The sequence below is a fragment of the Hyperolius riggenbachi genome, chromosome 1, assembly GCF_040937935.1.
Source record: "Hyperolius riggenbachi isolate aHypRig1 chromosome 1, aHypRig1.pri, whole genome shotgun sequence".
Lineage (NCBI taxonomy): Eukaryota > Metazoa > Chordata > Amphibia > Anura > Hyperoliidae > Hyperolius > Hyperolius riggenbachi.
In genome coordinates, this window is record NC_090646.1 from 236,119,956 (window position 1) to 236,231,760 (window position 111,805).

The following is a 111,805-nucleotide window of genomic DNA, read 5'->3' on the forward strand; positions in this document are numbered from 1 at the left end:
TAGTTGTCATCACTCCGAAGTGAAAGTCCTGCGCATGTGCGGTTCAGTCTTAGAGAACTGCGCATGTTCAGGACTCTCACAGTTGCCAGCGTGATGATGCGTAGCGTACGCAGCGGGGGCGCGCATGGGTTACTTCAAGCCAAAGTCCCGATTAACGGAGCTGCAAGCAGGATCGAGAGAGGAGCCAGGAAGATGCCGGGTGACCTCAGGGGCTACGAGGGCTTGAGAAAGCCCCAGGTAAGTCCTAATGGTGATTTTAGGCAGAGCTCAGGGTCCCTTTAACTGTCCCTCAGAGGGACTCACAATCTAATCCCTAATAAAAGCCATGGCGTTCATTACTTCACGCTTGTGTTATGTCTTTATGTTAGTGGCTCCCATATGACTTCTCATGCACAAGCACAAGCTGTCTACGCGCAGTGTAGCCACGCCCGTACATGGATGGGAACGTTTCCTGAGAGGATCGGTGGGTTACAGGAGGATCGTAGGATAAGTATCTAACTATTGTCTTTTTTTGTACTCACAAGTTTACTTTTGGGGGTTTTATATGTTAGTACTGAGGTGGTAAAAGACTACCACCGGTGCACATCTTTTGGATGCACATTACGTCTTATTATTACTAGATGTTTAGTGTACAGATCTTTCAGCAGGAACTATATGCTTGCTATGCCACATTTCATGAAACATTCGTCAGAAGGTGGCAGCTTAGCTAAAGTGTTGGAGCTAGGTGGAAGTACTGTATAACAGAAACTGATGTTTGGATATTGTTTAAAAACGAAACTTGAGAAATCCACACTGCATTCCTTAGCAGGCTGTTCTCTTGAAGCACTGCTGGCAATTTGTTGGAGTGCTGGGTGTGTCACAATGATTCTGAGCACGTCACATGCATAGAGCCAAAGGGGAATACAGGGGGAAGCACAGGCACTGTGAAATCTGTGTTGTTTTCACTTTTGAACACCGGAATCCAGGATGACTGCCTTTGGATTAGTTAACAGAAAATTGTACTCCAGCTAACAGGAAGCACACTACATGGATGAGGAGCTGGAGTGCTCTGGTGGGGAGCACACTGTGCTGAACAGCTGGCATAACCAAGGGTAAGTTATACAGTGTCATGTGGCCAGTCCCTCATGCTTGTGTACTCTGTTGTTAGTTACTTAAATCCTATTCATTCAACAGGTAAACTAACTGCTGCTTCACTTTTGCCCCTGTTTTTTTGCATTGATAGTGATACATTTGCTGCATTATAACCATAAAGCAGTTTTCAAAGACAATGAAAATCTGTAACGACCATAAGCATACAACAGGCAATGTATCTTAAAAGGACAATTGATTTTAAATGTTACTTTGGATAGCTAACGCAGTGCGATTACATTATATTGTAATGGTACATTCACATCGGCACATTAGCAATGTGGTGCAGTGGAATATGTTGGCACAACACGATGCATGCAGTGCGATACTAGACAATGTGGACGCTGACAGTTGCAGTAAAGCATATTTTGTATGTACTCACTGTATGTGTCACACTATACACATAACAAGCAATGACACTTCCCCCTACGTTGCAATCCTGTTTTTACAGGGAATGTATTGCAATGCCCCAGTGTGAACCTAGCCTTATGCTAGGTACACACCATACAATTTTCTGGCAGATGTACCTGCCAGATCGTTTTTTTCCAACATGTCCGATCTGAATTCTGATGGATTTTCTGATCAATTTCCGTTCACTTCTATGGAAATCGATGGGACATGTTGGGAGGAATCGATCTGGCAGGTAAATCTGCCAGAAAATTGTATGGTGTGTACCTAGCATTAAAGTTTGCTTGTCTTTTACAAGGGGAACTGGATTAAAGGAATTAGGGAGCTGTTGAAATAAAAAAGTTAAAGTGTTAAGCAGGCCATACATGCATTGATTTTCTGCGTGAATTCCCAGCAGATTTAATCACTGGGATCTAATTGGCAAGAAATCTATAGCACATCAGGCCTCATTGATCATAATCAAGGATGTGATAAATAATAATAATAATAATAATAATAATAATAATAATAATAATAATGTGATACTTCAATCAGGTCTATTATTGCCAGTGACAAACAATACAGGAAACAGGCAAGGTAGAGACTCCCCAGACAGTGGCAAGTCAGATAATCCAGAGGTCAGGGTAGACAAACATAATCCAGGAGCAGGCTAAGGCCACAGAACGAGGTCATTACACACATGTTCAAGACACATTACAAAATCAGGATTACTTATCTACATGATAAGATCAGTGTGTGTGTGTGTGTGTGTGTGTGTGTGTGTGTGTGTGTGTGTGTGTGTGTGTGTGTGTGTGTGTGTGTGTGTGTGTGTGTGTGTGTGTGTGTGTGTGTGTGTGTGTGTTGACATGTATGGTGGTACCAATGCATACAATCTATATCAGTCAAATATGAATCATTTACCTGATCTGAAGCACATGCAATAGTGTATGGTGTAGGCCCGGTTTTACCTCACAGGAGCCTATAGGCACATATATCCTGGCACCTTAGACTTCGCTCTCCGTGAACCCACACACCACAAAACTGCATCACCCTTACCATCCCTTACTTCTCTTGCCCATCATAGGTAGCTATAAGTGCCCCTTAGTATTAGGTAGCCAGAAGTACCCTCACTATTCAGTAACTAGATGTGCCCCCAAGTATTAGGTAGATAGAGGAACCTCAGTATAACGTAGCTAGAGGTGTCTCTGACTGAAGGGAGATCTTATCAGTGGAATGCCGAGAGCAGGCTGAGTAACCTCTCATTTACACTCATCAGGGAAGTAGGGAGAGAGGCACTGTTAGAGGGGTGTGAGCCGCCTTTTCATCATCGGGCGCCTGTAAGCACGTGCCTACAGTGCCTTATGGTAAATCCGGCCCTGGTATGGTGGGTTTCATTTGTGAGAGTACCTAATAAATGGCAGTGTCTGTGTCTAAACATAATCAACTCATGGCTCATGCTTAAGAAACAAAAATATGGCCAGCTCTACATATGCATGTTTGTTATTTAAATGATGAAAATGTGCCTAGTAATCAGTGTGGTCAGTTACATGTCACGCTTTTCTTGCTTTCGCCAGTCTTGGGTTTTTCAGAGAAATGCGTAGGCTCACTTCAGACTAGCTTTTCTATAAATAGGACATTCTAGAAACTAAAAAAGTAACTACGCTTGTAGAATTCTTTCCCAATCTGTGAAGTCTGGTTTAATAATAACAAACAATGCAGAAGTGACCCATCTGTAATATGCACAGATCAGAAAACACAATGTAGCGGTGGCCGGTATAAGCATGTAGTAAAGGGGACTAGTTTTAAGTTCTTGCTTTATAGAGATGCACTAGGAAGACAAAAACATAAAACTGCATTAAGTGCATTTTAATTTTAAACTCAATCAAAATCGCTCAGAAAGCTGGCTATAACATAACCTTTGATTAAGGTTCACAGTAGCTTACAAATGACACCCCAGCATAGTGCATTGAGAAAGTCTGCAGTGGGCAAGGGTAATGCATATGGGGTATGGCCTAACTAACAAGCAATGAGGAGTGTGATCCAGGGGACTGTTCCCACCTATCGGTTTTGGCTGCACAGAGGCAACTCCCTTATAGCCATACAGCCCCACTGAATATAATCACGGCTGGCAGAGGGGGCATATGGAAATGGCATAGGCAAACTTTGAATAATGATCTAAATTTAAATTGAAGAGTGAACGCCAACTTACTAAGAAATGAACAGTTTTAATTGTTTTGCTAATTTCATTTTAATGAAAAGAGGCAACAATCCTTAAACAGCACATTAAATAAAAGTTATGCATTGTTTTGCATGTCATTGAGTGCAACACGTTTTTAATCCCCTACAACCCAGATAGAATTCTTGCTCTTACAGATTTGTTATGTGCCTATGTGACACACTAGATTACTTTAAATCAATTACAGGCATTCCTGATCTCAACTCATTATGTTCATAAAGCACACCTGTCCATAGAATCAGTTGCTTTCATTACAACCTCCCCATCACCATAAGAAAGAACAAAGAGCCGTCGAAGGACATAGGGGACATAGGGGCAAGATTGTAGACCTTCCCAATGATGGAATGGGGTTCAAAACCATTAGCAATAAGCTTGGTTGGAAGGTGAAAATTGTTGGTGCAACTACTCAGAAATGGAAGAAATATAAAATAATAGTCATTTGCCTTCTTTCTGGAGCTCCATGCAAGATCTTGGCTCATGAGATGTGGACGATCATGATAATGGTGAGGGAGAAAGTGCTGTGGTCAGATGATGCTAAATAACGCAAACAGTCATGTTTGGTGGAAGGGAAATTCTGACCATAACTGAAAGAACAGTCTAGCATGGAAGTGAAACCATTTTGCTTTGCAGCTGTTTTTCTTCTAAAGGAACAGGACAACTGCCGCACAGTGGACACTACATTGAGGGGCCAATGAACTTTGTTTTGAATGACAACCTCCATCCCTCAGGCAGAACACTGAAGATGGGTCGTGGATGGGTATTCCAGCATGACAAATGACCCACAATGCATGGCAACAAAGGAAGGAGTGTCACAAAAAGAAATACAAGGTCTTGGCGGGGTCTACCCAGTTTCCAGACCTTAATCCAAAAGGAAATCTGTTGAGGGAGCTGAAGATTTGAGTTGTTAAATATCAGCTTCAAAACCTTAGTGAATTGGAGAGGATCTGCAAAGATGAGTGGACCAAAATGCGTCCTAAGATGTGTGCAAACTTGGTGGCCAACTATAAGAAACGTCTTCCCTCTGTGATTGCCAACAAGGGTTTTGCCACCTAGTACTAAATCATCTTTTGATAGGGGACCAAATACTCATTTCACTCATTACAATACACATCAAGCTTTGGGGCACTGAGTTTTTGAGGGTTCTTTTGATGTTATTCCGTCTCTCACAGGTACAATAAACCTACCATTATATACAGTAATTTCTTGGTCAGAAAGCAAAATCAGCAGGGGATCAAATACATCTTTATCTAACTATAAGTATCAAAGCAATAGTGAAACAGACTTTGAAGGGTATACCTTATTCTTTCCCGTAGCTAATGTTAGTGTTTAAATCAGTTTTAATTTTAACTTAATTCCAGCCAAAACATTTGTTAGTTTTGGATAGTGTGGATAAAGCCCATAGCCTATTTTTCATGTTGTCTTCCTCTGTTAATATTGGAGAATATTCATCTCACTTTCGTCAAAGAACCAACAAGGCTTTAATACAGGTAACAGCAATCAAATGACAGCAGTAAGGATATCACTTTCCCATGCAATAAAAAAGTATTTTTTTTTTTTTTTTTTCCTCTTTCTCTGTTGGAGAGATTTACCTAATTTTCCCTTAGGACATAAATTAAGAGAAATTCCACCAAATTCCCACACAGACATTAAAAAAAACTTCAAAAAAGGTGTAACCCCTTAGCACATACAGCTGGTCAATGACGTAGTGATAATTTTTTGATGATGGAATGTCTATGTCAATTTTATTTATGTAGCTTTGAACAAATGAAGTGAAGTAGCTGATGATTTTGATTGGTCCAGTTTTAAACTTTATACATTTGCATACAATTGATGTACATTTTTAGCTCTCATTGACCAGCTCAATCTCCACACTATCCAAACCAAAAAAAAACATTTGTCTAAAGTTGGGCTTTAAAGGGATCCTGAGCTTTTATTAAAAAATGAAATCGGGACTTACCCGGGGCTTCCTCCAGCCCTTCGTAGCCCGCGAGGTTCCTTAGTGTCTTCTGGGTCCCGGGACACTGGTGAATCCGGTAGGTGCGCCACTTTGGCAAAAGTCATGCATGCGCAGTACAGGCACCCAGCCGTCCATCACCTGTGGCATCATCATGCGCATCACCCTAAAGGTCCTGCGGCGTACAGACTTTCTAGTACCGGACATGCGCAGGACCCTTATGGCAGCATGCGTGATGATGCCACAGATGATGGATTGCTGAGTCTCTGTAATGCGCATGCACGACTTTTGCCAAAGTCGCACACCTATCGGAGCCGTTGGCGGGACCACAGAGGGGACCCAGAGGACAACGAGGGACGACAACGAGGGACCTCACGGGCTACGGTGGGCTGGAGAAAGTCCCAGGTATTTCCCAATTTCATTTTTAATCACTGTTCAGGGTCCCTTTAAAGCAATAGCACTCGACATCCGCTCTGTATTCTCTCCAGTAATTTAAACTGTGCAGGATGTACTACACTATTAAGGGGCTCTGCATCCAGGCTATTATAGCCAATGTAGGAGCTTACCTGTGTACATCCGGCTCAGTATAGCAAGTTTAAATGCGACCTGTATGTGGAATAGCTACACCACAATTGTTTGTGGGGGATCAGCAAAGAGCTCCACATTATAGATATAGGTCTCTACCTACATATGATCTGATCAAACTTGCTGAGGACTAACTTTATGTATGCGCTTCCTCGTGTTTTGAGCAATTAGCTCTTTTATATACAAGCAAATCACTTGTGTTCTTTAGTACCTATAGGGCCTGTCCTTTTGGACTAAGTGTTTGTTTTACATTCCTGGTACAATTCTTTCTCGGTTTGTGTTTGTCCCTTTAAAGCAACAAAGAAAAGGCACATCCAAAGTTAACATTTATTGGTTCCATGTAAAATGGCCAACGTTACGGACCCACTTCCTTTGCAGGAACTTTTGCATATCAGCAGACAGATCTTTGCCTCCGAGTTTGACCCACCCCTATACTACATCATTGGGCTAAATTTTGACCCTCTACATCACAGTCAGCAGACACATGGCAGCCAATCAGGCTGCACTCCCTCCTGGAGCCCCCCTCCCCCTTGTAAAAGGCAGCAGCATCAGCAATGTTCTCACTCTGTGTGCTGCTGTATTAGTGAGAAAAAGGAGAGATAGGGAAAGCGATAGTTAGGAGGTCTGTTAGCTTGCTCCTTGCTTATATTTGTTGATGAAAAGCACCCCAAAACTGCTCTTTTGAGAGCTAATGTTCTTCTGATGTGTTTTTTTTTTTTTGTGTGTATGCCACTGACACTGCATATACAGCCCTGTCTGTCGCAGCTGGCCCTTGCTAATTGCTGTACTGTGCCAGGCCCAGCACATTCAGTGCCTAGTTTGACTGCTGCATGCTGTTTTAGATACCAGTCCGTGCATACCTTTCACTGCCTCTGTGTGACTGCACTTTGTATTATACCACCAGCAGTCAGGTCAAAAAAGTGTTCAGTACCTCACCTTAATCAAAATGAATGAGGCATGGATCCCGGAGGGCTACTGCCTGCCCGAAGACTAAGTCAGTCCCCACACACAGCATCTCTGCCTGCATGCCGTGTGGCTGCCTGCCCGAAGACTAAGTCAGTCCCCACACACAGCATCTCTGCCTGCATGCCGTGTGGCTGCCTGCCCGAAGACTAAGTCAGTCCCCACACACAGCATCTCTGCCTGCATGCCGTGTGGCTGCCTGCCCGAAGACTAAGTCAGTCCCCACACACAGCATCTCTGCCTGCACGCCGTGTGGCTGCCTGCCCCAAGACTAAGTCAGTCCCCACACAGCATCTCTGCCTGCAGGCCACTTGGCTGCCTTCTCCGCCACCACCAACAGGGTCCAGCTTGCATTTTCATTTTAATCAGTTAGCTAATCAAATAGTATCAATCTTGTTTTCAGTTCTTTATTATTACTATGTTTGACTTAAAAAAAAAAAGAAAGAGAAAAACACTTAATGTTATAAAACTCAAGTATCTTGTGTTTCCAGAACTGTTGGAAATTTGAGGTTATGATTCACAGGGAGTAATTTCTCATGACAGGAAGTCATTACTCACTTTTATTGAGAAGTCAAAACCAGAGCCGGACAACTACTCAACAACTGCAATATTCTGCAATGGTTGCTATGAATAATTTGTAGCAAATATCTTTCTTTACATAATTTCCCTCTTCAGACTGCTGTGCTGATACTCTTATAATCATGTTTGAAAACGCCTCTTCTCAGGGCCAGTTCTCTCATAAAGCATCAGGCGCAGAGATAACAGGGGCAGCATGTTTGTACTGTGTTTACACTAGCAGCATGCAGTCAGTGTAGGAGAAGAAGCGAGAGGAGAGTGAACGAAGTGAAGAGTTCATCATTGGGGTAAAAGCAGCTTGTTGTGCTGTGTGAGGAGTCTGACAATGAGTGAGGAGGGGGAAGGCAGGAGAGCAGCAGTGTTTCATTTGACTTGCACAGAAGATGGGAGGGGGTGGCACTGCTGTCCTGACTGAGGAAGAATGGAGTGGCTGAGGGTGAGCAGTTTGTTTGTTACAGACTTGCAGCCAGCCGGCATGTTATTGTGTTGAGCTGCAGCATGTCATGTCTCTGGTTGTTGCATGTGCTCCCTTGCTGACTGAGAACATTAAATGAAGTTGGGTGCAGCATAAATTGTTGGGGGGCAGGCTGGTTAGGGGGCGCATCCTCACAAGTTTGCCTCAGGCAGCAAAAAGTCTAGAACTGGCCCTGCCTCTTCTGGAGTATATTAGACTAGTCACAGTTGTTCCTGTTTATGTGTATTGATTTGCTAATATAAAACAATAATATGTTCATATTACATGGCTCTGGAACCCTTCACTTGATACAGTAGGGTTGCAAGGTGGGTACCCAAGCACACACTCCTGAAGATTAGTCAGAGAGATAATAAAGGAACAGGTAGCTTGACTGACATATCCAAAGATAAAAGCTAATGCTGGGAATACACCATGAGTTTTCTGGCAGGTAGATAGTTCGATAGATAATTTCCAACAGGTCCGCTCTGATTTTGATCGTTTTTCTAATAGAAGTGAAGGGAAATCGATCAGAAAAACCATCAGAAAAGTGATCGGAAAATAAATCTGCCAAAAAAATGAATTGTGTATTCCCAGCATTACTCAAGGAACAATAGAGACTGCCTTGGAGAGCTTGCTTATGATATGCACAGCAGGAGGCATTTTGGATGGCCAAGGTCACACTAATTAGCAGATTAGCAGAATCACATGAGATTTCCACTATGTTCTATGAGGAAAACTCTGCTAATGCTTGGGAAGGCTTTTTGGTCCCTTTTATCCCCTATACATTCCTAGTAGTTTGGGTCACCCTGAGCTGCTTTGTTACTCTGTAATAGTGTTGGGCGAACAGTGTTCGCCACTGTTCGGGTTCTGCAGAACATCACCCTGTTCGGGTGATGTTCAAGTTCGGCCGAACACCTAATGGTGTTCGGCCAAACTGTTCGGGTTCGCCCGAACTTCTCAATGGCCGGCCGAACAGGGCCCCTGTTTGGCCGAACAGGGCCCTGTTCGGCCGAATACGGCCCCCCTATGGGGTCGCAGGCATAAGGGGGGAGCATGCCCCGATCGCGGGGGGGGGTCAGAAATTCCCCCCACCCCCTCCGCTAGCGCTCCCCCCCACTTCCCCATAAAAAAAGTTTAATGCAAGTTAAATAGTACCGGTGGCTGGCAGTGAAGTGAGGAGGAGGAGTCCGAGTAGTAGAGAGTGACGCGTTGAGGCCGGGCAGCGGGCGGTTCAGCGGTAGTACCCTTGTGGTACTTCCGCCCTTTCTCTGACCTCACGTCCTCTACGTGATGACGCATACGAGGGTACGCGTGACGCGTACCCTCGTATGCAGAGGACGTGAGGTCAGAGAAAGGGCGGAAGTACCACAAGGGTACTACCGCTGAACCGCCCGCTGCCCGGCCTCAACGCGTCACTCTCCTACTCGGACTCCTCCTCCTCACTCCACTGCCAGCCACCGGTACTATTTAACTTGCATTAAACTTTTTTTATGGGGAAGCGGGCAGAGGGGGGAGCGCTAGCGGAGGGGGTGGGGGGAATTTCCGACCCCCCCGCGATCGGGGCATGCTCCCCCCGTATGCCTGCGACCCCATAGGGCCCCCAAAATGGGCATGTTCGGGGGTCCCATTGACTTCCATTGAGTTCGGGGTTCGGGCCGAACATGCCGAACATCTGGCCCATGTTCGGCCTGTTCGGCCCAAACCCGAACATCCAGGTGTTCGCCCAACACTACTCTGTAATGCTTGGGAATACACGGTTCGATTTTGAGCCATTAAGATGGCTCGATAGATAATTTACGATATGTCCGATCACCGTTCGATCATTATGCCGCTCGATTTCTCATTGAAGTGAATTTTAAAAAGATAAGAAAAACGAGCGGAAGATATGAATCAAGCGGGCAAAACGATCGGGTGCAGAATCGAGTGCCAGAATCGACCCCTGTATTCCCAGCATAAGTGTGACCCTGGCCTAAGGGAAAAACATCAACTTTTCAGTGGCAGAAGAAGCAGATTTAAAGCCTGTCTAATTGCCCCCTCATCTGTGACTAATCACAACTTGATTAGATTTGATCTCTGCCCTGTGCCACCTGATTGCCACAGCAAATAAGGCGGATAAGCTCATTTGAAAGCACAGGATGTTTACAAAATGTTTGCTTCCATGAAAGCAGGAAGTAGAAACAGTGCGGTTTTATTGCAGGATTTGTATCAGCTATAACAAATATTTTTTTTCTTTAAAAGGTTATTAAGCTGTTGGGTATCTTTTAGAGCAAAGAAGTTCTGAGTTTAGGTCCACTTTGTTGGTCGTATCCACAAAACATCCACAAAAGTCACACAGACTGGTCTGTCATCCAGCAATACAGAGGCCTATTTGGACAAGTGCAGGCTCCCACATTCTTCTAATCTTTTAACAGAACTTCACCAAGATTAGTGTGTTGGAATGGACATCACATTTAATTGGTTAATTGCTCTTTTAACACACATTACTCTAATAAATCATGTACATTTTAGGGAAGCAAGTCAGATTTTCAGAATAGTCTACAATTAGATAAGGCAGTAAATCTTACAGCGCAGTGATCAGTGCTTTTAAGTGTAATATGTAAGTAAATATTAATATTTTCAGAACATATTTCTTTAGACAATCAATAAACACTGTATAGTGCTTGATACTGTGCCCTGCCTTGTCTTGTGCTGCTGTAAACGTTCTCACCAGGATTGTCTTATGCCTTCTGGCTGTCTGTAATCTGCCTCTTCTGACCTGTATGGAACACACAGATGACATGAAACACATTACCATATTTTTCGGCATATTAGACGCTCCGGGCCATAAGATGCACCTAGGTTTAGAGGGCAAAAAACAGGGGGGAAAATATACTAAACCTGGTGTGTCCCCCTTGTACCTCATGTGTCCTCCTGTGTCCCGCATGTGTCCTCCTGTGTCCTCCATGTGTCTTCTTCTGTCCTCATGTGTGCTTTTCTGTCCCCATGTGTTCCCTTCTGTCCCCATGTAACCTTTTGTGACCTATGTGTCCCCTTCTGTCCCCCATGTTCTCCTTTGCTCTGCCTAAATAAATGAAGGCAGCGGCAGCACGGCTCACCTAATCCATCATAGCCCACTGTGATCAGAGACCTCTTCTCTCCCTCACTGCTCCCCTAGTGCTGGCTTCTGCTGATCGTGTCATCATGCTGATCACCGCAGGCTTTGATGGATTAGGTGAGCCGTGCTGCAGCTGCTTTCATTCATTCAGGGGAGCGAAGGTGAACACAGTGGAGCAGAGGAGACATGGGGACAATACAGGGAGTCACCGACATCGCGGCGGGATGGGGGTTCGTATCAGCGGGTGTTCGTAACCTGTATTTGGCATACAAGACGCAGTGACTTTTTCTCACCATTTTTGGGGGACAAAAGTGCGTCTTACATGCCAAAAAATATGGTATAAATTATGCATTGGGTGTAAATGCTGTTTAGAGCAGACAAAAGATTCATCATTAAAAGACATTTTCTTTATTGATATGTTAAAAAAGATTTACTCTTTCAAAAATGGTCAGTGAGATGATGATAATCCTGGCTTGCATGTAAATCTAATGATGCAAATTATCTGCAGCTTGGAACTGAGCTAATCAAGTGCATTTCCTTTCTTTTTTGATTGGCCAACTTTCAATCTGCATACAGTATGTTTTATTCTGCATACAGTTTCATGCAAGCCTGAACTGTTAAAATCTTAGTGATCATCTGTTGTGTCCATTTTCCAGTAATGGGCAATTCCAGGTAATGGCCAGCAAGAAGGTGGTTTCATCACTTGGCGCCTCAGCAACTCTATAGTGTGTACCCTGTGCAAGAGTAATTTGGGGTTTTGGCAGTCACCGAACCCCAAAATACTTCTCACTCCGTTTTGCTAGGACTTGGAGGGAGAACAATATTTAATGCCGCCAAGAATTTGAGCGGTAGCAGGGTGAGCCATCATTTGGCTCACCCTGCGCCCAACACAATGGCAGTATCTTCCTTCTCCTAAAAATGACTTTTTAAGATATCCCACAGTTTTATTTTATGTTTAAATCTAGTTTTTAAGTTTTAACTGTTTTATTGTTTTTGCTTACAGACACATTCATTGAAGTATGCCAGAGCTAAATATCCATGAACTATTGACCCTTTTTATCTCTTTCCTGCTCTTAGAAGCCATTTTCTGCTAGGAAAGTGTTTTATAGTTGGAATTTCTTATCAGTGAGGGTCACACTGTAGTCACTTCCTGTCTGAGTCAGGACTGAGTCAGCTACTTACATACCTGATATTTAACTCTTTCAGGCAGAGAAATAAATAAAGGAACACAGCATAGTTATTTGTGTGCTTGGCATTGTACCCATGTCTATCTAACTTTTTGCGTCTTAAATATAGGCCTCATGTCTAAAAACAAATCATTTTTGTTAGCCTTATAGTGTGACTTGTCCGTGTTTTTATACAGAATTTTCCTGTATTTTCATGGAACTTATGACAAAAGTGTATTGGAGTCCTTATTTTTCTACAATAATTTTGCAAACCACACAAAAAAAAACAGTTTTTGTCTTTTTTTGCAGTGTTTAGTCACCTGAAAAATACTATGGTTCTATACAATATCATTTTATTTTACATTGGCCCGGTTGTACAAGGCAACAAAGTACAAGGCAAAGATTTTTTGGCAAAAAATAAAAACCAGAATCACAAACAATTGGGATTTTCAGTTTCCTTTAAAATCTGCTTTTCCACTAGCAATTGCTAGCGTTCACGCTGAACGCTAGCGATTGCTGAATCGCAATTACCGGCGATTCCCCGACGTTCGCGGCCGCGATTTTGCTTTGCTATGCACTGCATAGCAAAATCGCGGCAAATATCACTCCGCCGCACGTTCGTGTTCCCGGCAAAAACGAATCGCGGTAGTGGAAATGACCTACCGCGATTCCTATGTTAAAAAGCAAACCGTAGCGATTGTAAAATCGCTAGTGGTTTGCGTTTTTGCGATTCAGCCAGCGCAAACGCGCTGGTGGAAAAGGGCCCTTAGAGCTGCCCACACAGTAAGATCCACTTCGAAGTTATCTTCTGCTATGCCTGTGGCACGTGCTATAGTGGTGAGAGTGGCGATTTGGTGAGAAATTCCCTTTTTCTGTTTCTTGTTGAGCCTTGAATACAGCTCACATTTTCTCGCTGCTTCTGAACATGTGCCAGCTCAGTGGGCCTTGTGGGAATGCCCCATTTAGAATTTACAAACTATTTTTTTACGTGAAAGACATATCCTTCCTGAACTGAAAGTACACGTGCCGTGAATGCACACTACACTGCTGGACATTGTTTGGAGATGATCTTCAATAATTAAAGGGTGAATGACAGAGACTCTTTTTGCAGGAAGGAAGTCAAGTCTTCACAGTGACCTCTGTTTATCAAATGCTTTCTAATATATCCTCTGTTCTATTGTGAATTATTTAAATGACATCATGGTTTGCCTGAGATAACTATGAATATTTATCTCACAGTGTGACTCTTCTTACAGTGCGTATACTGTTTTGTCTCTATTTTTATTTTCCTTCTCACAATTATATTCTTATTTAATTTGTCAATCTTTGCTAAAAAAAAACTGGCAGTGTCACCCACATCTATGGAGGCATACTGTATATTGTTTTATCCCTTACTGTTTGTAAAACATTATTATTCACAAAATAAAACGATCAGTACGTAACGGAAATTGCAATATATTTTTTGCAGCCACAATTAGTAAAACATTATTATCCACATAATAAAGGGGGGTCTTAGGTTTAGGCACCACCAGGGGGGTCTTAGGTTTAGGCACCATCAGGGGGGTCTTAGGTTTAGGCACCATCAGGGGGTCTTAGGTTTAGGCACCACCAGGGGGGGTCTTAGGTTTAGGCACCACCAGGGGGTCTTAGGTTTAGGCACCACCAGGGGGGTCTTAGGTTTAGGCACCATCAGGGGGTCTTAGGTTTAGGCACCACCAGGGGGGGTCTTAGGTTTAGGCACCACCAGGGGGTCTTAGGTTTAGGCACCATCAGGGGGGTCTTAGGTTTAGGCACCACCAAGGGGGTCTTAGGTTTAGGCACCACCAGGGGGGTCTTAGGTTTAGGCACCATCAGGGGGGTCTTAGGTTTAGGCACCAACAGGGGGGTCTTAGGTTTAGGCACCAACAGGGGGGGTCTTAGTTTTAGGCACCACCAGGGGGGTCTTAGGGTTAGGCACCACCAGGGGGGTCTTAGGTTTAGGCACCACCAGGGGGGTCTTAGGCTTAGGCACCATCAGGGGGGTCTTAGGTTTAGGCACCACCAGGGGGGTCTTAGGTTTAGGCACCACCAGGGGGGTCTTAGGTTTAGGCACCATCAGGGGGGTCTTAGGTTTAGGCACCACCAGGGGGGTCTTAGGTTTAGGCACCACCAGGGGGGTCTTAGGTTTAGGCACCACCAGGGGGGTCTTAGGGTTAGGCACCACCAGGGGGGTCTTAGGGTTAGGCACCACCAGGGGGGTCTTAGGTTTAGGCACCACCAGGGGGGTCTAGGGGTTAGGGATAGGTACAGGGAGGGTTCTGTGTAAGAGTAGGCTTAGGTATAGTTTTAGTAAAATTTTAGTAATACTTACTAATGTTTTACAACACTTATTACGAACGTAGTTATATTTATATCATCGTTATAAAGAATATTTTCAGATTTTATTATAAGAACAAACCATAAATGAAGGTTATTCACAATAATATACAATTATAACAATTAAACATATATTATTGTTTTTTTAATAAACGTAATTATAAGTTTAACTTTTGAAACAGGGAAGATTAACGTTTTCACAATTGCCGATTTCATAAACATTATTTAATGATTTATAATTTTGTAAAACATTATTTGTAAACGAAATATAGCACACTATTTTTATAAACGCTATTAATGATTAATTATTAATTAGTGTTTACACCCCGCGCCCTTTTTGTCCGGGCGCCCTTTTTGTACGTACGCTAGTTTGTGAGCTTTGTGGTCTTTGGCATCAATAATTGGCATTGAAATGAAATAAATCTAATTGGCTGTGGCTCCACTCCTTTGAAAATCAATAGGTGAATTTTGATTAGCTTTTGTAGGCTCCACCCACTTTTCTGAATATTAATCCCAGTCACCCAGTGACCAACTGTGCAAAGTTTAAGAACCCTGCCATTGACAGTGTAAGAAAAACAAAAGTTTGCTTTCTTAAAACAGAAATAATTTGCGATTATTCAGGTTGGAGTTAGCTTAAAATGTCGCCCAGTGCATCACTGTTGAATATATGCAAATTAACCATTGTTACCCTTAAAAGCTAAACACACCTCCAGAACTGCTGGAATGCAATGATGTATCATTTTGTTAATTTGTACAGAGCCATAATAATCCAACATGCATACAAACTGTTTTGGATTGTTTGATCCTCATCAGTGCATGGCATGGATTAATTTGGCTCTATGCAGTAGGGCTTGTAACACCAAGAGGTACAGACTAACCAGCAAATTCATGGTGACCCAGAACTCATTGGAGTGTGTAAGGGACTACAATGGTCCTAAAAGCACCCTTACTAAGATGTTAAGAAAAACAAAAGTTTGCTTTCTTAAAACAGAAAGAATTTGCGATAATTCAGGTTGGAGTAAGCTTGAGATGTCTCCCAGGGCAACACTGCTGAATATATGCAAATTAACCATTGTGCCCTTAGACGCTAAACACACCTCCAGTGTAACAGTGTAAGAATGGCTGCAGTTTACATTTTCCAGTGAAATTTGTATTTGACTCCGCCCCCTTTTTGGTTATGGGAATAAAAAGTATCCTATAATTTATTCCAGGTAATGTACTATGTGTGTGCCAAATTTCAGTTTACATTCTAGCAGTGAAATTTGTATTTTTCTCCACCCACTGATGTCCTAATGTTTCCCGGGTATGTATTTGGCTGCTGTTGGCTGTGGCCACTTTTTCTAACCCTAACACACAATTGTCAATAGTCAATGACCAAGTTTGTGAGATTTGTGGTCTTTGGCATGAATAATTTTCATTGAAATGAAACACATCTGATTCGCTGTTTGTGGCCCCACCCCTTTTCTAAATATTTAACCCCAGTCACCCCATGATCAACTGTACCAGGTTTGAGGCTTGTGCCATTAACAGTGCAAAAATGGCAGCAATTAAATATTTGCCTTGAAAATCAATAGGTGAATTGTGATTGGTTTTTGTAGGCTCCACCCACTTTTCTGAATATTAATCCCAGCCACCCAGTGACCAACTGTGCAAAGTTTTAGAACCCTACAATTAATAGTGTAAGAATGGCTGCAGTTTACATTTTCCCAGTGAAATTTGTGTTTGTCTCCGCCCACTGATGACTTGGCATTGCCCAGGTATGTATTTGGCTGGTGTTGGCCCCGCCCACTTTTTCGAACCCTAACACAAAATTACTTAATGACCAAGTTTGTGAGCTTTGCGGTCTTTGGCATCAATAATTTGCATTGAAATAAAATAAATCTGATTGGCTGTGGCTCCACCCCTTTTCTGAATTTAAACCCCAATCACCCCATGGCCAACTGTACCAAGTACAGGTGATTAACAGTGCAAGATTGGCATCAATTAAATTTTCCCCTTAAAGATTAATAGGTGGATTTTGATTGGCTTTTGTAGGCTCCACCCACTTTTCTGAATATTAATCTCAGTCACCCAGTGACCAACTGTGCAAAGTTTGAGAACCCTACCATTAATAGTGTAAGAATTGCTGCAGTTTACATTTTCTCAGTGAAATTTGTATTTGTCTCCGCCTACTGATGACCCCGCATTGCCCGATTATGTATTTGGCTGGTGTTGGCTGCGCCCACTTTTCCTAACCCTAACCCTAACCCACAATTACTCAATTACTCAATGACCAAGTTTGTGAGCTTTGCGGTCTGGGGCATCAATAACCTGCATTAAAATGAAACAAATCAGATTGGCTGTTTGGGGCTCCACCCCCTTATATAAATTTAAACCCCAGTCATGCAATGATCAACTGTACCAGGTTTGAGTCTTGTGCCATTAACAGTGCAAGAATGGCAGCAATGAAATATTCCCCTGAAAAATCAATAGGTAATTTTTGATTGATTTTTGTAGGCTCCACCCACTTTTATGAATATTAATCCCAGTCACCCAGTAACCAACTGTGCAAAGTTTGAGAACCCTACCATTAACAGTGTAAGAATGGCTGCTGTTTACATTTTCCCAGTAAAATTTGTATTTGTCTCTGCCCACTTATGACCCTGCGTTGCCCGCTTATGTATTTGGCTGGTGTTGGCTGTGCCCACTTTCCTAACTCTAACACACAATTAATCAATTACTCAATTACCAAGTTTGTGAGCTTTGCGGTGTTTGGCAACAATAATTTGCATTGGAATGAAACAAATGTGATTGTCTATTTGTGGCTCCACCCCCTTTCTGAAATTGAACCCCAGTCACCCAATGATCAACTATACCAGGTTTGAGGCTTGTGCCATTAACAGTGCAAGAATGGCAGGTTTGAGGCTTGTGCTATTAACAGTGCAAGAATGGCAGAAATATTCCCCTTGAAAATCGACTAGCTGTGCAAAGTTTGAAAACCCTAACATTAACAGTGTAAGAAAAACAAAAGTTTGCTTTCTTAACACAGAAGGAATTTGCGATAATTCAGGTTGGAGTGAGCTTGAGATGTCTCCCAGTGCATCACTGCTGAATATATGCAAATTAACCATTGTTACCCTTTGAAGCTAAACACACCTCCAGAACCGCTGGAATGCAATGATGTGTCAGCTTGTTAATTTGTACAGAGGCATAATAATCCAACATGCATACAGAATGTTTTGGATTGTTTGATCCTCATCAGTGCATGGCATGGATTAATTTGGCTTTATGCAGTAGGGCTTGTAACACCGAGAGGTACAGACTAACCAGCCAGCTCATGGTGACCCAGAACTCATTAGAGTGTATAAGGGACTACAATGGTCCTAAAAGCCCCCTTACTAAGATGTTAAGAAAAACAAAAGTTTGCTTTCTTAAAACAGAAAGAATTTGCGATAATTGAGGTTGGAGTGAGCTTGAGATGTCTCCCAGGCACCACTGCTGAATATATGCAAATTAACCATTCTACCCTTAGACGCTAAACACACCTCCAGTGTAACAGTGTAAGAATGTCTGCAGTTTACATTTTCCAGTGAAATTTGTATTCGTCTCTTTTTGGTTATGGGAATAAAAAGTATCCTATACTTTATTCCAGGTAATGTACTATGTGTGTGCCAAATTTCATTCAAATCCGTTCAGCCGTTTTTGCGTGATCGAGTAACAAACATCCAAACATCCAAACATCCAATCATCCGAACTTTCCCATTTATTATATTAGTAGGATGTTGAAATCACTGCATAAAACATTTATCCTTTGGACATCTTTATCTGTTCATCTGACATTGATTTTGTAGTACAGCAGGTCAGCAAGTGTTTTATGCACAGTACATTCATATGAAGCAGAAAATGTACTTTAGTGCATATTGGTTTAACCTGGATATGCATGCAACAAAACAAGGGCCCATATGCAATTCACTTTTCCTCCTTAGTTTTCTCCAAGTTGACATTTTTAAAATTGTCAATAAAATACATTTTAAGCCACCAGAAAGCGAGAAAATGCTCAAAATAATTTTGATAGTAGTTTTTCAACTTCTTTTGGGTACTTTTTTAGTTGAAAAGTGCTGGAAAGTTTTTTTAAATTGAAAATGAAAAATTATCTCCTAGGAGAAAACTCAGGTGAAAAAGTGAATTGCATATGGCTCAAGGTCTTTAAATATGTGCTCAGTTGGGTGCTGTTATCAGCTATGGCTGATAGCCAAACATGCAACATTTGCCTATGTGCTATAGCCAATAACAGGTGTTTGTCTATGCCAGTGGTCCTCAAACTAAGGCCCGAGGGCCGAATGTGGCCCCCTGAGGCTTCTTTACCAGCCCCCCACACTCAGAATGTGTAACTTATAGATTTTGTCAGCTACATCTTTAAATGTTGGTGTTCCGCATATAGAATAGCAGTGCTGGCACCACCTATCCACATGGAAGCCAGTAATTTGCTGGTTTCCAATCAAATTCCACAGCAGGTGACACTGCTGTCCAATTGGACTGTAGGTTGTCACCTGGGTATTCTTCTATGTCTGGCCCACAAAGACTTCTACATCATTTTATTTATACTCCGGCCCGCCAAGAGTCTGAAGTATGTTGACCCAGCCCTCGACCCAAAACGTTTGGGGTCCCTGGTCTATGCAATAACTAATGTCAGCACTCAGACATTACAGATGCTATTAAAGAGGATGATAGGTGTAAGATGATAGGTTAGGACTTGGAGCTGTTTTAGTAGGGTTAGTGTCAGAGAATAAGGTGGGGGAGAAATATAATTAAACAGTTAGGGTTAAGGAGTTAGGTGTTAAGGAAGTTAAGAGGGAAGTTCGGATTATGCAGGGAGGGGTTTATACTATGGGGGAAGGTGAAGGTTAGGCATCAGGAATGAATTAACATGTGGGAGCCGGGATTAGTATTTTACATGAGGAAGAGGTTTACTTTAGGGGGAAATTATGCAGGGCCGAGCCTGGGCGGGTGCTGCGGGTGCTGCGGGTGCATTGCACCCAGGCCCCTGTCTCCGACAGGCGCCGCCCGGCCGCCGCTCACCCCATCTGGCCGCCGCTCTCTCCCTCCCTTCCTCCCTCCCTTCCTCCCTCCCTGTATCCGCCGCCGCGTCAGACCTCGATTGGGCGGCAACCAATAATGCGGGCGCTAGGACATCACTTCCGCATATAGAGCGGGTGCGTCCGGCGCTCGCACTTACTGGTCGGGTCGCCGCTGATCTTGAGGTCTGCTGAGTGCTGACTGACTGCGAGGTAAGGGGGGAGCGGCGGCTAGAGGGGGGCTCCCTGTCACTCACTAACTAAAGGGGCTCCCTGTCATTCACTAACTAAAGGGGCTCCCTGTCACTCACTCACTAACTAATGGGTCTCCCTGTCACTCACTAACTGGGCTCCCTGTCACTCACTCACTACCTAAAGGGGCTCCCTGTCACTCACTAACTAATGGGGCTCCCTGTCACTCACTAACTAAAGGGGCTCCCTGTCACTCGCTAACTAAAGGGGCTCCCTGTCACTCGCTAACTAAAAGGGCTCCGTGTCACTCGCTAACTAAAGGGGCTCCCTGTCACTCGTTAACTAAAGGGGCTCCCTGTCACTCGCTAACTAAAGGGGATCCCTGTCACTCGCTAACTAAAGGGTCTCCCTGTCACTCCCTAACTAAAGGGTCTCCCTGTCACTCACTAACTAATGGGTCTCCCTGTCACTCACTCACTACCTAAAGGGGCTCCCTTTCACTCACTCACTACCTAAAGGGGCTCCCTGTCACTCACTCACTAACTAAAGGGGCTCCCTGTCACTCACTAACTAATGGGGCTCCCTGTCACTCACTAACTAATGGGGCTCCCTGTCACTCGCTAACTAAAGGGGCTCCCTGTGACTCGCTAACTAAAGGGGCTCCCTGTCACTCACTAACTAAAGGGGCTCCCTGTCACTCACTAACTAAAGCGGCTCCTTGTCACTCACTAACTAATGAGTCTTCCTGTCACTCACTACCTAAAAGGGCTCCCTGTCACTCACTCACTACCTAAAGGGGCTCCCTGTCACTCACTCACTACCTAAAGGGGCTCCCTGTCACTCACTCACTACCTAAAGGGGCTCCTTGTCACTCACTCACTAACTAATGGGGCTCCCTGTCACTCACTAACTAATGGGTCTCCCTGTCACTCACTACCTAAAGGGCCTCCCTGTCACTCACTCACTAACTAAAGGGGCTCCCTGTCACTCACTAACTAAAGGGGCTCCCTGTCGCTCACTAACTAAAGGGGCTCCCTGTCGCTCACTAACTAAAGGGGCTCCCTGTCGCTCACTAACTAAAGGGGCTCCCTGTCGCTCACTAACTAAAGGGGCTCCCTGTCGCTCACTAACTAAAGGGGCTCCCTGTCGCTCACTAACGGGGCTCCCTGTCACTCACTAACTAATGGGGCTCCCTGTCACTCACTCACTACCTAAAGGGCTTACTGTCGCTCACTACCTAAAGGGGGTCCAGGCTGGCTACATATACTGGGGACACTGGCTGTTTGTCATTATGTGCATTTACTGGTGAAAAGCTGTCTCTTATGTGCATTTGCTGGTGAAAAGCTGTCTCTTATGTGCATTTGCTGGGGAAAAGCTGTCTTTTTATGTGCATTTACTGGTGAAAAGCGGTCTCTTATTATGTGCATTTACTGGTGAAAAGCTGTTTCTTATTATGTGCATTTACTGGTGAAAAGCGGTTTCTTATTATGTGCATTTACTGGTAAAAAGCGGTCTCTTATTATGTGCATTTACTGGTGAAAAGCCGTCTCTTATTATGTGCATTTACTGGTGAAAAGTGGTCTCTTATTATGTGCATTTACTAGGGAAAAGTGGTCTCTTATTATGTGCATTTACTGGGGAAAAGCTGTCTCTCATTATGTGCATTTACTGATGAAAGGCTGTCTGTCATTACGTGCATTTACTGGTGAAACGCTGTCTCTTATGTGCATTTAGTGTGGAAATTTTGTCAGTAAAAATAATCTTTTGTCAGTAAATTTTTAGGTATTTGTCAGTAAAAAAATAACGTGAAAGGTTGGCAGCACTGGCTGGCGGCGCAACGGGAAAGATACAGGCAGCCCACCTCACGCCTGGGCTTGGTGGGGGGAGGAGCCAACAGCGAGCGAAAGTAGGGTGGCCACAGGCAGCCATAAGTACGCAGTGTGTGACTGTGTCGCACTCGCAGAGCCTCTCAGCCTGAGTCAGTCCAGAGACAAGCAGACTCGCAGGCAGCCAAAGCCAGCCAGGAGCAAGCCCATGGAAGAGGGGTAAGAATGGGGTATCACATGCATGAATATTGGTAAGATGTGAAATATTAAAATTGTGCTAACTTTGGCTTATGCCAATCTAAACGGCATGATCTGCAACTTTAACCATACGTACCTGCATGGGATGCTGGGATCATAATCCCGCCCATTTTGCTGAAATGCATCTCAGCTATTTAGAGTCAGTCTCTTGAGAAACCAGTACCATGGTGAAAATTTGTGGGCAAACAAAAGCAACAAAAATATTCCAATCTTCAGTATTCTCTACAGGTAAAATGTTGGTCTGATGGTTGCCTCATATATGGCGAAGTCATCACACATCACTAAACTTTGCAGGCCTAATTTATCCTCTTAGATTTTTAAAGCAGGTATCATGCGGAGATGTTAGAATCTCTTTTGGGTGTATACTTGTCTGGGTTTTCATTGTGGAGATTCCTCTCTCGAAAGATTTAAAAGAAATTGCCGAAATGGAAAAGGTGATGAAGAAACACCTTTGACAATTGTCACCAAAACGCATGCACTATAGGTATTTTTATCCTAAATGCCTGTTCTGAGGACAACCAACCATTACATTTTGGAATTATCCTCACCTTTCCCAATAAACAGCTGTCAATATAACAAAAAATGAGGGGAAGTCTTCTTAATTAGACCAAATGCGTCAATAAAAAGCTGAAGGAAGGTTCTAGCCTCCATAAAAAAAAAGTTAGACTAGTGCTGTTTTTTTTAGGTTACATTTTTTGATAAAGGACTCAATTCACTAAGATCATGCTGGAGATAATAAGGCAAGAGAAAACTTACCACCACACATCGATCTTGCCTTATTAAAGCTGTATAAAACCCTGACATAATATTCAATAAAAACATGTTTTCCTACTTTTTATATGCCATACGGTTATCATATTTGCTTTTGTGCATAAGTATTATTATTCATTTAGAAAATATAAGTTCCCAAAGTTTTTTCTCTGAGAGCTGACATTGCATTTTATTTATAACTGCTTTATTCATGTTCTAACATAAGCAGAAATACTTTCTGAATGTCTGACTTTGTTCAGCAGAGCCTGCAGTGTCAGAGAAGTGTTTATTTACATTCCTCACTTGATACAATTAAATACAAGATAACATTATCTGCACTTCGGATGCGTCCAGCTTTGCTGACAGAGAACTTCTAAGTCCTATATGTAACTCCTTGAATGCTGTTCTAGTAAAAAAGAAATGCTGGTTGTACATAATATGCTGTACATAATCTATTAGAGCAAAGAAGAAATGCTGGGTTTCATTCTGCTTTAAGGTGTAGAAATACGATTTCACAGTGAGAGAGTTATCTTATCTGTTCAGTCCTTAAAGAGAACCCGAGGTGGGAATCTTAGAATGAAATCTATACACAGAGGCTGGGTCTGGCTATAGTGCCCAGCCTCTGTTGCTATTTGAATCCCCCCTAAGTCCCCCCTGCGCTCCGCTCTCCCCCATAAATTACAGCCGCTCTGTAGACACGCAGCGCGTCGCAGCGGACTGTGTTACCTCACTAGTGTCACTCAAGCCACTCCCCCGCCTCCTGCAGAGCACCGGTCCCTGCCCCGTCCCTTTCCTCCCCGCTGATTCGAGGGAAGGGACACGGGCGGGGGGGAGCAGCGTGAGTGACATTAGCTAGGTAAACACAGCCCGACACAGCACGGGTTCTCTTTAAGTTACTCCCTCTGTAGATATTTTCACATGCAGTTAATTAACAGCCTGTCTTTAACTTTAGAATTCCGGAGTGATTTTAAGGATTGAAGAGTTAACTTTAGAGATCTCACCTTAACTTAAATACAGAACAGTTATCTTTAGGTTTGCCTGAGGTAAAATGTTTCCTGAATACTACATGCCTTATCACCATGGTGATAACTCTAGAAATGTTATGAAAGACAGGACATGAGATAAGCTTAGTGAATTGAGGCCAAAGTCACACACAAAGTGACTAAAATAACTATCCAAATTGGTTTATGAATACTTTTTGTTTCTTAGGAAGTCATCATCATTTTTGCAGAAGAATCGTGTGCAGCTCGTAGATGAGCTAGGAGACTGCATATCCTTTATTCTTGATCAGGCAAGACAAGAACATTTGCTAACAAGAGATGACTATGAGGAAGTTGCATATGCTGGAGGTCCGAGAATGCAAGTCAGAAAATTATTAGATATTATTGACTGCCTTGGAGAAGAAAATGCATCACTATTTTGTGATCTCTTCACTCGCATTAGAAACTATAAGAAATGTGGGGTCATAGATAATGGTAAGTTCATGTTTGTTTGTAAATATAATGTACACATTCTGTAGTTGACTGGCTTACTAAGTCATTGGGTGAGTGACAAAGCAGTACCTGAGTAATATGTGCACATCCATAAGCACAGACACTATAAAATGCAATTTGGAGGCTTGGAAAAATAGCATGCACAAGGACCACCCTGTACCTACTATTTGTAGACAACGATTGTATAGCAGGTGGCCTTGGTGCGCATTATTATATCGGGAGACTCCAGATCCCAAATTACCAGTAATAGCCAATAAATAAGGCTATGAACATTGAGTTAGGTATTGGTGGGGGAGGCCCTTAGGGTTAGGCATCGGTATTGGAGACTTTGGGGATAAGCATTGGCTAGGGAGTCCGTAGGGTTAGACATAACTGGGAGATCCTTAGGATTAAGCATTGGCAGAGGGATCCTTAGGGTTATGCATCGGTGGCCACTGTTTTACCATCTCATGCACAGCTTCCCTTCACCTATTATCTTATCCGTTAACCTTTCAGACTGTATGGGTCACACCTGTTGGTAAGGCTATCCAGTTTGACAGCTTTGTAACTGGGGTGCCCAGGACTTTGACTGAATATCTACAGGCACTTTTATTGACCCGAGGAAGCGGGCAGAGACCTGTGAAATGCTTTGTCTTTTAAAAAAAGCCTGCTTGAATGAAAACGTTTCCCAATTTAAAACCCTCCTTTTTGTCTGGGTTTTACATCTCGAAGAGGTAAGATACCTCATATTTTTATCATTTTTTTTTTAATTTTTCATATAAAGGATACCTCATGTAAACATTCTCGGGCTCCTCCACCTACTTGTTTAGCTTAGGGGGGTATGTGTATTGATCGGTGTGGTTAAGGAATTGATGCTTCTGAAATGTAAATAAGGTCCTGGACCAGGGCTGGTTCTAGAAAGGCACATATGCGGGGGCAGTCAGAAATGTAAAGGAGGCATCATGTGTACACAGAGGCGGCGGTATTGAGAAATGCACCCTGTACGTATTTAGAGAGTTTAGCCTGTCTAATTCTCCCTCATCTGTGTCTAATCACAAGTTGAAATTTGTATAGGTTATAGTTTAGCTAGGTAGGTACCCGCAGTATAGGTTAAATAAGTAGGTGCCCCTAGTATAGGGTAGATAGGTAGGTGCCTCCAGTATAGGTTAGATAGGTAAGTGCCCACAGCATTGGTTAGGTAGGTAGTTGCCTCCAGTATAGTTTAGATAGGTAGGTGCTTGCAGTATAGGTTAGGTAATTAGGTGCCTCCAGCATAGGTAGCTAAACATAGGACCAGCGGTGAGGGGAGCGGGCATAGAGCAGTTATAACTCACCTTCCGTGATCCCCGCACGCAGGAAGCCTTTATCTCCTTTCACTCCCAGGCGTCCATCGCATTAATAACAGTGCCCCCTGTGATGATGACATGCAGTTACTTCATCACAGGGGGTGCTGTTACCAAAGCGACAGATGCCTGGGAGAGGAAGAGGCTGCGGGGATCGGCGGGAAGTTTGTCCGCCGTTAAGCTGTCCCCTGCTGCTGTGCCCTCCCTTCCGCTCTGCCCAGAAACCATTGAGGGGGCAAGCCATTTATTTGAGTGGGCACTGCCCCCTCTAGAGCCAGCCCTGTCCTGGACCTACACAATTTATGGTTTATAACCCTTGTTTCTTTGTTTGGTGGCTCTCCAGTCCCTACTTAGATAGAGATTTGGTATTAGTCTTCTGTGGAACTCAGGACTGAAAAATAAGCCTTTTTAGGGTATAAATAAAATTCAGTAAATATGCTGTGGAGGAACTATCTTCTTGGCAGCTAACACGGCCAAGATGTGATCCATAAGTAAGAGATCCTCTGCTCTTGTCTGAATACTCTGTGATCCTGACTGACATGAAAGGCAGATCCTGCAAAGCAAAATACTAAATTAACATTTTCATATTTGTTATGAATTATATGAAAGGCTTTAGTTTTGTACTCTTCTCATAACTATGTAGACAATGACTATTCTGTTTTTGTATTTTCAGAATATTTAAACAGTGTAGAGAAGCATAAAGCTGTTCTTGTGCACAGGACCGATACCATTCCACTTTACAATTGTAGACATGGAGAGAAATCCTACTTCTGCGACTACTTTGTGAATCTTTTGCTTGTTGGTGGACACTACAGCCTGGAAATCAAGAAAAATGAATTACTGACTTTTGGCCAGCAACGCATACATCTACAGAGCAGGAAGGAAGATAAGCTAAACCTGAGCCAGATCTTTGAAAGGCTAAATGACAGGCGATTGCCTAGGAAAATCTTGGTTAGTGGAGTGGCTGGGATTGGAAAAACTGTCTTTGTTCAAAAACTCCTCTTTGATTTTTCTAATAGAGGAGCTTATCAAAATTTTGACTTTGTGCTAAATTTCACTTTTAGGGACTTAAACTTAATTAACAGGCCAGTAACCTTGCGGAACCTCATACTGAAAAAACATGGACATCTGTCAAAGGTATTAGACGAGATTTTCAAAAACTGCGATAAACTGGTTGTAATCTTGGATGGATTTGATGAGTTTAAATACTATAACCAGATAGAGTTAGATCAGTATGTATTTGGTCCAGATGAAGAGGCGGAGCTACCCCAAATTATCGGCAGCTTGATCAAGGGGGAACTTTTACCGAATGCCTACATTGTGCTAACTAGCAGGCCAACTGTCATTAACCATATCCCTGTTGATTGCATTGAGCGTTTTGTGATAATTACTGGATTCTCTATTACCGAAATTGAAGATTACTTTCAAAAATTTTTTGAAAGCAAGGAGGTCGGAAGTGAACAATTCATGGTGGTTAAGGAGAATCACTTTTTGTTTACATTATGTTATATTCCAGCTTTTTGCTGGATTGTCTGCAGTGTTCTAAAAGGGAGTTCAGCTCTTCATATAGAAAGGCCCAAAACAATGACAGATATCTACTGTCACTATCTTATAGTTTTATTGAAATACCATGCTCGCCAAATGTCTGGCAGTAAAGACGGGGCAGCATTAAAAGGCATTCTTGGTCTTGGCCAGATTGCATATCAGTCCCTTTTGAACCATGAAACTTTATTTTATGAGGCGGACTTTGAAATGTTCAGTATTCTCCCCAAAAACATTGTGGACAATTTTCTAGATAAGACCTGTGTGCAGGAAGTAGGCTATGTAGAGAATATCTTGTCTTTTACTCATTTCACTATCCAAGAGTTTTTTGCAGCTTTCTATTATGCTCACATGGAGGAACCCTCTGATGACATCATGGATGTAAATGTGCAAAAAAAGTATGGCTTCAGCTCTGGATACTTGGACTTATTTCTAAGGTTCCTTTCTGGATTGCTATCAGTAAGAAACCAAACCTTACTGCAGAAGCAGCTGAACTTTAATTCTAGTAGGAAATATGAAACTTACACATCATGGCTGATTAAGTCGATCACTGAGCACTGTGAGGGTGGAGGCTACGTCCTGAACTTGCTTCATTGTTTGTTTGAGCAGCAGAACAGAGATCTGGAAAGCAGCATAACGCCATCTGTATTACGTCTTAATGTTAGCGATAATGTAATCTCACCCATTGACTCTGATGCATTAACATACTTCTTAGACCTTGTTCATATGGATATTGAAGAACTTGATCTGACTGCCACTCATGTAAATGCTCACTATTTGGAGAAACTGCAACCATACCTTTATCGTTGTAAGAATCTATGGTTAGTAAGAGAGATTAATAGCTCAAAGATTTTCTTTTACAACATTATATTATGCTTAATTAAAACACTGTTCTATTGGTTCCATATGAACTGCAACACAAAGGCCCCATTTACATTCGAGCGCTTTTGTGCTTTGCTGATTGCTGGCCTCCTCCTTGCTGCTAATCATGGCTTTTACTATTGCCAGCTATGGCAATGCCATTTTTATCAGCACTCCTCCTGTGCCATTTTTATCTGTTCCTGTTCCCGGTCTGTTCCTATTCCCATTGCAGAATCACTATCGTCACCCCCTAAAACAAGCCAACTCTCATAAACTTTAATTTGGGTGAGAATTTGCAAAAGGGAGTGGAAAAGATTCTCTCCCCTTTACAAGTTAAATTTGTACAAAATAATATAAAAAGGTCTTGTGTGTAGCTTGTCCCAAAAGAGATTCACATCAGTAGGATCAACAATACCTAGCAAGTCTGCACTACAGGTTTGGGGATATATATTAAACACAAATTAATTTAAAATATCAAGTTCGTTTTTTTTTTTAACTAAGGTCAGCCATTGACACGCTGCTCCAAAGCACATGTATGTACAGTGCTCTTAAATAGACACTGAAGCGGGAAAAAAATGATGATATAATGATTTGTATTTGGCACTGTATTGTTTTCTTTTCTACAGAGATCAGTTTAAAAGTTCACTAGCCTGCTCTGTAAAATCATTTAGAATGGTGAGTATATATAAGAATATTTTTTTTGCTACTAATGTTCTAGTAATTATCCGTACTACACAACCAATTTATTATATCATAATTTATTTCCGCTTCAGTGTCTCTATAAAGAAAACCTGTAACTAAAAAAAGTTCCCCTGGGGGGTACTCACCTCGGGTGGGGGAAGCCTCCGGATCCTATCGAGGCTTCCCCCGTCCTCATGTGGCCCACGGCGGTCTTACTGTGCCACTCTGAACAGTGGGGATGTAAATATTTACCTTCCCGGCTCCAGCACAGGCGCAGTATTGGCTCTCCGCTCGGAGATAGGCGGAAATAGCCAATCGCTGTTGGTCCGCTCTACTGCGCAGGCACAAGTCTCCTGCGTTTGCATAGTAGAGCGGACCTGACAGAAATCGTCTATTTCCACCTATCTCCGTGCTGAGAGCCGTAACAGCGCCCCCGCTGGAGCCAGGGAAGGTAAATATATCAAGCTTTCTCTGGCTTGTCGAGCCAGGATTGTGGGACGCTTTGGGGGAGCCAGAGCTGGATTGCCTGAAGCTACAGAGATGGGGGAAGCCTCATTGGGACCCTGAGGATTCCCCCTCCCAAGGCGAGTACCCCCCAGGGGAATTTTTTTTGTTACAGAGTCTCTTTAAACCTGTCACTTGTCTGAGCTCTGTACATTGATTTGATGATAAATGTGTGCTTCAGTGGTCACCCCTACTGAACTGCCAGTGGCGTAGCTAAGTGTCCCGTTGCAAGTTTTACATTGGGCCCCCCCAAACACTCTATAGATAACAAATTATATGGTGTGCCAAAACCTGCCAAGGACAGCCACAGTGTCAGAGGTGCAAGAAGAGGATGGGTAACAGTTTGTTAATGATTACTACTATGTAAAGCTTCTATACAAGTGATTATTATAAGCACAGGACTAATAAGGAGCTAATACTGTGGTTGAGGGAGGGCCCTACGGGGCCCCTCTGGCCCAAGGGCCCAGATGCGGTCGCAACGTCTGCAGCCCCTGTTGCTATGCCACTGTGAGCTGCTCTAAGAAGCACCTCCCACCCACACAGGACAAGTATGACAAGATCTCTCACCAGGAAAGTGCAATCCATGGCATTTTTTAAGGATGGGGGGGGGGGGGGGGGGGGTGGATAAGTGGATAAGGATGGGTGGCTAAAAAACAGAACCTGTATTTTATGGCACAGGAGATCAGTTTTTACACATTTATTTATCCTACTCGTTTACAAAGTCTTCTGTCAATGTTGAAAAGGTGGGTTTTGTTTTCACATTTCAGTGTTTGAAAGCATTCATTAAAAAGGAAACCAGAGATCGAGTTTCATACAAACCTGTGCCTTCATCCAGCCTCATGCGCACGGATCACTCCCACGCTGCCGTCCTCTGCTGCCTGAAGATCCGGTATTGGGTCCCGTATGGGGCTGGAGGAAGCCCCAGGTATGTATAAAACTTTTTTGTTTTTTGATCTCTGGTACATTTTAACCACTTAAGTACCAGTGGTCTCCGCCACCTTAAGGACCAGAGACCGCTGGTACAAGAAATGGCTGAATATCGACGAATACTGACAAATCGCCGCACATCCATGCCGCACGCAGGGAACCTAAGCCACCCACTCTGCTGTCTCTATGACGGCTGAGTTCCTGTGAGCCGGGTGAGCCAGTCAGGAGCCGCTTTCATTGGCTCCTGACCCTGCCTATCAATGTAAGCCAATGGGAGCTGGTTACGTCAATAGACAGGGTGAGGAGCCAATGAAATCGGCTCCTGACCCACTGACAGGGCTCTGCCGCTATAGAGACAGCAGAGTGAGTGAGCTACAGCTGTGGTGGGGAGACAGCCAGATAGCTACCAAAACAGGGCTTTCAAAACAGTCATCAAAACAGAAGATTTCAATTAGTGCGGTCTTTATCTAGTTACAAATGGCTTGTATAGCAATGTATGGCTTGCATAGTAATGAGAAGTTCAATCTTGTACTAAAGTGGAACAAGCCTTGAAAGGGAAGTTTTATCACTAGAGTCTTGTGGCAGCTCAGTAATAGGGCTGCACTTTCTAGTATTTTAAAAAAAGATGCATGGAACACTTCTTCACCAAAGTGGGCATGTGGCGAGTGGGCTGCCAGTTCTGCTTTAAAAATCTTTTGACATTGGAACACATGACTGACTTTCAATTTCTGAAGGAAATGGCTCAGCTCAGCTTTCAGCACTCACATCACATGAAGCAGGACTCAGTTCCTTTGCTGTCATGGGGAAATTACTGTACCAGCCTGCAGAGGCAGAAGCATTTTTTTTAAAATCTTTTCATAACTTATGTGAAGAAAATATGACATTTACAAAAAACAGTTTTCACTGTGGGCATTACTGTGGAGGACTGCCCATATAGAGATAGGGACCATTCCTCGCATATCCAGCATACTGAGCCAATCCTTAAATAGGAACTCCAGTGAACATTTTACTGTTGGCAGGTGATGTAGCTGCTGCATTGTTTTTGGCAGTTGGAAACAGCTGTAAACAGCTATTTCATACAAAAGTTTGAACTTTTCTTGTGGGAGGGGTTACTTGTGGGAGGGGTTTCACCACAATATCAGTCATACAGTGCCCCCTGATGGTCTGTTTGTGAAAAGGAATAGATTTCTCATGTAAAAGGGGGTATCAGCTACTGATTGGGATAAAGTTCAATTTTTGGTCAGAGTTTCTCTTTAAGGTTCGTACACACACTCTATTTGCAGGAACGACGGGTCTGTCAGACCCTCCTGCTGGGCGGGCTTTCCAGCAACAGTAGAGCGTGTGTACAGTCTGTCAGGCAGACTGATAAGGCTGTTTCTGAACGATCCACTAAGCTGAGAAACAGCCTCATCAGCTGTGTGTATGAACCTTTACCGGCTTTAATCCTGTGACTGAAATGTCTTCACAATGGCAGTAAGCAGAGATAAAGGATAAACATTTAGCTGCAGCTGAGCAATGTGTAAATAACTCATCAGCTGCAGCTCTGTGTGCCTCGTTCCTGTGTCTGCTTTTACCTTTCTAAAGTAATCTCAGTCAGAAGATTACAGCCAGGAAGAGCTCATTCTGAATGGTGGATGGAAACATACAAGAAGAAGATTAAAGTGAGGATCCTTCTCTTGGCTGTTCTCATATGTTATATGAAAAAGCAGTATATGTTGGTAGGGCAGAAATAAACTGTAAATAATTCATTTGTAAATATTGATAGGAAAGTGGCAACTATATACATGGTACAGTCATGCAATCTGATGCAGACATTGAAAAGCAGGGCTCTGATACATGAGGCATTTCCTTCACACAGTCTATGAATAAAGGCAAATGAAAAGCCCTGTGTTGTTACTGGCTAACAGCACAATAGGTATGTGGGGCTTACAGAATAACAGTTTCTTTGATAGTAGTGCTTTAAGTCAAAATGAAAAGAGGAAACAGGAGGAGCAAACAAGCATGGGAGCATATGCTCTGCTGTCAACATTCTGCATGGCATGAGGGGACACATTTTAGATGGGTGAGACTTGGGGACATCTGTGTACAGTATGTGGCAGTAATAGATCCTTCTCTGGTCAGAATTCACGGGACCAAAGTTACGGGAGCCGGTACCGGTGATACAGAAGGCTGAGGATGGCAGCGTGAGAGCGATCCGTGCGGATCGGGCTGGAGGAAGCCCCAGGTATGTATAAAACTTTTATTTTATATCGACTCTGATTTCCTTTAATGTTTTCACTGCTATTACCGATACATATTTGCAATATTCTTAAAGAGACTCTGTAACAAAATTTTGAGCCTTATTTTTTCTATTCTATAAGTTCCTATACCTGTTCTGATGTGGTCTGTTTTATTGCAACCTTTTCCAGTTGCATTGTCTCTGTAATAAATCTTATCTTCTTTCCTCTGTCGTGTCTGTCGGCAAGAGGCTGGAATGTGTGGAATGTGCAGCACTGCTTGTCATTGGCAGAAGCTTTACACACCCCCTCCAAGCTCTGCATGAGTCACACAGTAAGCTGTTCTCAGCCTATGATACTCTGGTTAGAAGCCAGTCTTTTGTTTGTAAACACTGCCTAAAACTGTTAATTACAAGCCAGGATTGCAGCAGGGAGTGACAGAAACAGCACAGAGGGGCCCAGGGGGGAGCTGGGAAAAAAGGGCGCATGCCGCTAGTGGACAAAAAGGGCGCCGCCATTCACTCCCATAATAAATAGCGTTTAATGGGCGCCGAGTAGGAAAAAAGGGCGCCGGAGCTAAATAAAGTTTATAAACGGCGCCAGGAGCTAAATAAAGTTTACAAACGGCGCCCGGCGATGTTTAATGATTTATAACTGAACTTGTGGTGATTTACGTTTATAAAATGCACCCGTGCCGAATAACGTTTATGAAAATAATAAACATATTTATCTTATTTAAATAATTAAAACATTATTTAAAGTTTTATCTCTTACTGTTTGTAAAACATTATTATTCACAAAATAAAGCGATCAGTACGTAACGTAAATTGCAAAATTTTTTTTGAATCCACAATTAGTAAAACATTATTATCCACATAATAAAGGGGGGTCTTAGGTTTAGGCACCAACAGGGGGGTCTTAGGTTTAGGCACCAATAGGGGGGTCTAGGGGTTAGGGGTAGGTACAGGGAGGGGTACTTAGGCAACAACAGGGGGGGGTCTTGGGTTTAGGCACTAACAGGGGGGTCTTAGGTTTAGGCACCAACAGGGGGGTTTTAGGTTTAGGCATTAACAGGGGGGTCTTAGGTTTAGGCACCAACAGGGGGGTCCTAGGTTTAGGCACCAAGAGGGGGGTCTAGGGGTTAGGGGTAGGTACAGGGAGGGTTACTTAGGCACCAACAGGGGGGGTCTTAGGTTTAGGCACCAACAGGGGGGTCTTAGGTTTAGGCACCAACAGGGGGGTCTTAGGTTTAGGCACCAACAGGGGGGTCTTAGGTTTAGGCACCAACAGGGGGGTCTTAGGTTTAGGCACCAACAGGGGGGTCTTAGGTTTAGGCACCAACAGGGGGGTCTTAGGTTTAGGCACCAACAGGGGGGTCTTAGGTTTAGGCACCAACAGGGGGGTCTTAGGTTTAGGCACCAACAGGGGAGTCTAGGGGTTAGGGATAGGTACAGGTAGGGTTCTGTGTAAGAGTAGGCTTAGGTATAGTTTTAGTAAAATTTTAGTAATAATTACTAATGTATTACAACATTTATTACGAACGTAGTTATATTTATATCATCTTTATAAACAATATTTTCAAATTTTATTATAACAACAAACCATAAATGACGGTTATTCACAATAATATACAATTATAACAATTAAACATATATTATTGGTTTTTTTATCAACGTAATTATAAGTTTAACTTTTGAAACAGGGAAGATTAACGTTTTCACAATTTCCGATTTCATAAACATTATTTAATGATTTATAATTTTGTTAAACATTATTTGTAAACGAAATATAGCACACTATATTTATAAACCCTATTAATGATTAATTATTATTTAGAGTTTACACCCCGCGCCCTTTTTGTCCAGGCGCCCTTTTTGTACGTACGCCCCAGGGGAACATAAGGAATAGAATGGTATGCTTTTTATTGTAAGAATATTAGAGTACAGATTATCTTTAAAGTGTTGTTTCTTCTTTCTTTAAAGGCTTGGCGAAAATTACCTTGACTTAAATGCAGTCAAGATTATTTGCAATGTACTAATGTCATCAGAATGCAAGATAAAATGCTTGGGGTAAGGCTATTGTTTTAAATGATTTTCATGTATTGAAATCTGCGGGCACATTTTTAGATGCAAACTAATACAGTCAATATTAAACCTAAGTGAAATTTTACATTTATGTCCCATTTATAGAAAAAATTTAGGGTGCACCTCAAACAACACGTACCTCTTAGGCTAGTTTTACACTGGGTCATTGTATTGCAAATCCTTTACAACTGATGGAAATTACCTAAGGAGAGGGAAGGAGAGGTTGTGGGTCCTATAGAGCCTTCCTGCTCCTCTTACGGTGCCCTTGTTGCAGCACTGGCTCCCCTGTTAGAATCCCCTGTTGGAATAGGCTTTGGAAGTCTTCGGGAGCCAGAACTGCTGGTGTATAGCAAGCCTATAACTTATTCATTTTACAGAGCCCCATCAACCCAACATGCAGACAGCCTGTGAATTATATGGTTGTATGGGATAGAGCTTGGACCACTTCAACAGAATACCCAAGTAGCTCATGGTGACCCCGAGCCATTAGAAAAGTATAGAAGACTAAAGGCGGCCATACATGGTACAAATTTAGATAATTTAGTTCGATTATTCCTTTAGATCCAATATAAAGATTTTTCCAGCATGTCCGATCAGATTTTTCTCGAAAAAACGGGATAATCGTTTGAATTTCTTGATCGAGAAAAAAAAATATTTTCAACTTTCATTCGATTCGATCATTTAGATCGAATAAATGGGAAAATCAAACGTTTTTATTATTTTCGTGTATGGGCACCATAAAAGCCCTCCTTCTAAAAAGCAATGCTCAGTGTAGTTTGCCTTCTTAAAAAAGAAGATATTTGCCATAATTCAGCTGTAATAAGTAATTCTGGATCATTTTTAGAGGGAGGGAACCCGAGGTGAGAAGGATATGGAGGCTGCCATATTTATTTCCTTTTAAATATTACCAGTTGCCTGGCAGCCCTCCAGATCCTCTGTCTCTAATACTTTTAGCAATAGACCCTGAACAAGCATGCAACAGATCAGGTAATCTGACTCAGATTACTCAGTTTTTACTGGATTACCCATATGCTTGTTCCAGGGTTTTGACTCAGGCACCACTTATGCCAGAAGATCAACAGGGCTGCCAGGCAACTAGCATTGTTTACAAGGAAATAAATATGGCATCTTCCATATTCCTCTCACCTCGGGTCCCCTTTAAAGCATTCTAGACTAGCAAAATATAATTTTCAGTTTTAAATTGCACTTGTAATTTGTTTGATCATTACAATTCCTTAGTATTGTAATCCGTGCAATCAGTTGTGTTGCCATCTTGAAGAAAACAGGCTCAAAAAACAGACTCAAAACTTTTTTGCTGAAAGTAATGATTGTATTACCAGGTCCTGGTTACTAAGGATACAGAAGACATGTAATACAGGACTTTCATTGTCTTGGCACTTTTATAATGTAATGTCGGTTCATAGCAGACAACACGTTTCAGTACAATGTCAGTTTCTTGAACATGTAGGAGACACTTAAAGCGGAATATAACCCTGCATTTCAACTTTGCTCTAAAACATTATTTACAGTATATTATATGCAACCAGCATTTTTTTTTTTTTACTAGACCAGCATTGGAAGGGTTACACACAGCTTTAAAGTTCCTTTAGATTTCTGCAGACGCATCCGAAGCTGACAAAGATTCATTTTGTTTACATAAGTGTATCTAAGTGTTGAATGTGACTCATCTCTCTGACTGAGAAGGAGCTGGAAAACAGCCAAAGAGTGTGTAACATTTATAACTTGTTACATTCTATTTAGTTAAAATGTATCTATCTGAACTTCTGCATATCTCTCCACGGAACTTTAAACCTCTGTGTTTAACCCTTCCAATGCTGGTCTAGTAAAAAAAAAAATGCTGGTTGCATATAATATGCTGTAAATAATGTTTTAGAGCAAAGTTGAAATGCTGGGTTATATTCCGCTTTAAGCAATTTATGACAGTGTGACCTTCATTTGGAACATTTACTTGTGTGTTCCTTATAATGCTGACTGACAGACATCTGTAGATAAATTACCTTCAGGCAGAATTATGAAATGTCCTCCCTTGAATAGGCGGAACACTGAGTCAATAATTAGGTGCTTTTAACAATGCAATCCTGCATTCCCTGGGGAGGGAATGAGTTTTGTGTGTGTGCATGTGTGTCTGTCAGAAGTCAGTACCAGCTGAGTGATGAGTCACCACTGCCCCTATGTTCTCTATGCAGGGGCCTAGTTTGGCATGGGAACAGTATTTATTCCAGACTGCTGGGAGGAGCCAGCCATATTGTCTGCTAGAAGGAAGCCAATTTAAGATGAGGACCCATAGGTAGGTGAGTGTGGGGAGTTTTTTGTGAATTAGGACCCATCTTTCTGTTAAATCAATGGGAATAAAGAGTAGAAAAGCTTTAAAAGCCCTGGGAAAAAGAAAGTATACCCTCATTCAGTTTTCAGGTTTTGTGTATTAGGACAGAGTAGAGTGGTCCTAAGTAAGTATTCAATTTAGGTAAATACAACCTCAGATGAACAGCACATAACATACTACACCGTGTCATTATTTATATAACAAGGAATAAACAATGTGAAGTCCATCATACTACAGTAAGAAAGATTATTCACAAATGAAAAACATTCAAGATAGTTAATCTTCCCAGGAGCAGATGCCCCAGCAAATTCACCCTAAGAGCACACTGCAATGCTCAGAGAAATGGCAGAAAACTCAAGAGCTACATCTCTGACGTTCCGTACCACTAACGGTCCAATTTCTAGTGAAAAATCGTTCGAGCGATCAGAAATTCTGATCGGACGAAAAATCGTTCACTACACCATCAAGTAACCAATCATTGCTTCCTATCTATCACGACCAGCAAGAAAATCCAAATTTTGATTCAACGAAAATTCAATCGGACGATTGTTTTTATAATCGTTCATTATCGATTGTGCCCATCAACTGAGATTATTTACAACCAATCTGATCAGAATTTCTGATCGATCTAACGATTTTTTTTTCGCTAGAAATTGGACCGTTAGTGGCCAGCTTAAGTTTAAAATAATTTTAGCACTGTCTGAGAAGCAGGTGTTTTAAAAAAAATGTAAAACATTAACTGTTAAGGTGGCCACTAACGGTCCAATTTCTAGCGAAAAATCGTTTGAGCGATCAGAAATTCTGATCGGATGAAAAATCGTTCACTACACCATCAACTAACCAATTATTGCTTCCTATCTATCACGATCAACAAGAAAATTCAAATTTTGGTTCGATGAAAATTCAATCGGACGATTGTCTTTATAATCATTCATTATCGATTGTGCCCATCAACTGAGATTATTTACAACCAATCCGATCAGAATTTCTGATTGCTTGAACAATTTTTCGCTAGAAATTGGACCGTTAGTGGCCAGCTTTAGAATGGAAAGAGGGTATATTTTCTTCTTCTTTTGGCTGTATTTATGAAAATTACCTTTAAAGGACTTCCGAGGTAAAAATGGTAAAAAAAAAAGTTAAATACCGGACTGGATGCTTTATCCTCAGGGGACGCCATCCACGCCCTCTGGTTCATTCCGCCATGTTTTTTTTTTAAATTTACAGCCTCCGGTCGGGTCCCAACCTCATCTCTCGGGTTGTTTGCATTTGCCCCAATTAAGATGGCCACCAGTCTTGCTGCGGCCGCGCAGTTTGTATAGCCGCAAGTGCGGTTGCGCAGCTCTAAGTCTTTCTCCAGCCCCGTCCTCGCTCCCGGTAGTCTTGTGACATAGAGCGCCCACCAGTCTTGCCCGCACCTGCGCAGTATGAATAGCCGCGAGTGCGGCTGCACAGCTCTAAGTCCTCCTCCAGCCCTGTCCCTGCTCATGGCAGTCTTGTGGATGTGGAGTGCGCAGGCGCAGCTAGACTGGCGGCCATCTTAATTGGGGAAAATGCAAATGACCCGAGGGATGGGGTCAGGACCTAACCGGAAGCAATGTATTTAACTTTTTTTACCATTCTCGCCTCAGAAGTTTTTTAAATCAAAATACTAGCCATAAACACGGATCTTCCCAATCTTGGCAGTCAAATTGTAGTCACATAATTTGATTTTAATTGGTACTGTTAATTTTTATCCAGTTTTCTTTAATTTTTTTTGTTTGTTTTGTTACTACATAGCTACTTGTGAGGTATAAGGTTGTCCCGTGACTAGTTTCCCTCTTGTAGTTGTGGTTCATTGTTCTGCTTTTGCATAGCAGTTTTTGATTGTTTCGAAGCACATTTCCTGTCTAAGTCATAATAACAAAAGAACTAAACCACATGAGGAAAAAGCTCTGTAAATATTACAACGTCTTCTGCTGGCACAACAAGGAAATGAAAGCCTTTGAATGCAAGTTTACATTCCAAGGAAGCTCAGTATGTTGTGCGTGTCATAGCATTAAAAATCCCCTATTGCTATAAAATTAACATGAATTACTTTCTAGTGTGCTATCAGAGAAACCAGATCATCAGCTGCTCCTGGTCATGCCATGCAGGGCCCCACCTTTATATCTGCTGAAGTTAGCTTTTGTAAACCAGCTTAGTTTTTTTTGTTTTTTTTTTTGTATTTTTTTACCTGTTTTAGCTACTAGATGGCTTTTATGGTCTGTGAAATACATTAAAGGAAACATGAGGTGAAAATATACTGATAAGATAAACAATTGTATCTACCTTCTTTACAAAAAAGGCTTTTTTTTTATATTCCACATTTTTATTTTATATTTAAATCTACTTTTTTTTTTTTTTTTAGGTTTTTAGTGTTTCATTGTCTCTGCTCAATAATGCAATCATTGAAGTATGCCAGAGCAAAAATCTATGAACTATTGGCCCTTTGTATCTTTTTCCTGCACTCCAAAGCCATTCTCTGCCTATAAAGTGTTTTATGGCTGTAGTTCCTTATTAGTGAAGGTTAGGCTATAGTCTGACTTAGACAGAAACTGTGACTTGTATACCTGAATTTTAACTTTTTTGGGCAGAGAAAGAAAAATGGTACATGGTCTAGTTATTTGTATGCTTGGCACTGTACATACACATGTCTAACTCATCACATCACATGCATCCTTTAAATTGCAGTTACTTAAAAAAAAGTATTGTATTTAGCCGATACATCAATGTAACAAACTGGTACACATTGCTGACCTTTCAGTTTTGTATTTCAGAAAGCATTTCACTTTCAAAAATGTGTAAAATTAGTAGGAAGATTTTCAGAAGTGTGAAAAAAGAAAATGTGTAGCCAGGTTCTAATTGTATATCTTGTTTAAGATGCTTTAAATGGCAACTGAAATGAGAAGTACTGTATATGGTGGCTGCCATATTTAAAGTGAACCCGAGATGAGAGTTATATGAAGGCTGCCATATTTATTTCCCTTTAAGCAATACCAGTTGCCTGGCTGTCCTGCTGATTCTCTGCCTCGTCAGATCTGACAAGATTGGCTGCATGCTTGTTTCTGGTGTACTTCAGACACTACTGCAGCCAAATACTTTTCCACTTTAAGCAATACCAGTTGCCTGGCTGTCCTGCTGATCCTCTGCCTCTAATACTTTTAGCCATAGACACTCAAAAAGCATTTTCAGATCAGGTGTTTCTGACTGTATTGTCAGCTCTGACAAGATTAGCTTCATACTTTTTTTCTAGTTTTATTCAGACACTACTGCAGCCATACAGTCATAGCTCCCAACTGACCCTTTTTTGGGAGCCAAATACCTCTGTCCCTCTTTCTTCCTCATTTGTCCCTTTTTCAGGACTGATGTACAGCTTTAGGTAAATATATGTACAGTATATTTCTACTGAAAAATGTTTTTAATTGACTCTAAATGCTAAATATTCCATCCTTTAACTACCTCAAGACCACGTCACGCCAATGGGATCTGTTGGTGGGGAGAAAAGGGGAAGGGGATTACTTGTGTGTTGTGTTGTGCGGCCCTGCAGCTTGGCCTTAAAGCTGCAGTGGCCCATTTCAGTAAAAATAGACTGGTCTTTAGGGGGGCTTAGCACTGTGGTCATCAAGTAGTTAAATTTACATATTTCTCAATTTCAAATGTTAATATGAAGTAAAGTGAACCAGGATATAAAGGATCAGTGAGGTTTGAATTATAAAACAACATATTTTTCTTATGAAATCTTTATGGTGTGCATGACTAGGGGTGTGCTGGGGACATGATTGGGGTGTGGCAGGGGGTTAAGGTGGCCACACACTATGCAATTAAAAGATCCAATTTTTTTACCAATTCGATGACACAAGGTGATTATGTGGAGAAATAATAATGTACCTAAGGTAAAATAAATTAAATGTTTCCTTTAATTAAAAATGCAGGTTTTTTCCGGACAACCCTTGTATATAAACTTTTTTGTAACCAAAGCAAGTTGTTTATTAATTGACCCAGGTTATATGATACATGTACAAATACATATGCAGCAAAGCCAACAATTACACGTGTGCAGTTCTTACAGTACAGTGACTGGTGTACAAAAAGGGTGATGGGGAAATTTGGGAGCCAGAAATAGTCCCTAGTAGAGTATCGGTAAAATTACCAATCTTCTACAATTAGGAAGTGGTAATTCATAAAATATTGGTCAATTTTTGTCACTTTTAGCATCTGAAAACAGAAGGCAGTGCAAACATTTATCTTCATAAGCATGCAACTCTTATGCTAGGAGAGCAAGCAAATAGAATTTTGCAACTCATCTTTTATTACATAACAGCATATTACAGTGACGCTTATAAAATTAAGTATTGTACAAAATATCCTCCTAAGAGATGCAATGCATGTGTTTTCCACTGGGTGGCATACAGTACCTGTACATGCCACACTATTTTATTACATTAGAATCTCCGTTATTTAGCACCTACAGGGATTGGTAAATGCTGGATAAATGTTATGTCCGGTAGCTTGAAAGTTGCTATTAATAATAGGCCTATAACTACTACCTCTTACTATAGCAACACCATAAGCTCTGTATTAATGTTGTACAGTAATGTTATACAAGTACAGTAAGTAAAAAGAAATTGAGACAAACAAAAGCATACCGTAACTGCTTTTGGATGGTGGTGATTGAAATCTACGCCCTGTTTTGAGGCTCCCGTTTGCAGCTCACTTGCCTGCTGACAGCCCACGGTATGACAGCAGAGCTCCATGAGCTCGTCAGCAGGTTCAGTTTCATTGGCTCCTGAGCCTGTCATCAATGTGAGCCAATGAAATCGGCTCCTGACCGGCTCACAGAGCTCTGCTGTCATAGAGACGGCAGAGTGGGTGGGCTGAGGTGACGGGTGCGCGCTGTGAATGGTGGTAGCGGCAATTCAGTGCGGTGATTTGTTTGTATGCGCCAGTTTCTGCTACCAGCGGTCTCTGTTCCTTAAAGAGAAACTCCAACCAAGAATTGAACTTTATCCCAATCAGTAGCTGATACCCCCTGTTACATGAGAAATAGAATGATTTTCACAAACAGACCATCAGGGGGCGCTGTGTGACTAATTTTGTGCTGAAACCCCTCCTACAAGAGGCTCTGAATACCGCGGTACTCCTGGCAAACTGCCACAATGTAACAATGTTCACAGACAGGAAATGGCTGTTTACAGCTGTCTAACAGCTAGAAACAGCTAAATAACCTGCCCACAGTAACAATGTCACCATGTAATAAATGTCAGAATGTGAATCTGGGAGAGGAAAGATTTTACAATGAGCAAACACTGACTAAATCATTTATACATAATTATTGTAAAAATTAAGCACTTTTTTTATTACATTATTTTCACTGGAGTTCCTCTTTAAGGGGCCAGAGACCTCTGGTAGTGAAGGGAATAAAGAGTACCTGTGGTAAAAAAGACAGTATATAATAACACATAATATATATATTTTTTTACAATATTAATTTATAAGTGACTTTAGTCAACATTTGCCCATTGTAAAATCTTTCCTCTCCCTGATTTACATTCTGAACTTTACCACTGAACTTTATCACAGATGTTGATATCTTTAGTCCCATCAGGTGCAACTCTGCAGAATGTTTAACTGAGTATTGTGAAGGCAATGAAATTAATTTCTGGTCTCCCATGCTCTGAAGGAGATCTCTGCATAGCTATACAGCCTAGTCTAAACATCACTGGCAGTACTACATACCAATATACACCAATAAATACAGTTGATAGGAAATTAAGTACAGTAAAAGTGGGCATCTCGAATAATTTACTGCATTCTACTATATAGCTTTACGTGGTGCCTCATGAATGTTGCACGGCTTTATTATTGTATAATGCACCGCAAAAATAGCTTTGTGCATCCTGCAAGGTCAGTTTTTTTTCTGGTAGCTTGAGGCTGGTTTCACGCTGAGAATTGTCAGTAGCTGCACCACACTGCCAAAAACAGGCCTGTGGGAATTACTGCGTTAGAACACAGCAATCCCCATCTGGCGGCAGGCCTAGCAGGAAGTGATGCTCACTTCCTTTAGCCGAAGCGTATTGCTAAAATACGTTTCTGCCCATGTGTAATGCGTAAAAATTTGCAGGGGGCATTTTAGCACACTAACATTGTCATAGACTTACATGACTTCCTGTCCACCGCAGGTCACCGCAGGTCGCTGCAGAATCGCATGGTAAAGTGGATTTGCCCTCGTGTCGGTGATGCAGCGAAAATGTCACTTCCGTCACATCACCCTGCACTGCGTCGGTATGAAAGGGCCCATAGACTTTTATTGCCCTGTGGTTGGGTGCGGTAAAAATACCACACCGCCCCAGTGTGAAAGGCCCCTGAGAGTTCTTGTTAACTGAGAGTCCAGCACACTCAGAAAAACATCAGTATAGAGTAAATACAGGACCATGAACACACTTTATACATGACTTCTCTAACTGATGGCCCTGCAGCCACAGCCTGGTCTATGACATAGATTTATGTGGCTCCGCTTCTTTGTTAATACGACTGTGCACCGGCTTGGATTCATTCAACAGAAAAATAATTCATATTTCTTGATCAGAGAGTGGTGATTAATGCATCACACAGCAACATCTGATAGAAAATCAATAGGGCTGCCACTTTGCTAGTTTTTAACTGTTAAAGGTATCCACTAGTTAAAGCAAACCTGAAATAAAAATACATTTATCGGATAATTAATCGTATCTGTAGAACTAATCCTAAATAGTTATTTCCTTAGGTCCCATAGTTTTATTTTAGTTTTAAGGGCTAAAATCTCATTTTTGAGCTTTGAGCCATGTTTAACATCACACTTACCCATTCTTGCTGTTCATTCAGCTTCCACACAGAGAAGTGATGACCTACTGAAATTGTAACCACTGTCGTTCTATCAGGGATGTTTGCGCAGCCACACAGGGATTTTGTGGCCTTAATTGAGTATTAGGAGAGCTACTGCTGCACCTTGACTTCCCCTATGGCAGAGATAAAGCACTGGTTTATGTACCTTTGCAATGGAAAAAAGTGAGTATTGGCAAGTTTTAAAAGGACACTGAACAGACCTGAAAATTGGAATACTGAACTTACCTGGGGCTTCCTCCAGTTCCTCATAGCCCGTGAGGTCCTTTGATGTTCTATAAGTCCTCTCTGTTCTCCCACTGGCTACTCTGTTAGCTGCGCAACCCAACCGGGCGTCATGCGTAACTACGCATGCATGGCCTGTCTGCTTGCCCATCTCGATCACAAGCTATAAAATTAGAAGAATGGAAAAATCATGATGGAAAATATTGCTACGAAATGTTTGTTCCTGAGACTTTGTGCTAAAACTGTTTTTATGTTAAAATTTGCTATGGCTAGCAGGTTATAAAAAAAAAGAATTTGTCCTGCATGTACCAAGTTCACTGGCTTATTAGGTGGACAATATACACAATGAAAGGTATTTTGCGCGTGTGTGTGTTTTTTTTATCCCATTCTGTACCCGCTGTGTTTCTATGGCGACATAGCCTCTGTACAAATGTCTCTGCAAACAGTTTCCTTCATACATTAATCTCACTTTATTTTTCTCACTTCTAATAATAAACTAACCAAAGTCCATCACAGAATATATACTTTAATAAATGAAGGATGCAAACTTGCTCTTATTTCATGTACACAGAAATGTATGTACATACAGATGCTCTCCTTGATGCTATAAAGCTTGGCTGTTGTGTCACTGCAGTATGCAGGTGTCGCCTCCTGTGAAAGGCATGGACTGGGAGCAGGACAGGAGGATGACAGGAGAAGCACTCTTAACATTCCCAGGATAGAGTCAGTTTGCAGGTTACTCGTTCCTTGTTCAGGTTGGGGCATCGTATGGGAAGTTAGGTGATGGTTAAGCATTACTTGAAGGTTGAAGTTGTGGGATGTGGGTGTGGGGGCACCCTCTAGAAAAAGGCACAGGAGACAAAAGTGGGAGCCCAATGGTGTAGTATGTCAAAATAATTGGCAATGGTAAAAGTGAAATACTACTCACAAAGGTGGGTTGCAGGGGGGAAACCGACCACAGGAAGCAGGTGGAGACAATAAACCCGGCTCCACTCGGGGTGGTCACTGGGGACCTGGCTGCGGTCGCTCTCCTTGGTGAAAGAAAGGGGACAGATAACCACCGTGGTCTAGGCCATGTTTGTTCTGTCTCCACCCCTCAAACGGGTGAGGTATGGGGGTATGATTGCACAATACAGATATTAGAGGCGCCCTGGTGTACTATAAAAGCATCTAAAAACAATTTAAATGAGAAAATGATTATGAGGTAGCTTACCTCAATGACGAAAAACTCTTTGTGTTAGCAAAGGTTTTTATTAGTAGCACAGGAAAAGCGTTTCACGGGTCTGAGCCTGCTTCCTCCGGCTCCCTATGCTAGATCTTTCATTTAGGCTGGCACTTTTATTGGCCTGAGGAAGCAGGCTCAGACCTGCAAAATGCGTTGCCTGTGCTACTAATAAAAACCTTTGCTAACACAAAGAGTTTTTCATCATTGAGGTAAGCTACCTCAAAACCATTTTCTCATTTAAATTGTTTTTAGATGCTTTTATACTACACCAGGGCGCCTCTAATATCTGTATTGTACTTGAAGGTTGAAGGCTGAGGCTAGGTTCACAGTGGTCAGTTGCATAGCGCATGCATTATTATGAGTGTGAACTGCCATGGAGGCTGGACAAAGACTTTATTACAAAGCCTGCATGCAGCGAGTTAGAATAACATGATCCTTTACAACGCAGTACTGTGAACAGGCCCATAGAACTGTTTGGGCAGTGAGATGACATGCAGAATTATTCTGCAGTACTGTAAACTAGCCTTCAAGGTTAGGTTAAAATTCAGTGTTGAACATTGGTTGTGTGGCAAGGATAGGTGCAAGTAATAAAAAAAAGGAAGCATTTATTGTGATTGTGGTTTTATGCCCTGGTGGTGGCCACATAAAATCTATTTGTTGAGCACTTGATGATTAGAGATGGCCCAAACCTCGGTTCGCAAACTTCTGCAAAAAGTTCGGTTTGCGAACCGCAATAGACTTCAATGGGGAGGCGAACTTTGAAAACTAGAAACCCTTATGCTGGCTACAAAAGTGATGTTTCAAGGTGTCTAACACCTGAGTTTTTTCAGTGACTACAAGAGGGGAAAAAAATTCAAAAAGACCTTATAGTTTTTGAGAAAATTGATTTTAAAGTTAACTAAGCAGCTCCTGGCTTCAAATAGCTGCAAGGGCTGCCATTGTTCAGAAGCTCAACCCCTGCTGTTTTACAACTAGCATTGTCCAGGCTAGGTGTGAAATTCTTCAACTGTAACTGATGTTTTCTGTTTAAAGTACAATGCAGGTTTGTTTGTGGTCAGTTAAGTCTAATGAGGTGATTTCTTATCTGTGTTCCACAATCTCCTGCTCAGCGACCACAGGTCCTTTACAGATGGACAAAGTGGCTATTTTAACCCTTAGATGTAAAAAAATGAGGTAAATTGAAAGTTTCTTTGAATAATAAACCACATTTTTAGAATGCATTTTTAATTTGCTATAGAGCTGCCCTGGGTGTTAAAAATGATGCTCGGTGCTCGCACTTTAAAGATCTCCTTCTGACTGTGGGAAAACTAAACGCCCACCTACTTTGGTGGTTAATAGCAAAGCCCCTTTAAAAGGTAGAAACACCAAAATTGCTGGGAATGTTAAGTGGAATAGTAGGAACAAGAGGAAAAAAAATGTTTCAAAAAGACCTTATACTTTTTGAGAAAGTCAATTTTAAAGTTTCAAAGAAAAAAGAGTCGATTCATTCAAAAGAACAGGATGATTCATGAACCGTTAGTATAGCTTAGAATGCGTCCTGAGCAGGACGTATAGCTGCCGGCTCCCACTGTCTCTCCCCACCTGCCTTCACCTGTCACCCTCACCTAGGCTGGCACCTGGTGCACCCATGGGTGCACCAGGTGCCAGCCTAGGTGAGGGTGACAGGTGAAGGCAGGTGGGGAGAGACAGCGGGAGCCGGCAGCTATGCATCCCAAAGGACGCATTTTCTGCTATGTGGGGGTCGTCGGAAATCTTCAATCAACTTAACTGAAGATCGCAAGATAAGAGGATACTGTGTTCGTTGGATCGTTTACCGAGGATATTGGCGTGGGATTTTTTTTTCAAAGGTACAGGTAGGTATTTATGGTTAATTTAGAATAATAAAATACTTTTCTTGTGGTTGTGTTTTTATTTCATTTAGCCCTTTGTGGAAATGGGTAAGGGATGCTTTGTACCCCTATACTCATTTCTCCTGGGAGGGGGGTGGGCATCTGGGGTCTCCTTCTTAAAGGGGACTCCCAGATGCCACCATGAACCCCTCCCCCCCCCAGGGAGTCGTCACCTCCACCTCCTCCTGGGGCACCGGAGGTGGGGAAGAGCCCCTTGTCCATGGATTGGACAAGGGCTCCAGGGGGGGGGGGGGGGGGGAAGGAAGGCTTGGCACCCCCATACCAGTCGGCCGGGGCTCCGATTCTGGCTATCCCAGCCTGCATGGGGGACAAGGGGTTACAGAGGCTCAGGAGGGGGGTACCCCACACCATTTTTTTTTTCAGATTTCCCACACTCAGCATAAAAAATATATTTTTTTTAAACAACTTCTGAGGCCACAAATGTGAAAAAAGTTAAATACCTTTTCATAATCCAGATCCATGGAGGACGCCATCCGCAACCTCCCGTTCATTCCGCCATGGCTCCTGCAGTAATACTGACCCGGTCAGGTCCCAACCCTTCCGAACGGGTCGGGTTCTCTTCCCCCCTCAATATGGCCGCCACAGATTGCCGCAGCTGCGTAGTCCGCATAGATGCAATTGCGGCTGTGCAGCTATACGACCTCCTTTCGATGCGTCCGATGTATGCACGTATATTGATGACATGGCGGGAGGAGGCCCTTGAGCTCTAGGGCCTCCTCCTGCCACATCATCAATATGTGTGCATATATCGGACGCATCGGGAGGAGCTAGAGCTGCGCAACCGCAATCGCGTCTATGCGGACTGCACACCCACGACAATCTGTGGTGGTCATATTGAGGGGGGAAAAAAAACCCGACCCGTTCGGAGGGGTCGGGACCCGACCGAGGCCTGTATTACTGCGGGAGCCATGGGGGAATGAACGGGAGGGCACGGATGGCCTCCTCCATTGATCTGGATTATGAAAAGGTATTTAACTTTTTTCACATTTGTGGCCGCGGAAGTCCTTTAAATATTGTTTACTGCTATCTTTTTAACATATCCAGCAAATTTGGTGTTGCTAGGATGTAAGGGGCCTTTGCTATTAACTGCTAAAGTCGGTGGGTGATAACCAACCAGAGTTATAGGGGTGCAAAAGTGCTGAATTCTGCCATTGGCTTTCATTGGGCTCCGTATTTCACTTTCAAAAATCCCAAATCTTTTCAAAGGACGATGGCTCAGCAGTGGCGCATTTTCTAGGGAGGATTTGTAGGGAACCCAACATTGGAGTGCAAGTACAACAATATGCCTTCTACCTGCATGTGACATGTCGTGAGATTCAGACTTTGCTAATGGCCATGGCTGCGATTTATGTTTTTCATAATCACCACCATTAACATTTGTGACCTCGGAAGTACTTTAAATATTGTTTCCTGCTATCTTTTTAACATATCCTGCAAATTTGGTGTTTCTAGGATGTAAGGGGCCTTTGCTATTAACTGCTAAAGTCGGTGGGTGATAACCAACCAGAGTTATAGGAGTGCAAAACGAAATTGTACAACGAAATTCTTAAGTGCAATTTTCCAGCAAAAACAAAGACAGCATAACATTCCATTCCTAATGTATGTAGGAATGGAATGTTATGCTGTCTTTGTTTTTGCTGGAAAATTGCACTTAAGAATTTTGTTGTACAATTTCGGTTGTTACAATGACAATAAAGATTTTCTATTCTATTCTATTCTATTCTATTCAAAAGTGCTTAATTCTGCCATTGGCTTTAATTGGGCTCCCTATTTCACTTTCAAAAATCCAAAATCTTTTCAAAGGACGATGGCTCAGCAGTGGCACATTTTCTAGAGAGGATTTGTAGGGAACCCAACATTGGAGTGCAAGTACAACAATATGCCTTCTACCTGCATCAGACATGTCGCGAGATTCAGAGTTTGCTAACGGCCATGGCTGCGATTTATGTTCGTCAGAATCGCCACCATTAACATTGCCAAAATGAACAGGTTTTTGTGACCCTAGGCTATGACCTCTTTGGCCTAGGGGCCCGAAACTCACCAGTCATGATCCCCCTAAGAGTCCATACAATGCTAGAAAATGTGCCACTGCTGAGCCATCGCCCTTTGAAAAAATGTGAGATTTTGGAAAGTGAAATAGGAGGCCCAATGAAAGCCTATGGGGGAATTTAGCACTTTTACACCCCCGTAACTCTGGTTTGCAGAGATGTAGGGAACCCAACATTGGAGTGCAAGTACAACAATATGCCTTCTACCTGCGTGAGATATGTCGTGAGATTCAGACTTTGCTAACGGCCATGGCTGCGATTTAGGTTTGTCAGAATCGCCACCATTAACATTGCCAAAATGAACAGGTTTTTGTGACCCTAGGCTATGACCTCTTTGGCCTAGGGGCCTGAAACTCACCAATCATGATCCCCCTAAGAGTCCCTACAATGCTAGAAAATGTGCCACTGCTGAGTCATCATCCTTTGAAAAGATTTGGGATTTTGGAAAGTGAAATAGGGAGCCCAATAAAAGTCAATGGCAGAATTCAGCACGTTTGCACCCCTATAACTCTGGTTGGTTATCACCTGCCGACTTTAGCAGTTAATAGCAAAGGCCCCTTACATCCTAGCAACACCAAATTTGCAGGATATGTTAAGAAGATAGCAGGAAACAATATTTAAAGGACTTCCAAGGCCACAAATAAGAAAAAAGTTAAATACCTTTTCATAATCCAGATCAATGGAGGAGGCCATCCGTGCCCTCCCGTTCATTCCGCCATGGCTCCCGCAGTAATACCGGCCCCGGTTGGGTCCCGACCCTCCAAACGGGTCCGGTTCTCATTCCCTCCTCAATATGGCCGCCACAGATTGCCGCGGCTGTGGAGTCCGCATAGACGCGATTGTGGCTGTGCAGCTCTAGGACCTCCTCTTGATGCGTCCGATGTATGCACACATATTGATGAGCGGGAGGAGGCCCTTGAGCTGCGCAGCCGCAATCGCGTCTATGCGGACTGCGCAGCCGCGGCAATCTGTGGCGGCCATCCAGCCACTGCACCTTTCAAAAAAGAAATTCATTTTAAACCTGAACTCAGCTTGTCACTTCTGTTGTCAGACTCTACACAGAATTAGCTGCAGCAGAATGCATACTGATAATACATATGAAGCTTTTTATTTATACGAGTCATGGTATATCCAAAAAGAATGCAGTTTCAAATAGACATTCTCTTTTGTCTTTTTGATGACTTTTTTGCCCTACTAATCTGAACTGCTTTCCAAGTTGAAATAAGGTTACCCAGACTTTTATATGTCTTATATGGCTGATTCACTTGCTTCAGGCATCAGAATCTAGCCTACCGTAATTGCAACTCATTATGCAGATGTTAGCTGTTCAAGTTTAATGGCGGAAGGTGTGAGTTTTTGTTGAAACATCTGGATAAAGATTGCATGTCAATGATAAGTGGCACTTAGGACCCTGCCCTCAATTGAGTCTAAATAGGGATGATGGCTTTTCACAACTTTTCATTAATCAAAAAATTCTGTGACCCAGGAAGAAAAATAACTTCATCATATGAAATCCAGCAGCAGCCAATTTTAGCTGGCAGACGGATAATTAACAGCAGCTAGAGGCTTTGATTGGCTTTATTTTGATTCTCTCCTTGGGCTAGTGCCTATTTTTATGTTAGGATTTGTCATGGACATACAAATAATACCTACCTTCACAGAAAAAGAAAATCTGTAAAAAGTGCATTTTCAAAAAAATATTTATAACACATCCAGAGCAGGGAAATATTCTATACTACACAATATTAAATATCATCTACCATGTGCTAAAGCAGAAATTTGGGTGCCCCCTTTCAAAATATAATTTATTATTGTATATAAATATAGCATTGCTACACAGTTGTTCATATTGTAAAATATCAGATATATATAAATGATTACCATAAAAATGACTATATCTATAAATATAGGTTTGTGCAGAATAGAGATGGCCTGAACTGTTCTCCGGCGAACGGGAACCGGCGAACTTCCGTGGTTCGCGATCGCGGAGAACCGCAAACTTTTGCGAAAGTTCGATTCGCCCCCCTAGTGCATCATTAGGGTCAACTTTGACCCTCTACATCACAGTCAGCAGGCACATTGTAGCCAATCAGGCTACACTCCCTCCTGGAGCCCCACTCCCACTTATAAAAGGCAGGCAGCGTCAGGCATTTGACTCACTCGTGTGCCTGCAGTAATCAGAGAAGGGAGAGCTGCTGCAGAGACATTAGGGAAAGCTTAGTTAGGCTACAGTTAGGCTTGTTAGGTTGCTCTTTCTTGCTGATACTTATTGCTAAAAAAAAAAAAAACACTCCTCATCCTCGACAGCTCTTTTGAGAGCTAATGTTGTTCTTGTGATCCATTTTTTTTCATGTGGCCCACTTGTATTATATACAGCCCTGTCAGTCAGTCGCAGCTGGCCTTTGGCACCTTAATTCCTACTGTGCCACTGCCAGGCCCAGCACATTCAGTGACTATCTGTGTGTGTGACAGGCAGCTGCACATTTGTGATCCCAATTACTGCACCTGTTCACTGTTCAGTGCATCTACCTTCCTATACCTACGTGAGCGCACGCATTGTTAATACCACCAGTCATTGCATCTGTCATTGCAGTCCATGTGTGTGTGTGTGTGTGTGTGACAGGCAGCTGCACATTTGTAATCCCAAACATTGCACCTGTTCACTGTTTAGTCCACCTACCTACCTACATGAGTGCACCCATTGTTAATACCACCAGTCATTGCACCTGTCATTGCAGTCCGTGTGTGTGTGTGTGTGTGTGTGTGTGTGACAGGCAGCTGAACATTTGTAATCCCAATCACTGCACCTGTTCACTGTTTAGTCCACCTACCTACCTACCTACATGAGTGCACGCATTGTTAATACCAACAGTCATTGCACCTGTCATTGCAGTCCGTGTGTGTGTGTGACAGGCAGCTGCACATTTGTAATCCCAATGACTGCACCTGTTCACTGTTTAGTCCACCTACCTACCTATACCTACGTGAGCGCACGCATTGTTAACACCACCAGTCATTGCACCTGTTCAAGGTACCTGTGTGTGTGTGTGTGTGTGTGTGACAGGCAGCTGCACATTTGTAATACCAGTCACTGCAACCTGTTCACTGCACCTGTGTAACAGCACATTGTTGTACCAGCAGTCACTGCATACCTGTTCACTGCACCTGTGTAACCGTATATTGTATTAGTCAAGTCATTGCATACCTTTCACTTCATCCCCCCAATATGGACCAAACAAAAGGCAGAGCCAGAGGCAGGCCACCTGGCAGGTCTGTTCGAAGTTGCGCTGTCATGATTTCATGCGGCCTTTGACCAATGTACAGTGTTCAGAAGAAGGCACGTGCCATCAACCCCCCATTATTGTCAGAACGCAGTTGACTATTTAACACAGAACACCTCATCTTTCTCAGCTTCCGCATGGAAGCGTGACATATCTTCCTCCTCCTGCTCTGATTCTGGCACCCCACTTAACACTCAGTCGGCCACCACCACCAAAGTGCCATCACCCCAGGGCTTAGCGGTGTGGAATTTTTTTTTGTGGTCTGCCTCAGATGAGAGCAATGCCATCTGTACTCTCTGCCACCGAAAATTGAGCCGTGGAAAGACCGAGACCTGTGTAGGGACAACTACCTTACGAAGGCACATGCAAAGCCCAAACTGCAATGGGATGACCACCTGAGGAAAAGCAGAACACAAAAGCAAAGCCACACACTGCAGTGGAAAATACCAGGGCACAATATTTTTTCAAAAAAGGCAATACCTAAACTGTACCGTGATGTTGAAAGGCAAGTGGTGACATCTCTGGCACACAGCGTTGGGTCAAGGGTTCATCTGACCACGGATGCCTGGTCTGCAAAGCACACTCAGGTCTGGCCAAAGACTAAGTCAGTCCCCACACACAGCATCTCTGCCTGCACGCCGTGTGACTGCCTGCCCCAAGACTAAGTCGGTCCCCACACAGCATATCTGCCCGCAGGACGCTTGACTGCCTTCTCCACCACCACCAACAGGGTCCACCAGGACTCTAGGCGGATTCCTTAATTTTTAAGGCCACTGCTAGCAGCGGCCGCTATAATAATTTTTCTGGTGCGTGTACATGCCTGCCTAAATTTTCTGGCTGCACTGCAGCTGCAACAACAAAACAAAAGTCATGTACATGTGTCAATTCCCCTTCGTGATTGTTACCTTGCCGTGGTGATGGGGCTTGCGTATCATAATGAAGCAATGGCCGACGGCTATATGAGTGTCGGGGAGGGCACACCCAAGATAATAAGGTTGTTGCTTCATTGTGGACAGACCAAATTTGATCAGCTGGACAGTCACTGTTCTGTCATTCAGCTACCTCAGCCCGGCGACCATATGGGCTTAAAAACCGCCATGGCCTGCACTCTGGCCACGGTGCGCACCAGTCCAGCACGGCCATCACTACACAAACAGCTGTTTGCGGTGTGTTACACAGTGAGTTTGGTCTGTCAGTGTGAAGCAGTACTCTAATTACACTCCCTGATTGATGTATACACATGCAAGATGTTTTAAAGCACTTTAGGCCTCCAATTTAGCATGCAGTTTGATTTCTGTCCTTAAAACTCTGCTTTGCGTCAAATCCAGATTTTTCCCTGGGACTTTTGGCGTCTATCCCACTCATCCATGCAAAAACACAGATGTTAGACACCTTGAAACATCTTTTCCATCACTTTTGTGGCCAGCATAAATGTTTCTAGTTTTCAAAGTTCGCCTCCCCACTGAAGTCTATTGCGGTTCGTAGAAGTTCACGCGAATCAAACTTTTGCGGAAAATCAGAGGTTCGGGCCATCTGTAGTGCAGAAGGGAGACGGTTAGAGTTAGTCTCCAGGAAGCGAGTTTGTGCGGGGTGGGTCAGTTAGGTTTAGGTGCCAGGAAGGGAGTTTGTGCAAGAAGGGGGTGGTTAGGGTTAGGCTTCAGGAAGGCAGTTTGTGTGTGTGCGTGGGGGGTCCATTGCAGAACCCAGTCATGGAGTATGTGTCGCAGTTTGCCTGTATATGATGTAGTCATCGATTTCATTTTGTGGGCTCCACCACCAGTGAGTCAGAGGGGGAGCGTAACATTTCAAAATAAATTATATATATAATGATATTTTTTAATACAAATATAAATAATTTTTGGGCTGCACCAGCATTGAGTTAGTGGAGGAACCATATCATTGCCCTCTCTGCCTCTAATCGAAGGCCTGTATCAAATCTGGCATGTTCCCTTGACTGCTCCATAAAATGGCCTTGCCAGCCGCATAAACAGCTTTTTTTTTGCATTTTTCTTGCCTTGTGCAGTGTTGTGCAGAGCTGTGGGAGTCTCGCCATGCCTTTTTAAATGTAATTTAAGGCTGTGCAAGCTCTACACAGCCCCGAAAACGTACCAAAATATTACTCCCATTAACTATAATAGTGTTCAAATTCGGTCATTCTATTGACCTGAAAATATCGACCTGTTCGATCAAATGAATCAAACACAGAGTTATTTATTAATAAACTAATCATAATAATTATTCCAACATTTGTATAGTGCTTTTCCCCTGTCAGACTCAAAGCGCTTGAGCTGCAGCCACTAGTAGGCAATAGCAGTGTTAGGAAGTCTTGTCCAAGAATGCCTTATTGAATAGGTACTGGCTTTCTGAATAGGAAGAGCCAAGATTCAAACACTGTTCTCCTATGTCAGAGTCGAGACAGTGCCCTTAAAGAGACTCACATACAAACATCGTAATAGATTTATAGATACCTGGGGCTTCCTTCAGCCCCATCCGCATGGATCACTCGCACACTGCCGTCTTCAGCCTTCTCAATTGCCGGTAGCTGGTCCCGTCACTTCTGCCAGTCAGGGCCAGAGTATATACAATCAGTCCCCTGCATATAATAGATATGCAGAGCAACCAGTATATATATATATATATATATATATATATATATATATATATATATATATATATATATATACACTAGCTGGTGGCCCAACGTTGCCCAGGTATGTGTTTGGCTGGTGTTGGCTCCATCCACTTTTCTAACCCTAACACACAATTACTCAATGACCTAGTTTGTGAGCTTTGTGGTCTTTGGCATCAGTAATTTGCATTGAAATGAAACAAATCTGTTTGGATGTTTGTGGCTCCACCCCTTTTGTGAATTTGAACCCACTCACCCAATGACTAACTGTACCCGGTTTAGGGCTTGTGCCAGTAACTGTGCAAGAATGGCAGCAATGAAATGTTCCCCTTGAAAATCAATAGGTGAATTTTGATTGGCTTTTGAAGGCTCCACCCACTTTTCTGAAATTTCAATCTCAGTCACCCAGTGACCAACTGTGCAAAGTTTGAGAACCCTACCATTAACAGTGTAAGAATGGCTGCTGTTTAATTTTTTCAGTGAAATTTGTATTTGTCTCCGCCCACTTTCTAGTTATGGGAACAAAAAGTATCCTATATGTTATTCCAGGTTATGAACATCCAAACATCCAAACTTTCCCATTTATAATATTAGTAGGATAAAATTGTGCGCACACAACCCCAGAACCTGTTTAATGCTGGCAAATATATACAAGAGAAAATCTATATACAAATGTATAAAAGCTAAATGCAATCAGGCAATATATGCACAATGCATTGGGCAAGCGGAACGTCAGACAAGCAGGAGTCAAATATCAGAGAATCAGGCAATATAATCATCACAAGGCAAAGGATCATCAGGATATAGCAAGAGGTCATACACAGGCAGGCAAGTAATCAGGATACAGGTTTTCAGGAAAATTAGAAATTGCAATAACAGGAAACAGGGAGGACTAGCACACAGGCTAAACCGCATCAATGAACTAGCAATGTTTAGTCTGCAGGAGCTAGCTAATACACTGTGCAGAGGAGTTAGGTAACAGTTCAGCTGGCTTGGATTTCCTCCCACTAGCAATCTGCAGGAAATGCAGTTCCTGAATAAGTTTGAACTCTGCTGGTGAACAGGGAGAAACACATGGTAACTTGCCTAAGTTTTTGAAGAGAGCGTGAGGACTTCTGTTGGACTGGTGGCGAATCAAATAAGTTCATGCAAAATGTTCATATCAGTGTCGCCACCAGCAGATGCAGATCGTAACAACTGTAAATGTAAACCAGTGAAGTGACTGTTGTAGCCCCTATTTTATTTCATAGGCAATTTGGAAGTATTTTGTATAACAGTTTATGTTTCTTGTTTCTGCTTGTTGGAATATTAAATATACAATCATTAAGTTACTTAAATACAATGCACTCAGTTGTATGCAGATATGCATCTGCTTGAGTGTGTACAGTTAACTACATCTTTTGGTGACCAAAGGTATTGCAGATGGTGTATCAAAGTCTTGTTTTATCTTTTTCAGAGTAGGTGCTTTCCTTCTCCTCTCCACAGTTTACAGGTTATTGAATAGACCCATGGTTGTGCCTGAAATAATTATTAGGGCTATCTATCCCTATTAGTAATTATTGCTTGTAGCAGGTGTTAAGAAACTAAGGTAGGGTTAGAGATGGATGGAGGGGGTTAATGTAATGGTGGCTACTAATGATCCAATCTTTTTAGTCCAATCTTACGAAATCTATGTAGTGAAAGAGTAAACTGAGTAGATATATTGAATTGATAATTTAGGTAGTCCCTTATTTTCCATAGAGATGGTAAGATTAGATAAAAAAGATTGGATCATTAGGGGCCACCATTCGGATCTGGGTAAGTTTAGAATTAAGTTATTATTATACTAATTATTATTGATTTATAAAGTGGTAACATATTCCGTGGCACTACGTTATGGTTAGTATAGGATAGGGTTATTGGAAAGTATTACATTATGTTGTACAAATTGTTTGAAAACTGTTCATGAACTTTAAAGTAAAATTTTACTTTAGTTGAGTTAAAAGCAACGCTTTATGTACGACAATCTATGACATCCAGTCTCATGCTGCAAAGATTTTATTTATATTCAAAGCAGCTAAAAGGTGTCACAGTTATCCTGAATTATTGAGTGTCTTTTGAACTTCATATTGATTTTTGTTATGCATGCTTTAATAACAGCACAGTTATTCAAAACTTGGTTTAAATAAAAGCCAATAGGTGTAGCCTTCATTGTTTTAATAGAAACTATGCTTTTTACTATGTATTTTTCCACCATAGTGAAGGTTTAGATCATATCTGTACTTTTGCTAAACTCCCAGCCAGATTTATGAGTGCATAACTATGATGGCTGAACATGTTTCCCTGGGGTACCCAGGTGTGGGTAGATATGGTCCATGCAGCTTGGTACTGGGGTGATAAAATGCTTTTCTTGCCAATTCTGATTGGCTCACTTCCAATTTACATTAAATTTGCATGGAAATCCGATTTATTAGAACTCTTATCAGTTTGTATCTGCTGTTTAGGAATTCAGAAAATAACCACTGCTCCAGTGCAGCTGCAAACACGCATGTGACTGTATTCCAAAAGCAAGTCTCTGCAACAGATTGCTTAAAGGGAAGGTTCAAGCAAAAAAAAAAAATGAGATTCACTTACCTGGGGCTTCTACCAGCCCCATGTAGCCATCCTGTGCCCTTGTAGTCACTCACTGCTGCTCCAGTCCCCCGCTGGCAGCTTTCTGACCTCGGAGGTCAGGGCCGAATTGCATACATTTTTACACATTCCCGCTAGTGCAGGAACAAAAATTTACGCGTTTCACCACTAACGCGTAAAAATGTATGTGTTAATGTTCCTGCACTAGCGGGAATGTGTAAAAATGTACGCAATTTGGCCCTGACCTCCGAGGTCAGAAAGCTGCCAGCGGGGGACTGGAGCAGCAGTGAGTGACTACGAGGGCACAGGATGGCTGCATGGGGCTGGTAGAAGCCCCAGGTAAGTGAATCTCATTTTTTTTTTTTGCTTGGACCTTCCCTTTAAAGAGAACCAGAGACGAAGCACCCTCATGTATTTTATTACATTTATCAGTGGGAACATGACAGTAAACACCTACCCTGCTTTTAGTTTCATTCTTATCTGCTTAATTAGTCTATTATCAGCTGTGATAAGAATCCCAGACTGGCTCAGTCTAGGTTTGACCTGGAATCATTATAGCTGAGTCACTCTTTTATGGAGTCTTTTCAAGCCCAAGCCTACCACCTCCTGGCTCAGATTTCATGCTTTGCATACTGATAGCTGTGATGACATGGGAGGGGCTGCTCCTGCTGAGAGAAAATCTCTGAAACAGACAAGTGTGGCTGCAATATGATCTGTGTGCTCTGTGTGCACTCTGTCTGCATAGATAATGATGATAACTGCAGTTTCATTCCTATGAGAGACACTTCCTACAGGCAGCTGCACATCATACCAAAATGAAAGCACACAGATGAAAGGCTGCAGCAGCCTTTCTCATATAGCCTAGATAGCAGCCTAGTCTCATATAGCCTAGACAGCACATCCAGAACAACTCATAACCCAGAAGCAGAAGGGATATGAGCCGGTGGCCATATTTGATTTTTCCTGGAGCAATAATGGATAAAAAACACTAAAAAAAGGCACCCCAGAGTGGCGAAATTATCAGGTAGAGCATTTATTCTTTACAAGCTATCGACTGATATGTTTATTTTGTGTCAAACGTTCATCTCTGGTTCCCTTTAAAGGACCACTATAAACATGTAACATTTAAAATACATGTGTACTCATATTTATAATATGTACATTACTCCCAGCATAAAATGCAGAATAAATTACTTTTCTCCTATGATGCTACCACTTACAGTAGATAGTAGAAATCTGACAGGTTTTGGACTAGTCCATTTCCTCTTGGGGGATTACCAGTATCTTCTTATTCTTTACATAAGCACTCCCTAAACAGGTTCTATAGAAGATGTCAGCATGGCTTCTTGTTTGGACATTATTTTTGGCAACTGTCATTTGGTAAGTGCTTTTAAAAATAAGAAAATCCAGAAAATCGCCAATGAGGGGATGGACTAATCCAAAATCTGTCATATTTTTTCTACCTACTATGACAGCTACACATGAAAAAAAGTATTTTATAGTGCATTATGTTGGATCTATGCATTCCTGTGTCACATTGCTGAAAGCCAGCATTTCTACTTTGTTCTAAAAGATTGCTCACAGCTTGAAAGCTACTATCCCAGAAAAATATTCTAGCAGAACTTGACTGAAATGCTTAAAGAAAGCACTTTCTCCTGCTATTCAGCTTCAAATCCGCATCCTTTTTTACTTGTTAAACACAAATGTATCAACACTGGAATGTAAACAAACACTCTCTGAGAAAATGTCTCTGCGTCAGGCCCACACAGTGTTCAGAATAGTTATTTTTAGCTCTAACACTTTTCCACAGAAAGTAACACACTTCCCAAAGTCTCCAATTAGAGCCAGAGTTGGTTCGCCATGTTCTGGAAGGATGGTGACCAAGTTTGGAGGCTCAGATCTAACTCAGAACCGTCCTTTTCCCCTTATCCAAGCAGGAGGCGCTGGCACCATCTTGGATTTCAGTCCGGTGAAACCCAGCTGATTTCTCAGCCTTCTGCTTTAATATGTAGCTGCAATCTGTGTTTAAAAGAACACTTATTCTTCTTTTAAACATAGATTGTGGCTACATATTTCATATGGTCTACAGTTGATGTTTGTATACAGTGTGCCTCTGAGGAAGCGTTTTTTTGACCGTGAAACACGTGTCAGGCAGTCTTTTATGTGATGTTGAATCCTGAATTGATGCCCATACGTATAGTCTGCAATTTTGAAGATACTTCGGATTGAAGAATAAACAGAGAATTTGTTCATATAAAACCCTGTGCTTCTTTTTTTGGTGGACATTTCTTATAGCCTAGGACATCTTTATGTAGAGCAACAAATCTTTTGTCAAGATCCTCAGAGAATTATCTGCCATCAAGTGCCATGTTAAACTTCCAGTGACCAGTATAACAGAGGGTGAGATTGATAACACCAAATTTAACACACCTGCTCCCCTGAGGCCTTGTCATACCAATGAATAACATGGAAAGTGTGTAATTAGGCAGAATTTTGACCTTCTTCACTTAGGGAATGCTTTCACTTTTGTTGTCATCAGTTTAGACATTAATTAATGGCCGTGTGTTGAGTTATTTTGATGGGACAGCAAATTTACCATATATACTCATATATAAACCAACATCGTGTATAAGACCACAATATTCGACCCTCTTCAGCTGGAATTTTTTATTGACTCAAGTTTAAGTCTACCCAGAAAAGTTAATGGCTGCACTTGGGGACCAGCAAGAATAACCAGCAACACTTGGGGACCAGGAGGGGTTAATGACTGCACTGCATACAGTATTGCAGCCATTACGGTAACAGTAAAAAGGGTGCAGGAGGCTAGTGGACAAATCGGGCGCCGCCATTCACTCCCATAATAAATATCGTTTAATGGGCGCCCGATAGGAAAAAAGGGCGCCGGAGAAAAATAACGTTTTAAAAGCGGCGCCCGGAGACTTAATGTTTTATTACTGCTTCTCATGATTACACATTATTTAATGATTTATACATTTTTTAATATTATTTTTAAACGAAAAATAGTACAATATTTTTTTCAAACATTATTTTTAAACGAAAAACAGTACATTTTTTTTTTTTTTTACATTATTTTTAAACGAAAAAACCGCACAATATGTTTTTGAAAGTTTATTAATGCTTATCACAGGGGGGTCTTAGGTTTAGGCACCAACAGGGGGGTCTTAGGTTTAGGCACCAACAGGGGGGTCTTAGGTTTAGGCACCAACAGGGGGGTCTTAGGTTTAGGCACCAACAGGGGGTCTTAGGTTTAGGCACCAACAGGGGGGTCTTAGGTTTAGGCACCACCAGGGGGGTCTTAGGTTTAGGCACCAACAGGGGGTCTTAGGTTTAGGCACCAACAGGGGGGTCTTAGGTTTAGGCACCAACAGGGGGTCTTAGGTTTAGGCACCAACAGGGGGGTCTTAGGTTTAGGCACCAACAGGGGGGTCTTAGGTTTAGGCACTAACAGGGGGGTCTAGGGGTTAGGGGTAGGTACAGGGAGGGTTACTTAGGCACCAACAGGGGGGGTCTTAGGTTTAGGCATCAACAGGGGGGTCTAGGGGTTAGGGGTAGGTACAGGGAGGGTTACTTAGGCACCAACAGGGGGGGTCTTAGGTTTAGGCATCAACAGGGGGGTCTAGGGGTTAGGGGTAGGTACAGGGAGGGTTACTTAGTAATTTTTTTTTAAACGTTATTATACGTTTCACTATTTAAACGAAAGATTAACGTTTTTACAATTGCCGGTTTAATGCACATTATTTAATGATTTATAACTTTATAAAACATTAATTTTAAACGAAATACAGTACAATACATTTTTAAACGTTATCCATGCTTATCGTTTAAAACCCCGCGCCCTTTTTTCCCAGCGCCCCTTTTTAACGTACGCGCCATTACCCCCTCCTGTCCTTTAAGTGCAGCCGATAACTCCGTCAGGCCTCAGAGTGCAGCAATTATTCACTCCCCCTCCTTAAGCCCAGTATTTTTCCCCCTGCTTCTTTCCTTGTTAATTGCTGTGGCCAGGACCTTTCAGACCTGTGTTTTCTTGGCATTTCATTTATCAAAAACGTGTCACTTAACACTGGGTAAATTGCTGCAAATAGGAATGTCACTAACATTACTTAGTGTGCTCGGTGTTGCTCGTGACTCGTTAATAAGTCGACCCCTATACTTTTATTTAGTGAGTCAGACCTACATTTCAAGACTCCGAGTATATAGGGTACACTGTTATTTAAGCTGCACACTGACTACTTTACATTATCAAAGTGTCATATGAAATGATATTATATAATAAAATATTTACAAAAATGTAAGAAGTGTACTCACTTTAGTGAGATACTGTATTCCTACTGCAGCAATTTTTGCTACATGAATTTATGGGATTATAAAGTATGCAATAAAACAGCTATGCTGTGTGTACTTCGTCACGGTTGGGAATAATTTATAACCTGAAGACCAGATAAAATGGAACCAATATAATAACGGTATCCCAAACGTGCAGTAATCACTATTAAACTGAAATTGGCACAGAATAGCAAGCTTAAAGTCATTAAAAAAATTCAGGCCACAAGATATCTACAGAGGATAACTGCTTTGCATGCCTTTTCCGCATTCAGCTGCTTCATTTACATTTAATTATTGGAAAATGTCATCCAGTTTATGACCATTCAGGACATTATGTAGAGATGTAATTCAGTGCTAAGAGATCTTTGCTCGAGGAGCAGACATTGTCCTACCCGTCCATACACTCCCTGTTATCTCACACAGCCCCTCTCCCAATCCTTACTGATTAAGACAGGCACATAAGCAAAGCGAGGGAGACAATAACCTCATCTACAGTTGAACCTGGGCAACATTGTCTAATATAACGTACAGAAGAAAATATGTGTCGGTACTGCATAAGTGTGAAATAATATTAATGACAATACATGCTAAAATCACCAAATTTGCCTGGTATGCTAAGGAGCATAACAGTGGGATGTATAGTTCCCAGCATACTTCTTTGTAGTAATGATCAGTATGATGAGCCAGAGACATTTACGGTAGCTTTTTAACCGTACACGATAAGAAAAGGACCAATCAAAAATCAGCAGGAAGTATGCCTGATTGACCCAATTCCACGTTGCATACAATTTGCAATAAATGTGCATAGAAGCTGTAGTTATGAACAACTCATTGACCCAGGGCTGGATTTACCATAAGGCGCTCTAGGCACGTGCCTACAGGTGCCTGATGAGGCGGCTCACTCTGTCACAGACCGCGAGCCGGTCTGCGGGTGGGGTAAATCGATCAGCGTCAGAAATCCTCTTACACGGTCATTTGTTCATCACGAAGGGTAACCCGCATTCGCAATTTGATGAACTGACTCGCGAAGGGAGCGTTCTGATACCAACCGAATCACTCCACACACATATACAATTCAAAGATCTGCCACCAAGCGAGTTACACAGCCCGCTACTGTAATTTTACTAGGACTTCGAGAACACTTTAGTAACCCCTAGCAGTATGCAAGAATCTGGGCCAGATCGTTATGTCTGGGCCGGGTTCTCGCATACGGGTTATAAATGTATACTTCTATTAAACACAGGGTAGCGAGTTCAGGAGAATAGGTACGATTGTGTATGTTCAGCAACAGGTCATAACCGCTAAACGATTTTTAAACGTTTAATAACACAAATGCATTACATACAGTTATATACACCTATTAACATATAAATCACAGAGCTTAAAAATAAAAGGAATAAAACAGAAAGTTCTTACTTAGTTAGCTGAGCAGTCCATTTGAATCATGAAGAAAATAGTCCAGTTTAAACGTAGGCATTCAGCTTAAAAGTCCTTTGTACACAACATGCGCCCGGTTCTTCCGTGAGCACATGTCTGGACTTCCCTAGTCGATGTAAATTGAAGAACTGGGTGGAGTTCCTTGCAAACGCTTTTTACTGACCAGGGTTTTGGGGCGGTCACTACCTGGAAAGTAGGTGTGTTGGAGGCAGGGTTACCTCCTGGCAAGTCAGGTTACCACCCACAGACTTGGAGCAAGGAATGTACCAATTATTAATAATTTGTGTAATTCCGCCCCAGATGGGTGCATCGCAGATCCGAGACCATATTCATAAGCAGCATGCGACTCTGTATTAAATGAGACTATACACGCCTAGTCTAACGAATTTGCTCTACGCATGCCGGATAAAGCGGTTTCTCAATTGATTCCTGATAGCTAGAGAAGGATAATTCATGTGAATTATAGACCTGTTTCCTAGGTATCAGGAAATGTAATTTTGGTCTTGCTGTGACAAACCTATTTTGAATTATTAATAAGTTAACGTTCCCTTTGTGTGAAGCTATACGCTTGGAGGGAAATTTTGAATCTCAACCAGTTTGAGCTGGTTTTCCTTATGGGGAAAGATGAGCTATGTACCAAATGCTGCTCCCCAGGTGGTCTGGCTACTTGTGAAATTCTTTCCTGACACAGGATGTGGGGGAGGTTACTGTACTCAGTAAGAGAGAGGGAAATTGACATCTATTGTGCATTTACCCAAGACTGACAGGAACTGTGCACGACCATGCGAAAGTCGATGGCGCTTACGCGCACGACTTTCGTAATATTCGTCACATCTCTCCCCTACCAGACGGACGCACAGAGTGGGTCTGCATGACCCGCTCTACGCGGCGCTTAGCTACTGAACGGGTTCTCGACTTCTTATCTGACTGCCCGTTAGACAACTCACCAGAAGCATAAGGCCTCATGGTCCGGTGTGTCCCAGTGTCCGCTTTGCAGACGGTGCGATGCACACCAACAGGCTTACCGCTAAAGGCCTGGCTGGGTTTGCGTAGCGCTTCCTGTAAGGGAGAGAGTCGCTGGCTGACATCCGGGTCACTTCCTGACTCTCGGGTGTCAGCCTGCGAATCTGGAAGCAGCGTGGCATACCCCTGCTCTAACTGACTACACCTTGGCACAACATTTTGGTCAGCACAACCTAGGTGGACATTAGAGTACATTTTAAAAAACGAATTAGCCTTTACCTGGGTGGCGAGGCTTGCCCCTTCTCCAGGAAGGATAGAGGGTGGACCTGTGGGCAGTTTTGCACTGGGTTGCTTCTGCAAGGGAAAGACCTGCAAGGGTGAGACAGGGAAGGAACGGCCTGTCTCCACCAGCTGTTTGTTAACAGCAGACAATGGTGGAGCACTCTGGCTGTCATAGCAGGAGGGGAGGTCTAGGCCCCCAGCTGCCTGCTCTGACACCTGGCCTGCTTCCACTGCCCTGGACGGATATGACCCAGGCAAAACAAGACTGTTACCTCTTAGATTAGAGACTGTCACATTTAAACATACATCATTTTTAGCACTGTGAGATTCAGCATGAAAGCTATTAGCAACATCTGGTACAACATTAACATCACAGTTACGTTCATTTTTCACATGTACACAGGTATCTGGAACAACAGTGACAGGTTTAGAGTCAGACAAACCGTGACTAGACAGCTGTCCATTAGAAACAGGTACCGCTTCCTTCCCTCCTTCCCTAGGAGGGCTAGGTACCATTACCCTGGCTGCCTCCCTCTGTCCCACCCCAAGCTTGTACAGTACCTGAGTGGGTCCAGACTGGCAATCCGGGGTGTTGATCACAGGTTCATAAAAGGATCGTAGGGTGCCAAGATCGGTGCCCAACAGCACAGGCACTGGGATGTCATCTGTCACCCCCACAACTTTTGACTGGCGGCCCCTTCCCCAATCGAGAACAACACGAGCTTTGGCGATGCGTGCGTGTGCGCCACCAACTCCCAAAAGTGTGACACGCTCATTAGGCAGGAAATTCTCCCTGGCTACAAGATGAGAGCGAACCAAGGTAAGCTCTGCGCCTGTGTCACGGAAACCAACAGCGATCTGGTCGTTAACTTCCACGACTTGATGATTTCCGGAAAGTCGAGGATTTGCTGCTCCCATGACGAGGTAGGCGTGTGCAGTAGAGGATGCGCTAGCCACTTCTGCGCTAGGCTCTGGAGACGGCGTCCTCACCTCGGGGCAGGCAGACTTGAGGTGTCCTCGCTGTCCACAGTGGTAACACTTCGGAACATATGTGGCATCAGGCGGATGAGTAGCAGGCGCAGCATCCGGCCTCTGTGGCTGTGGGACCCGATTCCCACGGTTAGCAGGGGGAGGAGAGCTGGGTTGCATAGGTCTCCCCCCTTTCCAGCTCTGGGCTGGAGGTTTGCGGCTGTCCGGCACACGGGTGGCCACAAAAGTGTCTGCAAGTTCTGCGGCAGCTTTGGCGGATTCAGGCTTCCGCTCCAAGACAAACTGCCGGACATCTGGAGTGCAGCAATTCAGCAACTGCTCCTGCACGATGAGGTCCTCCAGACCTTGGTGAGAGTCTTTTTTGAGGCCCCGTGACCACTGCCTGAACACAGTCAGCAGGCGACTCTCCAGGTCGGTGTAAGAGTCAGTGTGGCCTTTCTGCAGGGAGCGAAACTTTTTGCGATAGACCTCTGGGGTCAGCTGGTATTTGGCAATAATTGCAGCTTTTATCGCCTCATAGTCATTGTCTTTCTCAGCGGGTAAGTCCACAAACGCCTCAAGCGCTTTGTCCCGCAAGTTGGGTGTCAGATATCTCGCCCACTGCTCCTGGGGCAGATGATGCTGACGACAAGTCTTTTCAAAGGAGTGTAAATAAGTGTCCGGGTCGGTTCCCTTCTCCATTTCTGGGAATTTAAACTTTGGAGTCCCAAACGGGCCTGCTGTGGGCCGTGGTTCCGGAGCACTTTGCGAAGGATTTTGGCCTTGCGTTCGCAGGTTGGCCATTTCAAGGTCATGTCTGCGTGCGGCTGCTCTCTCCTCTCTTTCCGCTTCTCTCTCAGCAAGCCACCGGCGCTCTGCCGCTTCCCTTTCTGCCTGCTCCCGGCGTTCCGAGGATTCCCGTTCAGCCTGGCGTTCTGCACGGTCAGCATTTTCTCTGACAATCTGCATGTACAGCTCAGGATTTGTATCCGCCAGTCTTTGTAAAGCATGCTGCATTCCAGCCTCAGGAACACAGGAACGGTTGGCATGGGCGGGCTCCTGCCGGCCACCATGCTCCTCAGCAGTTACAGCGACCGGTTCAGACGCGGTACCGTTTTCCTCTGGGTCTGGAAGTGGGTTGCTTTGCTCCAACCGCTCACTTTCCTCTGCCCCAGTTACAGCACCGTCTGAACCAGGAGTGTGCTCTCCCAGCATCTGCTCCGGCTGGGTATTCAGTCGCAACAAGTCCTCAATCAATTGCGATTTCTTTTTTCTATAAGTCACAATGCCTTTTTCCTCACACAAGTTTACTAGGTCTGCCACTGACATTTTCTTGTATCTTGCTGCAGCCATTTTTGCCAAATAAAAGATAGGATAGGAAAAGAGATTGGGGGGGGAACTCTGTGCTACACGTTTAGTCTATATAAATGGTAATGCACCGGTTATCGACCACAGATTTTTGATCTGTTCTGGCAGGTTAATCAAATAACGTTGCCGTTGATGTTCTGAACATACACAAATCCCAAAAAGCTGCCAAACAAATGTCACAGACCGCGAGCCGGTCTGCGGGTGGGGTAAATCGATCAGCGTCAGAAATCCTCTTACACGGTCATTTGTTCATCACGAAGGGTAACCCGCATTCGCAATTTGATGAACTGACTCGCGAAGGGAGCGTTCTGATACCAACCGAATCACTCCACACACATATACAATTCAAAGATCTGCCACCAAGCGAGTTACACAGCCCGCTACTGTAATTTTACTAGGACTTCGAGAACACTTTAGTAACCCCTAGCAGTATGCAAGAATCTGGGCCAGATCGTTATGTCTGGGCCGGGTTCTCGCATACGGGTTATAAATGTATACTTCTATTAAACACAGGGTAGCGAGTTCAGGAGAATAGGTACGATTGTGTATGTTCAGCAACAGGTCATAACCGCTAAACGATTTTTAAACGTTTAATAACACAAATGCATTACATACAGTTATATACACCTATTAACATATAAATCACAGAGCTTAAAAATAAAAGGAATAAAACAGAAAGTTCTTACTTAGTTAGCTGAGCAGTCCATTTGAATCATGAAGAAAATAGTCCAGTTTAAACGTAGGCATTCAGCTTAAAAGTCCTTTGTACACAACATGCGCCCGGTTCTTCCGTGAGCACATGTCTGGACTTCCCTAGTCGATGTAAATTGAAGAACTGGGTGGAGTTCCTTGCAAACGCTTTTTACTGACCAGGGTTTTGGGGCGGTCACTACCTGGAAAGTAGGTGTGTTGGAGGCAGGGTTACCTCCTGGCAAGTCAGGTTACCACCCACAGACTTGGAGCAAGGAATGTACCAATTATTAATAATTTGTGTAATTCCGCCCCAGATGGGTGCATCGCAGATCCGAGACCATATTCATAAGCAGCATGCGACTCTGTATTAAATGAGACTATACACGCCTAGTCTAACGAATTTGCTCTACGCATGCCGGATAAAGCGGTTTCTCAATTGATTCCTGATAGCTAGAGAAGGATAATTCATGTGAATTATAGACCTGTTTCCTAGGTATCAGGAAATGTAATTTTGGTCTTGCTGTGACAAACCTATTTTGAATTATTAATAAGTTAACGTTCCCTTTGTGTGAAGCTATACGCTTGGAGGGAAATTTTGAATCTCAACCAGTTTGAGCTGGTTTTCCTTATGGGGAAAGATGAGCTATGTACCAAATGCTGCTCCCCAGGTGGTCTGGCTACTTGTGAAATTCTTTCCTGACACAGGATGTGGGGGAGGTTACTGTACTCAGTAAGAGAGAGGGAAATTGACATCTATTGTGCATTTACCCAAGACTGACAGGAACTGTGCACGACCATGCGAAAGTCGATGGCGCTTACGCGCACGACTTTCGTAATATTCGTCACACACTCCTCTCCCCGAGCGCCTTCCTCCCTCCTTCCCTATGCAGAGTCTTGATGAGAGTGTAAATGAGAGGTTACTCACCCAGCTCTCTGCATTCCACTGAATGGCTGAATAGAGTACTGGTTAAGGGCACTGCCTTTGACATGGGAGACCAGGGTTCGATCCTGGCAAGGTCAGTACCTATTCAGTAAGGAGTTCAAGGCAAGACTCCCTAACACTGCAGGGTGGCCTCCTGAGCGTGTTCCAGTGGCTGCAGCTCTTGAGCGTTTTGAGTCCAACAGGAGAAAAGCACTGTACAAATGTTCGGATTATTATTATTATTATTTATTATGATGAGATCTTCCTTCAGTCAGGGGCACTACTAGCTACTTAATATCGAGGGTACTTCTGGCTACCAAATACTAAGTGTACCTGTAGCTACCTATGACGGGCAAAGGAAGTAAGGGAGAAGTGACAGCTGGGGCAAATAGCTTACTTGTGGTGCAGTTTAGTGACGGTTTGTAGGTTCATGTAGGGCAAAGTCTAGTGTCCAGGAACTCTGTGCCTATAGGCTCCTGTGATGTGATCCGGGCCTCCACTGACCACCTCTGTTGTTCAATAGCAATATCTTGTTCCAGCACTAGCCATCTTCTCAACACATGGATCTATGAATGAGTTAATGGAAGCAGCATAAGTTTTTTTTCATATGACTGTAAAAGCCCTCTGACTGGAAACCCATATTTTCTTTATATTCCATATATTTCCTAGAACACTATTACAGTTTAAGTGAAAGAAACAGAGAAAATCTTTCAAGTCAGCTGTGATATGAGTGCGTTACAAATGACGAGGCTAACGATGCAATTTGTTTTATTTTATAGCCTTGGGTGGACACAGTTAGAAGATGAAGAATTTTTAGAACTTTGTAAATGTCTGCCTTACAATCGCTCTTTGACGGGGTTATGGTAAGTAAGAGAACACCATGCTTAATTGAGATTACTTTGAAAATGTCCGCACCCTATTTAAATCACTGGATGCTGACTAAAATGTGCTTTAAATCAGATGCTGGCCACTATGGAAGATACAGTATGAATAAAACATCCCTTATGTTTAAAGCTAATATGGTGCTCCTGGTGGAACGTGGCTGTGCATGACAAACAGGCCCTTTTACAATATTCTCTCTTTCCCTTTCACACCTTATGTGCATTTTATGCAGATCCTGCATGCAGTACAATAGAGATATTGCTGTGGAACATATACATGCATTATTGATGAAAGAGACTTGAAACATCTTTCGTTACAGAAATCCATTCTCTGGAGTGCTGCTTGCATTATAAAATGTATTAGCTAGCTTGCTTGGTATGGAGAGTGAGCAGTGTATTGCTCAATGAAATTAACCTATTCTTACATTAAAGTACTGTTTACATTGTGCAGCTAGCATGCTCTGTGGGAGCTTAGGAGACAAGGCATTAGGTTGTGTGTTTTAGGTCTAGGTGCAAACATGTCTTTTTTTCCACTTTCTCTCACTGTAGTTAACTATTGCAATGCAATTATATTTCAATGGTACGTTCACATCTATGCATCAGTGGTGCAGGGTATTCCATCAGAATAATGAGCAGCATGCTGTGCATTTAACCTCCTGGGCGATAATCCCGAGCTGAGCTCGGGGTATATCGCGCAGGAGGAGTTCTCAGGCCCTGGTGGGCCGATTTGCGTAATTTTTTTTTTGTTAAACGCAGCTAGCACTTTGCTAGCTGCGTGTAACTTCCGATCGCCGCCGCTCGCCGCCGATCCGCCGCTACCCACCGTGCTGCGCAGCCCCCCCCCCTCCCCGACCCCTTGCGCAGCCTGGCCAATCAGTGTCAGGCAGCGCTGAGGGGTGGATCGGGACTCCCTCTGACGTCACGACGTCCATGACGTCGGTGACGTCATCCTGCCCCGTCGCCAAGGCGACCGTGGAAGCACAGCAGGAAATCCCGTTCTGAACGGGATTTCCTGCTTACTCTGATCGCCGAAGGCGATCGGAGTGGGTGGGGGGATGCCGCTGCGCAGCGGCTATCATGTAGCGAGCCCAGGGCTCGCTACATGATTTAAAAAATTAATTTTTTTTTAAAAAAAGTGCTGCGCCCCCTCCTGGGCGATGTAATTATATCGCCCAGAGGGTTAACAGATGGTGTTTATATTTACAGTTGCAGTGAAGCGTACGTCTATGTACTGTATTCTTCACTGTATGCATTGCATCACATTCCATTTCCTACTATGCAATCCAACTTTTCCCCTCTGTTGTGCTACAATCCCATCTTCCAGAGGCGCAATACAAAGTGCATAGTCTGAAACTAGCAGTAGGCTGAGTTGACGCTTGCGTGTTGCCATGCACTATATATAAGCATTTATATTGCAATGGTACGTTCACATTTGCATGTTAGCAGTGCGGTGCAAGGGATCTGTTGGCATAACGTGAGGCACGCAGTATGTTACTAGACAGCCGACGCATTTACAGTTGCAGTGAAGCATACATTTCATTGACTGTATGCTTCACTGTCTGTGTTGCATCATATGTCTAATTCCTGATGCAACAATTCCCCTCTGCTGCATTGATATCCTGTTTTTACAGGGAGCGCAGCACCCCAGTGTGAACCTAGCCTAAATGTTTCAAGGGTTGGAGAGTGGTAAATGAATTTCGGAAAGTACCGGTAATACCAGAGAAGGGAGGAAGCTTGGGAGAATTTCTGTGAACACTGATGTCAGAGAGAAAAAGGACAAAAGAAGGATGTATGCAGAGTGGAGGTTGCATTTGAGTAGTTATCTGGAAATTAGTGGGAAGGTGTAAGGTGGTTTATGGCAAAAGACAGATTGTTGAGGTTTTTGTAGGTTATAATTAGGAGATTGTAGTGGAGTAGCTGTCAGTTAGTGAAGAGCTTGATAAAAAGAGGCAGCATTTGAGGAGCAGAAAGAGAAGTGGCTGAAAGTTCAGTATACTGTAGGTTAAACGTTATAATAATCAAAGCAGAATAGGATTATGGCATGCACTTGGCTTTTACTGGAGCCATGTGCAGGAAGGGTTGGATATATTTTTGAGACGAAGATGACAAGACATGGTTCATGGGTAAATATGTGGATACAAACAAAAGATTATATTACCTCTAAGCAGTGAACTTGACTAGATAAGATTATAGGGGTTTTATTATTATTTCAAATAATTGACCTATGGGTACAAAAATGGTGGCGAGCAGTTCAAGAATATCACAGTGGTTCCAGTTTGCAACAAATGCATCTCGTACAGAAATGCAATCTGGAAACTGTTTAATAACTGTTTAAAGGACAACTATCGCAAAAAAAAAAAAATTAAAATATATAATGCATGCACATAAAATTACATTTCTCCCAGAGTATATTGCACTATAAATTACTATTTTCTCATGTCATTGGCCTCAATTCACTAAGATCATGCTGGAGATAATAAGGCAAGAGAAAACTTACCTCCACATAAGAGAGAGTTATCTTATCTCTTCATTCCTTAAGTTACCTCCTCTGTAGTTAATTTACCTTCTCTGTAGTTAATTTACCTCCTCTGTAGTTAATATACCTCCTCTGTAGTTATTTTCACATGCAGCTAATTAACAGCCTGTCTAACTCTGGAGTTATTTTAACCACTTGATGACCCACCCTTTACCCCCCCTTAAGGACCAGCGCTGTTTTGAGTGATCTGTGCTGGGTGGGCTCTGCAGCCCCCAGCACAGATCAGGTTGCAGGCAGAGAGATCAGATTGCCCCCCTTTTTTCCCCCCTATGGGGATGATGTGCAGGGGGGGTCTGATCTCTCCTGCCTGCCTGGGTGTTGCGGGGGGGGGCACCTCAAAGCCCCCCTCCGCGGCGAAATCCTCCCCCTCCCTCTCCTACCTGCTCCCCCCCCCCCCCCGGCGATCGAGGCTGCACAGGACGCTATCCGTCCTGTGCAGCCAGTGACGGGACGTCCCCTGTCACATGGCGGCGATCCCCGGCCGCTGATTGGCCGGGGATCGCCGATCTGCCTTACGGCGCTGCTGCGCAGCACCGCCGTACAATGTAAACAAAGCGGATTATTTCCGCTTGTGTTTACATTTAGCCTGCAAGCCGCCATCGGCGGCCCGCAGGCTATTCACGGAGCCCCCCGCCGTGATTTGACAGGAAGCAGCCGCTCGCGCGAGCGGCTGCTTCCTAATTAATCAGCCTGCAGCTGGCGACGCAGTACTGCGTCGCTGGTCCTGCAGCTGCCACTTTGCCGACGCACGGTATAAGCGTGCGGTCGGCAAGTGGTTAAGGATTAAAGAGTTAACTTAAAGACAGAAGAGTTAACTTTAGGTTTGCCTGAGGTAAAATGTTTCCTGAATACGACATGCCTTATCACCACCATGGTAACAACTCTAGAAGAGTTATTAAAGACAGGAGATAAGCTTAGTGAATTGAGGCCATTGTCACTTACAGTAGGCAGTGAAAATCTGACAGATCTGTCAGGTTTTGGACCAGTTTATTTCCTCATGGGGGTTCTCAGATATTTATTTCCAAAAGCACTTACTGAATGACAGTTGCTCGGTCCAACTGCTAGAACCCTGTGCAAGTGATTAGGGAAGACATCTGGTATCTTTAAATAGATCCTTACCAGGGAGTTCTTTGTAAAAAGTAAGGCTGGTTTCACAGTGGGACGTTAAAGTCCCACGTCACAGCAGCCAGTAACGCAGCCTAACTCACAGCACTGTATAATCAATTGTGCTGTTCACAGTGCCCACGTTGTGTTACTTAGTAACGCAGCACTTTTAAACAAAGTGCTGCATGCTGTACGTTATAATGGGCTAAGCCGCGTTAGACTGCTAGCACATGCTCAGTAATGTTGGAGGAGGAGGTCTCCCCTCCTCCTCCGCAGCCAGCCACATGGCTAATTAATATTCACTGCACTGCAGAGACTCGTGGTAGGACTGTAGTGTTGTCCGGATCATGAACGAATCGTTCATTTGATCCAGATCTTTTTTTGTGAGTCAAATCATCCGGGTCATCAAAATGAAAGATTCGGTTCACAGTGGATGTCTGTCTGGAAGAAACAGGAACATACAGAATGTACAGTGCAGGGAAAGTCCTGTCCTGCTAGTCATTTCACCCAGTCTGCTTCCCTAGTAAAATTATTCAAATGATTTGGTTCAAAGATCCAGATCTTTTCAATGATCTGATTCAAATGATCAGAATATTTAAAAAGATCCGGACTTCCTATCACTAACCTGGAGCTTCTGCTTTGAGAGCTGCATAACGCAGCTCAATCTGACGACCAACTTCAACACCACCATGCGTTGCGTTAGGGGCACGTTATGCGACCATAACGTCCCCTAAAACGCAACGTCTTAGTGTGTAAGTAGCCTAAAGGTAATACTGAGAATTCCCCATGGGGAGATGGACTAGTCCAAAATCTGTCAGATCTGTCAGCTTTTTTCTTTTTAACCTAATGTAAATCACAGCAACATGGGAAAAAGTAATTTATAGTGCATTTTACTCTAGGAAAACATTTTAATGTGTGTATTTTATCTTGATTTTGTGATAGTGGTCCTTTAACCACATTAATGAAAGCTATCTTGCTATGCAGGGGAAATATGAGAACTTGCACCAGTAGTATAAAATACTGTACTATCAGGAGTGCAGTGTGGATCTAATGAATGTTAGTTCAGAAGACAGCTTTGGAAGGATAATTGGTTTGTGCCTATGGCAGAGTCTTTGCCAAGTTTCTAAAAATCCTTAATTGAATACAGGCAGCTTGTCACTTAGAGCCTTTTATCTTATTCAAACTGGTGACTGTAGTTTCATTTTGAAATGGTGTACACTGCCAGAGATAATTAGTGCCTTTCTAGCAAATATCAGTCCTGCAATTATTTTTGCAAAAATAATTAATTTAACTGGACAGTTTTTATAATAAATTCACAGTTGTGAACTCATAAAATACACTTCTGCTTTTTTTTCTATTTATGGGAAAAAATATACAGCTAGGAAACTGAGGCTTAGGCAGTCTTAAAGGGACACTTAACCACTTTACCCCCACGCGTACGGATTTCTCCGCCCCTTTTTTCCCTCCTAAAAAACCAGGGACGGAGAAATCCGTACCTTCCGCGCTACCGCCGCTGTCCGCACTCCCGCCACTCGTGCGCGCGCACCCGCCGCTCGTGCACGCCGCCGCCCGCTCACCCGGAGATCAATGAACGGGAAAATCCATTCCCGTTCGTTGATCTAAGCCCCCGCAATGATCTGCTGCTTCTTTCAGAAACAGCGAGATCATTGTGAGTCTCCCAGCCTCCTACTGCTTCCTGTAAGCGTCCTTCCGGCAATGATCTGCTGCTTCTTTCAGAAACAGCGAGATCATTGTGAGTCTCCCAGCCTCCTACTGCTTCCTGTAAGCGTCCTTCCGGACGCTTACAGGTCGCATGTAAACAAACACTCTGTGGCCATCTTGTGGCCAAATAGTAAACTACACCCTAAAACCATTTTACATATACAAACATTACATTTACACAATAAATTAACTCATTACCTCCCACACTCCCCAATTTTTATTTTTTTTTTGTAATTAAAAAAAAAAAAATACAATTAAAAAAAAAACATAAATAGTTAGCTTAGGGACTGAACTTTTTAAATATTTATGTCAAGAGGGTATAACACTGTTACTTTATAAACTGCGGGCTTGTAATTAGGGATGGATGCAAAACTGAAAAAAATGCACCTTTATTTCCAAATAAAATATTGTCGCCAAACATTGTGATAGGGACATAATTTAAATGGTTTTATAACCGGGACAAATGGGTTAATACATTTCATGGGTTTTAATTACAGTAGCATGCTTTATTTAAAAACTATAATGGCCGAAAACTAAAAAATAATAATTTTTTCCCACATTTTTTCCTATTTCCCCATTAAAACACATTTAGAATAAAATAATTCTTGGCATAATGTCCCACCTAAAGAAAGCCTAATTGGTGGCGAAAAAAACAAGATATAGTTCATTTCATTGGGATAAGTAATAATAAAGTTATAGACGAATGAATGGAAGGAGCGCTGAAAGGTGAAAATTGCTCTGGTGGTCAGGGGGTAAAACCCCTCAGTGGTGAAGTGGTTAAGTCTGTGGAAAAAATGAGTTTTACTCACCTGGGGCTTCCAGCAGCCCCCTGCAGCTGTATTGTGCCCACGCAGACCCCATCAGATGCTCATGGCCCCCACCGGCAGCCACTTCCGGTTCCGGCGACAGGAGCCGACAGGCAGGGAAGGCGAGTGATTCTTCACGTTCCCAGCCACAATAGCGCCCTCTATCCTGCTATAGCATAGAGTATATATCATTTAGCAGCATAGAGGGTGCTATTTTGGCTGGGAACGCGAAGAATCACTCGCCTTCCCTGCCTGTCGGCTCCTGTCGCCGAAACCAGAAGTGGCTGTCGGCGGGGCCAGGAGCATCTGATGGAGTCTGCGTGGGCACAATACAGCTGCAGGGGGCTGCTGGAAGCCCCAGGTGAGTAAAACTCATTTTTTTCCACAAACTTAAGTGTCCCTTTAAATCCCATTTGAAGACCTCACAGTGTTCTTGGATAGCTTAGCCTTGCCCAAAAGTTACAGCTGCTGTTAAGTTCAATATATTTGTGCTCTACAAACTTCAAGCATTTAGGGCACAAAAAGCGCCCACTGGAGGGACCCTGACAAAGTATTTATGAATTATTTATTTTACATCAGCTAGCCAAGGAGCTTAGATACTGATATATATGAACAAAAGTTCTGCCTCTGAGTAGGTAAATATTTGTGGCTAGAGTTGGACTTTAAAGAGTACTTCCCAGTGTAAAAGACAAAGCCTGTCATGTGAATGCTACAGGACTGAGGGGGGCAGGGTGAAGGGTGCGGCGTAATTCATTATTTACTTTTTCAAAAGTCTGACTAAGTTCTGGCCACCCCCACCTGTGTTGCTGTGGCCCACCCACAGCTCAGCAGCCGCGGCCTCTTGGTGGCTGCCCAGCTGGGGGCGGGCTGTGTCAATGCAGGTCTAGCACGTGTGCTCGGATACCCCTTTTCAAAATCCGAATTGATCCCCCCCCCAAAAAAAGTTTGGATATCCGGGTTACACGGATATCCAGAATCAGAATAATGGCTGCAGCTGTCTTGTGGCTGTAGAGGGGATGGATGGATTTTCACATGTCTAGTGAAAAAAGATAAGTTGAAGAAAATAACATCAGCAACCTTTCCTTGACATATCATTTTTTACATCTGCTTGGCAGATCATGAAATTTTATTAAAAGAAAACCTGTAAGGTCTTAAAAAAAGAGTTTAACTTGCCTGGGGCTTCTACCACCCCCTGAAGATGTCCTGTGCCCACGCCATCCTGGAACGATTCTCCTCACTTTTGTTATCGCCGACTTGCAAGTCGACGACCACGCGTGTCCTTGTTCGCGCTCCTGTCGCCGGGAGCGTCCTGCGCAGGCACACTACAAGAACATCAAATGGGTGTGTGAATGAGGACGCGTGCGGACAGGGCCACACAGGCGCAGTGGCCAGGCGACAGCAGGCTCAGTCGCCGAAAATGAAAGTGAGCCATGGCGGGGACTGAAGGATCGCAGGCACAGGACGTCTGCAGTGGGCCGGTAGAAGCCCCAGGTAAGTTGAACTCTTTTTTTTTTTAAAGACCTTACAGGTTTGCTTTAAGCATTTAGGGCACAAAAAGCGCCCACTGGAGGGACCCTGACAAAGTATTTATGAATTATTTATTTTACATCAGCTAGCCAAGGAGCTTAGATACTGATATATATGAACAAAAGTTCTGCCTCTGAGTAGGTAAATATTTGTGGCTAGAGTTGGACTTTAAAGAGTACTTCCCAGTGTAAAAGACAAAGCCTGTCATGTAAGGAAGGAGCTGACGGCAAATAAATGCTCATTATAAAATGTTTCTGGTTGGGAAGAGGCTATTTCACTATATCCTTTTCCCAACCAGAAACATTTTATAATGAGCATTTATTTGCCGTCAGCTCCTTCCTTTTTTTTTTTAATTCCTGATTATTTTGCACGGGCTTGTGTGGTAATTATCTCAACACATGTCAATAAATGTCAATTCATAAAGATTAGAACAGGCGTTAATGGCATGGAACAATACCGCCTGCTTTGAAGTGTTGATAAGAGAGCGAAGTCTGTGCACTGTGCTGGGAATGGAGACTCACAAGCAGAAGCAGTGAGATCTTCCTCCAGGCAGAAGCGAAATCGGAACAAACAAGGCTTCCCCTGGGTTCCTTTTTTTAAAGATGTGTAGGAGCTGGAGGTGAACACCACAAAGCATGGCATGTGTAAAGTTTCTTCAAGTAAATCTAAGCTGTGGCAAATAAATGGAATGTTAAGAAAGACTTATGCTGGGCATACACGGTTAGATAGTTCTTATCAATCGAGCCGCTGATAAGATCCAACCTGTCCAATCACCGCGGCGGATTGATACCGCGCTCAATCCCCGCGGGCGGACAATAGAAAAAAACGAAGCGCTGATAAGAAGCGCCCGCGGGGAACGAGCGGGAATCGATGCACGTGCACGCGCGGACGAGCGGTGACATAAATGAACCGTGTATGCCCAGCATAATAGACAGATTCAGAACAGATTCAGGGCAAGCAGAGGCAGTATAACAAAACATACACATCTAAATGGAAGTTTGGATGCCTCGTATATTGTAATGCTGTATCTGCATGGAGAAACAGCAATGTAACAACTGACATAGCTACTCTTCTGATGTTACTGACAGTTTACATTGTTAAATCACTGCACTTCTATTGCAGCTGTGAAAATTTTTATGAATTAGCACACAAAAGTCTAAATTACTGAATGCGGTATTTTCCGGACCAGATTTTTTTTTACCGCGCAGCCTGTTAAGAATATACCCCATTGTACAATTAACATCCCGGGGCTCCAGAGGTGGCCTCAAGCAGTGGGTGCGGGCACAAAAAGCCTGACGGCCATTTTACACCTTGTGGTGCTTCTTCCAAGGCTGTCAAGGCTGTATATAATGGGCTCTATTCATAAAACATTTGCGGGGAAAAAAATCTTGGAGGGAAAATACCGCATCTGTATTTTAGACTTTTGTGTGCTAATTCATAAAAAAGTTTACACTTGCGATAGTAGGTCGGGGAATTCCCGCACTAAAATAGCGGTACTAGCTGAGTTTACATTTTCTCTCTGCAGAGACAGAGTTAGTATAAAGGAGGCAGCCCCAGCATCTCTTTACATGTGAATTTTTTTTTAAAATTGCCTCTCCTTGCCCTGAATCTGCGCTGAATCTGTCTAATAGTCTTTCTAAACAATCTATTTAATTGCTGCAGCTTAGAAGAACTTCAAGAAATGTTACACATGCAGGCTTTCTGATGTGAAATTTGTCTGAAAAACGGGTACCCAAGGGGTTAAAAAACACAGCCTTGGTATTCCGGGATGCATTTTTTGTTCTGCGTTCACTGCACCTGCCTGTCCACATTAGCTTAGCTGTTATCTTGCCTGTTATCGCTGGCTTATCTCCTTTTCTAAACGGTGTTCTCCGTTCCCATTCCGCTTGCTCTAATCTTTATGAATTAACCTTCAGTGACATGTGTTGTGATAATCACCGCACAAGGCGGTAATTTCCCGCACTGCTCAGGAATTGTAGCTTTTCATGTGGAAACAGCTTTTATGAATGGACACTTTTCTAAATGGTCGGGAAAGTCAGCTGTTTTGAGCATTACCGCATGCAGGAATGCTTTATGAATAGAGGCCATTGTATTGAACACGTGCTTTTTAGATTGCCCTAATAACCCCCTTTACTACTGGCCCAGAGTGGGCTTTTCTGACCTTGTTTTGTATGATTTTGCAAACCAATTTGACATTAGTAATTTTCTAGCTGTCCAGGGAATTGCTATTTGGTGCTGTCCTGGCAGTCCCCGCTGTGTAAAAATTACACAAGTATTTAGTGACTGTTATTGACAGCACTGGGCATTTCTGTTCCTGGCGGATCGCTCAGAAACAGCCGTATTAGTCCGCCGACAGACTGTACACACGCCGGACTGTCTGCTGAAAATCCGCCCAGCGGGAGGTGACGACAGACCCGTCGTTGCCTGCAGTCCAGCGTGTGTACGGACCTTAAGTGATCAAGATACAGATAAGCCTGCCTCTTTGTAATGTTTACAAACAACATGGCTGCTGTCATTGTATCACTGGAAGAAATAATCATTTTCTATTAAAGCTGTTTGCAGCTATATTTGCTGTGTAAACTAACTGAACTTTAGATAAGATATATAGACAAGTTACTTGTTATAGTTAGTTTTTCATCTCGGATCCGCTTCAATGGAAGTGTTCTTAAACTTGGCACAGTTGGTCACTGGGTGACTGGGATTGATTGATTTTCAAGGGGATTGTTTACATTGCTGCCCTTAATACACTCTTAACGACAGAGGCCTGAAATCTGGTACAATCAGTCTCTGGGAGACTGGGGTTGAAATTCTGAAAAGGGGCTGGGCCACAAACAGCCAATCAGATTTGTTTAATTTCAGTGGGAAATTGCAACTTATTGATGCCAAAGCTCATAAACTTGGTCATTGAGTGACTGTATGTCAAGGTTAGAAATAGTGGGTGGAGCCAAAAACAACTAACTTTTTACATGGGAAATATAAACTGCAGCCATTCTTACACTGTAAATGGCAGGGTTCTCAAACGTGACTCAGTTGGTCACTGGGATTGATATTCAGAAATGTGGGTGGAGCCTACAGCCAATCAAAATTAATCTATTGATTTTCAAGGGGAATATTTACATTGCTACCATTCTTACACTGTTAATGGCAGATGCCTCAAACCTAAAACAGTCATTGAGTGACTGGGATCCAAATTCACTAAAGAGGGTGGAGCCATAAACAGCCAGTCAGATTTGTAAGATTGATTTCAGCCATTCTGTTATTGGCAGGGTTCTCAAACTTGACACAGTTGGTCACTGGATGACTGGGATTAATTCTCAGGAAAGTGGGTGGAGCCTACAACATCCAATCAAAACTCACCTATTGATTTTCAAGGGGGATTGTTTACATTGCTGTCCTTCATACACTCTTAATGGCAGAGGCCTCAAATCTGGTACAGTCTGTCACTGAGAGACTGGGGTTTTAAATCTTAAAAAGGAATGGGCCATAAACAGCCAATCAGATTTGATTAATTTCAATGGGAAATTGCAACTTATTGATGCCAAGAACCCCAAAGCTCATAAACTTGGTCATTCAGTGACTGTATGTCAAGGTTAGAAATAGTGGGCGAAGCCAAAAACAACTTTTTACATGGGAAAATATAAACTGCAGTCATTCTTACACTGTTAATGGCAGGGTTCTCAAACTTGACACAGTTGGTCACTGGGTGACTGGGATTAATATTCAGAAAAGTTGGTGGAGCCTACAACAGCCAATCAACATTCACCTATTGGTTTTCAAAGAGAATATTGAAACTGCAGCCATTCTTACACTGTTAATGGCGGAGGCCTCAAACCTGCTACAGTCGATCATTAAGTGACTGTGGTTCAAATGCACTAAAGGGGCGGAGACACACACAGACAGATTTCTTTGCTGGATAAAATGCTTCCATTCACACCATTTTTATGCCAGGAACCCGAAAGCGCAAAACTTGGTCATTGTGTGTCAAGATTACAAAAAGTAGGCGGAGTCAAAAACAGATTTCCCTGGGTAAATGTAAATTGCAGCCCTTCTTCACTGTTAACCTCCTTGGTGGTAACCCCGATTTGCGTAATTTCTTTTTTGCTGGACGCAGCTAGCACTTTGCTAGCTGCGCCAGCACACCGATCGCCGCCGCGCCGCCATAGAGAACCCCCCTAGACCCCTGCGCTGCCTGGCCTATCAGCGCCAGGCAGCGCTAAGGGGTGGATCGGGACTCCCTTAGACGTCACGTTGTCCATGACGTCGGTGACGTCATCCCGCCCCGTCGCCATGGCGACGGGGGAAGCCCTCCAGGAAATCCCGTTCTTTGAACGGGATTTCCTGATCGCCTATCGCCGGAGGCGATCGGAGGGGCTGGGGGGATGCCGCTGAGCAGCGGCTATCATGTAGCGAGCCCTAGGCTCGCTACATGATTTAAAGAAAAAAAAAGAAGCAAAAAACCGGCAGCGCTGCCCCCTGGCGGTTTTTAATATACTGCCAGGGAGGTTAATGGCAGGGATCTCAAACTTTGCACAGTTGGTTACTGGGTGACTAGGATTAATATCCAGAAAAGTAGATTGAGCCTAAAAAAGCTAATCAAAATTCACCTGTTGTTTTTCAAGGGGAATATTGAAATTGCTGCCATTCTTGAACAACAGTTAATGGCACAAGCCTCAAACCTGGTACAGTTGGTCATTGGGTCACTAGGGTTCAAATTCAGAAAAGTGGGCAGAGCCACAGCAAATCAGATTTGTTTCATTTCACTGGGAAAATACAAATTATTGATGTCTAGGACCCCAAAGCTCACAAAATTGGTAATTGTGTGTCCAGGTAACAAAAAAAGTGGACAAAGCCAAAAACTAATTTTACTGGGAAAATATAAACTGCAGCCATTCTTACACTGTTAATGGCAGGGTTCTCAAACTTTGCCCAGATGATCACTGGGTGACTGATTAATATTCAGGGCAGTGGGTGGAGCCTATAATAGCCAATTAACATTCATTTGTTGATTTTCAGGAGGAATATTTAAATTGCTGCCATTTTTACACTGTTAATAGCAGATGTCTCAAACCTGCTACAGTCAGTCATTGGTCGACTGGGTTTCAAATCAAACAATGCTGGAGGGGGGGCGGAGCCACAATCTGATTTGTTTGATTTCTATGGCAATATACAAATTATTGATGCCAAATTACCTCAAAGCTCACAAACTTGGTCATTGACTGTTTATGTGTTAGGGTTAGGAAAAGTGGATGGAATCAACACCAGCCAAATACATACCTGGGCAATTCCAGGTCATCAGCTAGTATCTTTATAAAGAATAAAAGCCTTGCTGAAAATCCCCTATGAAGAGATGGACTAGTCCAAAACCTGTCGGTTCTGTCAGATCTCTACTACCTACTGTAAGTGACAGCAACATAAGAGAAAAGTAATTTATGGCCCATTTTACTCTGGAAGAAACGTACTTCTTATTTTTCTATGTTTGCACATATTTGAAATTTTAAAAATTTTCGCCATAGTGCCCCTTTAACGTTTACTACTGCAGTCTCTACTGGGAGTGAGCCTGGGAAATTAATACACAATCTAGGGTCAATGTAGCCCACTCCGCAATTGTACATGTCTTTTATTACCTATATGTCGCTGCCCTCATCTTTTATGTTATTAAATATTTTTTTTTGTAGCACTTCCCTTGGGCTTTAGTGTTGTTTGAACTAGTAGTTGATAGATTGCCCCAAAGCCCTTTTTTTCAGTTGGCCAGGATGTTAACTGCAGTGAGTATAGTCAGTAATTAGAGTTGTCGAGAACTGCGGATTTTGGTTCGCGAACCTCGAACTCGAACACGCGAAAAAAGTTTGCGAACATACAAAATTTTGGAACCACTATAGACTTCAATGGGCAGACAAACCTTCAAAACTACAAACACTAATTGTGGACACTAAAGTAATGGAAAAGATGTTTCAAGGGGTCTAACACCTGTAGGGGGGCATGGCGGAGTGGAATACACGCCAAAAGTCCTGGAGAAAAATACAGATTTTATGCACAGCAGGGTTTAAGGACAGAAATCACATTTTATTGCTAAATTGGAGGCCTAAAGTGCTTTAAAACATCTTGCATGTGTATACATCAATCAGGTAGTGTAATTAGTGTACTGCTTCACACTGACAGACTAAACTCACTGCAAACAGCTGTTTGTGCAGTGACAGCTGTGCTGGACTGGTGCGCACCATGGCAAGAGTGCAGGCGATTGCAGTTTTCAAGCCCATATGGTCGGGCTGAGGTAGCTCAAGGACTGAACAACAGTGACTGAGTGTCCAGCTGATCGAATTTGGTCTGTCCACAATTAAGCAACAACCTTATTATCTATCTTCTTGGGTCAGGTATGCCCCCAACGCCAACACACTCGTTTAGCCGGTCATTGCTTCATTGTGATACGCAAGCCCCTTCACCGTGGCAAGGTAACGATCACGAAGGGGAATTGACACATGTACATGCCTTTTGTTTTGTTGTTGCAGCTGCAGTGCAGCCAGAAAAATTAGGCAGGCATGTACACGCACCAGAAAAATTATTATAGCGGCTGCTGCTAGCAGTGGCCTTAAAAATTCAAGAATCCACCTGGAGTCCTGGACCCTGTTGGTGGGGACCGAGAAGGCAGTCAAGCGGCCTGCAGGCAGAGATGCTGTGTGGGGACCGACTTAGTCTTGGGGCAGGCAGTCACACGGCGTGCAGGCAAAGATGCTGTGTGTGGGGACTGACTTAGCCTTCGGGCAGGCAGTAGCCCTCCGGGATCCATGCCTCATTCATTTTGATAAGGGTGAGGTACTGAACACTTTTTTGACCTAGGCGACTTCTCTTCTCACTGACAATGCCTCCAGCTGCGCTGAAGGTCCTTTCTGACAGGACGCTTGAGGCAGGGCAAGACAGAAGTTGGATGGCAAATTGTGACAGCTCTGGCCACAGGTCAAGCCTGCGCACCCAGTAGTCCAGGGGTTCATCGCTGCTCAGAGTGTCTACATCCGCACTTATGGCCAGGTAGTCAGCTACCTGCCGGTCGAGGCGTTGGTGGAAGGTGGATCCGGAAGGGCTAAGGCGAGGCGTTGGACTAAAGAATATCCGCATTTCCGACATCACCATGAGATCGCTAGAGCATCCTGTCCTTGCCTGTGTAGACATGGGAGGAGGAGAAAGATTACTGGCAGTGGCACCTTTATTCCATTGTGCTGTGACATCACCCTTGAATGCACTGTAAAGCATAGTTGCCAGCTTGTTCTGCAAGTGCTGCATCCTTTCTGCCTTCTGGTGATCTGGAAACATCTCCGCCACTTTGTGTTTATACCGAGGGTCTAGTAGTGTTGCCACCCAGTAATGGTCATTCCCCTTAAGTTTTATTATACGGGGGTCCCTCAACAGGCTGGACAGCATAAAAGACCCCATCTGTACAAAGTCGGATGCCGCCGTACCAGCCATCTCGTCTTGCTCTTCCTCAGTGATCTCAGGTAAGTTCTCCTCCTACCCCAGCCATGAACAATACCACGGGAAAGGTGAGAAGCACAATCCCCCTGCAATGCCTGCTGCGGTTGTTCTTTCGCCTCCTCCAAAAACACCTTCCTCATCTGACTCCTCTTCCCCAGACGACTCCTCCTCGCCCCTCCTCTGTGTTGCCACAGGTGTTGATGATGCCGCAGGTGATGTTTCCAAAAACTCTTCCTCCTCCTCCTGTTCCTGGTCACATTCCTCTACAGCTTGATCCACCACTCTATGCACTGCACGCTCCAGGAAGAAAGCATATGGGATCAAGTCGCTGGCACCTTCACTGTGACTCACCAGGTTTGTCACCTTCTCAAACGGACGCACGAGCCTGCAGGCATTACGCATGAGTGTCCAGTACTTCAGCCATAAGATCCCCAGCTCCCCAGAGCATGTCCTTTCACTGTAGTTGTACAGATACTCTTTGACAGCTTTCTCCTGTTGTAGCAGGCGGTCAAACATCAGGAGCGTTGAATTCCATGACGTTGAAGAGCATGTTGGCTGGCTGTCCATAGGTGGCGATACATGCCGCCGGACACTGCCACCAGCTGTTTCTGATGATGACGAGCTCCCCCTGCTTCTTTCAGAAACTCATCTCCTACTCCTCTGTGACTCCCCCTCTGAACTGTCCACCTGGTCATCTTGTCTATTAGGACCCCACGTGGCATCCATGGCAGTATCATCATCATCATCATCGTAATCATCCTCCAAAGCTTTGCTTTTATCAGACACCTAAAAAACTGCACCAACAACAGGTACTTCATCATCCTCTTCACACCTTACGTCCATACTGGCGCCCAACTCAGACATATGAGGTGGTGGTGTAACATGCTTAGCGCCATTATCTTGTAACAAGAATGGCTGTGAATCAGTTAATTCCCCACCAAATAACTCCTGCGAAGTGTCAAATGGGGTGGATGTGGTGCTAGTAGTAGCAGTGGTGGCTGTGGAGGAAGATATGTCACAGTTCCGTGCGGACGCTGAGGAAGATGAGGTGTTGTGTGTTAAATAGTCAACTACGTCCTTGAAATCTTGGGAGTTAATGGCACATGCCTTCTTCTGAACACTCTACTTTAGTCCAGGGCCGCACAAAATCATGTCACCTCGAACAGACCTGCCGGGTGGCTTGCCTTTGGCTCTGGCTCTGCCTCTGCCTGTTGTTTTGTCCATATTGGGGGGGATGAAGTGAAAGGTATGCACTGACTTGACTAATACAATGTGCGGTTACACAGGTGCAGTAAACAGGTGACTGCTGGTACAACAATGTGTGGTTACACAGGTGCAGTAAACAGGTTGCAGTGACTGCTGGTACACCAATGTGCGGTTACACAGGTGCAGTGACTGCTGGTACAACAATGTGTGGTTACAAAGGTGCAGTGAACAGGTTGCAGTGACTGCTGGTACAACAATGTACACAGGTGCAGTGAACAGGTTGCAGTGACTGCTGGTACAACAATGTGTGGTTACACAGGTGCAGTGAACAGGTTGCAGTGACTGCTGGTACAACAATGTGCGGTTACACAGGTGCAGTGACTTTTGTACAGCAGGAGACATTGGCAGCGCTTCCAAACAGAGGCCGCACCCGAATTCACTACCTGCAATAGATGTGCAGAGCTCCACAATTGTGGACTAAAATACACAACATGCATTCAAAACAGGTACAGCAAAGGAAAACGTTAGCTTCAGTATAAATAATATGTGCACAAATTATTCCCTACTAGACTTCCCCACGGCGGTGACGGGTTCTCTCGGGGAAGACCTACCGCTAGTCTAACGATAAAAACGCGATTTTTTCCTAGTGCTGCTAGTCATAAAATGGTATACACATTTCTCTCAAACAGGCATCAAACAAATGACAGCGCTGTCATTTGTTTGATGTTAGGTTGCAGTGACTGCTGGTACAACAATGTGCGGTTACACAGGTGCAGTGATCAGGTTGCAGTGATTGCTGGTACAACAATGTGTGGTTACACAGGTGCAGTGAAAAGGTTGCAGTGACTGCTGGTACAACAATGTGCATTCACACAGGTGCAGTAAAATGCGCATCACCAGGACGCCTCCGAATGGCCTAAAATCAGAGGTGCGCTGAGCCCCCCCAGAAACTGCAAACGCACTTTGAACCCAAACAGAGGCTCTGCATATACACCAAAAGCAAGGCTGCTAAGTTGGAGCAGCTGACCAAAAATGATTAATTTAGTACATAGCAAAGAAATGAACAGCGCTACTTAAAAACAGATAAGTGCCTACCTGCAAGAGAGTGCAAGCCCCACTTGTGAGATAAAATACACACCTTTTGCAAAAGATTTTTATTAGTAGCACAAGCAACGCGTTTCGCGGGTCAGGGCCTGCTTCCTCAGGCCAATAACAGTGCCAAACTAAATGACAGATTCGGCAAAGGGAGCCTGTGCCTCTGTTGGTTGCCCCTCTGCAACCCACCTTTGTGAGTAGTGTCTTACTTTTATTACGTTCAATTGTTTTTGACGTACTACACCATTGGGCTTCCACTTTTGTCTCCTGTATCTTTTTACTAGAGGGTGCTTACGACACCCACATCCCTCTAAATTCCTCTGAGAAAAGTTACATGACTATGTACTGCTCTCTCTCCCCTCCCAGTATTGCCAACCGTATGTTATTTTTTGGGCCTGTGAAAAACAGATTAAATTTGTACCATCTGTAATGTCCATCTTTTCTCATGCACGCCCATAAAAACTCAGTTATTTCAGCTGTCTCTCCTGAGCACTCAGTCCATGGCCACAAACCCTTGTTCACGCTGGTAATAGTTCAGCGGTACAGAGAGCCAGTCAGAGGACTTAGGAGGATGAGCCACGTTCGTCTCCTCCACCCTGCCTTTTATTCAAGTTAACCTTCTAGATATATGAAGGACAGTAATGAGATGCAGACAGCATTTTTGTCCTCAGCAGCCTATCTGTAGGTGAATTCTGATATTCATGCCTAAGCAGTCACACATCCCCCGATTTCTCTATATGTGATACTGTATGCTGTGTGCAGGCAGCGCAAGGCAAGTGTATCATTACTACTTCCTATGATAGTGCAGTATGCATTGCCTAATTAGCACAACCCACATTACCTAAATAATGCATGCGATTCTAGAGTATCACGGATTATCTTAGTTCAATGCTATATTTAGTAAATTCTCTTTCTTTTCCAGAAAATGCTATTATCAATGTTTGTATGATGAACATTTGTAAACCTCCAAACACTCTTCCTTTACAGGCTTGAAGGAAATAACATTACTTACAAAGCAATTGAGCAGTTTTACAATACATCTTCTGTCAACTCAGATTTAGAACACATAGTGTAAGTATGAAAATTATGGAAATTTGGGGGAGATATTTGAGTGGAAAACTACAAGTGTCCATGCAGAGGCCGGTTAGTAGTCAAGAATGGCATTATTCACACTGAGTTTAATGGTAATGTATCTGTGTGTGACATGCTCCATTATCACCTAGGGTGCACACACACAACCTATTTTGCCTGGAGAATGATTGGTCAATTTTAACTGCTTCCATGAAGTATGAGGGCCAACAGATTTTGAAAACTGTGAACAGATTGGACAGGTAAGCTCGTATATTACAATGAGGGGTACAATTGGCCAAACATAGGCCAATCAAAATAGGATGTGTGAATGCACCCTTAGAGCATTTGTTCAATAGGATGTTTGTATTATAAATAACTCAACCTATGCATACAGTCATTGTACCAACCTAACCTTACTCTAGTGGTCTGAGTAGGGATGAGTGGCTGTTCGTGGTGAACTTGATCTTTCAGCAAATATAGCGTGTTTGTAGATGCCATTCCACATTCAGTCCGCAGCTAGGAAGGACCTGTCATTAGTACTACACATACAATGAATTATTTTCTCACGCAAGACACTACCAAACTTTTTGTGCACACCCTGATTATTTTGCAACTAGACTACTGACTAGCCTACTGCAACTCTCTGCTCTGTGACCACAGATTCAAAATCCTGTCCCTCGCTTACAAGGCTCTTTACAACCTAACTCCTCCTTATTTAAATAAACTTATTTCCAGATACCATCCATACCATCCTACATGCAATCTCCACTCTACTAATAATATTCTCTATAGTCTATAGTCTTCCTCTCTGGTCCCTTCTTCTCAATCCCGCTTAAAAGACTTCTCTCGATCCTCTCCCCTCCTCTGGAACTTCTTTTCTCAACGTATACAAGACTCAACCACATTTATCCCTTTTAGGTGCAACCTGGAAACTCACCTCTTCAGGCAAGCATACTCTCTTACCTTGGACACTTTGGCCACTGACCACCACTTTACCATCTTATACACAGCTTCCCTTCATCTATTGTCCTGTCTCCTAAACTTTTAGACTGTAAAGCCGATTGGCCAGGTCTCTCTTACCCTTCTGTCTTTCAATGCAGTGTAATGTGTGCACATATCTTCCACCCCCTATGTAAAAATCTGTAATTCATTGTTCATTTCATCAGCAGTAATCCACCAATGTTTTGTAATGTTAACTACTGTAATGTTTGTGTTGCACTGTTATACCCTGTATTCTGTAGTACAGATAGTACAGTTCCATGGAATACGTTGACGCTATAAAATGTTATTATTATTATTATTCTCTCATACATTTATTTTATTAGTGTTATTTTTATTTATTAAAAAGCCAACATCTTCCTGTAACGATTGGTGTCAGCACACAGAGAGAATCTGATTATTGGTGATCTGCAGTATCACCAACAATACAGATATATACCCGATTATTGATGACCTGCAGAATCACCAATAATACAAGTATGACTAACCTCTGGACACCTGATAAAGTGTAAGTGTTTTGGTGCAACAGTAGGCTGTCTCCCGTGGGGTGGGAGACGCCGATAACAATGAGCATGGACCACCTGAGGAGCAGGTGACCCTTGGCTGTGTGTTAAGTATCTCCTAGGAAAGGGGATAGAGATAACCTGTAAGACAGTGATTCCCTGCAATACTGGGAATCAGACTATACTGCAGTCAAAGGACTCCTAAGGGATAGAGCCCCTGACTGGACTGCAGAGAGGCCTCTCTGAGTAACAGGAGGTCTCTGCAGCTACCTGACACTTGGCGTGGTAGTGTCACAGGTAGTACAGACAGACTGAACACTCAAGGTATGAGTGACAGCCAGAAGGGTCGGCCAGGCCAGGTCGGCAACTCACGAGCAGATAAGGTACAGAGACAGAAGGCTGATTCAATAACCAGGTACAGGCAGGGTTTGGCAACAGGTAGACAGATATGCATAGGTACCGGATCAGAAAGCAGGAGAGAGGTCGAGAGAGCAAGTGGTCATAACAGATAAAGCAGAGGCCTAGTCTAGAGTGTGAGGTCTGTGGTCTCAACACCCAGGAACTAGTCTAAAGTATAACACAGCAATGACACAGTATTCCTAAGCTTGGGTGTGAGGTCCTTGGTCACAACACCCTGGAACTGGTCTAAAGTATAACACAGCAATGACACAGTATTCCTAAGCTTGGGTGTGAGGTCCTGGGTCACAACACCCTGGAACTGGTCTAAAGTATAACACAGCAATGACACAGTATTCCTAAGCTTGGGTGTGAGGTCCTTGGTCACAACACCCTGGAACTGGTCTAAAGTATAACACAGTAATAACACAAGCGTAATCTGGCTAAGTGTGAATTCCCAGGTCCACCTGGTTGTAACACACTGTGGGATCTGACTATGGTCTGAGTGCTCACACGTATGTATTCGCAACGGCAGACAACCTGAGACTGACCAGCGAGATCTATATATAGTGCAGCGCTCCTCAGCGCCACCCAGCGCTGCTCAGCCAATGACAGTCTGCGCTGGGATCAGCTGACCAACCTGATCAGCTGATCCCTCTCCTCCTGGCATAAAGGTCCTGCCTCCCCGCGCGCGCGTAGCTCTCCATCTGTGTGCACTAGAAGGCTCAGACAAACCAGACGCATGCTGCTGTGCGGAAACCGCCGGTCTGAACGTGGACATCCGCCCCGCCGCCAGACCGCGCGGCGGCATCTCCGCAATCCTTTACACTTCCATAACACTGTAAAACGTACAAAAACATACAGTGACTGGGAGCACTTTTTTCACTTTAGGTTTGCTCTAAAGTGTTTTCTCTGTGGTTTATTTATCTATGTATTCTTTGTTTTCTAGATTACTAGGAAATAATGTGCAGCCAGCAGAAATTGAAGCTTTGAGAGCAATATCTCAGAAGAACATCATCGTTACCTGTATAGATGAGAATTATGGCCGGGAGTTTTGGGAGGATTGGTGGGATTGGATATTTCAACGGTGCAAAATGTGTAACGATGAGAAAATTGTCACTTTCCTGACTAAAGTGCACCTAGGACTAGACCTCTGTTGTGGAAAAGGCACAGAGTGGATGAGACATTGGTACATTCAAGTGGATGATTTGTTACTGGCACGGATACACCACTGCACAGTTAAGAATATTAGTAAGAGAATGGAGACTCTTAGACTGATGTTTCAGGAGCAATTAAAGAAATTGTGAAGCATGAACCTTTCCTGGAGATCAGAAGTAATTGCTGAACAGACATTTCAGCACTAATATGGCCATTACAGCAAAGTGCTGTCTGTAGATACAATAAGTAGCACAATATAAAGACGTTAGCCCTGTTATCCGGGTGATGAAAATGTGGAGGTCAGCTGAACAATTCAGAACTATTCTAATTATTTACAACAGCCAACGGTGAAATAAAATTGTTATTCTATGGACAACTGATGGCTGATCTCTGATCATGCATATGAATATACATTTTATTAAAATTTAAAAAAACAAACAAGTTTTGTTTAGACTTTAATTCTTTGATCTGTGTATACTATTTCAAGAATCTGTTTTCTACTGTCCATTTTTCATTTAAGTAAGGTGTTAAAGTACCACAATATGTTTGTTTTCTTTTCTGCTTTTCTTTATCCTGTTAAAGGAATACTATCGATGTATGCATTTATTTTTAAATGCTGTATGTTGTAGCACACATTAGGGCAAGTACTAGGAGCAATTTGATTCCTCACACAGCTGTTCCTCTCAGCTGTAAAATCCTCTGTCAGTTTTGGCGTCAGTGTTGGATACAAAATGTATCTAATACTGAGCTCCCAGAGGGCTAGACCATGTCTCTGCAAAGGGGAGATGCTATCAACTCCTCAGTTTATAGTTTAATTATCACCTTGCTGAAAGAATCTTGTTGATATGGTGGTAAAGAGTTAAAGATTCTAGCAATGTGTGTTTATTATCTTTGCTTCTCTTGACTGATAAAGATACTAATGATGCTAATTGTAAACAGTAGTCTGCCCCTCTCAGCAGCTTGTAAAGTGGATGCAGCCTGGAGTGAATCGCCTCAAGCAGGCAGCCAGTCTGAGTGTAAACACAGACTCCTGGTATAGCTAGTTATATTCCAGCAATATTCCAGCTCATTTAGTTACCTGTTACCACCTCAGTTCAGCCTATTTCTCCTCATGTCTGCTGCATGCTGTGAGTGACACAATGAAATGTATTTGTGAGCTGTGTGACAGAGTAACCAAGCAGCTCAGGGTGACCCAAACTACTATGAGCTGTGTGAGAAATGAATCTTTAAGCAGGGATAGTGAGAGAGAGACCTGGGTGAATAAATAAAGTGCCCCTAGCACTAGTGGTAATGTGTACACTAAAATAGAGTATTAAAAAAAAAGTCGTTTCAATCGATAGTACTCCTTTAAGAAATTTGTCTATCAGATCTAGCTATGTAGCTTAAAACAGAAGGTGAGTTTTGCATTCTAAATGTGAAAAAGAGCATGCAAATGTACAGTTCAGACCACAACTGTTTCCGAGTCAAACGCGGCACCTGTGCTTCTGCAAGTCTGCAGCCGAATCACCTTAGCCGAGCCATGCATAGCTGTAGGGATTCGGATGTGTGCTGCTGAAAACTGTAGCATGCATCATTTTTTCCCCTGCACGGGATTCAGATGCAGGCTATTGATTTTAATAGGCTGGATTTAGCATCTAAAATCACGTGTGAAAAACTGGTGCGATTCACGGCTTGTGGAAGTAGGACCTACCATAGTTTTGGACTATAAGATGCTCCAGACCAGTGCTATCCAACTTCACGGGCATGGAGGGCCGTTATTTTTTCAGACCGCATGGTGGAGCCGCAGACCCCCCCCCCCCCCCCCAGGAAAAAATGCAATTAAAGGACGATTAGTTTGGCAGCACTGTCCACAAAATGCAATGCAATTGGCAGCAGATTCCCACAAAATGCAATGCGATTTGCAGCAGATTCCCACAAAATTCAATGCAACTGGCAGCAGATTCCCACAAAATGCAATGCGATTAGCAGCAGATTCCCACAAAATGCAAAACGAATGACAGCAGAGCCCCACAAAATGTAATGCAATTGGCAGCAGATTCCCACAAAATGCAATGCGATTGGCAGCAGATTCCCACAAAATGCAATGTGATTGGCAGCAGATTCCCACAAAATTCAATGCAACTGGCAGCAGATTCCCACAAAATGCAATGCGATTAGCAGCAGATTCCCACAAAATGCAAAACGAATGACAGCAGAGCCCCACAAAATGTAATGCAATTGGCAGCAGATTCCCACAAAATGCAATGCGATTGGCAGCAGATTCCCACAAAATGCAATGCGATTGGCAGCAGATTCCCACAAAATGCAATGCGATTAGCAGCAGATTCCCACAAAATGCAAAACGAATTGACAGCAGATCCCCACAAAATGCAAAATGAATGACAGCAGATTCCCGCAAAATGCAATGCAATTGGCAGCAGATTCCCACAAAATGCAAATTGACTGACAGCAGATTCCCACAAAATGCAAATCGACTGACAGCAGATTCCCACAAAATGCAAATCGACTGACAGCAGATTCCCACAAAATGCATTTAGACTGGCAGCATCCCCCCTCAATAAATAACATTAGGCAGCGTCCCCATCAATAAATAATATTAGCCAGTGCCCCCCTCAAATAATATTATGGCAACTGCCCCCCAGTACATGTGCCCCCCCCCAGTTGAGGTAGTGACAGGTGCCTCCCCAGTTGAGGTAGTGACAGGTGTCCCCCCAGATGAGGTAGTGACAGGTGTCCTCCCCAGATGAGGTAGTGACAGGTGCCTCCCCAGTTAGTGACAGGTGTCCCCCCAGTTGAGGTAGTGACAGGTGCCTCCCCAGTTAGTGACAGGTGTCCCCCCAGTTAAGGTAGTGACAGGTGCCTCCCCAGTTGAGGTAGTGACAGGTGCCTCCCCAGTTAGATAGTGACAGGTGCCTCCCCAGTTAGATAGTGATAGGTGCCTCCCCAGTTGAGGTAGTGACAGGTGCCTCCCCAGTTGAGGTAGTGACAGGTGCCTCCCCAATTAGATAGTGACAGGTGTCCCCCGGTTGAGGTAGTGACAGGTGCCTCCCCAGTTAGATAGTGACAGGTGCCTCCCCAGTTAGATAGTGACAGGTGTCCCCCAGATGAGGTAGTGACAGGTGCCTCCCCAGTTAGATAGTGACAGGTGTCCCCAGATGAGGTAGTGACAGGTGCCTCCCCAGTTAGATAGTGACAGGTGCTTCCCCAGTTAGATAGTGACAGGTGCCTCCCCAGTTAGATAGTGACAGGTGCCCCCCCCCCCCAGTTGAGGTAGTGACAGGTGTCCCCCCAGATGAGGTAGTGACAGGTGCCCCCCCAGTTGAGGTAGTGACAGGTGCCTCCCCAGTTAGATAGTGACAGTTGTCTCCCCAGATGAGGTAGTGACAGGTGCCCCCCCAGTTGAGGTAGTGACAGGTGCCTCCCCAGATAGATAGTGACAGGTGTCCCCCCAAATGAGGTAGTGACAGGTGCCTTCCCAGTTAGTGACAAGTTGCCCCCCCCCAGCTGAGGTAGGGACAGATGTCCCCCCAAGTTAGATAGCGAGAGGTGCCCCCCCAGTTGAGGTGTGACAGGTGCCCAGTGCCTTCAACCCGCCCGTTACCTCAGATCAGCGCTGCCCACCAATGCTCTCTCCTCTGTCCCTGCTGGCGCTGCCTCACAGAGCTCAGACCTCACAGATCGCAGCGACTAAAGCAAGCAGAGTGCGCATGGTACCTGCGCGGCTGAACTTCACATGCGAAAGTGACTAATGATGTCACTTCCGCGTGTGACGTACTCCGTGTATGCGGGTACCTGCTTGCTTCAATCACCGCGATCTGTGAGGTCTGAGCTCTGTGAGGCAGCGCCAGCGGGGACAGAGGAGAGAGCATTGGCGGGCACTATATGAGGGAGCAGACATGGTGCTCATAGCACGAGCCATGCCTGCATCCCTTAAGATAGGGCCCAGTGTGGGATGCGATCGCTTCGCTGGCGCTCTGCATTCAGGAATCTCGGGGAGAAGAGTGGGCTGCAGCAGGAGGCCTGGTGGGCCGGATGCGGCCCTCGGGCCGCCAGTTGGACACCGCTGCTCCAGACCATAATAATTCAAATGTGATCTGCACCCACAGTTTCAAGACGAAGTAAGGATGGAGTGCTATGGCCATCCGTCCCTCAGTACCTCTTAGACGGCAGCAAACCTTCCAAAAAAGTGGTCAGCATCTCCAAAAAAAAGCTCTTTTACATTAAAACATAGCTCTTTATTCAAAAATCTTAAAATCCATAAAAATAGATGGACAGGGTATGGGGCTGAATTCCAGCGACAGCCCGCTGTTTCAGATTTCACAGCCTTTCTTTAGGCTGGACAGTCCCACCATCCCACCCCAAGCAAAGTACAAATAATTCTTGTGGTGGATATGACTAGTATCATTTTTTACATCAGGAGATGGAAGGAAATACTATTTAGCATACATCCTGCATATATTGTACATTGCTCCATGTGTTCAGCCTTAGACAATATGCTAATTAATCATGCAAGCAAAAAGGTGCTATCCTGCTGACTAGATGTTGGACTTGGATCTATGAATGATTTATTCTTCAAATTTCTGAGAACTTCTTAATTTAGGCTTCGGAGGTCATAGCAAAGTCCTTGGTTGCTTCAGTAGGTTTTTTTCTATTCAAGATTCTTACCTAACATTACAAAAAATAGCATACCTTTATTTACATTGTTAAGATGCAAATAATTCCAACTTGAGGCCGGATTATGGAAACTCCTGCAGTTTCGTCAGATTTGATTGGTCCATTTTCAATCTGCAAGAACTTGCACACAAAACTTGCATTATCCTGCATCAACTCTGAATTATTTTAGGTCACATAAGGAGTGGTGTTGGGAGAAGAGCCTTCAATCTGCCAAAATCCTTGACAGTCATTTAAATAAGAAGAACTTTTATACATTGGAGACAAATCTGATTTTATATTCATGGTAACAGTTATAAGAAATATATGTTGAGTAAAGAGTTATAGTTGGATTAAACTTGGCAAATGACATTTGATTCAATTGACTACTCTTGGGAGTGCTTGCCAAATTTGATTTCCCCCCAAAGTTTTATAACAAGAATGACCTTTCTCTACACCTTACCTGGGACTATAGCTGCAACCAACAGCTGGATCTCATCTCAGCCCCATTTTCTCTTGAAATATTGTCCCTCACTTCTCTATTTTAAATCTATGTGGTAGAAGTAAATCCTCTATTATAAGAGACAAGTGTCCGTGCTGCAGACACCTGTCTCTGTGTAGCGTTGTCCGTGCTGCAAGGCAGTGCGCATGTGCGCAGCACGGACCCAGAGACAGGAGGCCAGGGATGGGGCCAGGGAGTGGAGCGGCCGGCGTGTGAGCAGGCGGCCGGATGTGCGGCGGGTGAGCAGGCGGCAGTTGCATGCTTCGGTGGGTGAGTGGGCGGCGGCGGTTCAGTGTGCGGCGGGCGCGTGCATGGCGGGTGGCGGGCGCGCTCTCACCCAGGAACACAGACCTAGAGCCCGTTTTTAAACGGGCTTAAGTCTACTAGTATACTATATTTATTTATGATATACTGTCCCCAACAGTTACTGTAAAGTATACACGCAAATGCAAATTCTTTGGAGTCTGATCAGCAGAAGACTACAAATTGTCAACCAAGAAATGGGTCAGCACCATCATTAAACAAAAATTATTGTTGCGCTGAGTGTTGATATCAATATTATTACAGTGCCCTATATGTAGCCAGTCTGTGCAGAATGGTACAAACAGCACAGAAAAACAATAGGGTAATGAATACCTCAAAAACACAGCACCAGACTGAAGCAAGCACAATTATATTCAATAATAGGATTATAACTGTGTCTACTTCAGTCTGGGGTGGTGTTTTGAGGTATTCTTTACCCTATTGTTCAGCACAAGACTACATCAAAATGTAAGGTGAACTGTGAAGATAATTAGCATAGTGATAAATTCAGCAATAGAACAACTCCAGGGCTGTCAAGGCAAGAATAGCTCCCTCAGATCTAGGCCTCAATTCATCAAGCATTTGGTAATGCAGAAAACAGCTGACTTTCCCAATCACTTAGGAAAGTGTCAATTCATCAAGGCTGTTATGGCATGGAAAGCTGAAATTAACGAGCAGTGAGGTACATTACCGACTTGTTCAGTAAATACCTCAACAAATATTAGCAAATGTCAATTCATCAAGATTATAGCATGCGGTAAACCCAGCATCATATTCAATCAGAGGCGTTGCCATGATCCTGAAAGATCCGGGGCATTTTTGGGTCATGGGTGGAGGCAAATTTCCATGAACATAACAGCGGTCTAAGTAGGCCTGCTCAGCCAAAAGTTGGATAAAGCCCCCCTCCATAAAAAAAATACAGCATATCACATCAAAAGGCAGTGTCATTAATAACTAGGCAGAGTTTCCTGGCTTCTGTGCTGGCTAGTCTAGCTTTTGCTGGGTGGGCTGACCTGCCGCCAGGTTATCTGGCAGTTCCCCCATATCATTCCCTGATCTTTTAGTGGACCCCCTCCTATGCTTCCACAGGCCTCCCATTGAGGTGCCCAGCATGGAACAGCAGCACCCAGTATGCCCACATAAAGGCACCACAGCACCCAGCATACCCACAATTGAAGCACCAGAGCTCCCAGCATGCCCACCATTGAGGCACCACAGCTGACTCTGGCTGGGGGACATCCGTGGCACCCCTGAATAGATCCGGGGCACGTGCCACTGGTCTTTAGGGCTAGAAACGCCCCTGCATTCGATCATTACCAACTGTTCTGAGGTTGTGAAATACAGCTTTGAATGCCTTCCGTGTTAATCTCTTAGGTTCCTGTTTGAATATGCGGATATGCTATTGGGGAAATCACCTAAGCATGGCATGCGTAATGTCTCATGAAAGTTCTAAGCTATGGCAACTAAATAAAATGTTAAGAAAAACTAATGGACAGATTCAAAGCCAGCAGAGGCAGTATAACAAACACTATCACAAAACATGTACATCTAAAGGGATGTCGTGATGCCTCTTACTATTGTAATGCTGTCTCTGCACAGAGAACAGCATATATTAACAGATACTCTTCTGCTGTTACTTGAACAGGTTTTTGTCAATGAGCTTTGGTAAATTCCCGAACTTCTACCGCACCTGTGAAAATCTTGATCAATTAGCAAAAAAAGTCTAAAATACCGAATGCAGTATTTTAAGGACTTGTTTTTTTAATTGAACAGCCTTTGATGAATTGAAGCCAACGTCTTCATTTCCACTTGCATTGGGTTTTCAAATATGCATTTTTCTATGCGCATTTTTCTGCACACAATGCATGTATATAATTGTTAAAACACACAGGTTTTCAGCAGCACAATACAATCAATAGGAAAAAAAACTTTAGCAATTGGCAGAAAAATGAAAGAGGCATCATTTTTTTTAGCTTATTAAAAAAGGCATTGGATGTCAACCCGCTCTTTGATTAACATGGGCTGTCAGATCTAATAATTTTTCTGTGAGACCGATGTGACCTATGAGACCTAAGTGAGGAAATACAGACTAGAAATATTATTGGTTTTTAAAGCACCAGCATATTCTGTGTAGCTTGTACAGAGTAAGAAGGAAACATAAGGTACATCATAATACAGGCATGGTATATACAATGTACAAAATTGTAACATCATAGTAATTACAGTGACAAATGTAACATGATAAACCAGATGTATAGCAACTTCCAAGAGACAAAGGGGTGAGAGAACCCTGCCCTTGTGAGCTTACAATCTAAAGGAGTAGGAAGGATACAGGAGGCTATAAAAACTAGAAGCAGCTGAATGAGCGACTAGTCCAAAGTTGACAGAAATAATATGAAATGCTTCAGCTGTAATGGTGCCGCTGGTCTCCTTCCTTAGGAAGAGAGGCCTATTGGTGGACTATAGATCTGCTTCATGGATAGTTGGGGAATTATATAACTAAAACCATATACAGCCTTGTGATTCAGGCTGCCATGGGCTGGTAAGCCTTGAGTCGATTTGCTTTGGTGAACGGACACTGGAGCTGTTTTGAACACTGGCTGGAACGACATAATGTGTAAGAACTGTATAAGCGCTGAAGCATTTAATTCTATTTCAGCATAATATACAAGGCCTGTAAACTTCTATGCATTTCATGGGACAACACCCACTTTTTTTAAAGTGAACCTGTAAGGAGAAAAACAGTAAAAGTTAGATACTTACCTCAGTAGAGGGCGGCCTCTGGATAGTCCAGAAGCTTCCCCATCATTCTCAAGCCCACCAGTCCAGTGCTGAGACTCTGATACCTGATCCATCACATTGGAAGAAGTTACCATTTCAAGGGCACTGATCATAGAAGTGCAATACAGTAACGGACCAAAATTACAGTTGTGGAAGGTGCAAGCAGTGCTGACACCATCAAAGTTTCTATAGTAACCGGGCATGTTGGACATCACGCATATGCTGCTTCGTCATACTCCATCTCTCTAAAACATATTCCTGCCTAAACCTCCAATCAAAAGTCATTGGATGCAACATGGCAGGTCGGTGCCATCAATCCCAGCACCCATCTGCCACTGCTTGCACTGTGTGGATTGCCCATTTTTGTAATGAATTATCAGCTGCAAAAATCAACACTACTGCAGACAATGCCTTGAATGACTAACTGTTTAAGTACATAGAACTTGCTTTTTGTGTTGCATGAGAACCTGCTGGGTGATGTTCTGTGTTGTTTGCTGGCATCAAGCAAGTTATAGTGACCTACATTTGCTCTCTGTTATTGGAGTTTACATTATTCATGCTAATGAGCGCCAGGCTAAAGTGTTTGTTCTACTGAATATCGACCTCTCACTCTGGAACTGCAATGAAGCTAGTGAGTAAGCTAGTGAGTATAGTTGTTGTTTTCAAAATTGACCACTTTATTAGCTCTTTAGCAGTCAATTTATTTAGAGGCTTGCAAGAACTCCAGGCCAATTTATATTAGCACTTTTTTAAATTTCTTCTTACATTTCCCTGAATCTAAGTACTCCTGCTCTAATGTGTATTTATGATCACCTGTCACTAGGGGGCAGTCTGAGACAATAATAGAGGACGTCTGCTTTCAGTTTCTATATTTTCTGCTAGCAGAGAGAGAGATGAAAGCATTCCAAGAATTTACAACACGAGTTCTGCCGACTAAGGTTAAAAGTAGTGCACTTGTCTCAAATGAGATAACTCTATTGAAGTTGCTAATGGGTTAATATCATTATTAAAGCTGTGCCATCTTCAAGCAGAAGTTGCTTGCAGTTATTCAAGTTTATGCAAGTAAGATGGTTCTCCCACAATGCATCAATTCTGCTTAATGAATACATTTGCACATCAATCCTTTGTCTGAAAACTCAGGCACACTTGCTGAACCACTAGTATATATCTATAGCATATTCATTTTACAGAGTCATATAATACAACATGGAGACACAAGAAGGTTGAGGGTGAGTATATGCACCCTATGGGAAGAAACACAGAGACAACGGGAGCCCGGATGGTGCAGTACGTCACAGAGATTGATGAATAAATTAAATGATGTTGAAATGATACTCCCAAAGGCGGGTTGCAGAAGGGCAGGCAGGTGGAGATGCACAAACCCGACTCCACTCGGGGTACCAGGAGACCTGGCGAAGGTCGCTCTCTTGAAAAAACTCTTACACACTGGCAAACTAGGTAGTGTCAGAGACCACCAGTGGTCAGGTGTAGGAGCACCCCACGGATGGGGTGAGACACAGTAAAAAAGGGGTTAAGAGGCGCCCAAGGTGAATAAAATACATTAAAAGCAACTAAAATATAAATAAATGAGGTGGCTTACCTCAATGATGACACACCCATATAGGAATGGATATTTATTAGTAAAAAAAAGCACAGGCAAAACGCGTTTCGTGGGAACTTGCCCACTTCCTCAGGCCAAATAAAGTGCCACTAAATGCCGGTAGCTGGATTCAAGGCGCCCCTAGAGGCACCTTGAATCTGGCTACTGGCATTTAGTGGCACTTTATTTGGCCTGAGGAAGTGGGCGAGTTCCCATGAAACGTGTTTTGCCTGTGCTTTTTTTTTCTTTACCCCTTTTTTTACAACATGGAGAGAGCTGGTAATGCCAGATTGGGTGTTTTAACCACTTGAGGACCACGGTCTTAAACTCCCCTAGTGAACAGGCTATTTTTTACAATTAAGGCCACTGCAGCTTTAAGGGCTCGCTGCAGGGCTGCTCACTCAGCACACAAGTGATCCCCCCCCTTTTCTGCCCACCAACAGAGATTTCTGTTAGTGGGCTATGATCGCACCCAGGATGTTTATTTTTTTTTTATAATTATCTATTTCTTTTATTTTGTAATAAATATGCCTTTTTTTATCCCGCTCTTGCCCCGCCAGCCAATCAGCGCGATCAGCTGTCATAGACTTCAGCCTATGACAGCGGATTGCTTTCCTGCCACCCAGGGGGTCAGCCGTGTTGCACAGCTGTCCCCAGTACAGTGCTGCCATAGATTGCAGCACTGTACAGTGTAAATAGATGTCAGTTTCACTGTCTAACTGTATCCTAGCGGCGATCGCCGCTGAGAGACTGATGATGAAACGGAGATGCGCGCGCATCTCCTGCAAAACCCCACCCAGGACTTAATGCCAGTTGGCGTGGAGTGGTCCTGGGGCTGGCGCCGCGTTCACGACAATCGGCATGGAGCAGTCAGCTAGGGGTTAAAGGGACACTGAAGTGAAAATAAACTTATGAGTTAATTATTTGTATGTGTACTACAGCTAAGAAATAGAACATTAGTAGCACAGATATGAGTCTAATATTGTTTTCAGTACAGGAAGAGTTAAGAATCATTTGTTATCTATGCAAAAGAGCCTCTCTGAGCTCTCCGACCCAACTTGGGTCGCTGTTTTCTGGAGCACTTACACATCAAAGAACCGTCAGAGACAGATTTTTATAAGATTTTTACTGCAGGGAAGTTTAAAGGGTCATTAGCTCTGCTTGTGCTATAGTTTAAAATATACAGTTGTGTTCAAAATTATTCAAATTGAGTGTTTTGGCCAGTTTGACATTGATTTTGATCATTTCAGTCATCTTGTTTACAATTAAATCAAAGAGGCACTTGTAAGTCTGACAAATATAACATAACATTTATAATGAAATAACCACAAATGTCTTTTCTTTGCTCACATCATTATTAGTGTTATTCAACCATATCATATACAAAACCAAAAAGTTTTTGCTAGATGGTTTTAAGATTAGAAAGTTTTAATGACCGTACATTCACTAACAACAATAAACAGCACAAATACCAATACAACTGAGAAAAGAGGTTATTGATTGAAAATGTTAGGGATTTCTGCTAATATATTATTTTTCATTTGCTAGAACATAATTAATTGGGCTGCAGTAGCACCATTACTCTCTTGCTCCTATCTATTGAATCATGCATAATTTATTTTTAAAGCTTCTTTGTCAGCCATTTTTAAGACCTTACTTTATAGACGTAGCCACACATTAGTGATTAGTGGTGGTTTGTCAAGCATGTCCGTGCACTTGTTTACAATAACTGCATTTCAGGGATGCAGCATGCATTTACCAGTGATTTATTTTGTATACACTGTATTAAAAGAGAACACCACTGAAAAGTCAACGAATTCTTATTTAAATTCCTGATAAATGCTTTTCTCAATACATATTAGATGGTCACACGTCCAACTTTGGAACAACATAATTAATTAATAGTGAATTTATAGTGCTATTTATGCTGTTGTTTTATGTGTCTATTCATGTTTTTTTTACTTATTTATTATATGTTGTACTAAAAATACATTTCTTTTGCAAATATGGAATATTACCCATGGGTAGTCTAAATGCACGATGTACATCCAGTAGTTGGAGATTCAAACATGGCTTAGATATGTTTTAAATATATTAATAACAACTGTGTACTCATATTAACAGTCAGTACAGATTGGTGAGGTTTCCGGCAATGAGAATACACAGAATTCTCGTTAAATATTTTTTATTAAGCAGAAATGTAAATATGTACAACAAATCCAGAAAATAAAGCACAGTGAGTATAGAAAAACGCTACCACATACTGTTATGCCACAGGTGACGTCTGGCTTTATTAAACTGACATCACTGAGAATCCACAGAATTCTCTTTATTGAAACCAACTGTTAGTCTATTCAAAATCCATAAAGCTTTTCTAATTGACTGTACTTATATTGGTGCTTGTCAACATTATTACATCCCTTTATTAATAACTATATTGGCTAAGTACACCCTGTTGTGGGTAACATCATCTTAAGTACCCATAGATACATAGGGGTTGATTCACTATAACAAATATTGGCCCTGTCGGCTGCCTGTCACTTGACATGCAGCCTATTGGGCCAATCAAAGTGCATTTAAAGTGATTGGACCCAGAAGGGCTCAGGGCAGGACGGATGGAGCTCTCGTCATTGCCAATTAGCAGGCATAAGTTCATAGCGCTCACTATGCTACTCTGATAAGGCATGCTAACTCTGATAAGGAATGTTAACTCTGATAAGGCATGTTATCTCTGATAATGCATGTTAACTCTGATAAGGCACGCTATTTGTTATAGTGAATCAACCCCATAGGTTTTTGTTAGGGGTGCTTCATAATTTAGCATAAATGCTTTACACACACTGCTTAATGTTGTTAATTTTTTCTTTATTCATTTTTTTTTAATATAGGATTTATTATATATTTAAATATTATTATAATAAATTGAGTATGACAAGTGTAAGTACCCCTGACCACAACTTAAAGAGGAACTCTACTGAAAAAAAGTAGTAGAGGAAAAAATGTAATCAATACATTGCAAAGTGAGAAGTTAAAAAATAGGAAGAGAGGTCAAGAAATGATTGATATTTGATATTCGCCGTGTAATTTATTCATGCTGTTTGATCCACAATGAGCTTTCACGTAATCAACTTTACTATTTGCAGACAAGAAACAAACTAGACAGCACCAACTGCCATTATCTATAACCACGCTCACTAACAATGGCTAAAAAAAAAGCTAAAAGGATGGTTGTTATAAATATACATATGCACAGAGGAAGATACTAGTTGTTGTAGAAAGCAGCCATTATTTCCCACAATGCAACAAGGTTCACAGAAAGGAAATTGCTATGACCATGGCCATGACATCACACTGTGGGAGGGGTCTCATCACAACATTAGCCACATAGACCCCTGTGATCTATTCGAGAAAAGGTAAAGATGTCTCATGGGAAATGGGGTATCAGATACTGATTGGGATGAAGTTCAATTCTTAGTTACATATCCTTTTTAAGTAGGGTAGGTGTGTTGGGAACTTAGGCCTTAAATCAAAGCTAGAGCTCCACCCAAAGCTTTATGCTAGGCTGGGTAAAATTGGATTAAACTACATTTTTGTCCCAGTTGGTGATATTTCCTCTCTCTCCCTGTCTGTTTCCTGTTTATTCCTGCCATTCCTATCATAAACAGTGAGTAAATCGCTCTAATTTTTTTATTCATTTTCCTGTCATTTGCCAGTATGAGAAAGAAAAAGCACCATTGAGATTGACACAGACAGCAAAACACTCCTGACAATGGTTCTAATCTTATTTTATATTTTTAAATCTAGGTAAAAAAAAAACTTGGCAAGTGTTCTGTTTGAAGCATCTAGTTAACATTTACATAAAATAAATACATTAGATAATTGTTTTATTCCCTGCTAAATGTGTAAGTTAGTTAGCCCAGTTACAAAGAAATTAACAGTTTGAGATTTGTATGGTAGTTTCATTTTAATGAAGACAGATAGAAAATCACCACCACCAGTACTCAGTCACGTTCTACTTTGGGTTTATATACGTATTTTAATGAATGGCATGCAAATCAATTTATGACATTTATGTTTGCATTTTGTTCTGCATTTTTATTGATATTCCATCTCATATATAGATATGAAACATTGGGCTTGCTAATAACATAAATGACTTGCTTAGTCACGAGGAACCATTTTGAGCATATCATTCTTTATACAATCGTCTGGCAGCCCATCCAATCTGTTGGATTTCACAGGTCCACTGAACTTAGTTCAGAATCTACCTCCATTTTTTTTCTTTTTTTAAACTACATCTTTTACACTAAGTGGTTATTTCAGTACAGATGGATATAGCACAACTTTCCTTCAATCCGTAATGCTAGGAAAATTAATTGGAATGTTTCTAAAATTTATTTCAGGCAAAGTAAGAGAGGAGTACTTTAATTTCAAAATATCATGTATTACACAAAATGCCTAAGACCCCTTTTAGGCAAAGTACGAAAAGCGCGACCTGATAAAAAGGCATGACAGTAATAAGGCAAATTAGCACTAAAACAGTGCTCCAAAAAGGCTGTTTATATTGGAGAATGTATTTTGAAATAATAATTATTTCCAAAGATAGTAGAGCAACAGGAGGAGAGGAAATGTCACCTAGGTGCACATATCAATGATAGGTAATGATAAAGTGTCATTTTTAAATTATTTCACTTTTGTTCTTCTTGTCCAGGAGATCGCAAGACTGAAGATTTTAAAGCTGTATGAGGGAAGCAACAAACAAACTTCTGGCTAGGAAGCTAATACACTACTCTACTGGCCATCCAAGTCCATCATTGCCAACATGAATAATAGTTTTTGCTGTAAAATAGGGCAGCTCAGTTACTACAAAGGAGATAGAAGGCAGAGGGACACTCCAGAGGGCCTCTTTATCTGATTGGCTAGTGCTAAGTTGGCATACAAAGTTGAATTAAAGTACAGCCCAGAGAAAGGGGAAATGAATAAAAGATGTAGACAGGGCCTGCCATCACCCTTAGGGCCCTAGGCAGGCACCTAGGTCCCCTTGGTGATCCAATTCTGGATACATATAAGACGGCTGTGCAGTTTAACTTGATCTGCAGGTGAAATTGAGGGGAATCTTCCTCTATCACACATTCTCTGGGCATCTCAACTGAGATTGCTGGTGATAAGCAACATGTTTATGTGCACAACATTCTCAGTGGATTGACAACAGGTCTTCAGGGAATTTATATATGGAATATAGTAATATAATAAGCCCAAATTTAATCATATTCTCCTTATTCTCCAACCAAATGGTTCTTACCGGTCTATTATGTGGTTCTTTCCTGTATTGGCTATTGGATTGTTTATGGTACAATTAATAAATCTATATACACTTCTGTGATTTATCAATCCTAACGGACTTGATTCTACTACTATTACTTAATATGGAGCCCATTGTAGTATTACTAATATATCTTAAATATGCTGTTTGATTAACAGTTTGTATTAAGTTCAATTTTGAATTGTGGATACTTCAATAAAAAAGAAAAGGGAAAAAAAGTGAAATCATATTAAAATTAAAAAAAAGCACCCTTAAAAATATATGTAATCTGTTTTACAGTGTAAATAAAGCATTATTCCAGCCTTACTTCTAACTCTTCTATGCATAGGGTTTATAAAGGAGTTTGAGAGTATAACGAGCCACTGTGTATTCTAGGGCAGCTTTTTTTCTATCCCTGCTGCCCGAGAGATGCTGAAAACGAAGAGGCTTCCTCCTGTGAGTTTTAATTTATGATCAACAGCTCCGTCCATCTCTGGCATCAATTAGCCAAGTGTTCGAAAAGAGGCAGCTGCAGATCATTAAAAAAAACTTCCCCTGAATACGCAGTGGCTCGTTCTTGGCGTAGGTTTATAAGGTGTTTGAGAATCAAGGAGTTAGAAGTAACGGTCAAAACTTTAAAGTCAGAATTTTAACCTTTAAGATCCAAATAAGCCTAGATTCCAGGAAAGTACTACTTAGGATTACAATTGAGAAGATACAAATGTTTATCTCATCAATTTATTTTCATTTCAGGGTTTCCTTAATTATTTTTCCCTATCTCAGTTAACAACTCAAGTGTTAAATATTAGCTGTGTTACCTATTGTGGGGCCTTTGTTCTTTTAGTAATGAATATGCGATTCATTTATTACACGTTATTATATATTGGAGACCAGGGTTCAAATCTCAGCTCCTCCTGTTCAGTAAGCCAGCACCTATTCAGTAGGAGACCTTGGGTAAGACTCCCTAACCCTGCTAGGGCTTGTAGAGTGCGTCCTAGTGGCTGCAACTCTTGCGCTTTGAGTCTGCCAGGAGTAAAGTGCAAAATAAATGTTCTGTGTCTTGTCTTGTCTGTGTCATATATCACCTTGCCTGTTGCTTTGCAGCAGAGAAGCTGATACATCTGATGTATATTGGATGGCGGCAATTTATTTATTTATAAATAGTACAACGCTGATTTGTTTTGTATATATTTTTTATTTATTTACCACATGTATGTAATATTGCACATAACATCATTTATACATTTGAACTGTCAATGTATTAATTTTCCAAAGGAAAGAAACAACAAAATAAAATGTCAATTGTTATCAGTAGTTATCAAAAGGTACTGTAATATGTATGTCCATTATATTGATGGTTGACCCCACCATTTTTGTGGTTATCCCTGCCTCGAACAGAGAGGTCTGTTAATTGAGACTGCTCATCACAATGATTGTGCACTAACAAGTATCAGGGGGCAGGAAGTAATTAGGCTAACCATGAAAATAGTGTGGCCAGCCTTGAATGTACTAATACACAGTCTCAGTTTGCCTGTTAATACATTCCAGACTCTGGAGCTTTTTGAGAGATAGCTAAATCTGAATAGTCACAACCCAACGGATGCAGTGACGTCCCCTTGACAACGAGCGTTCAGCTCCTCCTCTACTGCTCGTGACATCTCATGACATTACACGATGGCACATGAGTCATGACGGGCACGAACTGGAAGGCAAGCCATCGTGGTACTTAGCGCAATGTGGTCAGCCATCTCAAAGATCCAATCCGCTGTGACGTCAATATCCGCTTGCATCGCTAAACGTCGTTCGCGTGATTGCACACCTGTACCCACGTTGTGAGATCATGGAAATGACCACTCATCACTCAAAAAAATTGTTGGGAAAATTGTGTGGCGGGTACAGGCCTTAAGGATGCAGAGACCTTAATAGTATCTGCATGTCACATACACTGATCAGCCACAGCATTAAAACCACCGAGATATGAAGAGCATAACATAATTATATCATTACGGTGATGTGTCAAGGGGTGGAATAAATTAAGCAGCAGGTGAACAGTCAGTTATTGATGGTGCTGTGTAGAAAGCAGAGAAAAAAAAGGCAAGATTTGAAAAGTACAAAATAGTGATGGCAAGATGGCTGGATCAAAGCTTCTCCAACATAGTAGGTCTTGTGGGGTGGCCCTAGTAGATAGTGGTTTGTACCTACCACAAGGGATCCAAAGAAGCACAGCTAGTGAACCTGTGAGTCATGAGTGTCCAGAATTCATTGATGTCCAGGGTTAAAAGGCTAACCTATCTGGTCTGATCCCACAAAAGTGCTACTGTAGCACAAATTACTGAAAAGTTGAATGCAGGCCTTGAGAGAAAGGTGTCTGAGCACAAAGTGTATCTCAGCTTGCTGTGTAAGAGCCTGCATAGCCACAGATCAGTCAGCATGTTTATGCGGTCAACTGCGAGGTCGGCTGCACCAGCAGAGAAGATTGGGAGCCATCGGAGCTGCGGCAAGGGCACAGGACGGCTGCCACGGGATGGAGGAAGCCCCAGGTAAGTTAATTTTTTTCTAGCTTGGACAATTCCTTTAAAGGACAACAAAATGATAAAAACAACTTTTTTTCAATACTTTATATTAGGTCACACATTTCCACTCTTTCTTTCTCTGCCTTAAAATCACCCTGCAATCCTCAACCAGCTCACAAAGGCATTCCCCTTGTGACTGAACCATTTCCTGCACAAAGCGGATGCTATCAGCTTCTCATTTTATTCCCAAATAAAAATTCTCACACGCTTTTATTTCTGTGGCAAACTAATAAAAGTATAGTTTGGACTCCTGAAAAGCTCACAAATATACTTCATTGTGTCCCCCTCACAGAATGCAGGACAGTCTGATGAGGAGGAAAGCAATTTGATGAGAAGAGATAACAGGTATCCGGTTGCTGTAATATATCTAGCAGTCAGGGAGATATGTATACACAGCAACACAAAGATTAAGGGAGCCAGGGTTATATCAAAATATCAAAAAATCTTTATTGTAGAAAACTTCATATAGAACTCTTACATTAATAAAAACATTCCTGTATGTATACACTACTCCTGACTGCTTGTGCTGTTACACTTCTGGCTCAGCAGCATGTAACTTCCAAGGCTCTGGCTGCCTGCTATCCATGCTGGGAGGGGGAGATACACTGATAGACACACTGATAAAGCCTTTGTGAGCAGTCAGAGAGGTAAAGACAATACACACATTGCTGAAACCTAACGCCTTACCACCACCTGAATAAAGGTGGCCATACACTGGCCCGATTGGCGCCCGTTTCGACAGCAGATTCGATCACTGGGATCGAATCTGCTGCCAATCGTTCACGCTACACGCCGAATTTCGATCCATTCCGTCCGATCCCGTCGGTCGTGCCGTGCGGAAAATAACCGTCGATCGCCCGCGGGTAAAGAGCGCATCGCTAGCGGCGTTCGAGTGAGCGACGACCGACGCAATAGAGCTGCATACATTACCTGCTCCGCCGGCGCGACTCCCGGGTCTCCGCTCTTCTCCGTATCGGCTCTGGTCTGGTCTCCTCTGGCATGCTTCCCTTCTTCCTGTCTCGGCAGGAAGTTTAAACAGTAGAGGGCGCTCTACTGTTTAAACTTCCCCCAGACAGGAAGAAGGGAAGCATGCCGGAGACCAAAGAGCAGACCAGAGCGGAGACGGAGAAGAAGAAGAAGAGCGGTGACCGGGGGCAGTCGCACCAGCGGAGCAGGTAATGTATGCAGGCGGGGGGAGCGGCGGCAGCACCACCACAACAGATTGTGATCGGTTTCAGGCTGAAATCGGTCCACAATCTGTTTGCAGTAAAGGTAGCCATACGATCCCTCTCTGATCAGATTCGATCAGATAGGGATCTGTCTGTTGGTCGAATCTGATGGCAAATCGACCAGTGTATGGCTACCTTAAGATTATTTCAGCAAGGTGATACTAGACTATACACTGAGGAGTTGATCGAAACCCCTCCCTGTGCAGTAAAATGCACCAGTCCTGCAGGAGCATCATTTTCTGTATCTGGAAATGTCAGGATGATTTTACAGTGCAGAGGCAGAACTGTGTGGAAAAAAAAAGAAATTATTCCTAGTACTTGTGGCAATATGTGCCCTAACCCATAAAGCATTTTTAAAAAAGTTGTTCAATTGATAGTTGACCTTTAGGTCCATGTACATTTTTTACATTATGTGAAGAAGGCAGGTCTTGTAACCTTGCAGGTCTTGCCAGATCCACAGGACACTTTCAGAGGTTTTGTGGGTCACAGCTGCTTTGGCGGCACAAGGGTTACCTATACAGTATTAGGTTGGTAGTTTTAGTGTTTTGCCTGATCAGCGAATGGTTGCATAGTCACAATACAGCATGCTTATATTAAATGCATGTTTACTTCAAAACAAATACTGCATCAAATACAATTGAGGGGTCTCAATTTCTTATTTAAATTCTTTGGATCATTTTCAGTATTTATCTGCTCCAGGTCCAATATTATTAATCAAGATAAGTTTACAAAAGGTGCAGATTTTCAGTTTTCGAAGTCATAAAAACGATGAACATGATAACGTAAAGGTCATTTCACTTTTGCTGTAGAATTGTCATAAACCTAGATTAATTTTTTTATAATTTAACTTATATTTCAATTTGCATCCAACTAAAATTCTCAAAACTGAGAGCATAGCAACATTGCACTTCTTTGTAACCATGGCACTGATGTAGTCTCTTTGGAGTATAGTGACTGTCCAGAATCTGCCACCTTGCAGGAGTAATTTGTGGCACAAGACAAGTGGCTTTGTTTATCTGTTAACCGGGCTAATCCGTAAATCTGTGTGAAACTATGATACTCCCATCTCCCATGATTTTGGGAGAAACACTCTAGATTGACTGGGTTTTATACTGTATACACAGCAACAACATATTTAAGCTGGAATGATGGTTGCCATTAATCCATTCAATATACAGAGCAGAACTGGAAGCATTTCTCAAATATAATACCAAAACATTAAATATAAAAGCAAGATACATCTAATTGCATGCCACAAGTAGGAAGCATTGGAGTCAGGTGAAGCGCAATGTGGATTGCAGCTTCGTGACTCTCTCTGCAAGTAATGATGCTGCTTTGGACGGCATTCTTGGGGTTTCCAAATCAAACCCGAATTCAAACAGCACCTCTTCTTATCAGAATTCACACAACAGAAGGTGCTTTCATTAGCATACAAGCTATTTTCAGCAGTTTTTCAAAGCATATTACAAGCAAGGGACAAATGGCATTAAACGATTTAACTTCCACTGTTAATTATTTAACACCCCATCAGTTCCTTTCTACCAGGACAAATTTCCAATTTCCCAACTAGGTGAGAAGCAATAAATGAATGCAGTAAATTACTAAACATGGATGGTTTTATCTTAGAAATTATTTTTTGAAA

At 42.9% G+C, this 111,805-nt stretch overlaps 1 protein-coding gene across 1 annotated transcript; it reads left to right on the forward strand.

Moving 5' to 3' along the window:
- The first annotated feature begins 888 nt into the window (after positions 1-888).
- LOC137547313 (NACHT, LRR and PYD domains-containing protein 3-like) lies at positions 889-91,629 on the forward strand. Its single transcript, XM_068270767.1, has 7 exons — positions 889-1,091; positions 24,188-24,453; positions 26,467-28,156; positions 34,507-34,593; positions 69,535-69,618; positions 88,084-88,167; positions 91,015-91,629. The coding sequence occupies exons 1-7, from the start codon at positions 1,027-1,029 to the stop codon at positions 91,370-91,372; spliced, it is 2,634 nt and encodes an 877-aa protein (XP_068126868.1). The 5' UTR covers positions 889-1,026; the 3' UTR covers positions 91,373-91,629.
- Positions 91,630-111,805: the final 20,176 nt, after the last annotated feature.

Bases quoted from the DNA above. Each gene is read 5' to 3' on its own strand.
- LOC137547313 (XM_068270767.1), top strand. From the start codon at position 1,027: ATGGATGAGGAGCTGGAGTGCTCTGGTGGGGAGCACACTGTGCTGAAC. The intron at 28,157-34,506 runs GTTAGTAAGAGA...CTTTCTTTAAAG, and splicing joins TATCGTTGTAAGAATCTATG to GCTTGGCGAAAATTACCTTG. The intron at 69,619-88,083 runs GTAAGTAAGAGA...CTTCCTTTACAG, and splicing joins CGCTCTTTGACGGGGTTATG to GCTTGAAGGAAATAACATTA.